The 128,713-nt window shown below is 47.3% G+C and overlaps 9 protein-coding genes and 1 pseudogene across 18 annotated transcripts; 6 read left to right on the top strand and 4 right to left on the bottom strand.

Annotated features, from left to right (window-relative positions):
- Positions 1–5,029: 5,029 nt before the first annotated feature.
- LOC133911932 (peroxygenase-like) lies at positions 5,030–7,437 on the top strand. Its single transcript, XM_062354423.1, has 7 exons — positions 5,030–5,141; positions 5,253–5,392; positions 5,523–5,672; positions 5,858–5,943; positions 6,277–6,371; positions 6,467–6,592; positions 7,107–7,437. Exons 2-7 carry the CDS (start codon positions 5,281–5,283, stop codon positions 7,243–7,245), a joined length of 708 nt encoding a protein of 235 aa, XP_062210407.1. The 5' UTR covers positions 5,030–5,141; positions 5,253–5,280; the 3' UTR covers positions 7,246–7,437.
- A 97-nt stretch (positions 7,438–7,534) lies between these two features.
- On the top strand, positions 7,535–17,105 carry LOC133911931 (uncharacterized). 2 transcript variants are annotated; one of them, XM_062354421.1, is made up of 12 exons: positions 7,535–8,753; positions 10,075–10,143; positions 10,801–10,896; positions 10,999–11,034; positions 11,364–11,488; positions 11,568–11,763; positions 14,462–14,637; positions 14,974–15,103; positions 15,314–15,474; positions 15,913–15,980; positions 16,105–16,198; positions 16,506–17,105. In XM_062354421.1, exons 1-12 carry the CDS (start codon positions 8,436–8,438, stop codon positions 16,726–16,728), a joined length of 1,692 nt encoding a protein of 563 aa, XP_062210405.1. In that variant the 5' UTR covers positions 7,535–8,435; the 3' UTR covers positions 16,729–17,105. The 2 variants fall into 2 exon arrangements, with proteins under 2 accessions (XP_062210405.1, XP_062210406.1); XM_062354422.1 differs by lacking the exon at positions 10,999–11,034.
- A 1,600-nt stretch (positions 17,106–18,705) lies between these two features.
- Positions 18,706–27,393, top strand: LOC133911933 (uncharacterized). 5 transcript variants are annotated; one of them, XR_009908735.1, is made up of 7 exons: positions 18,706–18,959; positions 19,062–19,111; positions 19,212–19,317; positions 19,397–19,455; positions 19,566–19,594; positions 20,927–21,022; positions 27,253–27,393. XR_009908735.1 is itself a non-coding variant. In XM_062354426.1 (6 exons), exons 1-5 carry the CDS (start codon positions 18,825–18,827, stop codon positions 20,976–20,978), a joined length of 402 nt encoding a protein of 133 aa, XP_062210410.1. In that variant the 5' UTR covers positions 18,707–18,824; the 3' UTR covers positions 20,979–21,022; positions 27,253–27,393. The 5 variants fall into 5 exon arrangements, 4 of the variants coding, with proteins under 4 accessions (XP_062210410.1, XP_062210409.1, XP_062210412.1 ...); XM_062354426.1 differs by lacking the exon at positions 19,566–19,594 and having other exon boundaries at positions 18,707–18,959; XM_062354425.1 differs by lacking the exons at positions 19,566–19,594; positions 27,253–27,393 and adding an exon at positions 25,798–25,880 and having other exon boundaries at positions 18,707–18,959.
- A 356-nt stretch (positions 27,394–27,749) lies between these two features.
- Positions 27,750–31,047, top strand: LOC133911930 (probable inactive receptor kinase At1g48480). The gene is made up of 2 exons (XM_062354420.1): positions 27,750–29,128; positions 30,120–31,047. Exons 1-2 carry the CDS (start codon positions 27,751–27,753, stop codon positions 30,746–30,748), a joined length of 2,007 nt encoding a protein of 668 aa, XP_062210404.1. The 5' UTR covers position 27,750; the 3' UTR covers positions 30,749–31,047.
- An 18,792-nt stretch (positions 31,048–49,839) lies between these two features.
- On the top strand, positions 49,840–50,172 carry LOC133910475 (uncharacterized mitochondrial protein AtMg00810-like). Its single transcript, XM_062352861.1, has one exon. The coding sequence runs from the start codon at positions 49,840–49,842 to the stop codon at positions 50,170–50,172; it is 333 nt and encodes a 110-aa protein (XP_062208845.1).
- Positions 50,173–54,855: 4,683 nt separating this feature from the next.
- LOC133911934 (cytochrome P450 CYP94D108-like) lies at positions 54,856–56,732 on the bottom strand. Its single transcript, XM_062354429.1, has one exon. The coding sequence runs from the start codon at positions 56,583–56,585 to the stop codon at positions 55,011–55,013; it is 1,575 nt and encodes a 524-aa protein (XP_062210413.1). The 5' UTR covers positions 56,586–56,732; the 3' UTR covers positions 54,856–55,010.
- A 20,179-nt stretch (positions 56,733–76,911) lies between these two features.
- On the bottom strand, positions 76,912–80,628 carry LOC133911935 (glutamine synthetase root isozyme 5). Its single transcript, XM_062354430.1, has 11 exons — positions 80,355–80,628; positions 80,084–80,123; positions 79,877–79,980; positions 79,736–79,784; positions 79,337–79,443; positions 78,456–78,543; positions 78,091–78,219; positions 77,915–77,989; positions 77,722–77,775; positions 77,420–77,617; positions 76,912–77,308 (listed from the first exon to the last, which is right to left on the bottom strand). The coding sequence occupies exons 1-11, from the start codon at positions 80,426–80,428 to the stop codon at positions 77,153–77,155; spliced, it is 1,074 nt and encodes a 357-aa protein (XP_062210414.1). The 5' UTR covers positions 80,429–80,628; the 3' UTR covers positions 76,912–77,152.
- A 12,885-nt stretch (positions 80,629–93,513) lies between these two features.
- On the bottom strand, positions 93,514–101,405 carry LOC133911936 (protein VAC14 homolog). 4 transcript variants are annotated; one of them, XM_062354431.1, is made up of 20 exons: positions 101,007–101,404; positions 100,801–100,914; positions 100,650–100,718; positions 99,606–99,695; positions 99,418–99,537; positions 99,285–99,313; positions 99,037–99,179; positions 98,860–98,954; positions 98,590–98,676; positions 98,355–98,462; positions 98,160–98,251; positions 97,924–98,005; positions 97,649–97,714; positions 97,058–97,173; positions 96,838–96,958; positions 96,595–96,756; positions 96,351–96,479; positions 95,814–95,882; positions 94,516–94,782; positions 93,514–93,932 (listed from the first exon to the last, which is right to left on the bottom strand). In XM_062354431.1, exons 1-20 carry the CDS (start codon positions 101,097–101,099, stop codon positions 93,849–93,851), a joined length of 2,136 nt encoding a protein of 711 aa, XP_062210415.1. In that variant the 5' UTR covers positions 101,100–101,404; the 3' UTR covers positions 93,514–93,848. The 4 variants fall into 4 exon arrangements, 3 of the variants coding, with proteins under 3 accessions (XP_062210415.1, XP_062210416.1, XP_062210417.1); XM_062354432.1 differs by having other exon boundaries at positions 100,650–100,715; positions 101,007–101,403; XM_062354433.1 differs by lacking the exon at positions 93,514–93,932 and adding an exon at positions 93,957–94,186 and having other exon boundaries at positions 101,007–101,405.
- A 13,172-nt stretch (positions 101,406–114,577) lies between these two features.
- On the top strand, positions 114,578–120,609 carry LOC133911937 (two-component response regulator ORR21-like). 2 transcript variants are annotated; one of them, XM_062354434.1, is made up of 6 exons: positions 114,578–115,055; positions 116,778–116,930; positions 117,022–117,420; positions 117,611–117,687; positions 118,343–119,682; positions 120,294–120,609. In XM_062354434.1, exons 1-5 carry the CDS (start codon positions 114,941–114,943, stop codon positions 119,657–119,659), a joined length of 2,061 nt encoding a protein of 686 aa, XP_062210418.1. In that variant the 5' UTR covers positions 114,578–114,940; the 3' UTR covers positions 119,660–119,682; positions 120,294–120,609. The 2 variants fall into 2 exon arrangements, with proteins under 2 accessions (XP_062210418.1, XP_062210419.1); XM_062354435.1 differs by lacking the exon at positions 114,578–115,055 and adding an exon at positions 115,062–116,684.
- A 118-nt stretch (positions 120,610–120,727) lies between these two features.
- LOC133911939 (uncharacterized) lies at positions 120,728–122,157 on the bottom strand (annotated as a pseudogene).
- Between the last annotated feature and the right edge of the window lie 6,556 nt (positions 122,158–128,713).

Genomic DNA, 128,713 nt, shown 5'->3' on the forward strand with positions numbered 1-128,713 from the left:
CACCCTTCCTGGCGGCCGTCGCTATCAGTGACCTGACCCGCAAGTCGATGACCTCATCGGGAAGATCTGATCAAAGGGAATAAGACACCGCTCGGCCAACACATAATGACAGATGGACGACTGTGATGTTACCTACGGAGTTCTTCCGAGTGTCATCATCACTCCTGGTATACAGATATGCTAGGTGTGCTCTCTGCCGCAGGGGGCACAGCCAACACTTGATGAGGTCATGAACGACGTCCGACCCCAATAGGCTGGCTTCCGCAAGCGTCTTGACCTTACTGGCAAGGAACATAAGTTTGGCGGTCAGCTTGGGGGAGCTCCCCTAACTCTCCGCAAAACGTGTCGGCGTATCTGGCACACGGAGGTTGCCCAAGGAGTCGTTGGTCATGAGGTAGAACCATTTGTTCCTCTAGCCTGACCACGATGATTTGAGGTTCATCTCCAGATATGAGCTCATGACACCATCACGGAGACGAAAGCCGCAGCTCCTAGTGGTCGGCCCAGGCTGCACCATGGCCGTGTAGAAAAACCCAAAGAGATCAAGGCACGGCTCGATACCAATGAAGTTTTCACACATGCGAGCAAAGATGTTCAACATGATGATGGAGTTAGGGTTGAGGTGGAGATGGTAGATATCATAGAATGAGATGATGATGGTGAAGAACTCAGAAAAGGAGGGGACGAGACCCGTCAGGAAGAATGAGGCAAAGATCACGGTCTCCCCTTGGCAGAGAGCAAGGACATCCTCCAAGGGCAATATCCCGAAGACAGGCGACGGGGAAGCAAGTGATTCTCATACATCTGCTTCAGCTTCGCGGCAGTGCACTTTGACTTAGGGAAGTCAGGCTCCCTTCTGGTGCGGGCGCCATGGGAGCTCAACGGTGGTTTTCACAGGAAAGACATGATGTGGTGGGGGCGATGGGCTTTGACATAGAAGCTTGGAGTGCAAAGGGGTTTCCGGGGGTTTTGCCTTTCGATTTATAAGATTGACTCGGTCCCATCGCCTCGAAATTCGACTGTCGCTAAGGTTTTCTCTCCCCCATGATCTCTCTCTCTTTCTGTACGGTTATCCTCCCCTCGAGATGCGGTTTCCTAAGCCAGGCACGGTGGTGGACTATGTCGCCGACCATTCCCAGGGCCCAAGTGGTACGACTGGGTCCGATCACAACATTACAAAAAATAGCTCAGATCATCACATCCGCGAGGGAGCTCGGGGGCTACTGTCGATATAAAGAATATATAGGTCCCCCACCGGGATAGCCCGCAACGGTCAGCTTTGGGCAGTATCTGTCGGAGGATTAGCTCCTATCGCAGGGATTCTGAGAGACCCCTTTTTAGAGGTTCGGACGGGGGGATGATCCTGAATAAGTTCATCGGAGAAATAAATGGAAGTGGATGTAAATGCAACGGCCGATGGTGGGGGATGATCGACCTAGTGCAAAGAGAAATAAATGCACCGGAGTTTAGACATGTTCGGGCCGCACGGGGGCGTAATACCTTACTCCTGTATGGATGCAATAACTGTCCTGAGGGAGGTCCCTCGAGGATGTATCTGGTTACAAGAATATTGTGTCTAACTAAGAGCTTGAGGCTCCTTGTTCTTCGGCAGGAGCTCTGCTTAGGCTTGCTCACAATGTCTTCGTCTGTTGGCTTGGTTCGTTGTGGGGTTCGTCTTCTTCGTCAGTCCACTCGTCCTCCTTTTCTTCTCCTGTGTGCTGACTCTTTTATGCACTCGCCGGCTGCGACATACCCCGAACGGGAAGGAAGGGGTACAAGTTCCAAGACGCCACGACTGAGAAAGGCATCATCATTTCCTCTGAGCGAAATGACTGGGGCGGTGGAAAAAAGCGCGGCGCGCGTCCAGTCACTTGTCACTGTGGACGCCCTGGCAACGGGCGCCGTTGAGAGGGCCCACCAGGCAGCCACAGAGCCACCCGGCGTGCCCACCCTGTCTTGTTCCTCTGCCACGGCAGGGCGGCAGGCGGAACGCCTTGATCCTGGCAATGTTATCTCAAGACACACCGGGTGATACGGGACGGGACCCGTGCAATTAATAGCCACACGCCCCTCTGCCAAAGCATGGCAGGAACTGACGCCGCGGCGGGAGCAGTTGGATATGCCAGGCCACGCGTGCTCATTTAATGCGGCCTTGGACCTCTGACGGGCGGACACCTCATCAGTGGGCCCCTTGGGGGCCTCTCTGGGTCATCGGGGAATCGAGTGCTCGAGGGTACCGTTTACCTCCCCGAGCACTCTCTCCCGAGAATGCTTATCCTCGTCCTCGGGGCACCGGGTACTCGGGGGTACCGTTTACCTCCCCGAGCACTCTCTCCCGAGCACTTTTTGTATAGATCTTTCGGGGAACCGAGAGCCCGGGGGCTGCCACGCGCAACCCCGAGCACCCTCTCTCGAGCACTTTTATACTGACCCTCGGGGAACCGTGCGCCCGGGGACTGCTGCGCGCAGCCCCCGAGCACTCTCTCCCGGGACTTAGCTCTTCTGATCGTCGGGGGACTAGGGTGCTCGGGGGCGACCGGGCGCCTCCCCGAGCATTTTCTTCCCGGTACTTAGACTCTCCGGGTCATCGGGGGACTGGGGTGCTCGGGGACCAAGGACTGTGGCCCCAGGCACCTTCTCCCAGAACTTAGACTTTCCTCACCTCGTGGGGGGAACCTCGCGGAATGGTGACACGTGGCGGACAACTGGCCTGGCCTCGGGACTCAGGGACCCCCAGTTCCTGATACACCGACAGTATCCACTTTCGTTCTTTGGCCCATGGCCCCTGCGTGACCAGTCGACGCCAGCACGACCACGACCAGGGCCTTCGCAGGATTCCACATGACCAGTCCTTACTGGTCACGGGGCAGGTACTCGTTTAGGCCAGTCAAACCTCATTTAATGCCGCTACTCACGTCGTTTTCCTTCTCCAGGCAGTCCACTCTGGCTGAGGCGGCATGGTCGGCGCAGAGTTACCTTATCCCGTCGAGTAAACATTAATTGTTGCGGGACGGGCTCGCAGACATGACAGGGGGCGCAGCAAGCGCGTGTGGGAAGCCTACGACAGGACAGGGCAGGTCGGGTGCTTCGAGCGTGACAAATGGGGGTGCGACTGATGGACGAGACGAGCGCCGCAGGGACCAAGGCAGGCACAGTGCATGTATGCTTGTAATGATTGTTTATATCGTTTCTCTAGGCATGTATGGTTCTTTTTGTTGGGCCCATCTGTAAGACTTTTTTCCCTTAGAATATAAAGAGGATATCTTCTGTAAAAAGAGAGGATGGAGAAGAATACACAGGATATAGGGCTATTACCCCACGAAGGGCTTGAACCTAGATAACTTTAGTGTTCTTGAGCAACAAACACACACATTTCATAGGCACATCCGGAACACCAATCACGCACCCACTGTCCAGTATACCGGAATCATTGTCAGAAATTTACACTTGACACAACTGGTTATATGAGTACCCACGCTGCGAGCAGCAAAGACTGCTAGCAGGGTTTTCCTCTGTGAACTGATCACAGGAGCCCTGTCCTGGTGTAAGATAAGATGTAGTCTTAGTTACCCACCGGTTAACATATGACAGTATGGAGCCCATTGATTGAGTTATACCGATAACCTGATGGTATATCTATTTCCAGTGTGTCACCTTTTGGCAAATATATCGTCGTTGCTTCCGAGGTGCCCTCGCTTGAGATCCTTGTGCGCCAATATGTTATTGTCCACGTTAACAGGTAAGTAAAAAATCATGCAAAACTTTCTATGGTGTAACATTACTCTCTTGAAAAACGTCACAAACAAAAACCTCTGGACCGCTTGGACGCGCGCCAGCACGCCATCCTTGGCCGCGCCCAGCGTTTTCTGGCGAGAACGTTGAGATTGCACAATCCCGGCTTTGAAAATCGCAGCTCGATTTATTTGCTTATCTGGATCCTTGTGATTGTGCACGAACCACGAACACGAGGCACAGTGACCGCATCTCTATCTCCGTTAGGTTGGCATTGAAACAGCCGGCCGGCCGGGCTCCAAATTCTGAATACGGGCCCTGCATTGGAAGATGAATGAAATTGGGAAAAATCGTACGGGTTGGATTTAGCAGGTGCATGCATGTGTGCCATTGACTCTAACTAGTATACATAACTTAAAGTTCTAGCTCCACAGAAAGTATAGAAATCTGTTAGGATCAGAGGTGAAGTTACAAGTCCACCTAAATGCACTGGCATTAAAAAATCTTAATTATTAGCAATTCAATTTTAGCTCTTTTGCATTATCTAGTCGAGTATGTGTACCATCTAGACTTATATGTTTAAGTGTGTACTCGAATCTTTTTAACTCTATCTCCATATAAAATATAGGACTTTGTTAGGACCAGGGACAAAGTTACTATAGCCCACCTGAATGTACTGACACCAAGAAAAAAAATAAATTCTTAGTTCTTAGCAATTCAATTTCAACTCTAAGGTATTACCTACTCTCAAACATATGTACCTTCTACCTAGGTTTAGATACAATGAAATGTGCATCGGATCTTCTTAAGCTCTAGCTTCGCCAGACGGTGGCCTCCATGCACGCGAGTGCAATCAAATCGTACAAGCAAGGAGATTGCGTCTCGCACGCAGGTCATGTGGGCTGTAACTACAGTTCATCTCGCAACACAGACAGGAGATGGATACTGGGTTCAGTTATCATCTCCATGCAACGTTGCTGCGATCGCACGCACGGCCGATGGGTCACGTCACGTGAATGGATCCCCCATCTACAGCGCGGAATGCGCAGCAGAACTGCACAAAAACACGTTGCTCTGCTTGAGGTTGAGGCCCAGCGTCAACGAGGAGCACACTGAACAGCGCGCCACTACAGCACAAACGCACAATCGGTCTGTGCGGGTTGCGGCAGAGCACATTCCGTGCACAGTTTCTATACTCACCACGCGTTCTGCAAAGTGTCTTTCGCGAAAGCCAACGCCTGCCGCTGCCATCCACGTGTACTTGGCCCCACTGGTGCGCTGCTTCCAGCGGAGGACGCGGACGGCGCGCCCATTTCAGCATCGTGGTTGCCGCTTTAAAAGCACAAGAGCGGACGTTGTTGGCGAGCATGACTCTCCAGCTCGTCGCGAGCCTTCCTCCACCTCCAAAGGTAACCCGGATTCCTGATCCTTTCCTGCGTCTTCGTGCTCTGTAACGGCTTCGATTCCCTTCTCTCTGCACTCTCTCCAAGCCGGTTGGTTGTTCTGAGTTCGATCTGCAGATCCCGCAAACTCGGCCCGCGAGTGCGCATGGCGTCGTCGTCGCCGGCGGACCCGTCGCTGGAGACGGAGGCCCCCCACGCGGCCGTCACCAGGGAGCGGAGGCTCAACCCCGACCTGCAGGAGCAGCTTACCAAGCCATGTAAGAAGCTCCCCATCTTTCTCCTTCACGCACCTGCGTGCTGCACCACAAAACACTGCCTTCTTCTGTGATCAAGAGAAACGTAATCCTGCTCTAACGCGTTGATTATTTCTGTCCCCGGGGGTCGCAGATCTCGCGCGGGCTCTCGCGGCGGTGGACCCGAGCCACCCGCAGGGGACCAGGGGGCGCGACCCCCGCGGCATGAGCGTGCTTCAGCAGCACGCCACCTTCTTCGACCGCAACGGCGACGGCATCATCTACCCCTGGGAGACGTTTCAAGGTAGGTGGCAAACTGAATCACTGGACACGATTGATCTCGCGATCAATCGGAAAGCAGAATTCATAAGCTTTCTGCATCCCGGTGAACCCACGAGCAGTATTATTGCGTGCAAATTGAAATTATTCTGTTGATGTCATTGCTTCTACTAAACGATGCCCGATCTGTTGTGCCTCCTTGCTTTTTAGGCTTACGAGCAATAGGGTGTGGGTACCCTGTGTCCTTTCTGGGCTCTATACTGATCAACCTCGTCCTCAGCTACCCCACTCAGCCGGTAACGTTCTCTTGGCTGCTGCCCGCTGTACATCAATACATGTTTCCTTTTTCTGCAAACATGCTGTAGCTTTTCTGGACTCGTCACCTCAATTAAATTGTTGTGGTCACCCTCGAGACATTCAGACGTTCAGTTTTGAGGAAGTCTCGAGTGTCACATCTCTTCTTCTTCTTCTTTTTTTAGAAGTGAGAAGAAAGACACTCTAGCTAGGCTCTGCAATGATTTTGCTTTAGAGAAGCCAACAGACATTGTTGCTTAGCTTGGACCTCATCTCTTGCCGAATTTTCACATACTATAAGTTCATGTTTAATAAATATTCCTTTCTGAATCTAGGGGTGGATACCTTCCCCTTTGCTCTCCATCCATATAAAGAATATCCACAAGGGTAAGCACGGGAGCGATTCTGAAGCCTATGATACTGAAGGGAGGTATGTCCAAATCATGCTCTTTCTCCTGAAAGGCCACAAATTCGATATCATTCCTGCCATCAATTTCTAACTATTTTTTACTTGGTCTCGTACAGGTTTGATCCATCAAAGTTCGATGCTATATTTAGCAAATATGGGCTAACTCATCCAAATGCTTTGACAAAAGACGAGTTGATGTCGATGCTTAAAGGAAACCGCAATATGTATGATTTCCTTGGCTGGTAAGACATAATTGCATTATCAATGCTATTGTTAACCAATTTTCAGTCCTTCCTTGAATCAACCGTCTTTTACTATTCAATAATTGGTTGTTCTTGTAAGGTGTTTATTTCTGTTAGCACTACGTAGAGACTAGGCTGTTGGGGGAAAAAGAATGGTGATACCATTCTTTTCTTTTTCCCCTAATTCGGTTGCCCTAGTTTCTTAGAAAATCACAACCCATCTGTTGTCCAATCGCACTCGGCCTAATGCGCTTTGTACTTCAGTCCATTTGCGACCCTTCTTCTATAAAAAATTGACATGCAAAGCTTTTGCATGTTAAAAAAAAATGGTGATACACAGTCCCAACACGGACAATCTATACAAATCCTTCAAATTTAGATGTACATTTCACTGAAAACATTACCCATACTTTTCATTGACTAACTAAATTATGAATGAACTCGTCGCCCCACTTGATATTTGATCCCAAAAGTCCATTTCCGAATGTTTTTTCACATGATCTTGTGCTCACAGGGTCACTGCCGCTGGTGAATGGCTGTTGCTCTACAGCGTGGCGAGGGATAAAGATGACTTGTTGCAACGAGATACTGTTCGGGGTGCCTTTGATGGCAGTCTATTTGAGCGATTACAAGACAATAAAAAATCCTCCTGAATGCAGCCAAAGAGTTTCAGCTCAAGAAAGGGTCGACAGTACAGTATTTACCATTGAGTTGTGTTCAAAGTATCAAATAAGGGTTGTTCGCATCAACCGTGATGTTGTTAAAGTTTCGGGTTGATTTTTCTCATAAAACATCAAATAAGGGATATTTGTCAGTTGATTATTAATCAACCGTGATGTTGTTAAGGTTTTCGGGTCGATTTTCCTCATAAATTAAGTTAATTCTTTTCTTCTTTAATAACATCGTTATCACTAGGCTTTTGCATTATCACTAGGATTTTCCTCATAAAAAAAAAAAGGAATGCTTTTGCATTAGAGAAAACAAGAAGGTGAAATGTTCAATCGTCATCACCTTTGTGTATTTGGGCTTTGTTTATATGTGTGTTCAGAACTTTCTCGCGGTTATGCCACCATTTTCTTTCTCTCAGAAAACTGTTTGTAGCATTAATGCCAAAATTGTAGTGTTTCTTGTAAAAAGTGAAAAAAAAACTAAGATTGCTTTTGGGAGCTTTCGTGATTTGTTTATTTTAACCAAAATTCATGTTCTAAATAGACATGAGAAAAAAGAGCTTAGCCGGGGTTTCGGACAGATAAACCATATTTCGTAAGCATTTCTCACTGTTTTTTTTTTCTTTTCAAAGCATGTGCTCGCGTTCCGTAAGCTTTAGGTGCCTCCAATAAATTATATGTACTTAAGAAAAAAGAAAGCATATTTGGTTCTTCCCCATGAGGTACAATCATTTTCTTACTTAGGATGGACAGATTAACTCTCATGATCAAGGGAAAATCCTTATTATCAAGAAATTCGTTCCCCTAGAAACTGATGTCCTTTCGAAAGAGCGTGATTCTGTATCTAAGGGTTCTGGCATCCGATTAGCGAATTCAGGATGCTGCATTGTTAAAAAATTCGTCAAAAATCATGTATGCAATACTCACAAAGTCAAGAAAGAAAATAAACAAGCAGTGCATCGGCATTGTTCATTGTCCGCTTTGTGCATCTAAAAAAAAGTTCTACTTGTGTTTTTTAATCCCGATATCCAAAATAAAAACAATTTTTTATAGCTTACTTAGCTTAACTATATTCATGTTCTTTATAGAATTTTTAGAGTTTTATAACGTGTTGGATTTATCGTATTTTCGCCAGTTCCCTGGGCACCAGCCAATTTCGTGTAGTAGAAGCCGAAATGTTCCCCACACGGTCGGCGGCGCTGTGGCCACCGTCCCATTCCATGTCGGCCACCGCGCTCTTCCTCCCCGCAAACCCGACGCCCAGTCCAGCCTACTCCCTCCGACATCCGCCGCCGGCTTCCAACTATGGAGAACTCCACTTCCGTCTCCGCCTCCCCCGCCATGCCCGTGCTCGAACCCATCTCCCCGCCGCGTTCGGGAGGGGATCGCCTGCGGCCGGGAGGAGAGAGAAGGACTACTACGCCACGCTGAACATCAGCCGCGACGCCACGCTGCAGGAGGTCAAGGCTGCGTACCGGACCCTCGCGCGCAAGGTGGTGCTCTCTTCCCCTTCCCTTCCTATCGCGTTAGATTGGGTTTTAGTGCTACCGTACACCTGGTTCAATTTACCTACGATTACCTACATCGATATGGCGAGATATAGTGATGCTACTGATTTCAGCCATCTGCATTATTCTTCCATTCCAATACGGGGAAGTATCAACATGTGTATCTACTGGAAACATTGGATCAGGCAGCATATTACCCCGAGCCGTCTAGAACTTTTCCTCTCGCTACAGTAGAGAGCGGGCGAAACCAAGGCGACCAGTGCTCCAGCGGCTCTTTCGCCAGCTCCCCACCCCCCCCTCCCGCCCTCCGGTTGCCTCCTCGACACCGGAGGGGTGGGGAAGGTGCGAATCCGGTGGCCGGTGTACATATTCTGCTTCTAAGTTAGTTTTTTGTTAGGGTAGAATAGGGGTGCCCCATGCCGATGTGGTCGGGTGGGTGTTTTTGTTTCTTCCTTTTCTTCTCCGGTGGTGGTGTTGCGGCTGGCGGTGCTGCAGTTGGGGAAGGATTAGTGAAGACTTCGGTGCTCCAGGGCAGATCCAGAGATGGCAGCGGTATCGACGTGTTCTCCTGTGGCGACGACGATGGTATGGTCGAGATCTCTTATGTTGCTTATGTGAGGTTACTTTATCTCCACCTTCTTGTGATTCGGTGGGAGATTTCGTCATCCCCGTTTGTGGGTTTTGTTTCTGGCTCATCGACTTTGTTGCCAGCTAGAGCGGAAGGTTTTAATGGGCTACTGGCTTCGGGACTTGAAGTGGGTGGCGCCAGTTCTGTTCTTGTTCCTCCGTCTACTCCGGCGAGGCGATGGTCGATTCTCTTTCAAAGTTCTAGATGCGCCTTGGCAGGTGGTCTGAAGCGTTGGCTCTTGCGACAAATCCAAGGTTTGGAGTCCCTCGTTGGTTGGATGGGAAGCTTTGCCTCTAACGATGGTGCCCTTCTGCGGCGCAATCAGCCGGAGTTGATGCCAATGGAGAAGATAGCCTGGATGTTGTTCTGTAATTTTAATTTTCTCAGGGTCATCTTTGTAAATGGTGATGTACTGTGCTATCCTTTTAATATAACTCCTCCCCTTCGCAAAAAAAAGCATGTTTATCTGCTGCCATTATATGATAAGTTTTTATAATATGTGTTGGACGATCACTGAGCAATACATGGGAAATTCAGTTTACAAAGTGAGCACGGAATCTGTCATTTTTGAGACATTATCATCATGCTGTGTTGGTATCTTAGATTTTTCACATATCTATTGTTAGTGCTGGAGCTGCAGACCTTGAACATACTTCCTTGGTTTGCTTTCCATTGCAGTACCATCCTGATATGAACAAGAGCCCTGGAGCAGAAGAAAAATTTAAGGAGATCAGTGCTGCATATGAGGTATCTTCTGTCATCTGGCTTCAGCTAAAGTGCTGAAGGGATTAGCAGTAGAGACATGCTTAGTATTAGATTATTTTACCAAGGTGTGGTTATTCCCTATTATTTTTGCGCAAAATAACCTGATTTGTTTTAGTATGCTGTATTTTATCTTTAAATTTGGCATTTTAAATTTGGCATTAACTTGAATGGAAGACATACATTTACTCCATGAAAGTAGACATGTCTTGTGTGAAATGTGATGGGTCTCCAAGCTGAACAGCTGCAATTCCATGAAGCTTATGCAAGACCTTTTACTTATAATGATATTTTCTCCATATGTATCATGAGCTTATCATGTTTCTTGTATACTGTGCAGTTGTACCTAATTTCTGTTTTATGTGCCTTTATTTTATACAGTTGAAACTCCATCTAAACAGGAGCCAGTGAAACTTTGCAAACCTGGTTTATCAAAACTATTCTGGAAATATAGTGCATTGTACTTCACAACTTAACTGGTGTACCTAGAATGTTGTTCAGTTCACTTGGCTGCTTCTATAGAGTATACAGGAGTAGAACACTTACTAAATGCGATGTTTGACAATGCTATCAGATGACTATCCTTCAAAAGGTTAGCTCGCTTATTTGGCTAAACCATCCAAATTCTGTAATCTCCTTCAGATTCTATCGGATGAAGATAAAAGATCTTTGTATGATCGCTTTGGAGAAGCAGGGTTCAGTGGTGATTACAGAGATGGAGATATTAGCGCACATGGGGTACCCATTTTATTCAGCACTCAAGTCATTTTTCTTTTTGATCAGCTCGATTCTTAAATTAGGAATAAAAAACTCTTTTTTTATATGTTCATTTTTCTCTAGGCACCATCTTCTTTTGAGTTATGCTGGCGATTGTTGGTAAAGTGCATTTTATGTTTATCAATTTAATGTAATAACAGTAAGAGCAATTCAGTTTTGACGTTACTATGGGCTGAATTGTAAACTGGCTTCTCACCTTCCTCAAGAAATGGTTTGATCTTGTAAACTCACTTCTACGCCGGCCTGTGATTTCCATTGGTTGAGAAAATTGGAGATAACTATATAGCATGCTTCTTGACGTTCCTAATGCTGAAATTTGCTATAGTTTTTCTTAGGGAATGAAATTTGTTATACATTATTTAATAAATGACTCATAATCCGAAAAAGTTTGGGTGACTTGATCTTTGGCATTTTGCTTTGTTTTGCAGATTGATCCATATGAACTCTTCAATGCATTCTTTGGTGGTTCTGACCAGCTTTTTGGAGATAGCACGGGGCTCGGGGGATTTCATTATAGTGCCAAAGTCAAGGACAACAGGGGACTTGATATCAGGTAAACACTTTCAAATTAACACCAAAACGGAAATATTGGATCTTGAATAGCTGTTTACAACATCATTTCTATATTACAGCTATGATCTTCTCCTTTCTTTTGAAGAATCAATCCTTGGAGGCAAACGAGAAATCAATATTTTTCGCCATGAAACGTGTGGCACTTGCCATGGGACTGGAGCTAAATCTAGCAATGACATCACAGAATGCACTCGATGCAGAGGTCAAGGCAGGTTGATGAAAACTCAAAGGACACCTTTTGGTATAGTTTCTCAGGTGAAGTAGTTATTCGTACATTAAGTATGTGTTGTCAGTGATTGTTTATATTCACCTCCACTGCCAATCTGACCATTATCCTTATTTCTTATATTGGTTGCTAAATTTACTACAACCACCAATCCGAAGTGTTGTCCTAAAAAGAGTGAAACCAACCTTTCAAAATTTCGACCACTATTGTATGCAAAAGTTTTATTATTATCCTCATGAAAATGATATTAGTGGATTTATCATAAAAAGATTGTATTATTCCTTTAAAAAAATTGCTACCATATAATGTACCAGTAAAAAGATAAATAGATATGATATGTAGAAACCCTACGTATATCAAATATAGATTCTGCTTAGTTTGTTCATCTACACATGTATACACTTTGAGATATGTTTTGATTTGCCACTTAGAAGATTGAAATATTTTATAGTGCCACTCATGATTGTATTTGGTGAATGCCAATCTGTTTTCTTTTTTGGGTAGTTTTGACTATATTCCAGTTTTTTGCAAGTGAATTGGCTGTTGTACCCTTTAATTTATTTTTTCTGTTGACTGGACAGTCATGTTTGAGTTGGTTGGTTTAATATGACGTGGTGAATCCCAATGTAATGCAAGTTACCCATTTTCTCTTGTTCAACATATTCACATCTCCGTCCTTGGCATTTATATATCTCAAACTCGCCAACCTGACCTTCTTGGACAGGCTGTGTCTGTGTCTTTGTTATCGAATAGATTAAGCTGGTCAGGCTGTGAGCTGGGCTACTCGAGGTTCTTACACATGGCCTCAAGGATTTGTGTCTCATCAGTCGTAGACCTTTTAAACATTGAAAGCATCTTTTCCTTCTTGATGCTGTTTTTTTTGCACTTTTTTTTTGGTTGCTCTGCAGTAAGGGTTGTTTGGCATTTTTTTCTTGGGCTATAGCTTCCCCCAAGACTCACGCGACTGCATGCTTTGTAAGTAGGCCGGCAAAAAGCGTCCAACCACACGACCGCCTTGGGAGGAGTAGCCATAGCACAACAAGAAGACTAAGTAACCTGTTGTTGTTGAGTTAGTTCCCTGCAACAACAACAGCAGCACCAAGTGTAAGACGTTGCCTTTCATGCACAGGTGGTCCAGCGCCAACAAGGTCTGCATTCTTGAAGCCATGTGTAAGCATCTCAATGGTACAAGGTCCACAAGCTTACTAGGCAACACAAAACAGCTCAAGGAGAAGTTTCCACCATGTAACCATGAGGGGCTGAAGCTCATCACCTATACAAGACAGCTCAAGTTGAGTTTGAGATATATTAATTAATGATAAAGAGTGGACGTGGAATGTGTCAAACCGAAGGGATGGGTGGCTTGCTCTTATTTAGCTTGAACACGTAATATAAAACTAAACGAGAAAGGCCTCCCAACAAAATACAACTTGAGGAACACATTAGTCATTCCACGTGGCAACAACAACAACAAACAAAGTCTTTTAGTCCCAAGCAAGTTGGGGTAGGCTAGAGATGAAACCCACAAGGTCCAACAAAAAAGATGATGAGAAAAATAAGAAAATAAAAAAGGTACTAGTAATAGTAAATATAGTAATAGTAATAATGGTAAAAGGAGACTGATAGCGTGTCATGGTTTTGGCACGTGAATTGCTAACTTCCACACATGTGACTCTAGAGGCATCCGTTGGATATGTCCAAACTGTCTCAACCAATGTTGAACAAGCTTTTCTTCAATTGATGTTGTTGTGGATACAAGTTCAAATGAGTAAGTGGGGACCTCGAGGATCACACCACGAGGTGGACCCTCAGAGGTTAAATGGAAATCAAACTGAGTGAGAATTGATGGTACTTAGTGTCTAGCACATGATATTATCTGACCTTATTACAGCTCAGGATGGGGTTTTTATAGCCCATACCCAACCACCCTGGGGATCTTTACTGTTTAGCCCCCTATACGAGCATATTCCTAGGATACAAAGGTCCTTTTACACTGACCTTAGGAAATAACAATTAATTCCTATTTACATGTCACCGTTCTTATTTACACGCCACTGTTACAGACCCCACCGCGAAGCGGTACTAAATTGGGGTCCTTCGCGGTCGGACTCACGCTCAGAAGACCTTCAGTCCACCTTCACGTGTCTCCTATTCACGGGAATCTTCTCCTTCGCTTGAAGGTTCCCCTTGACACTCTATAGTCAGCTCCGCATCATCTTCAAGATGGCTTTAGCAGTGTTTGTCTTTGTCCTTTCTAGGCCAAAGTGGGGGTGCGATGTGCTACTCCCCCAACAAGTGCTACCCCATTCCTATCACATATATCATCATTTCGGATCCGATCCTTTCTTGGTGATATGCGTGGCAAAAAAAATTATGAAAAAGGTCAGTATTTCCAAAGGAAAATCAGATTGGCGAAACTACATAGTTCCCACCTTCTGAGTGGGATTTGCCGAATACGATCTTCCTAGTGTTTTATGATATGCCAATCTTCGAGACTCAAATCATAAAAGATCCCATCAATTTTTACTATTTACTAGTTTATACTTTTATAGACATCTTGGATGCAATAAATTTAGTAAATGTTTGATATCATTGCTACCCTTCATTAGGTGCATATATCATATAATGTAATCTACTATCATTGTTACTAACTTACTATTTGATTGGTGTCCACCATTTTTACATAGTTTTATTTCTTGAAGTATTTCATGTTGTTGCATTCTGTAGATATCTTCTTGCTTAAATTGTGATGGCAGAGGGAAGGTGATTACTGAACATTGCACAAGATGTAATGGTTCAGGCAATGTCCAAGTTGAACGCAATATCAAAGTAGACATACCTGGAGGTATTGATGATGGCTCCGCCATTCGAGTTAGTGGAGGAGGTAGTGTTGATAAGCAAAGGCAAGCATTGCGCAACTAATATATAATTATGTAGATTCATGCATCTTTTGTGTAGTTTACTATATGTTTAATCTGAACAATTACTTAAAGCTATGCAGTACCTACTGAAATTTGTACAAGTTGGCAAGGTGGTGAGAATTAGTTACATAGGTTAAACCGAGTAATACCGCCTGGATGAAATGTTAGCCCCATTTCAGTTGTTATTGAAAACGATAATTGACTACACTAATCTCTTGTAACTAGCCACCAAGCAGAATTACTTGCAATGGTTTAAGATTCACCTATTGGGAATAGATGCAACTATTACATGTTATATATATTTACCTTATTGTGCAGGGGTGCAAGTGGTGACCTGTACATATTTGTTCGCGTTCATGAGAAACAAGGCATCCGCAGAGATGGTCTCCATTTGTACTCAGATGTCACAATTGAATATACTGATGCAATTTTAGGAACTACAGTGAAGGTTAGCTGTTAAAGGTCAAAAGTCCCATTCATATTATGCCTTGTTTACCAATATCATGTGTTCTCAAAAGTAAAATTACACGAACTTTACGTGTGTTTGAAAAACTCAAGTCTAACTTATGTTAATTTTTTAGTTCTGGTAATGTTCTCATTTAGTCCTAGCAAACCTCCCAGTTCAGCTTAACCTAGAAAGGATGTTTTTTTATTTCAGGTTGAAACAATAGAAGGATTCAAGGATCTTCATATTCCTCCTGGCACTCAGCCTGGAGAGAACTTGAAATTTTGTCAACTGGGAGTTCCTGACATTAAGAAGCCTAATGTCAGAGGCGATCACAACTTTGTGATAACAGTGAAGATCCCGGAGAGTATCAGGTTTGAGTTGCCAGCATGGGTGTTGTGTTTACACTCTGATGAATTTGATGTCTTCTCCAACTTTAGCTATTTTCAGAACCGTCTCTTAAATATAACTTCCAGAAGTTACTAAAAACTAGCAAATTTATTGTTCGAAAAATGAACCAAAATAGACATACCTGTTTGCATTACTGCAGACCTCAACAGCCCACAATAATCACCTGACATAGCACTGTTATTTCATCTGATTTGTCTTTTCATTCCTCTACTTTTTGTGGTCAGTTGGCGTTACAGCCGTAAGGCTACAGCTAATCAGCTACTCATAGTAGTCACAGAAATCCAGTCTAGCAGAAGCGTTTCTTGTTTGTTCTGTTTTGTTGTTAGCATCCCAGTTAAGGATTCTACTCGTGTTGTTTTGACTTTGATGTATAGCTTTGTCAGCATTTTTAATTTCTACAGTGACCGGGAACGTTCACTAGTTGAAGAGCTTGCCGCACTAAAGGAAGCTCAAAATATTTCAGTTCCAGGTGAAGTTCTTTCTCTCTTTTTTCTGAATTACTCCAGATGAGTAGTGTAGTACTGTAGTTAGCATCTTTCCCATGGGTAATTAATTCCCGAGCCTTTTCATTGCCTTTTATTTGGTTTACTCAGAAACTACAAACATAGGAAATTTTCAGAAGAGAAACCCTCATCCGTCCACAAGGAGGAAAGGATCATTCTGGGGATCTATCTGGAATTATTTCAGGTAGACATAATTTTTCATTAGTTTTTCTTGCCATGAAATGGAACGATAGGCCCTTTTTACTTATTATATCAATATTATTGCTTTACATTGAAGTGCCAAGCCAACCGTGTTAGTACATATTGCATGGTTAAAAGGACAGAGGCTTAATGTTTTGACCTTTGAATATTGCTTTTGTCGGAACTTTCACTATGCAATGGCAAGGACATATATTATGGTTCACATGCTTAGCTTGTCCACATTCTCATATTCTGAAACCTGAATGCAATTTTGATAAAGCTATTTAACAATTCCATTCATACCTTTCTAGGAATGATGAAGGGGATCAGAGATTTGCTTCGATCACTGTACAACCTGTTATTCCACGTTGGACTTCTCACCGAGGAACTCATCCTGCTGCTCCCTCGTTGTTAAAAGGATTCCTCATCCTCACAGCTTTCTTGTTTGTGATAAGCAGAATCAGTAAACTCAGGTTGTTTCGGAAGCGCCATGACCGTCCAACTCAAGCTAATGTAGCCGCAGAGGCAGAGTGAACTTGTTTCAACATTTAGCGTTAGCGTGACATATTGGTGCGTATTTTTGCGGAACAAAGCTCTTTGTGCTGGGAAAAAGTGCTGTTCGTAGTGGATGCTCTCCCGGCATAACTGCATAAGCATAACAGTATGTTCGACAGTGACAGAGAAAGGTAGAACACTAGTACACTACTGGTACGTGTGGAAGAAACTAGCAGCAGTTTTGAAGAAAGCGAGAGGAAAGACATGGAGGAACATGGCCGTGGGTAAGACCGCCAAGTTCTTCTGATATCTACTGTATTCCTTGTTGTGTACATACATTTGTGTAATCTTCAACTTCAAGGCTCTTTTTGTGTGTAAAACATGTTATGGTCAGCCTGCCTGATTTATTCTGTAAACTGTGTTTGGCTAGCGAGCTTAACGAGTCTAGATGAGGTAGCTTTTTTTTTTTTTCCTTACGAGCTGAGCTGAGCCAACTCGTTTTTGTTAACAAGCTGTACTGAGCTGCGGCTCGGCTCGACATCACATCCAGCCATGACATATGGCATAACCGCATAAGGCCGTCTCCAGCAGGCACCTTATTGAGTGCGGTGCTTGCCTGCCTGCGAGCTGAGCCGGTTTCAAGTGGCGAGCTCCCTTAATACTTAGTGAGAAGATGACGGGCCGAAGGAAGGAAAAAATAATAAAAAATAGAAAATAGAGTAACTTCTGAAGATAAAAAATAGAAAATAGAGTAACTTCTGAAGATAAAAAAATAGAAGATGTTGTAACAGTGTTAGCAGATATTATAATAATATTATATGGATGAGTTTTTAAAATATCATAGCTAAATGAATCAAATGAAATCATAGATGAGAAAAAAAAAGAGAAAATGTCACGTGTCACGAGCCCTAGGTGCGACATATGGCATAAGGTAGCAAAGAACTCATAACTGAAGTCATCTCCAGCGGAGTCGACTTTCGGTGCTACAGAACAGATGCTGCTCGACATTGTCTCGCAAAACGGCTCCAGTGGAGTTTGTATCCACCTATATAGTGAAGCGGAGTCCCGCAAAACAGCTCCAAACGATCGTAACTTTGCGGGCGGTAAGAGACAACCACAACACTGTTCGGCTGTCATCTTCCTCAACTGCCCCACCTTTCCCGCGAAAGAGAGGAAAGTTCTGGTCCAGTGTCACACTCGGCCAAGGAGGTAGAGGTTGCAAACTTGGGGAGGCTGAGTAGGATCCGGTTGAGCCAACGGTGGGAGGGAGGTGGAGCGCGGTGAGGCCAAGCAGAATCTGGTGGTCGGTGTGGGAGGGAGGCAAAGCGTGGCGAAGGCGCAAGCGAGAGGATCAAGGGGGCATAACGGAGGAGGGAGGTGATGGTGGGGCAGAGCAGAGCAGAGAAGGGAGGCGGCGGTGAGGTCGAGGGCGCCTGATCTGGCCGTGGTGGCGTAGGGTGCCGGAGCGGAGGATGGAGGCAGGGACGAGACGGTGGGGGGAAGGCGACGGTGGAGGGAAACGGCGAGCCAAAGTGGAGGGGAGAGGCAGCGGCGGGCCAGAGCAAAGGAGGGGGGCGGGGATAAGGCGTTGGGCCAAAGCGGTGGCGAGCGAGAAAGCTGTTGGGTCCGATGTGCGTGAGGATCAGGGGCCAATTATAGGAGAGAGAAGATAAAAAGTGTATAGAGTATCTGCTAGAGATGATTGGAAAAGAAAATATTATAATAATGATAATAGTATTATAGGGTATAAGATTTTAGTAGCTGTCGGTGAATGTATCAAATGAAATCATGGATGAAAAAAAAATATCACGTGTCACTGTGAGTTAATTCAGCCCCTGTTGCATAGATCCAAGGTCTGTAGAAGGAAATTGTATAAGACCCACTTCTACATAACCCACGCGAGACCCCCATCCGCGTCCTTCGCGCCGAGATCAGACGGCACACACGTGCGCCAACGCGCATATGAGCTACACATAGAAGACGCGTATCAAACAGCGGTGAAGATCTACACGGAGGATCCGCCCTTGTACAATTTCCTTCTAGGTCTGTTAGGATTATTCTCCGACATCACTCTCCAATTCACAACGTCAGCTCCACCGGCCGTAGCCCGCCACCTACCGGATCCACCACGCGCCATGTCTCCCCGACCGCCACCGCGTCCGTCCAGCCGGAGTCCAGGGCGATTCCCCACCGCCTGCTACCTCCTACTCCTTACCCTCGCTCTCCTCCTCCCCTCCGCCGCCGCCAAGTCCTCTCGCCGCCCCATCTCCGTACGTCTCTCCACCTGACCCTTCTCTGTTCTCTCTCTTCCCCACGCGCTTCTTCCTTCCCTCTATCCATCTCATCGCGCTCGCGGGAACTCTCTGGTGTAGGACAACGAGATCCGGCAGAAGAAGGAGGCCTGCTACACTGACGTCGAGAAGTACGTGTTAGGATGTGCTCTGTCCTGTTTTCTTTTCGGTGGAACGCATCGGATGCGATGTTTCCGAGTTCTGACGGTTGTTTCTATCTGCTGCGCGCAGCGGGCTGTGGGGATGGGTGTGCAGGTCGTCGCCAACGGAAAAGGAGAACTGCGTGCTGCGCTGCCTGTCGCCGGAGTGCTACGACCTCATATACGGCGGCGACCCGGTGAGTGGCGGCATGTTTCAGGGCCCTTCTTGTGATGGCTGATTTGATTTCTGATGTTTTGTTCGGGTGGGCTGTGCAGCTTGAGGAAGGGGAGTTGGACTATGTCCGTGGTCAAGAGTACAAGTACTGCATGCACAAGTAAGAATTACTGAGACATCTGGAATATGTTATTTTCGAGGTTTTGGATGTTGAATTGGGTCTGCGTTATGTCTTATGTGGAAGGATGACAAAATTTTGCTCTCTGCTAGTGTAGATGAAGCAAAAGAACCAAAAGAAGGTAGACAGGAGTACAGGACTCAGACTTCTAGCTAGGGATCACTCTTTATACAAGTATACTTTTTAGCTGTTTTCACTCGGTAGCAACTTCCTGTAAGTTATAAAAATCTGTTTGCTTGTAAATCTTGCGATGACTGTGAGCACACTAATGGTCTTATTCACGTGCTGACAAGTTGGTCGTTTCCAAGAACAGACTTAGGAATATGTTTAGCAAATTAGAGAGTTTGGTAAGGTAGACTACTCAATTTTGTTCACTGCATTATGTCTGTTAGCTATATCGGAGAAAGGGGTAAATAGCTGTGCAAATAGGTGAGCATAGCAGCTTAGCGTGCAAACAGGTTACCCTAGCTGCTGTTATGCTAGCCTGTCTAACTGCTCATCATCTACATTCCACGACCTCCACTAACTGAAGATTGCAGTAGAACAATAGTTCAGTTCAGTCTGTGTGTTTCCCACTTAGCTATCACTAGGATTCTGCAGTATAGATATTAAGGCGCAGCTGTGTTTAATTCGGTTCATCCTAGCATTGGTACTTGGTAGTCTGACTTGTCATCAACAATAACTTTCTGCTTCAATTGGGATTCTAGTTTCCTTTAGCATAGTCATTTAGAAATTGCACCCTCAACCATTGAAAAATGAGGGTTACACATCTCATGGTTGATTTGCTCTCTGGAAAGAACTAAAACCACTTGACTAGGAAAGTGATTGAATTATTGACCTTTAACAAGTAGAACTTTTTGTTGTATTTTTCTGGAATATCATAGTGAATAGCTGACAAGAGCATTTTGATCCCATGATCTAATGGCTTTCAAAGTTCTTTCTGAATCGTTGTAGTTTTACCTCTCAAGAAATAGAATACATCAATGGGACTTACACCTAGTAATTAGCTATACCTCCCAGAAGGTTACTTTGATCGCCATGGTCCCATGTTTCTTAAATTCTTTCTGACTTACTGAATTTACCCCCAACTCCAGGAAAAGTGAACAGAAACCACTTTACTGCAAAAATAAAAAATCGAGCCATGGGGGTCTTTGCCTCTTCCGAATAGTTAGTTCTCTAAGATGATCTTTTTCGCAAGACATTTGCATTAGAGTTCACATGCTTGATTGTTATTATTCATTGTGTCCTGCTCAGGCGGCTTAATCTAGTCTCTAGATTCGTGTATCCCTTCAAAAACTCTAATTTTGGACTGTAAGACTTCTAAACTGTATCCCTGCTATCATTGTATGAATGCTTTTTTTCTGATTAACATCAGACTCTCTGCCCTTGAAGTTGGTTAGCTGCTCTTGCTATCTCACCCCCGCATATTTTTTACTTTTTTTATTCTTTTCAGGTCGTCCCTTGGAGAAAGCTTGGAAGGCGTGAAGGGGTCCTTCAGTTATTGACCAAGGAAGCAAGACGAAAAATTTATGTGATTCTGCTGTAAATTGTAAGCCACCTTTACTTATCGTGTCCTCCCGTTGCACTCTTGAACATACATTCATATTTGTTAGCAGGAACAAGAGCATACACGCAAATATACTAATTTGCTCTGAAATTGAGTCCAACTATGGACTCACAATGCTCTCCGGTATCGTGGGAGGGTGTTTGAGTCCACTGCCCACCCGATGTCGATTGCAGATTAATTGATTAGTTCATCGAGGCAAGGAGCAAGCGAAAGACGACCGTGTTACACTTTTACTCGTCATTGTCATCAATGGTCGAGCCCGTGGCCGCGCCAACAGCTGCCAGCGCCATCTCCCGAGCAAAGGCATCGGGACAGGCCAGGTCGATATTGTGCATGCACTAGGACAGGCTACTCGGGCTCATACGGGCAATTAATCACCTTTCTCTCGGTGGCTTTATACACATTTGCTAGATTAGAATCGGTTGATGCTGGCAACCAGTCACACGTTTAAGGGATGTCCTCGTGGTTGAGGAACATGTGCTAGGGTGTATGTGCGACTCGTTCAGATCATGAGTTCAACAAATCCAATGAGTAGGATAGAGAAGCTACATCCTAAATTTCTATGGTATATGGAATTTATGGTTTCCTTCGGTGCAAATCCAATATTTTAGATTGGAATCGGAAGAAACAATTCCCCCATTGGTAGCCGACCGGAGATAAGAAGACGACGACATCATCTGTATAAAAGGCAGCACGATGAGTGGCTCGAGTACCAGGAGCTCAAATAGGGCTTGTTCCTCCGCTTTCATAATCATAGAGTTGAGGCCGTCCATCACTGTGAGAAAGAGCATTGGTGAGAGGGTCCCCTGACGTAGACCACGAGCATAGCAAATGTAACTCCCTTACGACCCGTTCAAGAGAACTCCTGTGCTTGAGGTTGAGATCAGAATGGATATGCAATTCGTCCTCTTGAGGCTTCGTTTGGTTAGTGGGGAAAATAACCCATAGGAGAAACAAATCAAGTGGGGATTAGGTTGATCCTCCTCCCACCAACCAATCCCTCCTACATAGGTGGTTTAATCCCTTGGTTCCTACGCGTCGTTTGGATTGTGTTTGGATCAACTTGAAATGCTATGGATTGTCTTCATCCAACAAAGATATAGATCTGTACATGTATGTATTGACTCGATAACATTGCAAATAGAGCACACATCGATACCGGAAGTTATATGTGCATACCTGTCGGAGGGTAAACTCCTAAAGCAGGGATCCGGAGGGACCCCCTTTGAGATTCGACCGGGGGATGATTCTGAATCTGTTTTGCGGGAGAAATAAATGGGCGTAAATGCGATGGCAGGTGGAATGGAATGATCGGATGCAGAATGCAGTAAATGCACTGGAGGTTTTTAGACAGGTTCGGACCGCACTGAGCGTAATATCCTACTCCTGTGTGGATGCTATAAATTCACTGAGAATGTTTCTCAGGGATGCTGCTGGTTACAAGAATGTTTATCTATCCTAGAGCTTCGGGCTCCTTGTTCTTCGGTGGTCTCAGCTTCTGTGTTTGTACTGAACCTCTGTCTTGTTCTTTGGCTCTGAGTGTTCGAATCCCCCTTCTCTGTGTAGACCGGCTCTCCTTAAATACTCGCCGGCGGTAGCGTGCCCAGAAAGGGAGGGCACGAGTTCCAAGGCGCCATAAATGGAAAAGCAACCATCATGGGCTGCTGCGCGAAGTGACGGGGGGGTTGAAAACGCGCCCCCGCCTGGTCTCGATCGTCATGATGTCGTTCTGCAACGGGCGCCGCGAAGAGGGCCCGCCGGGCAGCCACTGAGCGGCCCGGCGTGCCCACCCGGTCTTGTACGCCTGACACAGCAGGGCGGCAGGCGGGGCGTCTTGGGCCTCGCGATGTTATCCTGAGGCGCGCCGGATGACGCGGGATGGGACCTGTACATTAAATGTGCCCACGCCCTCCTGCCAGAATGTGGCAGGGACTGACACCGAGCGCGAAAGGAGCAGTTGGAAGTGACATGCCACACACCCTCTTAAATGCGGCATCGGGCCTCTCACTGGTTGACACCTCACCGCTGGACCTTTGTGGTAGCCACCGGCGAAGGACTTCTTAGGTCGTCGCGGAACCGAGTGCTCGGGGGCCACTGTTCACGGCCTCGAGCACTCTCTCCCGGAATTGACTGTTCAGATCCTCGGGGAACCGAGTGCTCGAGGGCCGCTGTTCACGGCCCCGAGCACTCTCTCCCGGAACTAACTCCCTTGGGTCTTCGGGGTACTCGGGTGCTCGGGGGCCGCTGTTCACAGCCCCGAGCGCACCCTTCCCGGTACTCGGCTTTTCTGGTCGCTGGGGGACTTGAGTGCTCGGGGGCCACTGTTCATGGCCCCGAGCACTCTCTTCTCGGCATTTGATCTTCTCGGATCATCGGGTACTCGGGGACCACTGTTTATGGCTCCGAGCACCCTCTCCCGGGACTTAGTCTTCTCGTATCTCGCGGAGATGATCCCCACGGGAGGGCACCACGTGGTAAATTGTTGATCTGGCCTCGGGACTCGGGGACTCTGGTTCCTGATTCACCGATAATACCATTACACGTCTTGATGATCACTAGAAAATAGTCCAAAACATTGAAAAAGAAAAACTCTTAAACATGTCGTCTGCTTTTCTTTAAACTGCCAACCAGATTTTCCATTCAATCTCAGCATGATATTAGCATCTCTGTCACTGCAACCTGTATTGTTCTTTAACCAATAGTTGCATAGTTCTGTTTCTCATCACAATATGATCATGCGTAGAAAGTGGATCTCATTCCTAACTGCTTGCTCATCACACCATTGGTTGTGCATTTCATCAACCAATAGCAACATGCCTTGCCACATGATCCACACCTAGATCCTACAGCCGTTCAACGACACCCAGATCTTGCAGCTGTTTAAAGACAAACAATCTTAAGAGTAACGATGATAATGATGAAAATGACACAAGCCATGATATTCTAATTTGAACAACAGTTACTCACCAGGAAATAGCGATCAAGAATTTACCAAGAGGCAAGAACAAAGTCTCTAATAGCAAATTAGTATACTAAAGTCCAATAAACTCAGTACTACAATATTACATGGGATTTATAATTGCAGATCTGAAACCATTTGCATTTGGACCTTTTATCATATCAGCTTTTGCATACTCATCTGTTTGACATGATAACAGCTAACTTTGACATAGCATTTACATTTATCAAGTTGGCATCTTATGTATCAACAAAATCCTACTGGAAACCAACTCAAGACAAATGTAAATAGATCGCATGACCAAATCTTGTCAATCTACATGCTAAATGACAAATAATTTCACTTTCTACATATTCCAGAGATTAATTTTGATAATCACAGAGGACCAAATATATAAGTGCAAAAAGCGATTAAATAAAGAAATTTAAACTAACATTTTATGGTCCACACGAAACATCATATCAGAAAGTTTTCACCACTGTAAATCACTAATAACTCACTGTAAATCTTTATTTTATTTCTATCAAATTCAGAGATGGAGACTAACATTAAGCAACACCTTATTGTAACTAACATTATCATTCAAGACTTGTTGTAAATTGAATATACTAATTGAATCATTTTAAGTATACATGACATGGAAACTACTCCGGACATATATATCATCATCAATTCCTAAAGCTGCAAACGATTAGATGTAAAAGTAACTTTTTTATTTATACCAAATTCAAAGATGAATACTAACAAATGTGAATCACCAAATAATAGCATGGCAAAATCCTCACAACTACTGCTATAGCCAAGCTTCCACAATGCATAGGTGCAGAGATCATAACAAAAAGCAAACAAAAGTATCTGATTTCTCTAGGCTAACACTGGTCATTGAGATAAATTATTTAGTTATGCATAGTTCATATAATTAGCATTAAGATCTGGTAAATCTATCTCTAACTAGCCTAACTAGTGTAATGATCAGAGATTATGTTTGTAATTGAGTAGGTAGACAATTGAATCAGTTACGTACGGTCAGAGACAAGCTAAAAATATCGATCTGGTCTGGTTACACTTTGAATATGAACATACGGACACTAAGTTTTTTTTTAGACACCACAAAAAAATTTAGATATGACTAAATGACGTACAAACAATTGAGAAATAACTAAACTTAACTGATGTATACTAAACTAAACAAGGCCCCCAAGTTGATGTTAAAAATAGAAGGCAAGATATTGTGCATGGAGATTTCAAGGTATATATATCCCTCCTGGGAAGATGTGAATACAGAGCTACCAAAAGGATGTTGCATCTAGCATCGACCAGTGAAATATTCGATCGTATTAATAGAAGCGGAAATATTATAGAGCATGGACAAATCCCATATCGACAGAACTCTTCTCGTGACAAAAGTAGAAATAATACGAGATTGTTTTGTGATCTTGTGAAACTATTTATATCAACCTGGCCTGCATTTAAAAGCATGAACACTGTTAACAAATAAAAATGCTTCGATTCAAGTAATGCATACCGAGGGGCATTCAAAGTGGACCACTCCACCAATTTGACCCATCACTGACAGATCAAACAGAAACAATGCAACAATATAAGCCCAAAAAATTACAAAGTAAACAAATTTTAGATTCCTTCATGGTAAGAAGGCAGCAAGTTGTTTGTGCTTCTTACCTCTCCTAGCCAGCGGCTTCAATATCTAGCATTGCAAAGGCACCGAGGGCGTAAAGGCACGCATACTGAGTTGGACGGTGTGGACAAACCTAACCAATGACTCGATTTCGCACTATAGGTGGAATCCCTAGGAGGAATTCATGAGAAACACTACAGATCCATGGAGATGGAATCCTTAGGAGGAAGAGGGGGTGCGAGGGGGTTAGGAGTAGGAGAAGCCAGCACCTGTGTGGAGAAGAAGCTGCATTTGTCGTAGCCGGAGCGTTAAGCGCCTCAAAAGCATTCATGATACCTGGCTCATGGTTTCCCATGCGGCGAGAGGCCCTGAGGCCTCCATTTCCAGGTGCTATGAGCTGTCTTCTGCTGCTTAACGGGCCAAAAGGTAAGTCTTGACGGGCTACAATCATTCAATGGGCTTATATGTGTGTGGTGCTAAAGTCTTTGGACTGTTTTGTTGTCAGCGAGAATTGTTTTTGGATTTATTTTATTTTATATTAAAAATTTGCAAATATATACGGCTGTTTCGAAACATTGCATAAGCCCGCGATAGAAGACTAGTTTTGCAAAATTTTAAAATAGTCGCATATATTTACAATTTTTATTTAAAAAATATTAAAAAACTCGACTGTTTTGCAAGCAACTCCAAAAAGAAGAAGCGGCCTATTTTTGTTCTATCAGTACAACTGGCCCGTTTGTTTTTGTCAGTTGCGATGCTAATCACGAGGCACAAAGGAAAATTGAGCCCAAAATACTTCAACAGGCAATTGTGGATGTTTTTCTCATGCCGTTCTTACCTCGCCAACTTCTTACTTCCTAGCCTGCTGCTTATCCACTCATGGGCCGGAGCTGAATCGCTTCCTGCCTAATATTTTTTTCAGTGTTTTCAGTCATGGCAATGCCTTGGTAGTCGATATTTCTCATCACCATCTGAACGTACTACAGTCTACAGAACCTTTTTTTAGGAAAACGGCAGGAGCACTGCCCATTCATTCTACTAGAAGGAAAGCATAGTACAAATGTCTGTCCATTAGCAGCCGAAGCTGCACACGGACCCATTGCCAGCTGAGCTCTGGCAACTGGGTTACATAAAGCAATTACATATTACAGTCTACAGAACCAAGTTGAAATGAAGTGCAATGCTGAGATGATTGCGATGTCGCGAGATTATAAACCAAACCGAACAATGCGCTGGCTTTTTTCACGAGCGTGTGACGCGACTCAGCTGTTTCTACAACACAGAATTGAGAAAACGTTCTTCTGGAAGCTCATTCATTTCAAATTAAAACATATTGAGAACCCGCCGGTGCACTGTAGAGGCCGTTGAACTACACTATTGTGTTTATGGCAATTGGGAGTGGAAGCATCATGCTAACGATTCAACTTGTGTACGCTAGAAAACTCGTACTCGTGTAGTACGATGGAGGAGCTTGTCAATAAATATACTCATGAAATGGATAACTTGCTACGCTGAGCATCATGCCATATCCCCTAAACTTTACTGCATAGACAATTTCTTACTGCCCAATACTGTAATTCGCTCTGAGTAACACAGTATAAACTGACAAAATTACAGGACCGACAGGGGCGTGAAGACCTCTGAAAGTCCTGGTGGCAGCTCAGCTTATCTACTAGCGCATGATTTTCCGAACTGAAATCATGAAAAAATTTACAATTTCCTTTGTCCAGCTGGTCCCACATCCAGCCTTATTGAGCTTTACAAGACGGAAAACCTGCCAAGCTGCCCTTTTCCTCTCAGAGCTTTGGATGGAAAGAGCGGAAAGGAGAAATTCTCCAACCAGGCTCCAGTAAGTGCCACCTACACACTACAGTGGTTATCATTAAAGCAATCAGGCCAGCCATTATGCTAATCAGCCCTCCAATCCCAACCCTAATCAGCTCATCCAGCTCCTTAAGCTAACCAAGCCTTCCATTATAATTCAAGATTCCCTACTCACTCTATTTCTACTAGTGCTAGTACTCTCCCCACAGACTGCCCCCTCCATGATAGTGCTCTGAGCTGAGAGAGTAGAAGGCTCTCACCTACCGCCCACACTCCCACTCGCCGCCGGCGATGGCCGCAATGCCGGCGCCGGCCGTGGGCTTGGCCGTCCTGGTGCTTTTCGCCGCCCTGCCGGGCTATCTTTCAGATGACCTCAACACTGACGCGCAGGCGCTGCAGGGGCTGCGCTCGGCGGTGGGGCGCTCCGCGCTGCCGTCGTGGAACAGCACCACACCCACGTGCCAGTGGCAGGGCGTGACCTGCGGGAACGGCCGCGTCGTCGAGCTCCGCCTCCCCGGCGCCGGGCTCATGGGCAGCCTCCCCTCGGGCGTGCTCGGAAGCCTCTCGGCGCTCCGCACGCTCTCCCTCCGGTACAACGCGCTCACGGGCTCCATCCCTGACGACCTCTCCCGCCTGGCCGAGCTCCGGGCGATCTACTTCCAGCACAACAACTTCTCCGGCGAGGTCCCGGCGTCGCTGTTCGGGCTCAAGAACCTCGTGAGGCTGGACCTCGCGGGGAACAAGTTCTCCGGCGAGATCTCGCCGGACTTCAACAAGCTGATCCGACTCGGGACGCTGCATCTCGAGGACAACGGCTTCTCCGGCGAGATCCCCAAGCTGGACCTGCCCGCATTGGAGCAGTTCAACGTGTCGTACAACAAGCTCAACGGGTCCATCCCCGCCAACCTCCGGAAGATGCCGAAAGACTCGTTCTTGGGCAACACCGGCCTCTGTGGGGGTCCACTCGGCCTTTGCCCCGGCGAGAGCGCGCTCACGCCGGCTGGATCGCCGGAGTCCCAGCCGATTGCCGGCGGCTCCGCTGACATCGGTAGCGGCAAGAAGAAGAAGCTCTCCGGCGGTGCCATCGCCGGCATTGCCATCGGCTGCGTCTTCGGCGTGCTGCTCCTGCTGGCGCTGATTTTTTTCCTCTGCCGGAAGAGGTCCCGCGCGCCCCGGTCAGCGGCGGCGGTGGAAAAGGGGCGGGACCTCGGCATGGTGCCCTTGGAGGTGGAACCGAAGGGACAGAACGGCTCAGCAGCCGGCACAGGCGGCAACGGCGTCGCTGCGGCGGCGGCAGTGCCAGCCGCCGCGGCGGCGGCGGCAAAGACCGGCGGGTCGACCGGGTCCAAGAAGCTCATCTTCTTCGGTCCCATGGCGGCGGCCCCTCCGTTCGACCTGGAGGACCTGCTCCGCGCGTCGGCGGAGGTCCTGGGCAAGGGCGCGTTCGGGACGGCGTACAAGGCCGTGATGGAGAGCGGCGCCGCCGTGGCGGTGAAGCGTCTCAAGGACGTGGACCTCCCGGAGCCGGAGTTCCGGGAGCGCATCGCGGCCGTCGGCGCCGTGCAGCACGAGCTGGTGGTGCCCCTCCGCGCCTACTACTTCAGCAAGGACGAGAAGCTCCTCGTCTACGACTACATGTCCATGGGCAGCCTCTCCGCCCTGCTGCACGGTAAAAAAAAAAAAAAACCCTCCCATCTTTTTACCGTTCCCTGACGAGTTCGTTACTTACCCCCCGTACTGTCGGTGGGTTGGGTCGATCATTTCGCCGGACACAGCCTGGCAATATTCCGTGACCGATAAAAAATGGAAAAGGCCTCCACGAGCTCGTGCCGCACGCCTGCACGGCGCGAGCGCGAGTCGCGAAAGCCAAACCGGCAGTGGCCGCACCGCGCGCGGCCGGCTCAGAACTGCGTAGGTGCTGCGTCCCTTTCGCCCGACCCGTCCGTCGAAATTCGCCCGCAGTGCCTGGTCCGCGCATTTGTGGCAGCTCTCAATCAATTCTGCTCAAACCTACTCTCTGCCACATCCATCCCTGCTCCAGTTCCTCTGTGACGACCGAGCCCCGGATGTGCTGCTTTTGCCAAGCTTGTACTTGCTGCGCGAATTGGTAGCTAGCAATAAACTGAGCTGGTTCAAAACTGCCGGAGAGGTGCGTGGGATCTAGTTTAAGGCCAGACGTGACAGCCATGAACTGGCCTTGGCACGACTCCGGCATTAGCATTGCCGAGCCTGAGAGGGTGCGAGGTGGTCCATGCCTCCCTTGCTTGTTCATTTGAAAATTTTAAAGTCGGGGTAATATACGCAGAATTCTGAATCGGTAGTAGATTCATGGTAAGTTTCTGGGCAAGTAGCGCATGTGAGCCGGTGTCCTCGGTTGCCGGCCGGGTAGGGTAGTTTGATGGTCCATGTGACAATAAGTTGGCGCCACTGCTCTGCTCCTCGGGATTCCTCTTCGCGCGCCAATAATTAGCCTCGCGTATAGATTTAAATAATCATTCAAGAAGTCCGGACCGCCGGCTAGATGGCCAGCTCTGTAGGCATGAGACGTGAAACCGAAGCTATCGCTGCAGTAATTGGCATCGACTGTGAATTGAACAACTGAGATTCCTGTCGTTGTGACTGTAGTGATGTGGTGTGGATCTCGTGGTTTTGGAACGCAGGGAACCGAGCCTCCGGCCGGACGCCGCTGGACTGGGAGACGCGGTCGGCGATCGCGCTCGCGGCGGCGCGCGGCGTGGCGTACATCCACTCCACGGGCCCCACGGCGTCGCACGGCAACATCAAGTCCTCCAACGTGCTGCTCACCAAGAACTACGAGGCCCGGGTGTCGGACCACGGCCTGCCCACGCTCGTCGGCCCGTCCTTCTCGCTGACCAGGGTGTCCGGCTACCGCGCCCCGGAGGTCACCGACATCCGGCGCGTGTCCCAGAAGGCCGACGTGTACAGCTTCGGCGTGCTCCTGCTCGAGCTGCTCACCGGCAAGGCGCCCACGCACGCCGTCGTCAACGAGGAGGGCCTCGACCTGCCGCGGTGGGTGCAATCCGTCGTGCGGGAGGAGTGGACGGCCGAGGTGTTCGACCAGGAGCTCCTCAGGTACCAGAACGTCGAGGAGGAGATGGTGCAGCTCCTCCAGCTTGCCATCGACTGCTCCGCCCAGCACCCCGACAGGAGGCCTGCCATGTCCGAGGTGGCGGCGCGGATCGACGAGATCCGGCGCTCCAGCCTCGGCGGCGACCGGCAGGCTGCCGACAGCACCGGCGACGGTGAAGGCGACGAGCCATCTCTATAACCGACCGGCATTGCGGTTGCGTCTGATCATACATCTCAGTCTCAGTGAATGGAAAGTTGGAAATTGCTTAGTTCTTTGCATGGATATTGCTACCCTGGCTACTTTTGATTCATCAGCAACTTGTGCATGTTCTTTTTTTCTTTTTCTTTTTCTTTCTCTTTCTTTCCTCCTCTCCTTTTTTGGCCTTTCTCTCACGGGCTTTGATTCTATTCTATAGCACATGTCACTGTACTCTTTGATTCTTGGAAAGCAACATTTGATGATGCCTGTATTTAAGAAGAACACCACTACCAGCTGTATTGTTTGCTATTTAAAAATACGAAATGATTTCCGGTAGCTAGTCCATCGTTGCCAAGCCTTGCTTCGCATCGATCTCTTATCATTGTTGTTAGGGGCAGGTAATGGTTGTTGGGCTGGCCATTCTCTAGCGTGATTACCTTTCTTTTCTGATTGAGAAGATTGCTGCCTGCTGCTGATAGCTCTGCTAATGGCGTCGTGTTCGTAACCTGTGAAAATCCAGTTGGGTTTAGTAGGTCGGAAAAAAGGAGTGTGCTCTTTATCTAGGAGTATCATCGAAGTAAAATGACAGAGAGAAACCCGTGTACTGTTGTGTTCATATGCAGGTACACGAGAAAATGACACAATTGTCCAGTCAGCAGTGCCACAGCAGCGTATCGCATATGTTTTGTTGGTGGCTTATTCAGTGTATTGCTGCTACCTACAATGGCATGGAGAACATTCAAAATATAGAAAGATTAAAATGTTGTCATTAATGTGATATAGTGATTAGGTGGGTACTTGTGATTTTGTTCACTGTTGTACCACAGTCAACATTTAGCAAATCAGAAGAACTTGCAAAAGCAGCCATAGCTGAAGTTAACTACAAGGAATACTTAACCAAGCTAGCTGAAAAAACCCCACGCATGGTGAGGGAGATAACCCAGAAGAGCTTATGGAGATGATTGACAACACTGCTAGAGGATATGAGCCAGCAAAGGTTAAAGCCACATAATTAGGCAAATAGGCTCTCAAGCCTATAAGAGGCAGGGAAAAAAAATGAGGACACTCTTCTGGAATGTAAAGAAGTCTGGGTAAATCAGCCAGAAGAAAACATGCCAGGGAATATATCTCTCAAGAGAGATTAGATGATGTGGGGTTACAAGAGACCATAAAGACAGATTTCTCTAGCAAGGAGCTAGCTAAAATATCTAGAAACAACTCTCTTTTTTTTTTGGCAATGGTTGCATGCAAGGTGTCATTCTGGTGGAATCCTTATGGATGTGAGAGAGGACACCACTGAGATAGAAAATTCTCATATTGGCTTCTATTCCATTAAGATGGTCCTGAAGAACAAAAGCAGTAACTTCATATAGAACTTGGTTACTATCTATAGACCTATCGACCATAGCTAGTCTGGTCACTTTTTTTGAGGAATTGAGCTTCTATTGTGAAAACGAGTCTCTGCTTATTGTGATAGGGGTGATTTTAACCTAATAAGATATGCTGCAGATAAAAACAATGGTAATGTGGATTATCATTTAATGGAAATGTTTAATTCCTTCATTAGTCACTGACAGCTAAGGGAGATTCACAGGTCTGGGGGCAATTTACTTGGACAAATAAGCAGGTTAACCTGGTGATGGCTAACTTGGATATAATTTTAGTCACCACTGAATGGGAGGATAGATTCTCTCTTTGTAGTGCATGGAGCATTACCAGAATCGGATCTGACTATAGCCCTATCTTTTTGGACTCAGAAGAAACCAAAATTAGGGGACCTAAATACTTCTTCTTTGAGAAGCAATGGTCGCTTCTGCCAAGGATGAAGGAATTGTTTGAAGGAAAATGAGCTTCCTTTAAACAAATAATGCTTAAGACTATATATTCCTTGGATTGCTAGTATGGATGTTTGGTTAAAAGTAGGAATTTTTTGTGTGGCTGGAGTAAGAAAATACATGGAGCAAACAAAGCAAGTAAGAATAGCCTCGTTCATGATTTAGAGGGTTTAGATGCCAAGGCAGATAGGGAAGGTCTTTCTTCGGAGGAATGGAAGAAACAAATATCTACTTGAATAGAATTTTGGAAAACTCTATCTCATAGAAGCGATATATTGGCAGAGGAGAGGTGGGCAAGACTGGATTCTCCATGGTGATTCTAATACCAAGTTTTTTCACCTATGTGCAAATGGAAGGAAAAAGAAGAACCACATCATACAATTAGAGACTAAAACAGGGGTGGTTAAGGAACAGGGTGACATCATGAAGCATATCATCGAGTTTTATAAATGCCTCTTTGGCTCCCAACTAGATAAAGTCATGCATCTAAAACAACATTTTTGGGACCAGAATGAACAAGTTTCTCCTTAGGAAAAGGAGTCTTTGGAGCAACCCTTTAGAGAAGAGGATTTGGATAGGGCAATCCAATACATTGAAGTTGATTCTACACTTGGACCTAATGGGTTTAATGTATCCTTCTTTCAGAATTTCTAGCATGTTATCAAGGGTGATATATATGCTATGCTACAAGATTTTAATGTTGGTAATTTAGATATCAAGAGACTTAACTATGGAGTTATAACTCTGATTCCAAAAACCAAGGAGGCCAATAATATTAAATATTATAAATCCATTTGTTTTCTAAATATGGATTATAAAGCTTTCACAAAGATGATAACAGATAGGGTGAGCCCTGTAGTAGGCAAGATTATTGATGAATGCTAATCAACTTTTATTAAAGGAAGGACTATCTTAGAAGGAGTGGTGATTGTATATGAAACCATTCATGAGCTAAGGCAATCTAAAAAGCAGGGTCTCCTTCTCAAAATTGATTTTAAAAAAGCCTATGATAAGATCAGATGGGATTTCCTCAGAGAAACCATGGCTAGAAAAGGGTTACCTGAAAGGTGGATTAATTGGGTGATGCAAACTATTTAAGAGGGGCAGGTTTGTATTAATGTAAATAGCCAACGGGGCTCTTATTTCATAACCTTTCAAGGTCTAATGTAGGGAGATCTTTTATCTCCAATTTTATTCAATCTTATGGCTGAAGTTTTGGGTTCATTGATGAATAAGACTAGGGATAAAGGCCATGTCTCAAGGCTAATGGAACACCTTATCCCCGGGGGAACCACACATGTGTCGTACGCTGACGACATAGTGATTATGTCTAATTGCTCGGAGGCTAGCATTCTAAACTTGAAGATTATATTGCATTGCTTTAAATGGATGTCGAGACTTAAAATCAACTTCCACAAGAGCGAGGCCTTTGTTTTTGGAATTGACCAAGAAATAAAAAGAGAAATATGCCAATATGCTCAATTGCAAACTAGGGGTTCTGCCGATAAATTATCTTGGTATCCCAATTGATGATCAGTCTTTGGGTTTAGCTGCCATTGACCCTTTGGTTCAGAAACTATATAAGAGGCTTGACCCTTGGAAGGGGAAAAGCATGTCTTCAGGGGGGAGACTTGTGCTATCCAACACTTGCTTGAGCAGTCTCCTCATATATATCATGGGTTTCTATCTTCTTCATGTTGTGACTCATGAGAGGATAAATTCTATTAGATCCAAATTTTTCTAGAGAGGGGCCCAAGATAAGTTCAAGTATCATATGATAAAATAGGAGGTTGTTTGCAAACCGAAAGACCAAGGAGGTCTAGGCATTATCAACATTCAGGTTATGATTTGTTTAATGGTGAAATGAATTTAGAAAATCCTGAGAAACGGGGAGGAACTTTGGTGCATGCTACTAAGGACCAAATACATGAGAGATAGGGACTTCTTCAGCTCTAAGAGGAAAGGATCCTCTCAGTTTTGGCAGGGTCTACATAAGTTTAAAATCTATTCTAGTAGGGACTGTCTACAAGGTGCACAATGGGAAAATGATTGGTTTTTGGACTGATACCTGGATACATGATACCCCTCTCAAGATCCAATTCCCCGAGCTTTACAAAATGACCTTAGATGCATCTGCTAAGGTGGTTGACTGCTTTGAGGGGGGCACTTTCATAATCAAATTCAGAAGAGCTCTGATGCCCTCAGAATTAGGGAGCCATGAGGTTTTGAAGATGCTAATAAACTCCATCAATTTGGATGACTTGGATGATGAAGTTCACTGGGCCCTAGAGAAGTTCAGGAATTTCACCACTAAATCCCTATATTGTTTCATGCTAGATGGTGGAATAAGAAGCAAAATTGGTGGTACCATATGAAAGTGCAAAGTTCCACAAAAGATAAAGATCTTCCTCTGGTAGATTTTTAAGGATAGGTTGCAAACTGCAACCACTTTAAAGAGGAGAGGGTGGAAGGGTAGTGATTCTTGTTGTCTTTGTGGGAAAAATGAAAATGTTAATCACATTTGTCTTCCAATGTTTACTTTCTAACTTCGCATGGAGTGTAGTTAGAGAATGCTTTGGATGGGCTGAGCAACCTCAGACCCTTGATGATTTTTCTCTCAGATGGTTGACTTAGAAACTAAACCTACCTACAAAACTGGGTCTCTTTTTTCTTTGTTGGGCTTTGCTGGGTGATTTAGCGTGCTCGTAATAGGATGGCGATTGAAAAGATCTTCCCCAGCAAGCCAATTGATACTCTTCTCAATGGTCTTTCATATTTACAGAGTTGAAAAATCCTACTCAAGGAGAGCGACAAGGACAAGATTGAACCAGCTCTTGAACATCTCGTGAAGTGGTGCAACAACTTCTAGCCCAATCCTATTGTCCAATATGATATTATGGTGTTGTGAATCTCTCTGTGTATTTGGAGTTGTTTATCTTTTAATCCAGGGTTCGAACTTGTAATCTTATGTCATATCTATTACCTTAGAGCTTGTAAAAGCATCTCTAACCCATTCCCTATTTCTGGTTCCCTATTCCTCTAAATAGAAAATTCCTTATCCAGATTCTCTTCCCTACTTTCCAACGCGCTCCAAGCTGTACCCTAAATTTGCCTCCATATAATCCAATCACCTCTATTTTATTAATATCTTGTAAGTAACAAATAACCGTTTCATATTTAAACGGTGCTATTTTTTATGGCTATATTTTCAACTGTTCTTATAACATGTGTGCTTGTGTTGTAACTGCTTTTACAAATTCTTATAACGCGTGTGCTTATATGATAACTTCTCTTACAACTCATATGCTTATGTGGTAACTTCTCTTACAACCCGTGTGCTTGTGTGGTAATTATTCTTACAAATTTTTACAACGTATGTGTTTATGTGGTAACTGCTCTTATAACATATGTGCTTATGTGATAACTGCTCTTATAATACGTGTGACTGTGTGACAACTGCTCTTATGAATTATTACAATACGTGCGCTTATGAGGTAAATGCTCTTACAACATGTCAGTATTCACCTGTCAGCCCTCACCTGCTCCCCCCCCCCCCTCATCTCCTCACCTACGCAAGAGAAGCAACAGTTGGATAGGAAAGCTCTCCTATTTGCTAGATGTGAGGAGCAAGAGAGGGTAATAAGGAGCTTTAAAAATATGAAGTTGGATAGGGAACCGGTTGGAGAGATTTTTTTATCTTTTTGCTAAAATTTAGGATAGAGAGGGAAGTAGGGAGTCGATTGGAGTTGCTCTAGACTTATGTGTGACGCTAGCGGACCAAAGTCCTTTTCGTTTTCTTTTGCTGTCTGGTTGTGGGTCGTGTTAGTGATCTGGTGGTTTATGAACGGTTAATTTGTTTTCAATAGAGTTAGGGATCGTTTCTCCGTTAAAAAAAAAGCAAATCAGCAGATGTATTGTACATGAATTTATCGTGAAGTATTATGGAATTCGAAACAACTTTATTATGGACAGTGCAAACTGACAATCTGAATCATCTGATGAGCCTAGTACGAAATGATTATCATCATTCAATCATAGGATGCATCTCCAAAATCAACTATCAGAAAATCATTGTTAGCCTCTTACGTTGTAAAACGAAGAACACCATCGATTCCCTGTTCAGATATTGATTATAGATAGCTTGGATTGCGGTTCTGAAGCTCAATTTAAGATTTCTCACTTGATATGCCTCGATCTTTACTTCAGATTTTTCGCATTTTCTAGTGTCCAATTGGCGAGCCGACACCTCGAGGAGCGAACTGGACCAGCGGGCTATCGTATGTCAAACCAGCTGGCGCACTCGATGCTGGGCTTCAATTCCCTTGCCTCGTCGACACTTGCAATTATTAAATCGCTAATGACACTTTAAGAAGCATCTAGTACTATTTCCCGACACCGCCATAATGAGTTGTACTTAAATGCTTGATGTTTCACTCTCTCAATTTTTCACAAACGCACTTTTTTCGCGCGTGAAACAGGAGCGTGAAGAACAAACTGGATGTGGTTGGGCAGTGTATACCGCTCGGAATGAGATAGTACATCACTGACGTACATCACCGTAACGTGGTGGCTGACGAGTGGGCCAACTCCACGAACCGCTTCAATGCCGCTCACCCTGCCCTGTCGGCTGGCCAGTGGCTCGACATGCACCTGGCTTGGGCTTACAGCCTGAAAGCTCTCCCTTTTGCCATAAGCCACCAACTGGATGCTCATGGCTCGTCAGATTCTCCTGTCCTGGGATTAGTTATTTGGAATCTCTACTTGTGGTTGTCCCATTGCTGTTATTTGGTTTTCAATGTGTTACCAAGTTTAACTACGTCTATCAGTAGCTATAGTGCTACTAAAATTACACGTGTAATTATATGTGGGGGCTCGATGCATATGAACCTTAAGAATACTTACAGATGCTCTTTTATCTGCTGCTTGCAAGAGCAAAATTTTGGTTACCAAAGTTTCTTTCTTTTTGAAAAGAAGTAAGCTTGAGTTTTAACATGTTTGCTGATCAACCAGACCTCTGCCAGGTCACTGGCTGGTTGTCCTGAATTGCTCACCTAATGTTGACCTTCACTTCCGACAATGGCGTTGGGTGAGGGGAAAAGGACCCATTTGCTTTCCTTCCTGCTGTGTACCTGCGCACCGAATTCCTCGTGTTTCTTCCATTCCATGGCGGTTGGCTCTCTCACTTGCTGTGCTACCTGCTACTACTACACAGCAGTGTACAGATGAAGTGACCTGGACATTATCTTTGCGCACTTCGCATTTAGTTCGAGCTGTGAAGCTCTTGTTTGCTTGCAATGATGGGGTAGTGAAATAAAATATGCATCGGATTCGGCTAGCTTGGGCTCCGATTAGATGTATTGCTGCAGGTCAAGGAGTAGGGTGTTAGTGATCTGGATAGCTTATATCTTATTGTTGCTTAATAATGCTTGCAAATTGCAGCTAGTCATTGGTTTGGTTTGTTTTTTAAAATTATTTGGGATGGATGTCTGGAACACAGCGGCGTGATTTCGGACGCGTTTATGAATTACGATGGGGAATTAAAGAACACCTGGAAAATATGCATGTGAAGAGTTGACTGCTGAAATCGAACCGTTGTATACCTGTGTGCGATGAGCTACTGTCTTGAAAGAAAATAGAAAAAAAGGGATAGCATGGAGCCTCTTCCTCAAACACTATTAAAACTGTAGGTAGCCTTTGGAACGTTACATAAAAATTTTATAATAAGCACTTGTTTGAGAGATCTTCAAGTTCTGCTTAAATCTGTTAGTAGAATTTTAGCAACACCACCCTCCCCCCCCCCCCCACCCTTAACAGAATTTTAGCAACACCACCCTCCCCCCCCCCCACCCACCCACCCAAAAAGCTACATTGTAATAATGCAATGACTGGTCTAATGCAAACCTACCCCCCTCCCAGTAGGTACTACAAATGATGCTAGAAACAGCCCCATATTTGTAAATGTCAGAATGTTTCAAGGTATTTTTTTTTGGCAAGAACATCTGCAAATGAATAATAAATCCATATAGAACGTGGTGCAGTCATGCTGCATTTCGGACAGTTGGTCATGCTGGTTGTGGCCGTCAGCTGAGCACCAGATCTCGTGTTGCTGACTGAAGTGTGCAGTGTGCTTGTCAAACTGATCAGCATCAAGCACAGGCGTCTCTCTGAAATGCGTCGCCTAAAAGAGAGAACGAAGCATGTCCAAACCTAGCGATCATGTGTAGTAGAAGTAATTTGGACTCGAGGTTACCACCCACAACCATAACCTGCTAGAACAGTGTCTAATTTATTTTTTGCACGTCACAATCAGTAGACACATTATACCCCTGAGTCAGCTCTGACATTCATAGTTGAAAATAACTTGTTGCCGTTAATTTTCTTTCTTCTCGTTTTGAGTTTGAGTCAAAAACCCGTGTTTTCATATATGTACGGGGGCGTGCATGTAGTTATAGGACTGAGACCTGAAACAAAATGTACGTCGTGTCAGTGCGACTTTTTTACCCCACGTTAGTTGTGATGTACAACGCAACCTAAGTTACGGAGTATGAGACGTCTTTTAGAGTCTATGTACAGGAGTCCGAGTCTATAAATAAGAGAAGAAGAAAATTCGAAAAGTCGCGGTGGTTGAGCGGCATAAATACCTCTCTCGCTCTCTCTCTTGCTTCTGTGTGTTTTCCGTGTTCCAGCGACCAATGCTTGCTTTAGAGTGGTCGCTGAGTGATCGTGAGTACTCGTGAGTGGTAGAGGAGTGGTCATGTATCTCCTTCGGTGTGGTCGTGAGTGCATGGTGTGAGAAACGGTGACGTTCTAAGAGACAAGGTGAATTAGGACACTTAGAACCTAAATCAAATTGGCTCCAAAAACTTCACAAGATAAATCTAACTCAATTTATATCTAAATATTCTCTAGATTTATCTAATGTGCCTACTCTACCGCTTAAGAAGATTGTAACCAACTGTAGCAAGGTAAGTAGCAACTATGTAAATGTGAAAACGTAAATAAGGTAGAGAGACGAATTCGGCATAAGTGATTTTTATCCCATGATATCAACGGCATGAATGTTACCTCTAGTCTACGTTGGAAGTCCACAAATGATATGCTCCCAGTCGGCACCTGGTTACGGCTATTGAGCCACAAAGTCATAAAGACAATATCTCGATCTAGATGAGTCATCAAACCACCAAGACAATGTCCCATCACTAGCCTCTCTTCGGGTCACTTGCCACCATAATCACTTCGGAGCTTGAGCCACCAAGGCAAGGGTCCCCATATCCCTGTACACGTATCTTGTCATCGCTCTGCACTAAGTTAGAGGGTCAACAAGCTTGAGCCACCAAGGCCCAAGATGCCGACAAGTCAACAAGACTCCAAGGTGCCTACGTACAACTCGATACAAGTTAGGACCACTCCTTGATCCCTTCTTCAAGCGCAACACTTAGCTACAAATCACTCTAGGCCTATAAGCACTAAACACTCTCTAATCTTATACTTAATTGTCTTGGATGATCACTTTAAGCACTTTAGTGGCTTGGATGTCTTCTCAAGTGTATATGAGCTTCCTCTAGACTCCAGTAGCATACCACACCTTCAAATGACTGAGTGGAGGGGGTATTTATAGCCTCAAACCCGCCAACTAGTCATTTTTCCAATAGCTCAGAAAAGCTATTAACACCCGATGATCCGGTGAGAACAGTAGTACTAACATTGGATCATCCGGTGAGTACAAACTCAGAAACTAGCCATTGGAACTCCACTCAAAACCTCTGTGGACACCAGACATTCTGATATGCCTTCAAATTCATCATCAGACCTTCCGGTGAGTAATCTTGAGCCATTTGATCCTTTGCAGCCTCTCTGTGTAAAATACTCTGGTATATTCTTCCGGTGTTCATTCCATTCAAACCGGACTATCCGGTGAGTTGAACATTCTCTTTTTTTTCCACTGAAAATGCTCCGATGCAACTATCTCTATGATCACCACACTATCCGATGAGTTGATCTTCATTCTTCAGCACTTGCAGCTCTCTATGCAAGAAATGCTCTGGTGCTATAATCCGGTGTGCACAAACCAAGCACCGAACCTTCTAGTGAGTTGATCTTCAGTCTTCTGCACTTTCATTCTTCTCTGCAAGAAATCCTCCGGTGTTACCCAGTGCAGATCATCGGGCTATCCGGTGACGTTCTCAGCCTTCTCCCCATTTGTCAGAAATACTCCGGTGCGTTCAACACACAGAGCACCAGACTATCTGGTGAGGCTATCAGCCTCTATGTACAATGCTCCGGTGAGTACAAACTCCTCTACACCGGGCCTTCTGGTGAAGTCAATTCTTTTAGGACTTATCTAATTTAATAAAACTTTGTCCCAGTTGTTGTAACTTCTTGATGTATTGCATCTGTGAGATCTATTAACATATGTTCTTGACAAATATGTTAGTCCCAATGAATATGTTATCGATAATCACCAAAATTATAATTATAGCCTAATAGGGTCATTTTCGCTACAATCTTCCCATTTTTGGTGATTGATGATAATACAACCAAAGCAAGTGATAAATAATAAATGATATCAATCGTAAAGAGTATAAAACTTTATCACATTGCTTGGATGCATATTATTACCATTTAGTCCCCCTTTGTTGTGGCTCATATTTTCTCCATTACCACTATCTCCCTTGATCGACCCATTCAAGAGCTTCTCCCCCTTTGTCAACCCAGGTGCCTCGTGTTGCTTCTTGTATCTTCTTCTTCTCTCCCTTCATCAACTTCGGCATTTATAGACATTTTATATCTTGCTTCTTGCTTTGGTCATCAAACTTCTCTATCAGTCTCTATGCACAATGCTCCGGTGAGTGCAGACTCCTCTGCACCAGACCTTGCAGTGAGGTCAATTCTCTTGGAACTTCTTCAATTCAATCAAACTATATCCCGGCTGTGGTGGCTTCTTAATGTATTGCATCTATGAGACCTACTAACATATATTCTTGACAAATATATTAGTCGCAATAACTATATTGTCATTAATCACCAAAATCACAATCATGACCTAATATGGCAATTTTTGATATAATCTCCCCCTTTTTAGTGATCGATGACAACGCAACCAAAACAAGTGACAAATAATAAATGATACTAATCGTAAAGAGCATAAAACCTTACCACATTGCTTGGATGCATGTTCTTACCATTTAGTCCCCCTTTGTCGTGGCTAACCTTTCTCCATTGCCACTATCTTGGCTTGATCGACCGATGCAAGAGCTTCTCCCCCTTTGTCAGCCTAGGTGTCTCATATTGCTTCGTGTATCTTCTTCTCTCCCTTTGTCAACTTCGGCATTCTAAGACATCTTATATCTTGCTTCTTATTTTGATCATCAAACTTCTTCCCCTTGTTAACAATCTAAAAAGGGCTACAAACATATGTTGAACTCGAGAAAAAGTGTTAGAGAACATGAGAGAGAGTTTTATAAATCATGATCCCATGAAATGATACCAATTATAAAGATATACCAATTGTAAGGATAGGAGATATTGATATCAATTGAAAAACATAAGCAAGGATCATAATTCATGAAACTCACATGATATAATCTAAAGTCGCCCTTTATATGTGAATACATATAATGAAACTCACTTGTGAATACCACTTGTAGGAATATAGCAATATATACATATCTAGACAATAAGTAGAGGTAGGAAGTTTAAGACATATCATATATATAGGTAGCTTAAATGTAGAAATGAATTGACAATGATACCAATTGAAGTATTTAAACATTGTATACCTCCGAGGAAGTGTTGATTTCTCTATAAGACTACAAAAGATACATCTACTAATACATGTTAGTCCCAAAATCATAACCCATAGAATATACTCCCCTTAAATGTATGTATACAAGTTTTTAATACTTACAAGACATATGCACTTGTTATTAATAACAATAGGCAGGGTACCCTATAGATTAGTTCATGACACATAAAAGATATCAATTATGAAACTAATGCCATGAAAAGAACATATAACTAATAAACCATATAAGTTACTCATAAAAAAGAGAGAAACATAAGCAATCTACCATATAAAAGCCTACACTACGCATTGCAATAAATTGAAATAAGCACATGCAATCCTAGACAAGACAAATGAGCTACAACAATTGAAAGATTTTGCATCTAGCTTTATTACTTTTTTTACCTTTGGATAGAAATTTGAGTATATGATGATCATGATATTTATTAAAACACCCAACCTTATATACTTTACTTCTTTGCTTAAACTTTCACTTCATTTTGTAATCCAAGTCTTCAAAATCCCATAGCCACCTCGGGCTCTAAGTCTTCTTTGAAACCCAAATCGATTAGGGTCCCTTCATATTGGTGATGAATTCCTTGGGAAGCCAAATGGGTTGTTTCCACCCCTAATTCTTTCTTTCAATTATATGTGCAACCACCTTACCATTGTTCTTCTTCTTGAGCTTGTAGTGATTGCTCTTAGTCTTGATTTTATAGTTGGGTTTGGTATAGATGCTGGAGGTCTTATTGGAGAGGTTCATTATTTTCTTCTTCTCCTTGGTCTTCTTCTTGACTTGTTTGTATTAGAAAGACTTATGACCTTCTAGATGATATTTGAAGCATATCACGGTGGATCCCTCCATAAGATTCTTCACCGTGGTAGCATGGTTATCTTGAGGAGGTTGGACATAGTTTTTGCCCTTTAATCTTGCCAAGTCATTCTTGAGCTTTTCGATTTCTTGCTTAAGCTCATCATTCTCTTGCGCAATAAGATCATTAAATGGTTCTACAAGAACATTCTCAACACATATCTAATTGCAAAAGGGTGAGCTAGATAAATCAATAAAATCATCACAAGAAGTATAAATATCTACCTTAGAATTAAAATTTAATAGAGAGGTAGATTGCTCCAAAGGGACCTTAGATTGAGATTCAATACACTCAAATTTAGCCTTAAGCTCATCATGCTCCTTGTTTAGCAAAAGTAATTTGCTTAATAATTGCTCATAATTAGAAACAAAGATAGCATGAATATCATTAAGGGCATCAAATTTCTTAAGTTTCTTAGATTGTTTCTTAATGTCTCTTTGTTGCTTATTCATCAAATGAAGGAGTTTATCATAGGAGGAAGAATTCTCATTGGATTTATTATCGCTTACATTGTTTTCCATATATTTGGTCATAAGATACTTCTGTAATGATGACTTACGTGATGACGACCTTGAGAAAGAGCTTCCCTTGGAGGAGTGGGTGGCGAAGCTCTCATCACTTGAGCTTGAATCTTCATCTTCACTCACCCATCTTTCCATGCTTGTAAATACTTTGGCTCTTCCCTTTGTCTCCCTCTTGCTCTTGGTCTTCTTCTCCTTCTTGATGTGATCAATTATTTTGATCAAGTCTTTCATAGAGGTTCGTTGATCGATCTTAACATTGATCTTCTTGATGTTCTTCTCCACTTGAGAGATGAGCTTAGCAATTTTGGGATCAATTTATTCATCACTTGATGTGCTTTGCTCATCATCTTCATTGCTCTTTTCATCTTCATTATCTTTCTTTGAGCTTGACTCTTGCTCTTGCTTCCTTATCTTCGTTTTCATGTGTGGGCATGATACTTGCTTGCTTGTGAGAACAAGGTTCTTGGCGTCGGATGAGGAAAAAACTTCAACCTACATATTCATGGTCATCTTACGGACGGTGATCTTGCTGAGCACTTGACTTGGATTCATCTTCTTGATATCATTGTTGTCGTAGATGATGGGGACTATCAACTTATACTTTAGAAGAAGAGCTTGAAGTATTCTTCTCACCACTTGATTATCGCCAATTGGCGTCAAACTCAACCCATTAATCTCATTGATAAGAATATTCAAATATGAGTACATGTCATTAGCATTTTTATGAGGTAGTTGTTTGATGCAATTGAGCTTAGTAACAAGCACATGATATTTCTCATTGCGCATATCCTTTGTGCCTTCATGTATGTCAATGAGACTATACCAAATATCATGTACATTGGTGAGAGAATAAACACAATTAAATACATCAACATTTAAAGATGATAAAAGGGTATTTTTCGCCAATACATCTAATTGTCTCTCCTTGTTGGTGATTCAAGGTCTCATCCCATCTTGGACGTCATAACTCTAGAAAGTTAAGCCTACCAAGAGAACGGGACTTTGATACAATTGTGAGGAATTGTGACATCCTAAGAGGGGGGTAAATTATGACACTTAGAACCTAAATCAAATTGGCTCTAAAAACTTTACAAGATAAACTTATCTCAATTTCTCTAAATATGCTCTAGGTTTATCTAGTGTGTCAACTCTACCGCTTAAGAGGATTGCAACCTACTCTAGCAAGGTAAATAGCAAGTATGTAAATGCGGAAATATAAATAAAGTAGAGAGAAAAACTCGGCACAAGGGATTTTTATCCCGCGGTATCGATGGCATGAATGCCACCCTAGTCCATGTTGAAACTCCACAAAAGAAATGCTCTCAGTTGGCACCCGATCACGGCTATTGAGCCACAAAGTCACAAAGACAATGTCTCAACCCAAATGAGCCATCAAGCCACCAAGGTAAAGTCTCACCACTAGATTCTCTTTTGATCACTTGCCACCATAATCACTTTGGAGCTTGAGCCACCAAAGCAAGGGTACCTGCGTCCCTGTACACGTGTCTTGCTGCTGCTCCGCACTAAGTCAGAGAACAAGCTTGAGCCACCAAGGCCCAAGATGCCGACGAGTCAACAAGACTCCAAGGTGCCGACGTACCACTCAGTACAAGTTAGGTCCACTCCTTGATCCCTTCTTCAAGCTGCAGCACTTAGCTACAAGTCACTATAGGCCTATAAGCACTAAACACTCTTTAATCTTATGCTTAATTACCTTGGATGATCACTTTAAGCACTTTGATGGCTTGGATGTCTTCTCAAGTGTATATGAGCTTCCTTTAGACTCCAGCAGTATGCCATACCTTCAAATGACCGAGTGGAGGGGTATTTATAGCCTCGAACCCGCCAACTAGCTATTTTTCTAACAGCTAAAAAAAGTTGTTAACATCGGATGATCCGGTGAGAACAGTAGTACTAACATCGGATCATCCGGTGAGTACAAACTCAGAAACTAGATGTTGGAACTCCACTCAAAACCTTTGTGAACACCAGACATTCCGATATGCCTTCAAATCCATCACCGGACCTTCCGGTGAGTTATCTTGAGCCATCTGATCCTTTGCAGCTTCTCTGTGTAAAATACTCTGGTATATTCTTTCGGTGTTCATTCCATTCAAACCGGACCATCCAGTGAGTTAAAACTTCTCTTCTTTTCCTAGAAAATGCTCCGGTGCAACTATCTCTATGATCACCACACTATCTAGTGAGTTGATCTTCATTCTTCAACACTTGCAGTCCCCTATGCAAGAAATGCTCTGGTGGTATACTTCGGTGTGCACAAACCAAACACCGGACCTTTCAGTGAGTTAATCTTCAGTCTTCTGCACTTATATTCTTCTGTGTAAGAAATACTCTGGTGTTACCCAGTGCAGATCACTGGACTATCCGGTGAGATTCTTGGCCTTCTCCCCATTTCTTAGAAATACTTCGGTGAGTTCAACAAACAGAGCACCGGTAAGTTAAAACTCTTATGCACCGGACCTTTCGGTGAGGTCAATTCTCCTGGGACTTGTCCAATTCAATCAAACTTTGTCCCAACTTCAGTGACTTCTTGATGTATTGCATCCATGAGACCTACTAACATTTATTCTTGACAAACATGTTAGTCCCAATGACTATATTATCATTAATCACTAATCACTAAACACTAAAATCACAATCATTTCCTAATATGACCATTTTTGCTACACACGGAAAATAATCAGAGCCAGGTTCTACGCTCTTGTGCCATGTCGAAATCATGGGTTCTGGGAGGCTCGAAGCTTTCCAGGACTCCACCGCGATGGGGAAGTCATGGGTCTCCCTCTCATCCTCCGCGTCGAGGACGGAACCGTGATGACGGTGGTCATGCGCTCGTGGTGCAGCGGACGATATGAGGGGTTGGAGGCTCGATGACGTATCTAACTCTCACCTGGACGAACTACGACGATTGGTCGCTGATGATGAAGGTGATGCTCCAAGCTTGAGGGCTCTGGGATGCCATCAACATTGGTGTCGCAGAGGAACAAAAAGACTGGATGGCGCTAGAGGCCATTTCTAGGAGGTTCCACCGAAAATGATCTCTGCGCTAGCTAGCAAGCCCACCGTCAAGGAGGCTTAGGATAGCCTCAAGGCCATGCGCGTTTGTATCGATCGCATGTGGAAGGCGAAAGCCCAGCAGCTCCACAAAGAGTATGAGGCGATCGAGTTCCATGACAGTGAGGCGGTGGAGGATTTTGCGATGAGCCTGAGCGGTCTGGTGAACCAGATGGCGACCGTCAATGTGGTCATCGACGATACAACAGTTGTCAAAAAGTACCTGCGCGTGGTGCCTTCAAGGTTGCACAGATCGCTTTGTCCATTGAGACTCTACTTGATTTGTCCACATTATCCATCGAAGAAGTGACTGGTTGTTTGAAGGTCACAGAGGACTGTTGCATGCAAGCCGCTCCAACAAATGCGAGTGGGAAACTCTTGTTCATCGAGACGGAGTGGATGATGTGATTGAAGGACCGACAGCTAGGGGAGGGCTCCTCCAACTCAGGCAATGGTGGTGGATGCGAAAGCCGCCACGACAAGCCGAGTTGCAAGAAGGGTGACTCTAACATCTGCAACGCCAAGCTGGAGTTAGGGCACAATGTCAGTAATGACAAGTGTCGTAACTATCGCAAACTTGGTCATTGGGACAAGGATTATAGGCAGCCAAGCGCAAGGAGCAAGCCCACCTCACGCAGGGTGATGACGATGAGCCAGGCTTGCTGATGGCGCATGTGTGCGCCCTCACCGACTCAGACGAGCTAACATTCCCAGGGTGCATCAAGCTCGACGAGACGCATGAGTAGCAGGTGAACCTTGGTTGTGAAGGTAAGAGACTGAGTGACGTGTGGTATCTGGACACTGGTGCCAGCAACCACATGATCGGCAATGGCGACATGTTCGTGGAGCTTGACACCGGCATTGTCGGCTTGGTCAAGTTCGGGGACGGCTCCATCGTCGATATCCGAGACTGCGGTATGGTGTTGTTCAAGTGTAAGAACAGCGAACATCGCGCCGTCACGGATGCCTACTTCATCCCCAAGCTCAAGAGCCACATCATCAGCATTGGTAACCTTAATGAGTGAGTTTACCAAGTGCTGATTGATGGGGGAGTGTTGCGGAACCGTGATCAGGAGTGTCATCTTCTTGCCAAGGTAATGCGCTCTAGAAACCGGTTGTATACGATTCAACTGAACATCACACAGTCGGTGTGTTTGTCCACACGGCACGATTATGAGCCGTGGCTCCGACATGCCCATTTCAGTCATCTGCACTTCGATGTGCTAAAGAGGTTGGCACGCCATGAGATGGTGCGCGGTCTTCTGGCGATCGACCACATCGGAGAGGTTTGAGACAATTGTCTTACTGGAAAGCAACGACGTGCTGCTTTCTCAAAGGAGGCCAAATACCATGACATGGGTCATCTAGATCTCATGCACGGTGATCTATGCAGGCCCATCACTCCGCCAACACATGATGGGTGGCGCTACTTCCTGTTGCTGGTGGATGACCACAACTACTACATGTGGTTGCGTCTGTTGTGTAGCAAGGATGAGGCACCCATGACGATCAAGGAGTTTTAGGCACGCATCAAGACAAAGATCGGGCGGCGACTGAATGTGCTATTGACTGATCGGGGTGGTGAATTCACCTCAGTTGAGTTCAGGCTATACTGTATCGAGCAGGGAGTTGAGAGCCACCTCATAGCACCATACTCCCCACAACAGAATGGTGCTATGGAACGAGGCAACCAGACCATCATCGAGATGACACGTTGTCTGCTCAAGGCGAAGCAGATGCCAACTACGTTTTGGGGAGAGGCAATGACCACCGCGGCCTTCCTCCTCAACTAGTTGTTGACCAAGAGTCTGAACAGCATGACCCCGTTTGAGGCTTGGTATGGGAGGAAGCTTGCTGTCTCGTTCTTGCACACGTTTGGCTACATGGCACACGTCAAGGTAACCAAGCCAAACCTGTGAAAGCTGGATGACCGCAGCGTTCCAATGGTGCTACTCGGTTATAAGCTAGGGACCAAGGTGTATAGGCTATTCAACCCGCGAGGACGCCACGTTCACGTCTCTCGTGATGTGGTCTTTGATGAGAAGAGGTGCTGGGACTGGTCAACGACAGACGATCCAATGACCACGGCTCTCGACAACAACTTCACCGTTGAGTATTCAGAGTACCGGGGTCAGAGGTGGCACAAGAGGCTCCAGCTTGCGTGGCGACCACGAGTCCGACTGCAGCGACCATGAGTTTGCCTGCTACGATCACATGTTTGACTATGGCGACCACATGTCCGTGACCAACATTGACTCATTTCTCCACGCCATCGACTGATGCATCCCAGTACCTCGACGCTGAACACGATGACGGGCCGATGCGTTTTTGCACCGTCGAGGACATCTTGGGCGATGCCATGCCACATCGGCAGGTGGCCTGAGAAGTCGACGAGCACGAGTTGCACTTGGTGAGTGCAGAGGAGCTAGGCAACTTCACCGAGGCTGAGCGTGAGCCGTGCTAGCGCCGAACGATGTTGGAGGAGATGCAGTCAATCGAGGACAATGAGACATGGGAGCTCGTCAACCTACCGATTGGTCGTTGATCGATCAGGTTGAAGTGAGTGTTCAAGGTCAAGCGGGACGAGAACAGTGAGCTTGTAAAGCACAAGGCGCGACTCGTGATGAAAGGCTACGTTTAGCATGAGGGTGTCAACTTTGAAGAAGTATTTGCACCCGTCACGTAGATGAAATCGGTGTGCACAATGTTGGCATTAGCGGCGCATGAGGACTGGTCTGTCCACCACATGGATGTGAAGTCCGCATTCCTGAATGGGGAGCTCGCCAAGGAGGTCTACGTGCAGTAGCCACCGGGTTTCATCGTCAAGCATCAAGAGCACAAGGTGCTCCAGCTACGAAAGGCCATGTACGGGCTGCACTAGGCACTCTGTGCATTGAACATCAAGCTAGATGCGAGCCTCATCTTACTGGGCTTTGTCAAGTGTGCCAGCGATCACGCCCTGTACATGCGACACGCATGACATAGTCAGCTGGACGTCGGCATGTATGTTAATGATTTGATCATCACTGGGTCAAGCCATGGTGACATCGACAAGTTCAAATGTGAGATGACATCGATGTTCCACATGAGTGACCTTGGTCTGCTCACCTACTACCTTGGCATTGAGGTGAGTCAGAGTGAAGGTGGCATAACGCTTTGCCAGAGCGCCTATGCTAGCAAACTTCTGGAGAGGAGCGGAATGGAACGGTGCAACCCCTGTGTCACACCGATGGAGGAGCGGTTGAAACTCTCCAAGGCGAGCAAGGCACCACTTGTTGACGTGACGCACTACCGAAGCATCATTGGTGGTCTGCGCTATCTGGTGCACATATAGCCAGACATCGCATTCACCGTGGGGTACGTCAGCCAATACATGGAGGATCTGCAAGAAGATCACTACTCGGTGGTCAAGCACCTCCTCCGTTATGTGGTTGGTACTCACGGCTACGGCGTTGTTTATAAGAAGGAAGGAGGTGCCACATTGGTGATGATGGGGGTATAACAACAATGACATGGCTGACGACCTTGATGGCTGCAAGAGCACAACCGGTGTTCTCTTCCTTCTCGGCCACAATCCCATCTCATGGCAATCACAAAAGCGGAGAGTGATCGCACTTTTCACATGTGAAGCAGAGTACATAACTACGGCTATGACAACTTTCCAGGGAGTTTGGCTTGATTGATTGCTGTGTGAGCTCACCGACAAAAAGCTCCAAGCACCGGCATTGATAGTGGACAACAAGTCTGCCATCTCACTTATCAAGGATCCAGTCATCCACGACAAGAGCAAGCACATTGACACTCATTATCACTTCATATGTGATTGTGTCGCTAGAGGACAAATCAGCCTCGAGTTTGCCGAAATTGAACGACAACACACGGACATCCTCACAAAACCGCTCGACCATGTTCGTTTCCAGGAGCTTCGTGCAGGGATTAGCGTGGTCGAGATCAAGAAGGCGCAACAAGATTGAGGGAAGTATGTTGAAAATAACTTGTTGCTGCCAGATTTTTTTTTAATTTTGTGTTTGAGTCAGAGCGCGTGTTTTCACACATGTATGGGGTGTGCGCGTAGTTATAGGACTGAGATGTGGGACAAAATATGCGTCGTGTCAGTACGACTTTCTTGCCCCACGTTAGTTGCGACGCAACGTAAGTTGCGACGTGCAATGCAACATAAGTTGCGGAGCATGGGATGCCTTTTGGAGTCAATGTGCAGGAGTCAGAGTCTATAAATAAGAGAAGAAGAAAACTCGAAAAGTCATGGTGGTTGAGTGACATAAATACCTCTCTCGCTCTCTCTCTCTTGCTTCTGTGTGTTTTCCGTGTTCCAGCGACCATGTGCTCGTGAGTGGTCGTTAGTTCCTGTTAGAGTGGTTGCTGAGTGGCTGTGAGTATTCGCGAGTGGTGGATGAGTGGTCGTGTGGTCATGAGTGCATAGAAAGTAATAGAAGGGCCAACATTCATCACGTTCGCTAATCCTGAAAGATAATATAACTTAGCAGTAGGAGAACTAAACATGGACTCTTCAGACCGAGGGATAATAATTGACAGATTTTAAACTGAATGTGCGGTGTAATTTACAAGTGCCCGAAATAAACTATCTGTCAGATGCTTCTGTACCATCCATGCATAGTATCACTACAGGTCTGCAGCATCAGTGCCTCAGAAGATAGTGTAGCGAAGGCTTAGACAAACGCAAAGCACGGCCATGTCGTTCTCTTCTTCGTCTAGCCAATCAACATGGCTCGCGGTTTGCTTGTGTTTCTCTTCTTCGCGGCTTCCAGCAGAGGCCAAGGCGGGCTATAGCTTTGTCTTGTTGCCCTCGGAACCGAGCCCAAGTCGAAGGCGTGCAGACAACGCAAAGCCGCACGGTGGTTTCCCCTGCTTTGTCTTCGTCTCGATGGGTACAGGGTCGAACAAAGCGGCGAGCAGTGCAGTGCCTTTTTTTCTTTGTGGAAGGAAGAGAAAGTTGGACGCAAAGCATGAGCAAGAAAGAGACGGTTAGCTCAGACTTGCTAATCATATTATATGGTAATCAGGGTTTAACTCAATCGCACACGCAACTGTACGCCGGTGAAAACTGGGAGCAGTTCGTTCTGGCAAAAAAAAAAAAAAAAAAACCTGGGAGCAGTTCTATCTGCTGTCAGCGTACTAGTATGGACTAAACTGTTCTTGCATTTTGAGTGCAGAGATCAAGATTTGATCTCAGAGGCTTATACTGTGGTACAGATGCATGCATCCTAAACTATGCGCTCTACCAATTCAAACTTCTACTTAAGATCTGGCATTTGTCACGTAGAGGCGGGGCACCCTGACCCGCCTCTACGTTTTGTCTGAAACCGTGTTGAAGAATTGGGAGCCCACATACTACCTTGCTTTGAAGTAAGAACAGGTTTATCTGTGTTTCACTTTAACTTACCCCTCTCTGGGGAAAAAAAACTAATCAAGCAAAGCAAATGATCGCTTCAGGTGTTCCTTTCAGTTGATAATGACAGCTTCGAGGTTTCCTCGACGGTCGGCCTAATTGCATCTTCCAGCGAAAGTCCCTTCTGCCACTGCTAGATTTCGTGATCAAGATAGCCTTACTACGCACGGTGACATTACACATGACAAATGCAAAATAGACACTTATGGGGAAACTTTTGGAGCGGTGACGATGTGTCCTGTGTCCAGCATCTAGTTTCTTTTGACAGAGTGTGTTAGTAAAATGAACATCCATGCGTGTTGGCTTGCATTTTATTGAAATACATATTTTTGGTGTAAGCAGCAGCATATATGTGCATATTTGAGTACGTTTTTCCTGGAAATGCCAATAATACTTGAGGGGAAATTAAATTTGAAACTTCTGGTACCATCTCGAGGTAACTTCAGTTAGGAGCTGTATAGCTGAAATATGTACTTTAACTTTTCCCTCCATGCTGTCATTCATTATATGCATTTTATTTGTTACCATACGCGGTGAATCGAATAATAACTTGGTTGGTAGAGTCTCTGGTTGAGAGGTTGCCCACCCGAGTTCAAATCCGGGTGCTCGCAGGTCGTTTGAGTATCTCCCTAAATAGTTTGTTACTTCCCTCTCTTAAGATAAGCTAGGGGACGTCTTCTCCTGTAGTCGAGCTTTTTTCAATTACCATATCTTTCACTTGGAATATTGTTGTACTGCTGCCAGTTGCACATATATATATATATATATATATATATATATATACATGAAAGTTTTAAAGAACTAATGCTTGTCTATGGTTCTCGGATATTATTGAAATGCAGGACTCCAATTTATTCACAAAGAAAGGCTTTCATGAAGTGTACAACATTAGTCTATTTTGTTTCATGGTTTAGGTATAGAGATTATGTTATTAACCAGATCTGGAATGCATGTGGTATGTCGAATAATTCTTTGTTTTTACTCGCAAAAGAAAGGATGGTTTCCAATGCTTTGCAGAAAGAACAATGGTGATGACAATTCTTCGCAGATGGTGGTATCTTGCTCTGTTCATCAAATCTAGGAATGTGGAGATGGTACTAACTACTAAGCAGCCATTTATGTCATCTGATATGCTCCATCTGGAGTGCTAATCAAATCTTATTAGTGATTAGTATCGGACTGTATGGTCAATAAAATATGTTTGATTTCCTGAATTTCAGTCGTAAAGTTTGAGTTGTGGTCATATCTGTTGGGGAGATTGGAGCCCAGTCCATCTGATATGCTTCGTGTGGCTTCAAGTGTGTATGTGCAAAGTTTTTTTATATTCCTTGCTCTTATTTATTTGTTGGGGGATTTGTTCTGATGGTTGGAGCAAAGTGTACATGAGCATCGCTAATTTATTTTTCCTAGCACCTGGATTGAGATATTTGCTTGCATTTCTAGCATTTTGTGGCACACCTTTTTTTAAAGTTATTTTTGTGGCATACCTGAAGGGACATCTCAGTGTTCACCAGCTCAATGATCATCTGGTGAGAACTCACACCATTAGATGAACTCCAACAATAATTTGACCTGTTAGATACACAATATTTTGACCTATTAAATACACGTAATTACTAATCTTTTATGATTTTTGTTTCCTCTACTATCATGATACTCATGATAATCTAAAATGATATTCATGATACTGATGAGGGAAAGAGGACGTGGCCAATTTAATGATGTGAGGATTGTATGTCCATATCACACGGTGCCAGAGCAATAGGCTCGTGCTTCCGATGGCCGTGCCCGTGATGGTTCATGCCACGAAAGGTCATAGGAGCCGCGGCCCGAGACGGGTCCGGCCCAGGTATGGGTGATTTGGAAGCCTTTTGGGCTCCTGTCCTTGCCCATCCTACTAGTCCGCACGAATCATCGCTTGAAACGGCCCACTTGATACACCTAAGAGCCAACGAGCAACGTGCCATCCACTCCAAAAAAAAAAAAAAAAAAAAAATGAAGCAACGTGACATGCGGTCAAGATATTTTTTGGAAGAACAATAAAATTGGTTAGGAGAAGTACCGAAGAAGTGTGTCGCCCAGACTCAGTCATTTACCTCCACTAAAAAAAACAAGAAGACACAGTCATTTAACACTCTTCCGAGTTACAGAAGAACGGCAACATATGCCGGCAGAAACCGAACGTACCATGCCTTCCAGTTGGGAAATGCCGAAATGGGAATGGAGAGGAAAAATGCTGGGAAGTGATGGTCCCAGCGTTGTTGCGGCTCTGGTGATGCTGGTGTCATCATCAGAGAATGCCGCGCCCTGCATGTTTCAGAATTCTCAGTGTATCGTCTTTGTATGCCCGGCATGCCTGTAACAGAGCAGCTGATTGCCAGGTACCTCTGGTTGATTCGACAACTAGTTTCAACTTCTTTTAGTTCATGTTACTACGAACCAGCTAAGAATTATGGGATCGGGTGAAGGATTAGGGAAAACTGGTGAGAAATAGAAGAACTGGAGGATTAAGAATGGCATTGCAACTTTGCAAAGCTCCGAGACCAGAACTGGGAATAGAATAGTTTTGCTCAGGTTTAACTCGTTCGCTCAATAAAGAGATGGGGATCTCCTATTATTTGAAGTGCTCAGCACCCTCTGACAGATGGGACCCGCAAGAGTGTACTAATCCTAAACGCGACGCAAGACACTGTCACTTGACCCAGTCGTCTGCGCCAGGTGGTCGGCTGATCGCACCACAGTCATCAGTCCCGCCTCGACTTCACGGTCACGGGGAGCCCGCCTCGCATCCGCAGCGTCAGCGACGCGACCTGCTGAGGGCGGTACGCGCCGTCGACCGCCATGTCGAGCTCCTCGAGCACGCACGCCACGATGGACTTCATCTGGATGTATGCCATCTCCTTGCCCAGGCAGAGCCTCGGCCCCGCGTGGAACGCCACGAACCGGAACGGGCTGTCCGGCCGGAACGACCCGTCGGCGGGGTCCAGCCACCGCTCGGGCCTGTACTCCAGAGCGTCATCGCCCCAGACGAACTTCATACGCCCCATCGCGTACGAGTTGTACGCCACGAACCACCCCGCCCGCACGGCCGTGCCGTCGGGCAGGACGTCGTCCGCCTCCGCCCGCAGAGCGTTGAAAGGCACGGGAGGGTACAGCCGCATCGACTCGGTGATGGCCGCGTGCACGTAGTGCATCTCCCGCAGCTCGTCCAGGTCGAACCCGACGACGTTGCGGAGGTCGCCCTGTGGACGGCGGGCGCGCACCGCGGCGACCTCGTCGCGGATGCGGCGCTGCACGTCGGGACGCGAGGACAGCAGCCAGAAGAACCAGGTGAGCGCCGAGGACGTGGTCTCCCGGCCCGCGAGGAGGAAACTGATCACGACGTCGCGGAGGGGCACCCCAGACTCGGAGTAGCTCTCGTCCTGGCTCGCCATGAACCGCGACAGGAGGTCATGCTTCTCGCAGCCGGTGCTCGTCATCCCCTCCCGCCGCGCCCGAATTATGCGGTCGGCGAAGTCGTGCACCATGGCGATGGACTCGCGCAGACGCCTCTCGGACCCCACGTTCAGCGATTTTTTTACCTTCCAAAACGCCGGGACGGCGTACCTGAACCGGCCCGCGCTGAGGTTGGCGGCGTCGCGAAACGCGTCGGCGAACCTGCTTCCCCCGGTTCCATCGACGTCCTTACCAGCGTCGTCGCCTTCGTCCGGGAGCTGCCGCGGGTCGTGGTCGAAGGCGACGCGGCATATATTGTCGAACGCGAACCGCTCCAGCGCGTCCTGGAGGTCGAGACTGCCGCCCGATGCCGCGGTGCGTTGCAGCAGCGGGAGGAGGCGCCCGTGCAGCTCGGTGTGCACGCACCGCGCCACGAAGGCGCGGAGCGAGCGCGTGTTGAACTCGTAGCTGGCCACCTTCCGCTGCGCGCGCCAGGCGTCGCCGTCCGCATTGAAGATGCCCCGGCCCAGGAAGTCGTGCAGCAGGGACGCGAACCGAGGGCCCTTGGGGTAGTTGTCGAAGCTGGCGCGCAGGAAGTGTTCCACGTTCGCCGGGTTCGCGGTGATGACGCCCCGCACGCCGCCCGGCCGTCGCAGCACGAACGTGCACGTGGGTTGGCGAGCGACCGCCTCGGTCATCCAGTCCAGCACGCGGTGCCGGTTCGCAAGGAATTGCGGCAGGTGGCCGATCAGCGGGTACGGCCGCAGCCCAGGCGGGTACGTCGCCGGCTGCCGCGCCTTCTTGCCGAACCTCCGGCCTGTCCATGTACGAAGTACCCAGACTGCAGTGACAACGAACAGCAGCAGTAACCAGAAAGCAGCCATGGATACTGGACTCTAGCACGGCATGTGACTAGTGGAGAAGAGCGTTCTGTCTCTTCCTGGCACCTAAAGGATACGGTTCGGTTTAGGTGTCTGAACAAAAGATAAGGGGAGGAAGAAAGAGTGTGGTGACTGCCTGACTGGTGAGTGAACCGGGTTGCGCTGCCTGGAAGCCCCTTGGCCACGCGTGATTTTGTTTGCTGGCCGGCGGTGCTGCTCGTGTCGTTGTTCGACGGGACCCTGCCGTTTGTCAGTTTGAGACTTCTGAGTTCAATCAACACTCAACATTGACAGGTAGAATGGACGCATCTACACCGAGTTACAGTTAAAACAGAAGAATCTGGGTTTGTCTATTCCGATTATTCGATTGTATAATTTATTCTGCTTTCATGATCATACTAAGATCTACTTTTTATTGGTCTGGTCTCTTTTAAATGTTTTATGAACACATATTTTTATCCCGTAAATACTCTGTGGGCATAGGGTCAAATGACTACCCTGCTGTCAGCCATCAGATCGTGAGTGGAGTAGCAGCGGGCATTTGACCCTATGCTCATAAAAAAACACATTGATTTTTATCCGAGTCAATCTTTTTAAAATGTTTTGCCAACCCACGTTATCCTACCATGATCTACTTTGTGTTTAATTCAATTTTGTTTCATAAACAAAATGGAGCCGAATTTAATTGCGACAGATTAGAAGATCAAAGAAGAATCACAGCATTTCATAATGGATGTTCTCTGAGTCACATTTGATGTTTGGGGGGGGGGGGGGGGGTGGGCGCAAATTGCACAGAGAATTGACAGGAGATAGGGCACTAATTTTCGGGCCGGGTGCTAAACGAGAAACATGGTTACGGCCGTGGATCAGGTAATAACTGATTTTTCCTCTTTTCCCTTAGCATTTATTGGGCCTTCCAATGCTGCAAATAGGCTGGTGGGCCAAAAAAGTTGTCGCGGCTTCTGCAACGGCCGTTTCGCGGTTGACTTAAGATTCGTGCGCTTGGTGTTTGGACGGTTGTGATTTCCTCTTCCTCAGCCTCTCATCCTCCTGTCGCTTCTGAGAGCGTCCTTTGTGTTGTGCCTCGTATGGCGGGCGACAGCCGTTAGGGTTCGGGATTCGGGTTTTAGGGGTTCTCCTCTTCCCCAGTGGCTTTAAAGGGAAGGTCGGGAAGCAGAAATTCTTTTTTACGTGCGCTGCTTTGCTTATATCGCCTGTCCACTTTTCATTTTTGGATTTTTTTTAACTTTTCTGAATAACTTTTTTAGCAATTTTTTTCTCAAATTTTTTTTAAAAATTATTCATAAAACTTATCTTGATAACTTATATTGATAACTTTTAAAAAAAACTTTTTAAAAAACGAAAGTTACGGTGGAAATTTTTTCTTAAAAAAGTTGCGAGGTACTGTATCAGCGTGCGCCTATGAAATAGTACAATCCTAGGAAAGTAGGGCAGATCGACTGTTGTTGTAAGCAGTGTGCGGTGCTGCGTGGGACATTGTCAGCTACGGATGGTAGAGGATGATCGGTTGGGAATGGTCGGAGCTAGGTGTCCTGACTGTAGAGTTTAGGGAAGACCAAGAGGAGGAGAAGTGTTGCATGATGATGACGACACCGCCTGCTGTGGGTGCGGCTAGTGGAAGGGGAGGCGGTGATGCGGCGAGCAGTCGTGTTGCTGGTGAGTCAACGGCGGCCATGGCCGAGGCATGGTCGTCCGAAGTAGAGAAGATGGCGGCAGGGAAGTGGGCCAAAGTAACACATTCTGAATTATTGGCACGGTCACAGTGTCAAAATATGAAAGACGCACGAACTGGTATCAAGGTTGGAGAGGCATACTCATAGTGTCAGTATAGAGTATACAAAAGACGCAAGAACTGGTATCAAGGCTGAAGAGGCACACCAATTAGATGTCGAAAAGACCAGGCCACCATCCACCCGTACCGCACGGCGCGCGGCCACTCGCGGGGGCGGGCAGCTTGGCAGCCTTCTCCAGTCTCATTGCGTATGCGCGCGGCGTGCCGGCCCGCTGGTCGATCCTCACGCACACCGCGGCTTAGGGGCGACTTGCGCACACGCATTTGCCGCTGCCGACGCTACACCGGAAGTCCGTAACGCCACTTGCGCTGTTGCAGCCGCGAGCCGGCTCGGTGATTAGGGATTTCAGTGCCTTTCAGGCCTGTGTCGATGTTTCTCGGAAGAGAGGAAATGAACTGTGAAACCAGGGACAGGATAAAAGTCAGGCTCCATATTGCTGCTCGTTCTGCTTTTGCTTGGTCAGTAGTTCCATGAATTGGACCTTGAATTCATTCCAGATCAGGAAGGCCTCCTTTTTTCGTCTAAAGGTAAAGGCAGCACAGTGGTAGCTTGTCTCCAGAACAGATGTACATCAGCCATAGTAAAACGAAGGGCTGAGGATTAAAGAGCTACACCATCATATTCCTCCAGTGGTCGCAGGAGTAAAGATAAGATATGTCAGCCCCACGGTAGGATTGTGCTTCAATCTCTCTGTTATGAAATTAGCCATCAGCGGAAGCAACGGATGGATCTACTGAGATGATGCACACGATCACAGACGACACCAGAGGCACGATATTTGTTAACGAGGTTCAGCCGAAGCCTACATCCCCGGGGCATGACTACGGGCGCTCCTCCCCAACTAGCAACACCGGCCGCTTCCCAGGGTTCCCGCAGACTTGCTGCCCCCTGCGAACCTGTTGCTATGTCGTCATAGTTACAAACAGCGACCCTCCTCTCATATTTATGAGGAGGCCTGGAGACAAGAGTCCTACTAGGATTCCACTAGAGTCCTACTAGGATTCCACCATGTATCGCTAATACAACTCTAAGTCCGATACGTAACCAACTCCGTACAATTATTTGACACATATCTAACAAACTCCACCTTGGCGAATAATCTGCCTCCTTGAAGCTGTTATGCGCGAACCTCCTTGTACACCGAACTTGAGTTGTCGCCTTTGCCGCTCAACGAGAGCTGCCCGATGAGTTTCACTCAGACTCACCGCCTTCCAGAGACTCTGCTATCCCTGCAACTTCAGACTTCATGACTCCACCTGCAACTGAGCACCTTACTCTTCTATCAACACAGTCTCTTTGAGCGAAATCAGATTCCTCTTTAGCCTTCACATGCCTGACACCCCGAAGCACACAACTCCATTATAGATCTTGATTTTGATAGTACCTTACTCCAACAGCACGGTAGCCCGCGTCATCACATAAGTAGATACAACCAGAATCACCAGACTTCATGAAGAAAAAACCGCTCCCTGTTGGGCGTCACATGAAAAAACCAACCGAATCCGATATCCACGCTCCAAATTGACTGCTTATTGATACTGAGAAATCCACTGTTGCTTTCCGAGCCACACATAGAAATTGCCACACTAGCATTGCTCTTTCACCTGACTGTTTAGGTTACGATTCTCCGACGTCTTACACCGTAGCCTCCTGCAGTCCCAAACCAACCAGATTACTCCAGTTGCAAGTAAAGATATCACAATCTTTACTTCCTTCCAATTCAGCCCTTGAAGCTTCTTCACGCCCATCGATCCACACTTCAGAAACCCGTACGTACAACTCGAATCGATCCGCACCCTTGCCGATTTGGAAACACGCAAGCCTTCTCCAATGCAAACCTGCATCCTGAGCTCGCGCCGTGTTACCACGCCACATATAATAACCACCACTGGCTTTCACGCTCCTATATCGTTGTTGCCAGTCTCTTCATCTCTGCTACTTGCGGTACGACTGGCCTATCGCCACCAGCCTGTCCGCCCTGCACCACGGTATGTTCACCCTCCAAGTGAACTGTCCATCAGCCATTCCTGAACTGTCTGCTATGTGCCCGCAAACTGTTCGACTACCGCTGTTGAATTCTCATCAGTCGCCATACGCATCACGACCAAACATCATCAACAGCTCATGCTCATCACCGAGCACCGCAACACCAGCATGAGGTCTGGCCAACCGGTCAACTGCCTCTCCTCCTTCGCCTGTTGCAATATTCATCAGCGTCTGTGACCTCCTGTCGTGCTCCAGCACCTGCGCACCTCGTGTCTGCGACCTGTACCCCAGTCCATCCAGCGACTGACCGAAACTACCATCCCACCTCGTCGAACACCAGACTATTCTCCCTCGCCATGAATTGTCTGCCCGAATTCGTCATTGAACCCGCATGTCATCGTCGAATCTTCCTGCGTGCCACTTCTGAATTGCCCTGCTGAGCTCCCGTGCGCTATCTGCTCCAGACCACCACGCACACTCTGGCAACCCACCTGGCCTTGCCTTTGCACCAGCCGAGCCATCAGACCAGCACCCACCTAGCCTCTTGCCAGCCAGCCGAGCTGGCGCTCCCGACCGCATGGTCCACGTCGGCACAGTGCTCCCGCGAGCCTCCTGTCCAGACCCCCAGCTTGGCTCCCAGCCACGTGACTCCCTTGGACCGTGCCTTACTAGCCACCGAGCCCACTTGCCTGATTGTTCCCATGGCTTCAACATTCATGCATGTCGCCTAGCTCCTTCGTGACAACCACACCAACCTCCCGCTGGACAGCCATTGGCCACACGCCACACGCAATCGAATCCAACTTGGACTCCTGCCCGCTCGCACAGAGTTCGTACTGGAGTCCACAACAACGCACACTTCAACGCAAGCGCTTGAAACCGAGCCGCTGCTAGCCATCCGGGCCCACGTACCACACAGTCGTGCATCCTCTTCGAGCCGCATCTCGAGTTGGACACACCGACGCTATCCCGTCCAAGGCTGTAGCCAGTCAACCGACCGTATCCCTTACTCCAAACGCATCTGTTCGCATGGTCTCCGACGTCCTCACGTACGCCAACTACGTGTAGGAGTCTGACAGGATCTCCCAACCCAGCACGCCAAGCTCCTGCCGACTGAGCCTCTTGACCGAGCCGTCTGCATCCCACAAGAACTCCTCTAGGTGCACGTGGTTCTGCTCCGATCTGCCTGTGCACCTCCCAACCCTTCACGAACTCAGCCGACGCTTCGAGAGTTACGCTCAACAGTCGAGGTGCCGCTGCCCGCGCTGACTACGCTCGCGTGAAGACATCCTGACGGGCCGTCGTCGTCACAGGTACGGCTTTCGGTCCACGCCGCGTACACCTTCGTTCTCTTTGGCGATTCCGCACGTCTGCCGTTCTCAGCAGCTTCCACGGTCTCCGCCCAGATTCCAACTCGTAGCGCTGCAACGACATCTGTGATTCCTCGATGACTTCATCCGCGCTGTCGACGCTCCTGTACACGATTGTGCATACCACATGTTCGCGACACTTCCACGCCGCCATACACCTGCACTGTCCGTACACCTGCGTCGACTTGCTGTGGCCATACGCGCACCTCTTGTGCGCACCGGCCGTCGTCATGCTCCACCTTGCGCCGTATCCGCTCGCACCGTCCGTGCGTTGCACGACGTCTTGTAGAAGTATAATCCTCGTACCTCTACGTGATCTTTCACGCATCGTCTCTAGATCCAATCCAACCACGGCTCTGATACCATTTGTTATGAAATTAGCCATCAGCGGAAGCAACGGATGGATCTACTGAGATGATGCACACGATCACAGACGACACCAGAGGCACGATATTTGTTAACGAGGTTCAGCCGAAGCCTACATCCCCGGGGCATGACTACGGGCGCTGTCGGTGTATTCAGAACCAGGGGTCCCTAAGTCCCGAGACCAGGCCGGCCATCCGCCACATGTCACCACCCTGCAAGGTAAGAAGAAGCTAAGTACCGGGAGAAGGTGCTCGGGGCCGCCGCCTCTGGTTCCCGAGCACCCTAGTTCCCCGATGATCCGCAGAGCCCAAATACCGGGAAGGAAGTGCTCGGGAGAGAGTGCTCGGGGCTGCACGTGGCAGCCCCCGAGGACTCGGTTCCCCGAAGGTCCCACCGAAGTACTCGGGAGAGAGTGCTCGGGGCTGCACGTGGCAGCCCCCGAGGACTCGGTGCCCCGAAGGTCCCACCGAAGTACTCGGGAGAGAGTGCTCGGGGCTGCACGTGGCAGCCCCCGAGGACTCGGTGCCCCGAAGATCCCACCGAAGTACTCGGGAGAGAGTGCTCGGGGCTGCACGTGGCAGCCCCCGAGGACTCGGTGCCCCGAAGGTCCCACCGAAGTACTCGGGAGAGAGTGCTCGGGGCTGCACGTGGCAGCCCCCGAGGACTCGGTGCCCCGAAGGTCCCACCGAAATACTCGGGAGAGAGTGCTCGGGGCTGCATGTGGCAGCCCCCGAGGACTCGGTTCCCCGAAGGTCCCACCAAATGCTCTGGAGAGAGTGCTCGGGGCTGCACGTGGCAGCCCCCGAGGACTCGGTGCCCCGAAGGTCCCACCGAAGTACTCGGGAGAGAGTGCTCGGGGCTGCACGTGGCAGCCCCCGAGGACTCGGTTCCCCGAATGTCCCACCAAATGCTCGGGAGAGAGTGCTCGGGGCTGCACGTGGCAGCCCCCGAGGACTCGGTTCCCCGAAGATCGTCCCAAAGTACTCGGGAGAGAGTGCTCGGGGCTGCACGTGGCAGCCCCCGAGGACTCGGTTCCCCGAAGGTTCGCGCAAGATCACTCGACGACCCGAAGGGTCCCGTCGTCAGGGTGTCATCCGGTCAAAGGCCCAATGCCGCATTTAATAGGCACGCGCGGCCTGACATCCTGACATCCTGACATTCTCAGCTGCCCACGCCCCAGTGTCAGACCCTGCCATGCACTGGCAGGGGGGCGTGGGTCCATTAAATGCACGGGTCCCATCCCGTTTCACCCGGGTGCCTCGGGATAACGTTGCCAGAATCGACGCGTTCCACCAGCCACCCTGCCCTAGTAGAAAGACAAGACAGGGTGGGCGCACCGGGCACCTCTGAGGCTGTCCGGTGGGCCCCCTTTATGGCGCCCGGAGGCTTCCACAGTGGCGGGTGGTCGGATGCGCGCCGCATATCTCCACCACCCCTGTCACTTCGCCAAGACGAAATGATGACGCCTTTCTCCGTGGCACCTTGGCATTCGCATCCCCTCTTTCCCATTCAGGATATGTCGAGGTCGGCGCGCCTATAAAAGGAAAGAATGAAGAGCACGTAAAGGGCGGTGGGTGAAGAAGAGGACGCAGACGCTCAAACCCGCTCAAGCCAAGCTAGAACACGAGAGCCTCAAGCTCTCAGTAGGTCTCTCTCTCTTGTAATCAGATACATCCTTGAAGAATTCCCTTGAAGGGCAGATATAACACTCACACAGGAGTAGGGTGTTACGCCTCCGTGCGGCCCGAACCTGTCTAAACCCCAGTGCACCCATTTTTCTCCCGTCAGGGCGATCATCTCCCACCAGCCATTGCATTTGTTTCCGTTCCCACTTATTTCCCAACAAGCTTATCCAGGATCATCCCCCCGGCCGAATCTCTAAAAAGGGGTCTCTCGGGATCCCTGCGACAGGAGTTCATCCTCCGACAGCTGGCGCGCCAGGTAGGGGGGAGTATCCCTGGATTGTTTGTTTCACTTTTTTCCGCAGGAAAAGATGGCCGGTGGACACCGTCTCCAGCGTTCCGGCTCCACTTCCAATGACGGAGCGCTGCCCAACGTCAGAAGGAGCCCAGTCGCTGCTGCGTTCCATCAGCAGCCGCTATCCACGTGCGCGGTTTTTCCCGCTTCAGGGAATCAAGGCGCTGGGCCCAGCAGGGCCGCCGCCGCCGCTGCTGATGCACTTTCCGACCCCCAGCAACAGGTCGGGACCCCGGCCGCCAGGTCCGCCTCTGGACCACGTCGGGTGCCATCCCGGCGCAGGCTCGCTTTCAGCGAGGCCGGCCCGGGGAGCGCGCTGCTGGCAGCGCATGCTCTCCTCAGGCACCCGCCCGTTCAAGCCACGCCGAATACTCCGGAAAGCCGGTGGATACAAGATGTCGTCGCTTTGGTTGGCACTGCTCGCCGCCAGGTGCAGGCTGGAAGTCCTCGCACCCTTTCCCAGCGTGGTGCCGCCAGAGCCGGTTCCTCAACGGGCAACGCCCGCACGGGCCGAGGGGCCTCCAGGCGGAGTGCCGCCCCCTGGCCGTGTCCGAAGCCCGGGACCTCCGCTTGCGCCTTGACGAGCGGAGGGGCCACGAGGACGCCCGAGTTACTCTCGAGCGCCAGCGGGAGGCCCGGTAGGGGGTCGGGGCAGAGGACCAGGCTTCCTCTCTCCCAGCCCAAGGCCACCGGGAATCCCCGGCTCACTGCCATTCGCCACCGAGGACCCCCGCTCGCGCTGCGGGGTACGGCACCGGCTGCCGTGCCTTCACCGCCGAGCTCCGTCGAGTCAGGTGGCCTTCCAAGTTCCGCCCCGAGCTGCCGGAGAAGTACGACGGGTCCATCCACCCCGTCGAGTTCCTCCAGATCTACACAACGGCCGTCCAAGCGGCCGGAGGCAGCGAAAAGGTGATGGTAAACTACTTTCATGTTGCCCTGAGGGGCTCCGCCCGCTCTTGGCTTATGAACTTACCCCCAGGGTCTATCGGCTCTTGGGATGACCTGTGCCATCAGTTCGTGGCCAACTTTCAGGGCACGTTTACGCGCCCCGGTTTGGAGTGCGACCTTCATGCCGTCCAACAGCAGGAGGGGGAAACGCTACGGCGCTTTATACAGCGCTTCAGCCAGGTTCGCAACACCATTCCTCGAGTGGCCCCCCATGCTGTTATTGTTGCTTTCCGGCAGGGCGTCCGCGATGAGTGGATGCTCGAAAAGCTAGGTACGCACGAGATCGAGACCCCTGCGGAACTCTTCGCACTGGCCGATAAGTGCGCCAAGGCTGTGGAGGCCAGGGCGTGGCATGCTCCTCGCCCCACCTCCGACCAGCCAAGTTCTTCCCGCTCCGACAAGCGGGAAAAGAAGAAGAGGAGGAAGCATGAGGCCGCTCCCATTGAGCCAGCCCAGGTCCCTGCTCACAAAGTGCCGCAAGAACCCGACCGCCGGCAAGAGCGTCGGCCGGGCGTCGACCGACGTCCCTCCAGGGCCCCTGCTAGGGCTCCTCCTCGGGCCTCCGTGCCCACGAGGGCCCCGGCACCAGCTAGGGCACCAGCTCCAGCAAGAGCCCCGGCCCCCGGCCGAGCTCCTGCTCCAGCGAGGGCCCCCGCTCCCGCGGGGCCCGAGCCAGGTAAATGGTGTCCCATACACCAGACCAGATGGCACGACCTCACGGAGTGTCGTACGGTCAAGGGACTCGTGGAGCAGCGCCAGAGGGAGCGCGATGAGTCCCGTGGAGGAGGCGATACTGAAGTCGCCCCCGACAACGCCGAGCTCGGCTTCCAGGAGCCCGAGCACACCGTCGCCTTCATCAACGGGGGCGCGTACACGCCTTCCTCGCGCCGTGGCATCAAGATCATGCGACGCGAGGTGTGCTCGGCAACCCCGAGCGAGGAGGCCACAAGACCCCTGAGGTGGTCGGATGCTCCGATCACGTTCAGCATGGCTGATCACCCCGCCAGTACTGCAGCCGTGGGACGGCTACCTCTGGTAGTGTCTCCCACTATCTGCAATGTTAAGGTCGGCAGAGTGCTGATCGACGGTGGTGCCGGCCTCAACCTCCTTTCCAAAGAGGCGTTTGAGAAGCTGCAGGTGTCCTCCCGACGCCTAAAGCCGTCGCTCCCCTTCTGTGGAGTGACCCCTGGGCACTCCCTGCCCCTCGGGCAGGTTGAGTTGCCTGTCACGTTCGGGAGCCGGGACAACTTCCGCACGGAATGCATCCTCTTCGATGTCGCGGAACTCCCTCTCCCCTACAACGCCATCCTCGGGCGTCCGGCGCTTGCAGAGTTTATGATGGCCGTACATTATGCATACCTTACGGTTAAGATGCCCGGCCCCGCAGGCTCTATCTCTGTGATCGCCGACTCCGGCGGCGCTGTCTCCTGCGCTGAACAATCATACATGGCTCTGGTCTCAGCACAGGCCGAGGTCGATGGCTCTACAGGGGGCCCGGGACCCTCTTCATCCAAACCCCGACTCGCCGCCGACACCTCTGTTCCAACGAAGGAGGTCGTGGTGGGCGAAGACGCTACCCAGGTTGTCCGTATCGGCAGCGACCTGAGCAGCAAATAGGAAAGCGCGCTCGTCGCCTTCCTCCGGGCCAGCATAGACATGTTTGCCTGGCAACCGTCCGACATGCCCGGGATCCCTAGGGAGGTGATCGAGCATCACTTGGCCGTGCGTCCGGACGCCTGCCCGGTGAAGCAGAAGGTCCGGCGGCAGGCGCCAGAGCGCCAGGAGTTTATCCGCGAGTAGGTCAGCAGGCTCATCGACGCCGGATTCATCCGAGAAGTCCTCCACCCCGACTGGCTAGCAAACCCAGTCATCGTTCCGAAGGCCAACGGCAAGCTTCGCATGTGCGTGGACTACACCGACCTTAACAAGGCTTGCCCTAAAGATCCTTTCCCCTTACCTCGCATTGATCAAATTATAGATTCAACTGCGGGATGTGATCTTTTATGCTTCCTAGATGCAAACTCTGGGTATCACCAGATTCGCATGGCCATAGGGGACGAGGAAAAAACTGCTTTTACCACCCTGGTGGGGACTTATTGCTACATGTCAATGCCTTTCGGCCTGCGCAACGCTGGATCCTCTTTCCAGCGTGCTATTCGCATTACCCTTGACTCGCAGGTTGGTCGCAACGTCGAAGCTTACATCGACGATCTCGTAGTCAAAACCCGAGACCGCGCCACCTTGCTCGAGGACCTTGCCGAGATTTTCAACAGTCTCCGCACTACCCGCCTCAAGCTCAACCCGGAGAAGTGCGTCTTCGGGGTGCCGGCGGGCAAGCTCCTTGGTTTCTTGGTTTCTGGCCGAGGAATCGAGGTCAATCCAGAGAAGATCCGGGCCATCGAGCAGATGCGACCCCCGGCTCGACTCAAGGAGGTCCAGCGTCTCGCCGGCTGCATGGCAGCCCTCGGGCGCTTCATCTCCAAGCTCGGGGAGCGGGGGCTCCCCCTCTTCAAGCTTCTGAAGAAAACCGGTCGTTTCGACTGGACTCCGGAGGCCGAGCAGGCCTTCCGCAACCTAAAGAAGTACCTCACTTCGCCACCCGTGCTAGTGGCTCCCTCTCAAGGTGAGCCCCTACTGCTCTACGTTTCGGCCACACCTCGGGTCGTGAGCATAGTGCTGGTGGTGGAGCGCGACGAGTGTTCAGGACCAGGCGCTGGGTCCCAGTTCCCAGAGGTCCCTGACCACTCACCTGTCCTCGCGGCTCCCCCTGGGCAAGGGGCGAGCCCGAGCACACTGCTCCTCCCAGTCAGGGAGTCGAGCCCGAGTGCCCGGCCAGCCCCGACCGTGCCGCCAAGCCTGGGGGCTGCGGCAGGCCCCCGGGTGGAGCCGCCGTCCGGGCTCGCCGGGTGCAGCGACCGGTGTACTTCGTCAGTGAAGTCCTCCGGGAAGCCAAGACAAGATATCCCCAGGCGCAGAAGCTGCTCTATGCCGTGCTCGTCGCTTCCCGGAAGCTGCGCCACTACTTCCAGGCGCACAAGGTTTCGGTGGTTACCACTTATCCACTGGGACCCATTCTCCGGAACCGGGAGGGCACCGGGCGCGTTGTCAAATGGGCGGTCGAGCTGGCGGAGTTCGACCTACACTTCGTCTGTCGCCAGGCAATCAAAAGCCAGGCACTCTCCGACTTCTTGGCAGAATGGATGCCCGTCCCCTGCGTCGTCCCAGAAGAGATCTCTGCCTATCCCGGGCGCGACGCGCCCAGGTACTGGGTCATGCACTTCGACGGTTCCCTCTCGCTTAAAGGCGCAGGGGCCGGAGTGGTTCTCACCTCCCCAACAGGTGAAGAGCTCCGGTACGTCGTACAGTTGCAGTTCCGCGCATCCAAGAACATGGCCGAGTATGAAGGTCTCATCGCCGGCCTCCGGGTTGCGGTGGGGCTCGGGATTCGTCACCTCCTGGTCAAGGGGGACTCCCAACTGGTCGTCAACCAGGTATCCAAGGAGTACCAGTGCACGGATCCTCAAATAGCGGCATACGTGGCTGCGGTCAGGAAGCTCGAAAGACGCTTCGATGGCCTCGAGTTGCAGTACATCCCTCGCCGCGACAACGCTCGGGCCGACGAGCTCTCTCGCCTGGCCTCCTCACGTGCGCGCGTCCCTGTCGGAGTCTTTGAAGAAAGACTCGCACGGCCTTCCGTCCTGCCTGCCGAATAGGATGAAGGGGAAACCTCGAACTCAATTCAGGGGACCCCGGCGGTGCCCTCACTGGGAAGCCCCGTCAGGGCGCCGCCGTCCGGCGAGTGCGCTGTGCTCGCCGAATGTTCTCAAGATGCCTCGTGGATGTCTGACATCCGAGGGTACTTGAAAGAAAAGTTCCTACCCGGGGATGAGGCGTTTGCCGAAAGGGTTGCTCGGCAGTCCAAACGCTATGCCATGGTAGATGGGGATCTCTACCGGCGTAGCGCAGGAGGTGTCCTCCTGAAATGCATCTCTCGGGCAGAAGGCGGCGATCTTCTCGCTGAGGTCCACGAGGGCGAGTGCGGTGGCCATTCATCATTCCGCACGCTGGTCGGGAAGGCCTTCCGGCAAGGTTTCTACTGGCCTACAGCTCTCCAGGACGCTTCCGAGCTGGTTCAGCGCTGCAGGGCATGCCAGTTCCATGCAAAGCAGATTCACCAGCCAGCTCAGGCTCTCCATACCATTCCCCTGTCATGGCCTTTCGCGGTCTGGGGTTTGGACATTCTGGGTCCATTCCCCCGAGCAGTCGTGGGCTATGCATACCTATATGTCACTATCGACAAATTCACCAAGTGGCCGGAGGCGGTCCCAGTCGTCAAGGTGACCAAAAACACGGCGCTCCAGTTTATCCGCGGCATCACCAGCCGCTTCGGCGTCCCGAACCGAATCATCACCGACAACGGCACCCAGTTCACTAGTGCCTTGTTCGGGGACTATTGCGAAGATCTCGGCATCAAGCTTTGCTTCGCTTCCGTCGCTCATCCTCGGAGTAACGGGCAGGTCGAGCGCGCCAACGCGGAGATACTGAAGGGCCTCAAAACCCGGACCTATAACATGCTCGCTAAGCACGGGAAGGGATGGGTAGACGAGCTGCCAGCCGTGCTGTGGGAACAATCGGACTACGCCAAGCCGCGCCACCGGGGAGACTCCTTTCTTCCTCGTCTATGGCGCCGAAGCAGTCCTCCCCTCCGAGCTCACTCTGGGCTCCCCTCGAGTACATGCATACTCTGAGGGTGAGCAGGAGCGGCAAAGACGCGACGACGTGGATTACCTGGAAGAGCGCCGGCGGCGTGCCGCTGTCCGGGCGGCTCGGTACCAGCAGAGTCTACGGCGTTATCATCTGCGCCATGTCCGGGCCCGGTCTCTCGAGGTGGGGGACCTAGTTCTCTGACGCGTCCAGTCGCGCGAAGGAATGAATAAGCTGTCCCCTGTGTGGGAAGGTCCCTTCACCGTGATCGCGGTCCCCCGGGCAGGTTCTTTCAGGTTGGCGACAGAGGAAGGACAGCCACTCCCAAATCCGTGGAACATCGAGCATCTCCGACGCTTCTACCCATAGATGGTCGTGCTCGCGGCTCAGGTCAGCAAGGCCGGGGGCTTCTCCCCGCCCGAGCAATCTGAAGGCTTCGCCCCGTGGGGTAAGTCGCTGTCGCCCAACCTTGTAAATATTGCACATTCAGTATTTCAATAAGCAATCGCTATGTCAAAATTATTTTTCTGGATTCCCTATGTTTAATCTGTCTGGTGAGGTGCTCGGTTGTGCGAGAAAAAGTTCGCTCTCTCATTTTTCCCCGTTGATAAAAGAATCCCAATCGGTATACATCCGAGCAGTCGCCGCTGACTTACGTCCGACATGGTAGGCTGTGGTATTCGGTGTCGTGGCAGGCTCCCGGGCATTAACCGAGTTTCGGGGTGCTCTGGGTAATCCCATCACTCGAGCTGCTCGAGTAGGCCGGAGCTCAGGCCCCCGGAGCGGGCTGTCGGTGCTCGGTCTGGTCTGTCATACCCGGGCGCCACCGAACCGTAGGACCTCTAGGTTACGCCTTTGCCTGCTCTTGTCCGCCGGTTCGGGTATTCGAGAGGTCTCGGGTCGAAAACGAGAGCAGTCTATAGCAAGTACCGCACTGACAGAGCGCACCAGACAAAGAAATCATATTTTTTCTCTTAAGTCACAGGCTGGCGATCACGAGCAGCTCAGCCGCGAGGGCTTCAATGCCCCGGTTTCTGGTCGGCCCCAAGGGTCCTCGGGTGGTCCTACCACTTAGGCATGGGTGGTCGAGATCACCCGACCCTAGGAGCCTCGTACGCCTTCCGGGCGCTCGGGCGCCCCGTTGAAAGAATTAAGTTCCCGGGCACCCGAGCTCGGAAGCACATCCCTCCTGGATCGGTGGGCCAGAGGGCTGACAGCTGTCCGGTGAGTGGTTATATTCAGACAAGTCTGCTTTCAGTAAATTTATGTTCTCGAGTCATTCTCGGGGGCTCTCGCGCCTTAATCTGTTCGGTGAGGTGGTTTCCTTGCCCGGGCGGCCTCTCCCTCAGCCTCGACCACTCCCTCCCGCGCTGGCTCCAGCGGGAAGTTAGGGTCCCTGCTTCGGTAGCAGGCCAGGACATGCTCGGCCACTGCATGCGCCAAGCCACGTCCCTCTCGGGCGGCGAGTTCCTGGACCGCCCAAGGCAGGGCCTCGAGGCGCTCGCAGACCTGCTGCAGCCCCAACACTTGTCGTGCGGGGCCGTCGCCCTTTTCGCCTTCAACGAGCCGTCCGAGGCCACCCTTCTCTACGGCCCGCCGCATCCGCCGGAGTATGTCTTCCAGCATATGCTCGAGGTTGACCCGCGAGACAAAGGCGGTCTCGAGCTTCTCCTTGGCGGCCCGCAGCTGTGCCTCGAGTCCCTGGTTCCCGACCGAACCAGAAGAACCGCCAGCTGCGGCGGGGGCGGCAGCCTACTTCGTCTTGGCCACCATCTCGGACAAGGCGCGTTCACGGGCGGCCAGTTCCGCCTCGTGCTTTGCATTCTCCTCCGCCCTGGTAGCCGCAGTGGCCACCGCAGCAGCAGCCTCGCCTTCTCGACGACTCAACTCGTCTTCTCAGCGCCTCATCTCGCCCTCCCGCCGGGCCAGCACGTCCTCCTGCTGAGTCACCGAATCCTCCCGAACATCGAGCTCCGATGCTAATAGCTCGTTGTTTACCTCCTGCAAGGAAACGTCCTCCTCCCAACGGCGAATCTCTTCCCTGGTCTTCCGAAGGTCGTCTTCCCTGCGCTGGAGGTCGGTGCCCGTCTTCTCGGCCACGCCCTCCCGGCGGGCCAGCTCGGCTTGCCGCTCCTCCGCCGCCTGCTCCCGGGATGCGACTGCCACCTCCCTCTCCTGCGCCTGCCCCATCCTGGCAAGGGCCTCGGCAGCTTGCTGCCTCGACGCCTCAGCCAAGCGGGCGGCGTCTTCTCGTTCCCGCGCGGCTTCTGCCCGCGCGGTCTTCAAAGTTTCTCGTTCCCGCGTGGCTTCCGCGCGGATGTCTTCTAGGAGCTTCTGCTCCCGCGCGGCCTCCGCGCGGGCCTCCTCCTGGGCGCCCGCCAGCCGCGCCTTCTCCGATGCCAGGCGGGCGCGCTCGGCCTCGAGCTCCCCCTCCTTGGCGTTCACCGCTGCGCCCAGCCGCCCAACCGCTACTTGGACGCCTTCAATGGCGGCCAGGAAAGGATCGGCGGGCTGGCCGGGCACCGGTGGGGCCCAGGCTTCTCCGCAGAGTGCCTCCAGGGGGGCCGAGCTCTCCGCAGAGTCTTGCACCGCCATCCGCCCCGGGCTCTGCCTGCCCGGGGTAGGCTCCGCCGGCGCCGAAGACTCGGGCGGCGGCCGCATTCCCGCATCGGCCGCCCTGTCCACCGTTATCCGCCCCGGGCTCTCTGCGCCTGGGGTAGGTTCCGCCGGTGTCCTCCTCTCGGCCGCCGCCTCCGCTTCTCTCCCAGTGGCCGCCACGTCAATTGGCGCCTCCGCCGTTCCTGTGCCGGCCTCTGTCGGCGCGGCCGGCGGGCTCGGCTCTGGCCTTGGCACCCGCGCTTTCCCCGGCGCAGTGGCACCCGCGGTCGGACTACGGGAGACAGATGAAAAATGTCAAAAGCTTAGTTCGAGCCAGAAATGCCCAGGAGAAAGCAAGAAAGGAGGCTCACCGATACTGCCACTTGGCCGCTGGGAGCCTAATGTCCGGGTCCGGTGCCGTCGGTCCAAACTCCTCCCGCCGCCTCTTTCGCTGGGGGTTCGGCGTTGCCGCTGCGCGGGCCTCGGGTGCCGCCGCGCGGGGCTCCGGATCAGCCGCGCGAATCTCTGGAGCCGGCGCAGCCCCCATCCGCACCAGTCGCGGCGCCAGCACCGGGAACGCCGCCGCCGCCGTCGGCGACGGCGGAGAGTCCGGTACTAGAATTAGGGCCCTGGGACGCTTTCCCCGGTCTCCCGACGCCACCTCCTCTACGACTTCAGTGGCGCCCTCCTCTCTGGCACGGCGGCTGCCGCCTGCGGCGACCCCTTCGCCAGCCTGCGCCGAACTGCCAGTGACCTCCTCGCCAAGTAGTTCCTCCAGCCCGGGGAGTTCGGAGGCCTCAGGACTCCGGCTTCTTGGCCGGTCCACGGGCCCCTGGGCGTCGAACTCCGGCAGCTGCCTCATGATGGCCACCCGGTTGGGGTTGGCACAGAGTGCCATCTCCGGTCACGGGAGTTCCGCCCGGCCCATGTCCTCCGTTCCGGTGATTACCCTTGTCATCCCCCGCAGTTCCGCCGGCCCCAGATCCCAGCTCGCGCCAATCTGGGTCCTGGTGATGTCCTCTGGCCCGGTGTAAAACCAGCTCGGCCGGGCCCGTTCTCGTAGAGGCGCCAACCGACGGCGCAGAAAATCCGCCACCACCATGACGGAGGTCAGCCCGGACTCACGTAGCTCCAAGATGCGCTCCAGCACCTGCTTCAGCCTCGTGTCTTCTGGCGGCGGCGCCTCCCACGTCGATCGTCGAGGTTCCGCCGCCTTCTCTGGCAATTCGAGGTGCTCGTGGGGATCGATGTCGACGAAGAACCAGTCCCGTCGCCATTCCTCCCACTTGCTGCGCAGCACCTGGGGAATGTAATGGTCCCCCAGGCCTTCCCGGAGCCGAAGGTTGCAGCACCCCGCGACGTCCGCCGTGGAGTGCCCCCTCTTCTTCCCCACCGGCCGAAGGACGAAGAAATGGCGAAGCAACGTCGCCGACGGCATCACCCCCACGAACATTTCGCAGAGATGCGCGAAGACCGTCAACGCCATGACGGAATTGGGGCTTAGGTGCACCATTTGAATGCCGTACGTCTCCAGCACTTGCAGGAAGAAGGCGGAGAATGGCGGCACCAACCCCGCCGCCACAAAGGAAGTGAAGAGGACGGTCCGCCCTGGGACGGTTGTCGCTGGCGTCAGAGTCGCCGGCCTCACCACCACAGCACCTTCCTGACCCTCCGGTACCAGCAGCTTCCTAATCTTGTCCGCCGCCTCCTCGTTCCTCAGACGAGACTCCGGCAAGATGCTGTCCGAAGTCTTGTCCCGGCGTCCTCCTCCAACCCTCGTCATCTCGACAGGATGGAGGGTGTTTTTGGTGGTGAAGAGAGAGAGAAGGGAGAACGCTCCGGTCGCCTGGGAGTTTCCTGAGGGCTTCGGAGCACAAAGAAGGCAAGAGCACAAGTGCGAGAGAGCGTAAAGAGGGGAACGGACCGATCCATTCCCCCTTTTATATCTCAAAGTCCAAAAACTGCCACCCAAACGGTTCGCTCGGCGAAGCGTCGCCTCGATCGACGCCACCGCCAGGCGAATCTCCTGCCGATCGCGCGATGTCAGCAGTTGCCAGGCGTATTTTCCTCGATCTGCGCAGCGACCGCGCGTGCCGCCCGTATGGTCATCATACCCTTCGGAAGTTGTGTGGACACGCGTCCACTCATTTTCCCGTTGGGGCGTACTTGAGGTCTAGGTCCGCAAGGGCCACCTCTCGAAAGCTTGCCACATGGCGTCCGCGCCAGCCTCGGCCTCGGTCGCGACGAAGGGCCCATTCGCAGTCTTCGTCCCGTCGGCTACCAACGGGCCCGGGGGCTACTGTCGGTGTATTCAGAACCAGGGGTCCCTAAGTCCCGAGACCAGGCCGGCCATCCACCACATGTCACCACCCTGCAAGGTAAGAAGAAGCTAAGTACCGGGAGAAGGTGCTCGGGGCCGCCGCCTCTGGTTCCCGAGCACCCTAGTTCCCCGATGATCCGCAGAGCCCAAATACCGGGAAGGAAGTGCTCGGGAGAGAGTGCTCGGGGCTGCACGTGGCAGCCCCCGAGGACTCGGTTCCCCGAAGGTCCCACCGAAGTACTCGGGAGAGAGTGCTCGGGGCTGCACGTGGCAGCCCCCGAGGACTCGGTGCCCCGAAGGTCCCACCGAAGTACTCGGAAGAGAGTGCTCGGGGCTGCACGTGGCAGCCCCCGAGGACTCGGTGCCCTGAAGGTCCCACCGAAGTACTCGGGAGAGAGTGCTCGGGGCTGCACGTGGCAGCCCCCGAGGACTCGGTTACCCGAAGGTCCCACCGAAGTACTCGGGAGAGAGTGCTCGGGGCTGCACGTGGCAGCCCCCGAGGACTCGGTGCCCCGAAGGTCCCACCGAAGTACTCGGGAGAGAGTGCTCGGGGCTGCACGTGGCAGCCCCCGAGGACTCGGTTCCCCGAAGGTCCCACCGAAGTACTCGGGAGAGAGTGCTCGGGGCTGCACGTAGCAGCCCCCGAGGACTCGGTTCCCCGAAGGTCCCACCAAATGCTCGGGAGAGAGTGCTCGGGGCTGCACGTGGCAGCCCCCGAGGACTCGGTGCCCCGAAGGTCCCACCGAAGTACTCGGGAGAGAGTGCTCGGGGCTGCACGTGGCAGCCCCCGAGGACTCAGTTCCCCGAAGGTCCCACCAAATGCTCGGGAGAGAGTGCTCGGGGCTGCACGTGGCAGCCCCCGAGGACTCGGTTCCCCGAAGATCCTCCCAAAGTACTCGGGAGAGAGTGCTCGGGGCTGCACGTGGCAGCCCCCGAGGACTCGGTTCCCCTAAGGTTCGCGCAAGATCACTCGACGACCCGAAGGGTCCCGTCGTCAGGGTGTCATCCGGTCAAAGGCCCAATGCCGCATTTAATAGGCACGCGCGGCCTGACATCCTGACATCCTGACATTCTCAGCTGCCCACGCCCCAGTGTCAGACCCTGCCATGCACTGGCAGGGGGGCGTGGGTCCATTAAATGCACGGGTCCCATCCCGTTTCACCCGGGTGCCTCGGGATAACGTTGCCAGAATCGACGCGCTCCGCCAGCCACCCTGCCCTAGTAGAAAGACAAGACAGGGTGGGCGCACCGGACACCTCTGAGGCTGCCCGGTGGGCCCCCTTTATGGCGCCCGGAGGCTTCCACAGTGGCGAGTGGTCGGATGCGCGCCGCATTTCTCCACCGCCCCTGTCACTTCGCCAAGACGAAATGATGACGTCTTTCTCCGTGGCACCTTGGCATTCGCATCCCCTCTTTCCCATTCAGGATATGTCGAGGTCGGCGCGCCTATAAAAGGAAAGAATGAAGAGCACGTAAAGGGCGGTTGGTGAAGAAGAGGACGCAGACGCTCAAACCTGCTCAAGCCAAGCTAGAACACGAGAGCCTCAAGCTCTCAGTAGGTCTCTCTCTCTTGTAATCAGATACATCCTTGAAGAATTCCCTTGAAGGGCAGATATAACACTCACACAGGAGTAGGGTGTTACGCCTCCGTGCGGCCCGAACCTGTCTAAACCCCAGTGCACCGATTTTTCTCCCGTCAGGGCGATCATCTCCCACCAGCCATTGCATTTGTTTCCGTTCCCGCTTATTTCCCAACAAGCTTATCCAGGATCATCCCCCCGGCCGAATCTCTAAAAAGGGGTCTCTCGGGATCCCTGCGACAGGAGTTCATCCTCCGACAGGCGCTCCTCCCCAACTAGCAACACCGGCCGCTTCCCGGGGTTCCCGCAGACTTGCTGCCCCCTGCGAACCTGTTGCTATGTCGTCATAGTTACAAACAACGACCCTCCTCTCATATTTATGAGGAGGCCTGGAGACAAGAGTCCTACTAGAATTCCACTAGAGTCCTACTAGGATTCCACCATGTATCGCTAATACAACTCTAAGTCCGATACGTAACCAACTCCGTACAATTATTCGACACATATCTAATACTCTCAATGCTGCAGACTGCACTACACTTGCTCAAGATGCAACGAGCCGGCTAGGGATAGAACAGCATAGATGTTTACATCCATCCATATTATTCGCATCAGGGCCGGTGACATGGAAAGAGCGGAGAGGAACAAACCACAGTACTGCCAATCTGCAACAGAACAAACCGACAATGCTTTTCCATAAACGACAAAACGATGCAGAAAGGACGGCCATACCTAAGGCAAAAGCAAATCCGTTACAGCCATTATTCAGAGTACATCGAGGACGCTCCAAAACGGACTATCAAAGACCTTGTCGACGCGAAGAAACCGAATTCGGAATGGAAATCGAAATGCAACTGACACCACGGTGGATGCGTGCAGCAGACGTTGTGCGGAGACTGTCGCGTGATTAGTTTCCCTTCCACAGGAGGGTGGTCTCGGCGATCATGCCGGTGACGACGTAGGGGTCCATGTTGGAGGCCGGCCTGCGGTCCTCGAAGTAGCCCTTGCCCTCCTTCTCCGTGTCACGGCCCACGCGGATGGACGCGCCGCGGTTCGCCACGCCCTGCACGAGAATCAACCACAAGAGCAAACGCAGCGGCCGGAGAGTGAGCACTGAGCATAAAAATCGCGGAGACGCCGGACGTGCCACGCGCGCAAATTAAGAATGGCTTACCCATTTGAAGGTGTTGATGTCGGCGGTCTCGTGGCGGCCGGTGAGGCGGCGCTCGTTGCCATCGCCGTAGGCGGCGATGTGCTCCTGGTGCCTCTTCCCGAGCTTCTCGATCGCCTTCTTGATCACCTCGTAGCCCCCAGGCTCCCTCATCGACTTGGTACTGTAGTTGGTGTGAGCACCAGCACCATTCCAGTCACCCTGGAAACAACAAGCGGTGAACCATTCAGTAATCACTATTAGACTCTTTTAATTTTCTTGCATGCTTATGTCAGAATCTGAAACAGTCAGAAAAAACTAATCACCTTGATCGGCTTGGGGTCGAGGGAGAGCACAACTCCGGCCATCTCAGTGATCCTCTGCAACCGATCAACAAAAAAGCACAGTTGATTGCAACGTACCAAACGAAAGTTACGGAGGAATCAAGACGCAAGTGCATCATTATAGGATGGGCGCTCTAGATTCTTATTCCAAACTGATCGGGACTGTGAAACGGACCTCAAGAATGTAGCGGGCAACCCATATCTGGTCAGCAGCATCGATCCCAACGGACGGGCCAACTTGGAACTCCCACTGTTGACACGGAATCCGGTTCAGAATCAGCACGCATCAATCATACATTCATGTGCCATACTGATATGTAAGAACAACGGCTGCAAGTTGCAAGATCGTACCTGGCCAGGCATGACTTCCCCGTTGATGCCACTGATGTTGATCCCGGCGTAGAGGCAGGCCTTGTAGTGGGCGTCAACGACGTCGCGCCCAAAGGCCTTATCGGCGCCGGCAGCACAGTAGTATGGTCCCTGAAAAAAATGCACAGAAGAGTTCAAGAACCTGCTGTTTTGGATTGAATAAGTCGTCAAAAGCTCAACCAAAAAAATTAGTATGCTTGTAAAGTTTCACTATGTCAACTAGTTCCAAGATTAATAAAAAAAACGATCTTATATCCAGAGCTTACATCACGTAGCTTGTTTTGTATAACTTCCAACGTATAAAAGTTAAAGAATCATAGTGAGATTTTGAGGAGCAGTTTTCTTGCCTGAGGACCAGGGTAGCCACCAACAGGCCAGCCAAGGGGCCAGCTCACATCCTTCTGAAGGAGAGTGTACTCCTGCTCAATACCGTACCTGTTTAAATTTAGAGATATGTCCTGATGAGAAACCCGATGAGATAGAAAAGTAGATACAAAGGTGGAAACTTTTTTCCAAATTTGTGGTCCTTCGTAACTTTTCTGTTAGCCTTTTATTGTTCATATTTGCTAAACTGAACTATGATGTATTCATATCAACCAAAATGATCTGAATTGTTGTGCTACAATAACATACAATTTACTTCATTGGGTATAACATCTTTTCCCGTTCTTTCTTTGCGAACAATCTTTTGTCAGATTTAATTAGTACTGTTACTTTTTCAACTGATACCGGTAAAAAAATAGAAAAATTTTACGGTGGTCTCGAAAGAACTTGAGCCATCTATTTTTTAGATCGGATGGTCTAGATTAGTTAGAATATTAACCATTATTTAGAGGTAATATGAGTAGTATACGAAAGGAATATATATAGTATAAGAGTATTTTTGAAAAAAAAGAAATAGCATAGTAGTTACATGGTGCAAATTGATAGGTTTAATGTTTAGATTGGCCTGAATGCTGATTATTTGGTTGAACGATTATTTAGGGATTATGGGTAAAAAGATTGCAGTACCCTTCAATGGTATGGTAGGTAAATATTAATACTATTGTCGTAATTATAGAAATTTTCAATCACGTAAACGATCAGATTAAATTTATACTACATCATGCCTATAGGTAATATAGACCACTGTAAAAGAGCTCAAAAAATATTGATCTATATTTTTAGATTCTAAAATGCTAATTGAATCATTGTAGCAAAACAGTCAAAATTCGATCAATATACGTACCATGGCACCTCAGCTGCGACATCAGGGTGGCTGAAGATCTTGGCAGCATTGTACCTCTTGTTCGTGGGGATTGGCACTCCTTGTGGCGTGTAGCAGTCGCACATCACCTACAGAGAGTAGTATGAACTATGAAATAAGAAACATAGCAAACCGGCCACATATCATACTTGTCAAAAGACAAGATACTTTTACTCAGTTCATTTTTCTTTCTTTTAAAAAATACAAGGTTAAGTAACCAAGCATAATTATTTTATGATAAAAAAGATACAACTCATAGAATTCTCTCAGAAGGATCTTTTCATCCCTTCTTTCCTTCCTTCCTCCCTTTTGTTTTACTTTTGGGCCGTGTTTCATGAGTTCCAAGTGAAATGTAAATCGAGAGGGGAGGCAAAGTCTTACAAGGATGTTGTCGCCCTTCCTGAACGGGTCCTTGAAAATGGCTTGAGGGCTTCAGAACAAAGACAAGACGGCATAAGCAACAATGAACTAAGCGCTCTTCAAGCAAAACCGCAAGAGGAGGCAAGGAGATTGGGATCATACTAGAGGATGACTTCGCTGTCCTCTCCAGGAGCCTGTCCGGTGCTGGAGCCGTCGTAGTTCCACTTGGGCAGCTGGCTCGCATCGGTGACGGGGCCTTTCACCGTCTGCTCCAAGAACAGCATGGTGATAAATATCATACTAATATAGTTCAATTACAGAGAGCTGATATAGGTCATGATTCAGAAAGAAATGGAAAAAACTACACACTCTTGCTTTGCTCCTGAGGTCTATGCCGGATCCTCCAACCCTGCACAGAAGATATGATTTTAAATAGATGTCAAATTGGACTGAAAAATTATAGCGAACGTAGTAGAATTCAGGACATGCTGCGTTGGTAACTACGAAAACGGTTAATTTTTTTCAGGTTACGAGAGATTACAGGCACCGAATGCAACTTGCAAAGATAGTAACTTTGACTGCGAACACGATCTTGAAAAATTGCAAACCAGTGGCAGAGCGAGAACAGAGGGAGGCCAACCAGATGTACTCGACGATGATCTTGTCGGTGCAGTCGCTGAGGTTGAGGTTAACGAGATCGGTGAGGCTGGCCATAGCTCACAAGCAAAAGCAAGAACGCAGGAGATGTTAGCAGACAAGAAAAAGAAGTGGTGAGATGTGTAGCACAAGGGGCAAAGGATGAGTCGAAAGCCGGGAGACGCGAGGGGTATTTATACAGCGGAGTTGGCTGTGGTGGGAGGATGGATTCCTTGGCAAATTGCGGGTGGATGGAGGGACTACGGAAGCAGGGCGGGTATCATTTAGAGATAATAAGATGTGATTTCGTCCACTCGGTGTTCCTTTTCAATTTGCTTCCAATAGCTCGACCTATCCAGGAAAAATTGTCGGCTTTCAGTTCCCTGAATAATCTATATCAGCAGTTTAAAAAGATGCTGCCTATAATTTATCTTTTATATTTTTTAGACCTCTTGTGCAAGTCATCATCTCAACTTGGGAGACTTTGTAGCTTTTTTCAGGGAACACAGATAACAGGTGTAACCAGGCCGTAGTGATAATTTGATCGAGCGGCTTCAGCGATTTCAGAGTCCACAGAATTTAGCCGTGGTAACTTAAGTTCGATGGAAGCATAGTAATGATTTTTTTTAGACCATATGTCCTGCGACCGAAAGAACACAATGCAAGGCGCAGTTTGTCAATGGTCAGTACATGTATATAAGTTTAGTATTTCTTGTGCCGATTCATCTTCCTATTGTTGCCCTTGTTCTGAGCTGGAAGAAGCTAAAAGCAGCAGGCACAGTTGGATGGTCACTTAGCCTGAACCCGAACTGACGATGAATGATGAAGAAAACTTACATTTTGCGGTCTTAAGAATCTAGTGTAAGCTGTCCTATAAAGATGGAGTTGTTTTTCCATTAGTAAGTTAGTTTTTACAAAAATCACATGTAAATGCGTCTTCCACTCAAACAAAAAAGGAACCCTGCTTTTACTGTTATTTCTATGACAAGAATCTATCCAAAAGGATGGACCAGATAAAACGGTTTATTGTCACTGTTTTATTGTCTGCTTGTATCAACACAGGAGGTATATCATGTATCCATCAGGAATAGAATACACCAGCAAGGCAAAAATTAAAAGAATGACGGACATGGTAGCCGTCGCATACAAGAACAATGTGTGCGGTGTTTTCGCCGCTCTGCCACATTCCTGAAACTCGAATGATGAATTGTGCCATCTTGTAACAGGTATTTGCTTCAAATCTTCGATCCAAGAACGAGTTACAACGCTGGTTTGTTATGTAATGACATAATGATTGAAAGCTAGTTCTAGTATAAACAAGTAGAGCTCTTGCTTCGAGATTCTTAGAGCGGGACCAAAGCATTATCGTTTTCTCCTCCACTAATCTTATTGTGTTCCTCAATTTGTCCAATTTATTCGGTCAATCTGGACGTACTCGTTTATTCTATAATGGTATCTGCATCTGCCATGTTCTATATATAAAAAAACAGCAAACCAAGGCAAAATGGTGGTATTGTTTCTGGCTTGTACCATCTTAAACGTCTTCTACTCACCGCATTGGCTGACTTTGCTTCTACATTATTTTTTGCACTTCTTTTCTCATAATGTCGTTTTCTTGTTTCAGGCATTGACTTTCTTTTTTTCGAGAACGTGATAGGTGTATATTCTTCAAGCATGGCAGTAGCGGATCTAGAGGATTTTTATTGGATGTACATAAATGTACTGGAGTACTACGCCCTGTAGAATGTAGCTCGTATATAGAGTTGATCTCCAAGCATACTTCCAAAGTTTGGGTGTGCTTGGGCTTACAGGAACCCCACCTGACTCCACCACTGAAGCAGGGTATTGTGTTGGGATCCTAAATGACTCTGGGAAAACCTCCCCTCTTTTCTTTCTGCTATTCAGGAAAGCCCATTTGCAGGGCAGATAATTCAGCATCATCTTATAATTTTAAGAAATTTTGGATCGCAGCATCATGCTCCCGGAGCAATTCTATCATCAGTAAATCTTATATGATCTTCAGTTCATTATGCAACAAGACAACAGCCTGTCATATGTTCAGATAATCCAACCCTTGAGAGTTTGAAGAGAAGATCTCCAGAAGTTTATGTCCCTTTAGGCTCATAAAAGTCATGCCAAGGTATCTGGCACTGTTCCCCCGAGCGACCCAGTCAGCTAGTTTATGTTTCTCTGTTAACATCCAAGAATTCAAATTGTAGTTTGCAACCCATTTTCTGTGCAGAATCTTGCATCTTCCTTGCATCACTGGCTTGTCCCAATTGTCCAAGGAATCTATTGTCAGCAATTCTTTATAATCGTTTGCTGGATACAAAAGTTTTGTTTTTAAGAAGAAAGGTCAACCCATAACTCATTTTCTCCAATCAATCTCCATCAATACCATGAGAATGATCGCCAGCAGGAGCTGAGACCAGGGTTAAAAAACCGGCAGTAACCGAGCAAAAATCGCGATAACCGGCCATCTCGGTCCGGTTCGGTTTCAGAAACCGAACGGTAATCGAATTTGAATTCAAAAAATTCAAAAAAATAAAAAAATTCAAAAAACTCTTAACAAAAACTAGACACAATTCTAAGACCTTCTGTGAAAACAAATTTCAAAAATAATCTCGTTTGCATCATATTCTATAGGAAGGAAGTTTGAAAAAAATAAAAAAAAAATTGAAACGTGCAGCTCAGTTATTAACTCATGTTAAGGAAAAGTTTAACATGCAAACACATATTTTTCTTATATAATACGTATCTTAAAAGGATCTTTAAAATTGATTTCACTTTATTTAGAGTTTTATTAATTTCTCTATAATTTTTACAAAGTTCACAAGCATAAAGTGAATATGTTAAGAAACAACACTGTAATTAACTTTTTCATGTCTACTATTATTTTTCCTACGTAAATAATAGTATAAATAAACTAATAAAAGTGGTTTCACTAATTTTTGAGGTGTGATGGGTCAGTTATGAATTAATCTAGTCGCAACATATTTACACAATCTTGCATGTTACGATAACTAATTCATGAGTTCATGTATTTTTAAAAGACATAGGATCATGTAAGAAGACTAACAAAATTAGTTTCATGATTTTTGGATTAGCAAAGAGTAAACTATGCATTTAACTTGGTTTAACAAATACATTTTCTCACATAAACTTTTGAGCTTTTTTATGAGTATAAATACTTTAATCATGTAGATCATGTTACAAGGAAACCAATAAAATTTGTTTCATTTGATTTGAAGCTTAGATGAATTAGTTATTGATTTTACAAGATTGAGATAATTTTTGGGTTTTTTGTTGAACTTCACTGAAAATCGAGAAAACCGCTCGATAAATCAAAAAAACCGAGCGGTTAACGACAATACGGAAAATTCAAGAAAACCGCTCGATAAATCGCAAAAACCGCTCGGTACCGGTCCAAACCGACCGGTTACCGAGCGACTAAAATCGCGATTTTTTCTCCAAATTTCAAATTTTACCAAATAAATTTTGTCTGAATTTTTTTTGAATTTTTGACCTGTTACCACGGTAACCGCGACATTTTGGTTACCGCCGGAGCTCGGTAACCGAGCTCCGGTCGGTAAGCCGAACCCTGGCTGAGATAAGTGTGATATGTTGCTGAGGTGAGGTCAAGAAATCCAAAGAGATATCAATAGGAAGAGAATGTCGCTCCCCCCCCCCCTCCTTCCCCACCGCCGACGCTCACCCCGAACCAGGCGTTCACCATCTTAGGGTCGTCGGCATCTCCTAGGGAGCCGCCACCAACTTTGCCCCTTCTCTGGTGCCTCCCTCACCCCATTCTCCTTTCGCACCTGCCTTCCACCCCGGCGCGTCTTCGGTGGGTAGCCAGGTAGGTCGAAAGTCCAACGCTGGCTCCACGACTCCCTCCTCTAAACCTCCTCGGCGAGCGCTCTCCTTTGCCCATCGCACCGATCCATGTCGCGGCCAGGCTATCTTTCGAGCAGAAAGGGAAGGCAGTCCTAAACGACGATGTGCACTGTCCTCCGCCTAGTTGTGCTCCTCCCCGTTGTGCTCCTCCTTCCGGCTTCATTGTCGTCGCTAGAGCGGCTCCACCGCCCAAGGCTCACCTCGGCCTTAGCGCTGTTATTTCTTCAAGGGGTGCCTTTGTTCCTCGGCTCACCGTCAACTTGTCTCTGCCGTCGGACGATGGCTGGACCCTGGTTACAGGTCAGTGCTGGTGTCAGCGGGAGACAGTGCATCGCCTACCTGTTGCTCCCACGAAGCGAAGCCTGTCGGCTACCCTCGATGGTTTTTGTTTGAACTTCCTGTCATGGAAGCACCATCGCGTGGCTTGTCGTCTTCCGCCAAGGTGTTTCCGCTGTAGGGGGTTCCGGCACCATGCCAAGGACTGCAAGCGGCCGCGGGGCAGCTCTTTAGGTTCGGTTGGGTCCGGTCATCGTCAGTTCCGCCGCGTCTCTTTCTCGGCTGGCTCAACGCCGATTGGTTTGAGGGCCTGCTCCGGCACACCATATGCTTCCAAAAGTCTTCCCAGTAACCATCAATCTTTTCGGGCAGGCTCCATTCCCTCTGGCTCGGCTGCACTTGGGGCAACACCATGTGGTTGTATCCAGGGAGCCTTGCTCATCGCTTCTCCGTAGATCTCCTCCAAGGAGATTGTTGTCCCTCCAGCTCTACAACGCTGCATCGTGCCGTGGTGTGATGCCTTTGCCATGCAAGAGAATCGTCTCTGTCGGGCCCTGTTGGCTTATGCTATGCTAATCGCGCTAGGCGTGATCTCCTGCCTCATGATTTGATCGACATCATCTCTAGAGCCTTCGGTGTGCCGACTGATGAGTTCAGGGTCTCCTGCTTCCACCCGGACAATTTCATCATCATTTGCCATTCGCAGGGCGCGCAGGACACCATCCTCGCTGTTGGCGGCACACCCTTGCCAGCTGGTACCCGCTGGTTCTTCAGACCATGGACACATCTAGCTGACGCGTCCGACGGGGTTCTTGCCTACCACGTCGTTCTCTCCCTCAAAGGTTTGCCCCATCCCACACCTGGTCAATATCCACTGCTCAAAAACTCGGCCACCATTGTTGGGTTGAGAGGCTCAAGGACGATGCTGCACTGGCGGAATGGGCGAACCTTTCTTCCCTACACGTTGTTGCATGGTGTTATCGCCCCGAGAGCGTCTTCGGCGATGTTGTCTTGTAGGTGTCAGAGCCATGCAGTATCGTTCATCACGACGATCAAGATATGCAACTGCTTCGGCAATCTTCCACCATATATCATGGAGACAAGGGTCCTTTCATATGTCGTTTCCATCCAGCTTGTCTCCCTGTCATTGTTCCAGGTTCCTTCCTCCTCTAACGATGGTAGCTCTGCGTCGTCTAGCGAAGAGGATGACGATTCTAAGGGCCGACTGGTGTTGGACGGGACGATCTTCCTCTAGGGAGAAGACTTACATTCCTGCCGCTTTCGGATTCCACGACCACGAGCGCAGGGGGGAGGGGGTCCACGGGCGTGCTCTCAGTGTCCGTTGGGCACCCGATGTTCTTCCCTCAACCTCGGCATCCGTGCTGGTCCCCTTTGGTTCACTCTGGGCTCATCTTCCGAGGAGCGGTCCGCTCCATCGTCCTAACCTGCGCTCACATGCGGTGCGCTGATAGCTTTCAGCGGGTCATGGGCCGAGACAGTGGATTCCTTCGTGATGCCCATACCTCCCTATGACCTTGCCCTTAATAGGGTCTACGACCCCATGTAGGACGAACATCACTCGTGCTCCCGGTCGCCCAACCATGGCATACTCGTGCATCTGCCAACTCAACATGTTAGGCTGGTCTACTCACGATGCTAATGTCATGCTACAGCTGAGGGCAGCTCTCCAGTGCGTGTCACCGTTCCACCTGTTTAACCATCACCGCCCAGGCCCATGACAGGCCTGGATCCTTCCTCGATGGGCCTGATCTCCCCCTCACCTAGGTCCCCTGCCACAGATCAAGCAAGCTGCCCGCCCACGCGCCATGGGCTACGCGCTGTGTCGCGTCGATCCGGGTCTCAACTAAGGCGCCGTGGTTGTTGTCGGACACCCAACAATGCTTCCAGGCAGCGGCGCTGAGCGGACTCCAATACTACGGAAGCCTCCAGAGCTACTCCGATCAATGCTTTGTCCAACTCGGCAAATACGGCACTCGACTCTTTCATCTAGATGCTAACAAAAGATATTCCTGCACCATTAGCCCCCCCCCCTCGCCGGCAGCTAAAAGTGCAAAACTCAGTTCAGGCTCCCCGAAGGAGTAGTCAGTTGGCTGCACGGTCGTGCCTCTCGTCAGTGCGGCCATCCAAAAGAGGGGAGTTACTGCTGATGCGCCGCCTAGATCTCGTGAAGGATGGTGAGGTTCTCTCGCCCACCCTCCATCAGGCATACCTCCGCTTCTTTGAAGAGCCTTTGTCGGAACAGCACATACAAGCAATAAGGGAACTCTTCCCTGGATACGGCTTGCCGGCTGCGGTACCTGTAGCCGCGAAGGTGTCACCAACATGATTGATGCTGTCGGAAGTTGTTGTTTACCCATATGGATAATTTCAATATTATTAGTTGGAATGTCCACGGGTTAAAATATAAAGCCCGCTGGGATGTTGTTTGTACCATGATTTCCCACCATGATGCCGAAGTTGTTTGTCTGCTTGAAATCAAGCTGGATGTTGTATCTCCTTTCTTAGTCAATGAAATTTGTGGCTCTGCGGTCTCAGGATTTTCCTGCTTGCCAGCTTCCAACACCAGGGATGGTGTGATCATAGCAGCTTGGCAGCCATTTACGTTGATAGCAGTTTAGGTCCTGAGATTCTTGGCCAGTGTCCATATCTCATCACCAAATGATAGCTCCTTCTTCTTGTCGGCTGTGTATGACCCTAACAACGAAATCCATAAGGACACTTTCCTCTATGAGCTCATCTCTGTCCGAGCATCATTACAAGGGCCTTTTGGATCATAATAGGCGACTTCAACATGATTGCAGCAGCCGAGGACAAGAACAATACCAACCATAGCAGACACTCTATTGCCAGTTTTCGTCACTTCATCTCGGGGCAAGAGCTCAAGGACCTCCATCTCTTTGGCCGCCGCTATACTTGGTCCAACGAGAGGTCCTCCCTAACCCTGGTTTGGCTTGATACCGTCCAGGACTCCAGAAACCTCTCTGCTGTTGAGGCCGACCTGCGGAAACAACTCAAATTTATGTGTCTAGGCTTGGCTTCCCTTGAGCACTCCATTGCTCGAAGTCACTCTAGGATTTGCTGGCTGCAGGACGGAGATGTCAACTCTAGGCTCTTTCATTCGTTCGCCTCCTTCCGAGCGAGGAAGAATAGTATCACCTCTCTGTCAACGCCACATGGTCCGGTCTCCTCCCACTCTGCCATGGAGGAGACGTTGTACAATCATTTCAACTTAATCCTAGGCAGCACCCCTCCAAGGGAGTCCTCCTTGGATCTTACACAGCCCGGCATTTTGCTTTGGACCTGCAAACATTGGATGCACCGTTCAGTGAGGATGAAATTCTTCAGGCTATCAGGCGTCTCCCCCTCAACAAAGCCCCCGAACCGGACGGGTTCACGGTGGAATTTTACAATGCCGCTTGCCCGATCATCAAGGAAGATGTTACTGAAAGTGCATCTAGGCCCCTTGTGGGTTTTGGCTAATTAATGACAAACGATTAAGGGACTAATGAGTTTATCGAGTTTATGAACAGGTTTTAGTCCCATTGATAAAGGGTTAAAAGAAGTTGATGTCCCTCAAAAAGAAAAGAGAAGCGGCATGAAGAAACTCATAGGGTTCAATTCATTTTAATTTTGAATTTGAGTTTAGGAATATCGTACTATAAAAGGGATGCTTTTTTAGTCTTGCTAGTGTCTCAGTGCTCAAAGTATCCTGTGAAAACCAAATTTTGAGAGACACCATCACTCACGGACATCGGGAAAATAGCAAAGTTGTCTGAGCCCGAAGTCTCCGGGTTAGTCCGGAAACTTCAAATTCTGTTAAGCCCCGGAGTCTCCGAGTGAGACTCCGAGAAAAGGTCTCGGTTTGGCTTTAATTCTGAGCCCGGAGTCTCTGGGTTAGCCCGGATACTCCGGACTGTGTAAGTGTTCCGAAGTCTCCAAGTGACACTCCGAGAGAGAGTCTCGGTCTCGCTTCAAAGCCTGAGCCGGAGTCTCCAAGTGAGAGTCCGAGAAAGAGTCTCGGTTTGCCATGAGTGCTTTAGCCGGAGTCTCCGAGTTGGTCCGGAGTCTCCGGGTCCTGATACTTTTGGACTTTCCGGGCATCCTCCGAACTAGTGTTCTAGCCGGTTTTTCTCAAGTGTTACTCGGAGTCTCCGGGTGAGCCCGGATACTCCGAGTCAGTGTAACAGCTAGTTCTGACAGGTTAGGTGCGTGAGTTTCTATGCTACCCGGAGACTCCGGGTGAACCCGGATACTCCGAGTCTGTCTGAATAGCACAATAATGGCTAGTTTTGGGGGGAAAGGGTATAAATACCTTTTCACCCCCCTCCATTTATTGCTGTTGAACTACCAGTGAATAAACTATCTCTAGAGCATTCAATAGCCCTCCCAAATCCCTCTAGTACTTGATCTTTGCAAAGATTTGAGAGTTAGGTTTGGGGAGTGAGATTTGGAGCAAGAGAGCAACAAGAAATTTTTTGAGCATTTTGAGTTCTTACCAAGCTGCGATTTGCGTTCTTTTCTCTTGAAGTTTTGTACTTCTAGACGGCAAAAAGTCACCCGTAGAGCACCCAATAATTATAGAGTGCCACGGGAAGTTTGTATTACTCGCGAATTGAGTAAGAACCCTAACTCGATCTTTGTGATCGCTTGGGTGAGGATAGGGTTGAAAAAGACACGGCTCTTTGTGAGCTCCTCAACGAAGACGTATGCACTTCTTTGTGAGGCGGCCAAACTTCAGGAACAAATCTTGTCTCCATTTAATTTCTTGCAATTTACTCGTTCAAATTGTTATTTGAGGATTTGCCTCAATATTGTTGCTTGCGAGTGTTTGAGTGCAGGTTATCGGTGAAAGGAGCTTATTAATCTTATAGAGACAGTAGTAACTCGTAAACTACATTAGATTTACTTAAAGTTACTTTGATTTCAAGTTCATGTATAGTCCGGATAATCTGGGTGAACTCGGATACTCCGGAACCTGGAGTATCCGGATTGATCCAGAGTCTCCAGACACTGTCTGATCCGCTGTAGAGTTTTAAATTTCAGAAATGACTATTCACCCCCACCCCCACCCCCCCCCTTCTAGTCAACATCAAGGACTTTCAGTTACTCTCGCCATCTCTGCTTTCAGGCTCAGTGATCACAGAGGGTTGCATGGTCTTAATAATGCCTTTATCACACCAAAGAGGGATGAAGCATCCACACCGTCGAACTACCGCCCCATCAGTCTCATCCATAGCATTAGCAAGCTTATCACCAAAGCCATGTCTATCCAGCTTGCTCCACACCTGAACTCCTTGATCTCAAAATGCCAATGTGCTTTCATAGGTAATTGCTCGATTCATGATAACTTCAAACTTGTTCATTGCACTGCGAGGCTCCTCAAGAGATTGAAGAGGCCCAATATTTTGTTTAAGTCGGATATCGCTAAGGCCTTTGATTCCGTAAATTGGGCACTACTCCTAGAGGTGCTTTGGGCTTAGGGTTTTGGATCTAGATGGTGCAACTGGATTGATGCTATTCTCGGCTCATCATCTACCAGAATTCTGCTTAACTCTATCCCAGGTCCGGTCATCAGGCACGCCCAGGGCCTGCGACAAGGGGATTCTCTTTCCCCCTTTCTGTTTGTGTTGGTTATGGACATACTCCCATGTCTTTTGTCCAAGGCAGGAGAAGCTAGAGTCCTTGACTCTACGGGGCATGACTCTATCATTCATTGATGTTCGCTTTATGCCGACGACGTGGTTATCTTCATGTCTTCGACCCCCAAGATATCCGATCTCATTTGACTCTGCTACAGTTTTTTAGCTTGACATCAGGTCTGAGAACTAATGTAAACAAGTGTGAGGTGGTTCCAATCTGATGTGGCAATGAACATGTTGAGATTATCAATGACAACCTCACGTGTGGCATCTTCTTTCTTAGTTCGGTATCTGGGCGCCCCCCACATTGTGGGATGCCTCCGCAGGTGTCACCTCCAGCCTATGGTTGACCAAGTTACTGGCAAGCTTCCAATTTGGCAGACCAAACTAATATCTAGGACAGGGCGTGCAACACTAGTCAAATATGTGATGTCTTCGTCTCCGCTGTATGTCCTAATCTCCATTGCCATGCCACCTTGCGTCCTCAAGGAAATAGATAGCATCATGAAGGCGTTCCTCTAAGTCTGGCAAGCAGCGCTCGTCTGGAGGCCACAATGTCATCGCTTGGCTTAAGGTTTGTCGGCCTCTATCGTATGTTGGCTTGGGGATTCAGGACCTACGCCTGGCAGGCCTAGCGTTGTGCCTGCATTGGCTATGGTGGCAGCGATCAGACCGCTCCAGGGCTTGGGCGATCTTACCGATGCACCAAGAGAGGGTGGTCTCTGCTTTCTTTGATGCCTCAACTAGTTTTGAGGTTGGGAACGGGGTGCACACCTTCTTCTAGACCGATGCATGGCTCCACGGACGTTCAATTCGATGCCTGGCTCCAGACCTATTTGCTTGCGTCGCTCTTTTGGCAAGAGGCAAATCAGTTAGAGAGGCGTTGTGCAACTGAAGATGGATTCGGGACATCTCTGGCCCACTTTCAATTACGACCTTACGCCGATATGTGCAGCTCTGGTCATAGTTGCAATCGTTCAACTTGGGCAATGACGAATACCGTGTAATCTGGAAATGGTCCTCTTCCGGCGTATACTCGGCTCGCTCGGCTTATCGCTAGATGTTCTTGGGTTCAATTCGATGTGAAGAGGCCCAATTGGTTTGGAAGTCATGGGCACCTTCGAAGGTTAAATGCTTCGGTTGGCTCGTGATTCATGATCGCTTATGGATTGCTGCTAGAAGGTGACGGCACGGGCTACAGGTAGATGATTCATGCACACATTTGGGAGGAAGCCGAACGGTGGTGCAACGCCGGAGCGAAGGACCTATCCACCCTCTTGGAACAGCGCTGAATCTTAGGCTACATAGCTTTGATGCTAGGTCATATCCGTTGCTTAGTTTGTGTATAAGCTTCTATTTGGTCGCTACATCCTGACCCAGCATGGGTCGTTTATAAGACTCTATTTTCCGTCTTAATATAAAGATGTGTTGCTCTCCTGCGTATTCGAGAAAAAAAATACCATGAGAATCAACTACTATTCAACTTGTAATATTTTCCACTCTTTTAATCGTAAATTATGTGAAAACAAAATTACAACTACCAAATTGATGCAATCATCCCCCCCACCCCACCCAAAAAAAAATCAGATGCAAGAACTTATTTGCCGTCTTTTGTGCAATCTGGCATGTTGTCACGAGGGTAGAGCATTACAAGTGGAATTGGTAATTTTAGGAAAGTTAAGTTGGAACAGAACATACTGGTCTTCTAGCCTCTTCATTGGGTCAAAGTTAATGATCACCATGAGATCACGCTCAAACATCCATGGCCCCTCCTCCACCACCTCTCTTCCCTGACGCCTGAAAGAACGTAAAGAGAAAATGGTTGTCCCCCAATTATTTGCAATCAATGCCACGCTTAGGACACCATGCTTTCCCAAGTGCTCTAATCAGTCAATCCGTCGTTGCATGTTTCTCAAAGAATAGTTTCCCTAAGGCTTGTGGATCCGCAACCTTCATCATAGTCGAACTCCCACCACCAATTCTGATCCCCTTCCTCTCCCCCTCCGATAGGTTCATACTCTGCATCATCCCTTCCACCCCCTCCATCACCACACACCCCACCGCCCTCACCGAGACACACGCGCACTGCAGGAGATGGTGATGGCGAAGATGATCCAAAGAACAAGATTGATAGGTCGAGGAAGAAGCCAATCTATCACCAGAAGACCAGGACTTGACGCCGCTGACGTCTACTTGAGATGCCAGGGAAACCCTAGCACCGAGACAGTTCCAATTAAAGGGAATCCTAACATAGTATTAAAGCTAGATTTTCCCTAGGGATGCAACAACTTTGTCCCATCTAGCTCACCCACCCTTCTCGATCTCATATCGTCGACTCTATCTACTGACTCCCTCTCGTCACCTTGCTCGTCCTCATCTTCACCTGGATGTGCTGCCTTCGTCGGCCGACTTGTTCTGATCGGTCGACACCTCCCTCCTCCCCAGACAACACTACCTCGAACTCGACTTAATCTGGTCGATTGCGCTCGCCCATGCTGCGTATGGCCATCGTCGTCACACGCCCGCCCAAGTGCTGCCCCAGCCGATCTCCACCTGGATTGATGTCATACCATGCCGTGCTGTCCCGAGCCGGATCCACACCGGCCTCGAGCTGCCCCCGCACCGGATTGCACCACAGGCTTATTGTCATTCTGATCTAGCCACCCCCGATGAGGTCAACCCCAATTCGGCTACCCCTAAACCACCTTATGTTGTTCTGATTTGATCACCCCTATTCGTTATTTGCCGCTCAGTCCCAACCCGAGCCGAGCTGCTAGCCTGATTTTTAATAAACAAGAAAAGAAAAAGAAAAAAAAATTGTAGCAACACGCCATTTCTTTTGCGCTCTCGCCGTCGACCGCCGCTTCTTATTTGCACTCTCACTGTCACTTGTCGTGCTCTCGTTGTTACTCGCCGCTATCTTTGTGCTCTTATCGTCGCTCACCGCTTCTCATTTGCACTCTCGCCGTCGTTCACTTCTTCAAGATATCGTCGAGCACCGTTTCAGTTCCTTAATACTCGGTGATCTTTGATGGTACCTACTACCGGAATTTCACGCAGCATATGCGCATTCACACGCGTGAGTTTCATCTTTGGAGTATTCTGATGATGTTTCTTATCAACTTTCCTCAGAGCTTCCGACAGAGACCATGCAATCCTCTATCGATAAAAGAGACAAAACAACTATTGACATCATCATTACCGCCTATAAAAAGGTTATATCTACCTATCAGGAAGCTTTGATGTTTTGACATAATCGGTTATCTAACTATACTCAGTGGTATATGCAGAAGGTCAGGCATAGCATATACCAGATTTTAAGAGCCAAAATTGGAAATTTACAATGCATCACTAATTTATTGGAGATCGATAATCAGAACAGCAGTAACATATCTCCAAATACTATTTTGCTCATTTGGCCTTCAAATGAAAAATTACAGAAACCAGATGAGCAGTAAACAGCTAAGAAAAAATAAGAATGACTAGAGAACAGAAACGAGCTTTCTCAAACAAATAATTGCCATCCCTTTGACAAAATCTAGGAACGAAACAAAAAGATTACACTCTATGTACCCTATGCAACCTCCTTTGAAAAAAATAAGGAGACTAACCAGGCCCCAACAAATTTGTGATGATGCATCCTGCATCACAAGCAACCAAATGCATCATGAAATGACTTTGGAAGTTCTTGAAGCGGGCCTGCTAATCTCTGATAACGAGGAATTTGCTTCTTCGAATCTTTGTATCTCCTGTATGTGATTCAGGAAAGTTACATTCTGTTTAAACGATACGCAGCTTTGCAAAAAAGAAGAGAAAAAAAGGCATCATTCAACCAAGTTCCAGTCATATTGTTAACAAAAAGATAACTAATAATGCAATTGGAAAACTTTGGTCTGCTATCAAAGAACAAATCGACATCTCTGGTGGTGAAGGTTTACTTTCTCTAGAGCAGTTACAGCTTTCCGCCAGCAATCTGTTTTCAAGGTGAAAGCAGCTTGGACAACTTCCACCAATAACAATCAGAATGAAATTAAAAAGAAAAATTATTACAGAAACTTATGATCAATTTACAGAAGTGACTAATTCAGGAAGGACGCAGAAGATAGAGCAGAAATATAACAACATAAATATAGAATAATTTATACTTTACAGATTAGGAAGCCTGAATAATTTTGTGCGTATATGGAATAGCAGCACACAACTGAAAAGTTCAAGCACATATATTTCAAAAAGATATTTGGAACAAGAGGGAAGACAACTGTATCTGTGGCAGCAACGACTACTCAATAGAAATAGCATAATCAAATAAGTGAGCAAAAGGCAAAACATTACCTGTGATAATGTTACAGCTGAAGCAGATTTGCGGGATTGCAGTTGATTCTTCAAATGATCTCGGTGCTGCTGCTGCATGTTCTCAAATTGCTGGAGAAGGGATGGGAAATTGATTGCACTATAGTTCTGTGTATCTTGGTTTCGATTGCCATCTTCTGTCACTTGCAGAATCTGAGAGTATGGATTTGCTGAAGATGTGCGCTTGAGATTTTCACTGAACGGCACAGTCTTCAGTCGAGTCCTCAAGATCTTGAAGGCTGCACTTTGCTGCATAAACATATAAAGTCCAAGTTGTTCAATCTTATATTTTAAAATAGTGCCAACTTTCCTTGAGCGTAAATGTTCGAGAGGGCACATGAATGATGTGTAACCTCTCCACAGAATCTGGTTAGAAGTTAGAACTCATAGAAAGAACAATGGATTCAATCTAACAAATAGGAAGAATTTTGAAAGACCACATTTTCTGCATAGAAATGGAACCTAACAGTAGAGAAGGCTCAGAAAGGTGGAACTGAAGAAGCATGCCAAACATGATGTATAGGGCCATGAAGGTACAATTTTGTACATCACAAGCTATTGCAACCGCTAGTGTGAGCATATTAAGATGAATAGAAGACATTTGTTATGGGTTTCATTGGGAGAACGACAGACGGGGGCCAACCGGAGCTCGCAACGTGGCAAGGACGTATCCTTCTCCTTGCCTGAGAATTACGATGACAATAGGCCTCCTTATAGAGAGCTCTCCTAACGTTTATGGATAGAAACAATCTAAATAATGACCTACCTAGTAATAGATTAGGTATAAAATAACTAACCCTTGTATTAGGGAACTAACTGTCATTTAGAAAAATAGATATTCTTATTGGGGAACAAGGGATGGCATAGCCAATTATAATTGATTATCTCAACACAAATTGAAAGCATTACCTTCAGAAGGTGGCATCCATTCACGAAATACCTATTTTAATGTAAGATTACCACAACTATCTGGTGCTTTGCTTATGAATTGGATTGAAACAGTTCTAGAGTAAATAAACTGTGCGAGAAGCCAGGTTAAATTGTTGTAGGTCTCGTGTATGCAACATGCAAATTTTGTCAAGTGAATGTTTCCCAAACGTTCAGAACAGGAACCTTCAGGCAATAACAACAATAAGTTGCGCTGCATGTTTATTTCTACGGGTTCCATCTCTCTGCATATCTCAAGTTTTTGGCTTTACATCATAGAAACAGCATATTCCTTAAACATTAACCAAAGAAAGGCTTTAGGAACTGCAACAGATGAGAGATATTTAACATACCTGAGGCAACAGCATCAGCAGACCATATAGTGTTTTCAGAAGCCAAGTGTGTTTTCCAGGCTCAAGAAGCTGCAAATTATTTCAAAGCACGTTACGAAAGTCTGATGCCATAGTGAATAGTACAAATAATGGAACAGCTAAATCTTCATACTAGAGGTAAGCAAAAAAAAAAACACAACATACATGTCATCATAGTTTCCATAACATGTTGCACCACATAAAAACCAACATGTTGGCTTTACAGCATCCAAACTGAGTGTGAAAGCATTAGAAAACAGCAAATAGTTTCAGAGAAACTTATACCGAACAGACTGCGAGCATACAGTAAACGTCCAAATAAACATAAGGATACAAAGATTGATACAGACCTATCATGTCATGTTACATCAGCGATGGATCAACTAGAACTAAAAGTCAAAGTGAAATAGGCAAGTAGGAGCTCTGCTCACTTATTTCATAACTCCTCAACGCAAGCACGAGGGAGTGAGCGAGAGAGATGAAGTTGCAGGAAGAGATTATCAGAACAAGAAATTTTACCTGTAAACGCAAGTAAGCAAATACTGGAGTCTCTAAGAGACGGATCAATTTATCTAATTGCACCAAAAATTTCACATTTATGTCTTCTTCTCCCAGAGACTGAATAACACAGCTGGCATGATTGTATGCCTACACACATTTAAAAAGAACATCCAAAGATCAGTGGTCCAAGTAAGCAACCCAAATTGCAAACATCCAAAGACCAGTGGAGTCCAAGCAACACAAATTGCAAACCACCCATTACCTGAGCAAGCAAACACAAGCTGATCGTAGCCATTGGAGAGTGGCACCACGAAGCATATAAAGATTGAAACAAGTCCTTGCCACAAGAATCCACCAATGACTTCTTAAGAATAGAGCGCAGCTCACCAAGTTCAGTCGACGTGAGCAAAATTAAATTCAAGGCCTGCAGGCAGTTAAAAATTAATACCCAAAATTACAAATTTGCATTTTGGTAGTAGAAGAATGGTGTACAGGTAGGACACACCTGAACCATGACGGATGCAAAATCAAGGTCAATTTCACTCTCAAGAATAGTGGAGAATTTTCGATAAACTTTTTCAGCACCCAGAAGAACACAAAGCCGACGGACTATCAAAGCACCACGCCTGTAGAATTACCTCATAAACCACTATTTTTCTAAGATGTTCATAAATATTGAATTATGTGTCCTAAAATGTGATTTTAGATATGGAAATTTTACATACTTCTCCAGCAGAACATGATTGTTGTGGAAGGTGCGGATTAGATAGGATACAAGATGATGGAAGTGGTGAGACTCTGCAGCAATGCATGCATGAACTTCCAATACTAATAGGACAACCTGCACAAGTAAAAATGATGTAACAAACAACCGCTGGTAGCAAAAAAGTATTCATGGTGGCTAACCTCATACAGTCACTCTATGGTAGCAATAAGTTTGTTTTAGTTGTGCCTCCAGTTACCATAGAAATATGCTATGTTCTGGTAATTATAATAAAAAAGGATCTGGTTTGATATTCATCAAGCAAAGAACATATATTTCCATTCTTGGCAAGGGAGATTACGACATATAGTGGATCTATCCTTGCTAACAGCACAACAATTAGAATAATTTCCCTGTCAGTGAGAAAATAAATTGACTTGTGCACTCCACACTTATCTAAACCTCACTTGATTTTATTTCAAGCCTTAACTATAAATCACCACATATAAACAGAATTATACAATATCAGCTAGCCACAACAAACAATGCGATGTAGTTTTTGAATGCTTGAAACAAGCAGTGCAGTTTGGAAGGCTTTTCAAAAAGAACTCACCGCATCTGAAGGATCAGAGAGTGCATTTAGAAGTGGATCGAAGATATCATTCAGGTACGCCAAGAACTGTTCCAGAAAAAAATATGTAAATCGATCATAGAACTGTTGGTAATTCAGTAATCAAATTGAATTGCAACTCTCACGTGTCCAATTCAAAGTTGACGAAATAAAACCGGAGCAATGTAAAAGCTTGAAAATAAAGAAAACATGTAGGTTGTAACTTGTTGAAATTTATAGCTATGCAGTCCAAAAAAGCATGCACAGTCGTATAGTACCTCAACACGATAACGAGTCAGCAGGGTGGAGAACCAATGCAATGCTTCAATCCGAGTGGCCTCATGATCGCTATTCAATTCTCTAAAAGAAAGGGAGAAAAGGTTAACGCCACATCACAATGTCAGGTTGACATAATTCTCATGATACCTACAGAGGTAGGTACCGAAACAACTCAAATTACCACAGATAGATGACAAAACAGTTAAAACTTAATTTCATATCAAATGGATTGAACCTTTTTGCAATTGAGAGAATCGCTCCAATATCAAATCCCTCGGTTGGATCAGCTTTTATAGCACGAAGTTCCTCGTTAGTTTCACGTGCAACCTTGCAAACAACGAAGAAAATAACTACATAAATGATGCTGTCCAAGCACACAGTTCACATCTGCAAGAATTGTATGAATCAAAAGAAGAACACAAGAAAGTACCACTCGAATTTTCTCCTCTTCATCAGATATGCATGGTAAGATAGCACCCAAAATATCTGCATAGTAAGGAACGAGTTGTTCCCCGCCAAGCTTCACAAACTCATTGATCTGCAATTTACAGGATAAACCATATGACAAATATTCCTACAAGTATTCAAATAGACTCTACTGCCTGCTGTCTAAATTCCTAGGTTAAGATCACAAAAAAGTAGAAAACATGAAAGACAAAAATTACCCATGTGATAGACGTCAACCGAGTGAATTCATCAGAAGAGCCTGCCCTCCGAACAAGTATTTCAGCCATACGACCATAATCTACATTCTGTTGATTTTTAAGGTAGGATAATCAGCATTGAAAGCATCAAACATGAAAACAACATTTAAGAGTCTATGCAAAGACAAAAGGATAATTGGAGGAATATGCATTCAACAAGATGTATGTTATTCCTATGCTATTAACGGACTGATACAGATATACGAGCAATTTTATGGAGGGCAGCATTACTGGTGAATTCTTTATCTCCTGTAAAAACTCAGAAAGAGCTGCATCAGCTTGCTGCCTTATCTCATGACTGGAATCACTCAGCATATTGAACAAACCTGCACGGATATCAAAAGCAAGGTTGCTGAACACTTGAACAGTCAATAAAAGTAATGCATTTAGAGAAAAAGGAGGTGTTACCATCGAGAAAATCAGGAAGGAAACCAAGCATGTCAATATCAGGCACACTGTCTAACACTGTTATCCACCCCACCAAAAATTGTCTTACATAAGGATTCAACACGTTCATGCGCTCTCTCAAGAGTGGTATAAATTCTTCTATGCTAAAGAGCAAAAGCAAGATACAGGGGCAATCAGAAGTCAACATTAACATTAAGATAAGCAAATCACTGATTCGAAGAAAGCAAAGCAAATAATATACAGCATACCTGAACTGATCACTCTCAGTTACGATATCCTGGTTGATAAATAATTATCTTATCAGAGGTGATTAAGAGGAGAGCAAGAGAGAAGTGCTAGGATATACCATAGGATATACCAGTACAGTCCAGGCGATCATACCTTGACAAGCCTGTCAAGAAGATGAGCTGCACTCTGCACATTAGCATCAGAATCTGCAGACAGCTTGCATAACGCATCAAAAATCTTGTTGAAGTAGATGATGAAATCCCCTCTCACAACCTACAGATGGAAATTTATGTTAGTGTATGTAAAGCAAACATGCAATTCATGCTTCATTACTGAATTACCTTTGCTATGTTGTATAGTGCTTCACAAGCATAGTAGCGCACTCTGCTATCTTGGTCCAGGAAAGAATTAAGCACAGGAGGCACGATTTGCTGTAAACACAGAGCAAAAGAGCTCATTGAGCCATCAAATTGACAAATCAAAATAATAGCACGGCCCATTAAATGTAGACATTACGCTATCCATCTTAATATTGCTTCTCTCCTGGGTAGATATGTAAGCAGCACAATAACAATTTATGATACATGTAACAGCAGTTTTATTTTAAACTACAGAATTATACGATTTGAACATGACCGCGCAATGTCATCTAAAATTTTGTCCCCACACCAAGATTCAACCTCAACAATCCGCAAGTATTTAATAGAACAATGCAATAATTCTCAACAATCTTCCTTCCAAATCCACGGTATCAACTTAAACGAATGGCAGTAACATGACTCCATAACATCCTGCGAGTCACAGTATGATGAACACCATACAGAGCTAACATTTCCAATCATCAAATGCAACAAGTTGACAGGAATGCCAAAAGGCATTGGTTCAAAGTGGCATGCCAACTCTGCAACCCAGTTAAGTAAAATATTTTCATGGTGAATCAGTAAGCAGAATGTCCTTAAGCACTGATCAAAAGGACTCGGTCATCCCTGAGTCCCGCTACATTAGCTAAGGTCTCAATACATTTAAAAGAAAGCAAAAACTAATGGAGACCACCAGAAACGAAGTCATCAAACTTTCTGCTTCATCTACTATCTAGACTTAGCATTTGGTATCATTGAGTAAAAGTCAGTTCAGCATTTGGTACACTAATAGAGCAATGTATAAAACAATGGTAAAGCTCAATAAGCCAATGGCTACTGCCGATGGCAATCAAGCCCCGCAGTTACCAACTTGCCATAAAATCAGGCAGACAGGTTTTAAGCTATAGAGGCGTACGATTCTTTTGAAAACCCACACAGATTTCCCCAGATACAAGACAACACTGCATAACTTGAATAGGAATAAACTAAAAAGAATTTAAGATTTAAACGCTTGCACTGGCAAACCTCGAGATGCTGAGCGGCCTCGGTGGTGAGTCCGACAGTAACTGCTGCAAGGCCAATCAACCCACCCTGCTAACATCAAAGTGCCACAAGAACTCAACAAATCTGACCCCCCGTCAACACCAGAAACATGACCACAGCGGTTTGAGCAAACCTTCCGGTGGTTCGCCTGCGGCGAGTAGGTGAAATCGTTGGTGAGCAGCGAGATGACCGCTGATATCTTCTCGTGCTCCCCAGCCGTCGCTAGCTGCTTCACGATCCCCTCAATCTGCACAAGACCCCACCGCAACGAAAACTCCACCTCAAATCCCTCGCAATTGCTCGAAAACCGATGACCCACGAGGAACAAAACCCCCTCACCTCGAGCGCGGCGTTCTTCCGCTTCTCGTAGAGCTTGTCGGAGAGGTTCCGCAGCACGGCGCCCGGGATGATGGAAAGCGCGTCGGCGGCCATCGCCGGAGAATCCTACCGGGAGATCCCCCTGCCCCGCCGCCGCTACAGCCCCCCGATCGCCGGCGATCGCCGCATCGGCCGCCCCCACGGCCCCCTGCGACCGTGACGCAACCCTAACCCAGCAGGCGAAGCCCGAAGGAGACGGGCACCAGAAGCGCGGTAGCGAAACCCTAGCCCCCTAAAAGCCCAACCCGAGCACGCTCGCGCGTCCGCAGCAACAGCACGAGCCTAGGAATGGATTTGGAGGCGGATGCGACGGTGGTGTGATCTGGAGGCTGGGGGAGGGGATCCGGACGCTGATGCTATTCTCCTTCCCAAGGGTAACGTTTACCGTTGCGGCGGCCATGCGCCCGTTTCCCGTGGGTTCGGGTCCAGCGGGAGGCGAGCCTGGCAGGTAGGGCCAGACACCGAGGACGGGGGCTACGGCGCAGGAGGCTCGGTCCAGGCGGGTTCGGGGTGGTGGACTGGCTGTCCTCCTGCTGCAATTGGGTTGAGCTGCGCTTGTGCGTGGGTTCGGTCCAGGTGGACCGTATGGATGGACTCGTGGTAGGGCACGTGGTGGCGCGTGGACCAGATGCATGCGGATGGGTCCCCGGCCGTGTCCCTCCGGTTCTCTTTCCACGGAAAAGGGGAGGCTGCTCATGTTATCGTCGGTCTTTTCGGTCCAAGTCTGATCACGCAATGTTGTTGGAAGAGGTTGTGGTTTAGGAGACCACTCTCAATGCTCGATTTGGTTTATATTTTAGACATTAAATACATATCTACAAGAATAAAATCTGATATGATAAGTAATTAAATAAGAAAAGAGAAAAAGCTAATGTCTTGAATACCCGTGGTGTATGTAAAAAGATAGTAAGCTAAAAGGTGATATCAAAATCCAATATTATACATTATAAGAGAAAACTTAAAGTCTATATTGCTATAACCGGTTTTTAAGTTTGAGATCATACCTAAATTTTTTTACATTGATTCTACTCCCCCCCCCACCAAACGGAGCCCTCGTGAATTTTTATTTTATTTTTAGTAGAACCTACTTAGAGTTTTGTTTGAATCTCAAACATAACATAAGTAGATCTTCACTAAAACAGTACATGTGGAATCCATCCTAAGACTTATTGAGACATTAAGAATGAATTATACTCTTGTGGAAGAAACAAGCTAAGCTCAAAATCTAAGAGACAACAAACAAACAAATATGTATTAGGGATAGATAGTGTCATCATACATATTCTCGTATTTATATATTAGTTATAGAAATCTCTTTAGATACAAGATATAGATATTATGCATTGAGTGGTTATTTTTTATCACATATTTCTTATTTCTCTCTCCTCTAAGAAATAGCTACATGAACCATGTATTGAGAGTGATATGAGAGGTTCCTGCTGGTGATATATTGGAACCTCGTATTTATATATTGGTCATAGAAATCCCTTTTAATACAAGCTATAGACATTATGCATTATGTGGTTATTTATTATCATGTATTTCTTGTTTCTCTCTCATCTCTCCTCTAAGAAATAGCTACATAAACCATGTATTGAGAGTGATATGAGAGCTTTTTGCTAGTGATATATTGGAATGAGGAGATTGGGATGCGAAAACAATACAATCCTTGTGTTAGTAGAGTTATTCGCTCTCCCTCTTATTAAAAGTAAGTGTAGCTTTTTACGATATGGACAGTCAAGTGTTTTCCATGTACCTTATAAATTTTAAGTCTAATCTTATTTTTCACTCTTGGCATATAGAATATCTAAATTCAGTTCATGCCTTCTTAAGAAATCTAACCTAACTCACTCTTAAACACAAAGTACATAGGTTAAGTCCATTAAAACTCAATTGACAATTTTATACCTTTAGTCACTAATCTCCACAAGTAACTTAGCATTAATGTTTATTGTCAATCTTGTTTGAGCTTCTACTTCCGAGCATCACCCAGAGCTCATTCATCTTAATGCATATCTCTCCTCCATATATCACATATGGAATAACCTACTAACAATTCTTTAACAATATTGCTAATCTATAGGTATTGTCGTTAATTATTAAAATTACACATAAAGGCTAGATACACTTTCAACAACTCCTGGCCATCGAAAACATAACCAGCTATCCTTTCTCGAGGGGAGCAAAAGAAATTGCGAAAGGGGAGCCCCAAGGTTCCCTAGCATCTCGTACGCGCATTGGCACAACTTCCCATCCTTTGGGGGATTTCAAGCTGTACTAGGATCCATATCTTATCCTCATTTTTTTCACCTAACCCTGTTCTATATGGTTTGGCCGTTTATGTTTTTGTAGTGACAGTTTCATAGGAATACTCCATGCAAGATGCATGTTTTTTTAGATGACAAGGTGACATAACACACCACTATGTGCACACACCACACTCATATACATGCGAATGTGCCTTTATCACGTGTTCACAAAATATACTGTGTAAATCGTGAGCGAAAGGATCGAATGGCCCTCGAGAGGAGGGTGAATTATGCTCTAATTAAACTATTTCAAAATAAATATAGACCAAGTAGACAAACTAGACCTAGAAGAAATGTAAAGCAACAACAACGATCAAATTAGATAGAATTCTAAGCAAGAAAACATGCAAGCCACACCAAGAAGTGAACTGTGAAAATTTACATTGTAAGAAAATAAATGCTTAAAGAAAATAAATGCTTAAGTGCTCCTTAGTGATAGCTACTTCTCCATCTTCGGATTAACGGAGTTCAAATCAAGCATAAAACTTCCTCTTAGGGCTCCCACAAGATCTACAAAAGCTTACCAAGACCCATTAGATATTGTCAAACACCAAGAGTAACAAGACAGTAGCTTTACTGGACCCAAATCAAACCTAGACTACAGCTAGATGCATACTTACTACTCTTATTGCACTAATGATATCCTTTTAATTAAGAACTTTACAAATTACTCTAGTGCACCCCTTTGTCTCTTGATCACACACTAAGTGTTTTGGCTCATCTGAATAGCAAAGGCACTTAAATTATATAGATTAAAGATTCACAACTAGTTGTTGCCCAACCACCAAAAAGTTTTATGAACACCAGATGATCTGACATCCATAGGCTCAAAGCACCAGACTATTCGGTGTGAATATTGTCCACCCAAACTAGTCGTTACAAGCACACAATGCTCCGATGAAGCCTCCATTACATACATCGGACTATCCGACGTGTATACGTTAATCTTCTAGTGATCCGAAAGAAATCCTCTAGACTTTACTCCAATGAAGCACCCAATGTATATGCTAGACCATCTGACATGTACAAGTTTGAAGTCCATCTTCTGAAAAATACTTCGGCGTAGCCAACTTCACACCGTTGGATCATGCGGTGTGTACAAGAGCACCGAGGTAAAAGCTCTAACTGTATAAACTCCTCAGCACCGGACCATCCGATGTGTAGAGTTTTTTTAGAACTTTTCCAGTTCAAACTTCTTTAAGTTCTATCTTCACTTCAACTCATCCATGGGCTTCTCTGAGCTACCTAGTGCAAAAAATTTACGAGTGTTGATCCAACCAAGTTTAGACTTAACTAGGTAAAGCTACTACTCTTATCCCCTCTTTATACTATGGTCAAAAAACAAAGAAAAAGAGCTTATACTACTCTAAGTATCATTTATCTTCTTGTGACACTTAGAACTAGAAAGTCCTTAATTTTGACGTTCACGTCATTTGATTGCTTATTCAATCAATTAAGGGACCGAGATCGACAACATCATTATGAACTATTTTTTTATTACCCTTCAAAGCAAATATGTTAGTCACAATGATATGATTATTATTAATCACCGAAAGAGTTATCACTTACCTATGGACCTAGATGCTATAGTGAGCATCAGGAGTTGAATCCTCATGAGTAAAGTCGCATCCTCACGCCTCCACTACAACACCAAGAGGTGGTTCCCCGCGCAAGACGCATGCTATGGACGACATATAATGGTCCAAGATGTTATCACTGCACATATACAATTTGCCTGTTTTAAATTGAATCATAATACTTAATTGGTCTTAGAAATTGCAATAGATCTAACACATCTTATATGTATCTTGGCAATACGTATTATTTGTATTCTACTTTCGAGTACTACGATAGTACTATCATATAATGGAAGGCCTACTAGCTACACTACTTGCAGAGCCATTCTGGGCGCGCATCTTAATTTGTTGCTCCGCATGTACCATGATCGTGGTAACTCAAAGCGATGTTTGACTATCTTGTTAGGCGCTAAACTTCATCGAGATTGCATTACAGGTAGCCCTAAGCTTGTAGTTCCATTGGAGAAGAAACACGATAGCCGATAGGGTACTGTCGATGATGCGCATTACAGATTGGCGGTGGAGCTAGTGTGGTGTGGTCATCAGCAATGATGGTGTTGAAGTCATAGTGGTGGCGACCTTCGTGTCGATCCATCACCCTTTAGGATCGGTGCTACAGTTTTAGTTATCGGGAAGACGTTGGACTCACGAGATGAACTTAACCCGCGAGGCCCTAACCTCTCCTTTTTTATTTTGGCGTTGATCGGTCTAGGACCATAACCAACGGTTGGTTGGCGCCACCCGATCATGACGCGAGGTGGGACTAGGATCCTCTTAGAATTCGGCTTCTGTTAGTCAAGATCACACCAACATATCTGACTTGATGTGACATAGAGCAAGTGATATGTGTCAAACCTGACAGACGAGGGACGACTCAAAAATTGCAGTGTTCTAACCCTGAGGGTTTGTTTGGACATAGGATTCCATCTTCCTAACAGTCCCTAATCGTGGTTCATGTGCTCCACGCAAACGAAGGCTGGGTCGATGATGGAGAGCACAAACAGTGGAGTGACGCATCATGTGTGTAGTGGCAGTCAAATCCGTCAGCGGTTTCCAAGCTCCGTCATGGTGGTTTATTTTTTTGCGTTGGCAACAACCCATTTGATGTGCCTGAAACTGTGAGCTGAGTACCAGTGTAACACTCCCGCAGACTACAATGCCTAGAAAGATTGCTTTGGCTATTGAATCTGTATTGGCCTGTGTCACGTTCCCCTCTCAATCAAGAACATGAATCACACCTAAACACCCAGATCACCACAAGTTCATCTAGTTCATTGGCCAATCCAAGTCAGTTTGTAGAGTAGGGATACAAACTGAGAAAAATAGAGCATAGGGAGGAGCAAGAACTCTAGACTGGGTATAGAGAGGTGATCAAGAAGATAGAGATCAACAGGGGAAGGTATCGGGAAGAGGATCTCAAGGGAACAAGGAACCGGAGGAGGAAGACAAGTCTGTTGGATATCTGTTCTTCGATGACTTAGCTGTCTTGGGCGATGGCCTCATATAGGCCCCTTTGCTCCCAGCGGGGTGGGCCTCCAGTCCACATGTCAGCCCATCGCTAGCCCAAGAGCCTAGTCTGTGACATTCCTCCCTCCTTGAGTCTCGACTTACCCTCAAGACGATAGAGCGGGGACTTGCGAAGCATCAAACCTTTGAGACTCCAAGCTTGAGCGAAGAATTTGCTATTTAGAATCCCCACTAAATGCACCATCTTCTCATCCGACGATTGAGTAACCAACACCCACCACCATGCTTCTGCTGCTGGTAGCCATGGTCAGGGTGTCATCCACTTCTCTGCATGCCTGGTCACAAAGATCATCCAGGTGTAGTTGGCCTCTTAGAAGATGAACCTTGCAATCGAGTTATTCATATCAGTCACTGTTGACGCAGCTTGAGCCTTTAGTTCATCACTACACTCAGTATCAATGCTCTCATAGTCAGGAGGGTCCTAAAACCGAACACCTTCTTGCCAACCCTTGCAAACCTCTCTTATTGCCTCACTGAACATTGGACAACCTCAGTGTAAAGGGCATCAATCGCAGCCAGGTCCTTGCTCTTACTGATCTGAATGTTTCCCAGCGCAGCGGTTGTGGCATTCTTCAATACACTTGACCATGAACTTGAAGTAATCACAATTCATGTTGTTGCACTTGATCTCCTGGCAGATGCACCCCTTGACCTAACTTAGTCATTCATCACACAACGCTACACCAGAGCTTTGGGGAAACACTTTCTTTGACTCCTGAACAACAGAAGGCATTTTCTTTGCTTCTAGAAGAAGGTAATGGAATGTGTTTGTCATGTGTAGAGACATCACAACGAGCAAATCCTTGCATGAAAAATTCAGTCCAGAGCACCCCTATTGCAATATCCTTTATCCACTCATTCTCCCAGCAATCTCCCATTAGTCTTCCCTTCCAGTGGTTATCCATAGCCAAGAGTAGCCCAAACCACAATATAGCAAGTTTCCCACCTGATTGAATTGAATGGTGAAACAACTCATCCAATGTTTTGAGTAGCTTTGTGATGGCCCTAATATTGCAACTGAGCTTAAATGATATAGAAAGAATATGTAGCACTTCATGAATGGATATATAGTATTGCAGTACTTGTTGGAACCACTATTTAGCAAATGACTTTCTACTCAGTAGCCTCAGCTCCAGAAATTGTAGTTGCAGACCATTGTTCAACTGCCAATTGCTCCTAAAAACAAGATCCCTCCATGTGTAATCATGTGGTAGTGACTTAATTGCATTCATGTCAAGCACAATGATTTCTGTCCTCATTTGGAACCTTTCCCACGTGATGAAGGACTGTTACAATGCAACACTTCGGATATGCAATAGTCATAGAATCTGTGCAACAAAATTATTAGTCAATGCCACTATGTGTTTATTCTCAGCATAACCAATTACTCTTGTAGCCATTGAGAGGACAAAATGATTACTAAATTGCTCCAAGAAAGTGTAGTTTTGTAAACCCCCAAAATCACAAACTATGAACGCCACACAAGCTCTACAACCAGCCATAGAGAGTAGCACTTACTACTGTCAGTGTGCATCTTGATATTGTTAGCCCATGATTGAAAATGCAACAAGTTTGTCCCGAATCCACCTAATAACATAGTAGCATTTTTTTCTCCCTGAGCATAATCTATGTCATCAAATTTGAGTTCATCCCTCTAATCAATTCTTCCTTACTTAAATCATTTCCAGTGATTTGATCACTCAACCATACAACTGTAGGCCCATACGCAATAGCAGTCACGAGTACTTTCCATAACAATTCGTTGGCACACGCAACCACTTTCTTCGGTGGCGACCAAAGTGATACCTATAGCATTGAAATGCTCTTGGCTGATAGTGTATCCAACACCTCACAATCACTTGGCTAACAGAGAATAGCAAATGTGCAAGCATTGATAACCAAGACCCTAAAGCTCTACACCTTGCTTGGTGCCGTTGGAAGGATGTCATGGAGATAGAAGCCAGGGCAGTCCTTCAAACACATGGTGTTGTGGTGTCTTCATGTATGGATGTGATGATGCTAGGGTTGAAGATGGGCATACAACTGCTATCTAGGGAAGGCTTTTGGATGGAACATGATGGGTATGAATGACGCAATTAGGAGGGTAGAGATCCTAAGAGCACCCAAACCTTGCGGAACACCACCGCAATTTTCCCATGGAGACCATGGTGGCAGCCTAATGGCACGAACATGGTTACAAGTGGGGGTGGTCGGAGCACTCACAGATGTTGGAACGCTCATGTTGCGGTGGTTGCGACTCAGTAGGATCAGCGTGGTGTCCCTGGGCGCGGCAGGGACGTGCACGGTGACCAGGAAGTCCCTCTCCTCATCAATGTACAGGTCGTCGATGTTGGCGAATCCGTTGCGCCCGTCACTGGCCACCTCATTCGCATAGCCCCCCAACTTGATGGACGTCAATAGGATGCCATCATCGACACATTCGATGCTTAGCCCTGTCTCTTGTGCCATGACGGGTTGCTGCTGTTGTGGTGGCGCAACGGTGAATGAGGTGTCCTCAGGCGATGGTGGACACCGGAACAGTGGGTGTTGGCGCCGGGGTCACTGACGACGCAGGAGCGGTGGTGGTGGCTGATGTTGGAGCAGTGGTGGACGCCAGCATGACAGTGGTGGTGAAGGAAATCGAGGACGTCCTAAGAGGGGGGAGGGAGTGAATTAGGACACTGAAAGCTATTGGCTCCAAAACTTTCACAAGATAAGCCTATATCAATTTCTATCTAAATGTGCTCTATGCTTATCTAGTGTGTCTACTCTACCGCTTAAGAGAATTGCAAGGTAAATTGCAAGTAAGTAAATGCGAAAACATAAATGAGGTAGAGAGATAAACTCGGCACGAGGGAATTTTATCCCGTGGTATCGGTGGCACACAAGCCACCTCTAGTCCACGTTGGAGCTCCACGAAGGATATGTTCCTGGTCGCTAGGTCTCTTCCGGTCACGGCTCTTGAGATATCAAGTCACCAATACAAGATCTCAAGCACGATGAGCCACCAAGCCACCAAGGTGAGGCCTCACCACTAACCTTTCTTCCGGTCACTTGTACGACGTCTTCACTTCGGAGCTTTAGTCACAAAGACAAGGACCTCCGCGTCCTCATACAATCCTCTTGCTGCCACTCCACACCAAGTTGGAGGGTCAACAAGTTACCGATGAGTCACAAAGACTCCAAGATATCGACGTACCTCTCAGTACACTTTTAGATCACTTCTTGATCTACACTCTAGGTTGCAGCACCCAGCAACTCTTCTCTCTAGGCATATAAGCACTAGTCACTCACTAATGGTGTGCTTAATCGACTTGGATGGACATTTTATGCTCTTAGATGGCTTGAATGTCTTCTTAAGTATACAGGGGTTTGTCTAGATTCCAACAACTTCAAATAAATGAGTGGAGGGTATTTATAGCATCAACCCCGTGGACTAGCCGTTATCCCAACGGCTCACATATTATGTGAACACCGGATGATCTAGCGTTAACAGAGGTATAAATACCGGACCATCCAGTGTGTATATTCTCAGAAACTAGCTGTTGGGACTTCACTCAGAGTTCTTCTGAATATTGGATTGTCTGGTGTAGTCTTCTATCAATCATCGAACTACCTGATGAGTTTTCCTGAGCCAGATCGCGCCAAACTTCTTCTCTGCACAAAATACTCTGGTGTGCACTATCTTCATCACCGGACATTCCGGTGTGTAGAACTTCTACTTTTCTGGGTTTTCTACATACTCTGTTAAATGCTCCGGTGAAATCTCCGGTGTGCACTATCTTCATCACCGGATCTTACTGTGTGTAGAACTTTTTCTTTTCTGAATTTTTCACACCTTCTGTTAAATGCTCCGGTGAAGTCTCTAGTGTGCATCACTTCATCACTGGACTATCTAGTGAGTAGATCTTTGATCTTTTGTGCTTGGATTCTTCTCTGCAAGAATTAGTCTGGTATACATCTCTTCTGATCGCCGGACCTTCCAGTGAGTGCAATCCACTCTAACTCCTTCTGACAGAATTGCTCTGGCGTGTACACTCTTTATCACCGGATCATCCGGTGAGGTAAACTTCCTCTAAACATAATGCTTCGGTGAGTGCAACTCTTCCAGCGCTAGACCTTCCGGTGAGAACAATTTCTCTAGGACTTTTTCCAATTCAATTAAACTTTGTTCTGGCTGTAGTGGCTTCTTCATGTATTGTATCTATGAGATGGACTAACATATATTCTTGACAAACATGTTAATCTCATTGATTATGTTATCATTAATCACCAAAATCACAATCATGACCTAATATAGCCATTTCTGCTACAAGTGGACACCGACACTAAGGGGGATGCCACAATGAACGCAACAACAAGGCACACAGATGCGGAAAATGATGCAGACACTGGTGCAGATGATGCAGTAGTGGTCATCGATGCTGGAGCGGATGCTAATGCAAAGGCGAACACCGGCGCAACAGCATACGTTGTAATAGGGATAGACTCTGACACTATGGTGAATGCCAACATGCCGACGGGATGTACAAACTGGACATCCAACGAGCAGCAACCATCATAGACGTTGCGCCCGTAGGTGACACACCGAGCTCGCTCGACATCGAGACTCCTACGAAACCAAATGAGAGCCTCCACCCGCCACACGCTTGCTGGTGTGAGCACCTGCACCATTGTCACCCTATTGACGTCATAGATATGATGAAGCACGTCGTCGGTTATCGGGTAGAGCACGTGGCTCACACAGATGCGCACCCTGACTCCAACGAAGCTTCCCCACCAGCTCGGCATTTCGTCGAACACTTGGTGCACGCTTCCTCCAACAAAATCCATGGCCATCGCTCCATAGCTCCGGAGATCAATGGCTTTGATACCAATTGTCACATTCCCCTCTCGGTTAAGCACAAGAATCACACATAAACACCCGAATCACCACAAGTTCATCTAGTTCATTGGTCTATTCATGTCGGTTTACAAAGCAATGATACAAACTAGGAGAAATAGAAATAGAACATAGGGAGGAACAACAACTCTAGATTGGGTATAGAGAGGGGATTAGGAAGAAAGAGATCAGTAAGGGAAGGGATAAGAAAGATGATCTCAGGGGAAGACCCAGAGGATGAAGACAAATCTATTAGATATCTGTTTTTCAATGCCTTGGTTGTCTTTGGTGATGCCTCATATAGACTCCTTTGCTCTTAGCGAGGTGGACTTTCAGTTCACATGTTAGCCTATCGCCTAGGTTCGAAGTCCGGTTCGTGATAGTCTATTTAGTTTTGATTGGGACTAGGATGAAAGTTTTACATCAACATACGTGCCAATTTTCCTTTCTTTTTTCCTTCATTCTTTTTGAGACGGGTAAATTATGCCAGTATCTAAATCTTAGCTGCAGATGAATTGCTTCAGTCAATGGACCATGGCCCAAGGTTGCGGTGTAGTGGTGTACAGATACAGTACTCCATCATCAAGAGGAGAAAATCAATGCTCCTTGATAGGGAATCATACTCTACCTCTAACTAGGAAATCCGAACAGCATCATCGCTGGACTAACCAACAGTTGACTAGGTGTGCACATCCAACAGTATGGTCTCACCTTATAATTTTGATGACGCTACTATGGATGGGTTTAGCAAATGCGAACAAATACTTCTATGGTACTCTCTCGGGTCCAAATAGTGTCTTTTTGATAAAACATGATCTTCAAGGTATGTCTTTAACCATTATTTTTACTAAAATATATTTATAAATTTTATTGAATTTGTGATATTATAAAATGCTTTTTCAAAATAAATCTACGTATATGATTCTAAAGTTTCCAAATTAAGTATTTTGAAAGCTATTATTAGTTGAAGTTTTAATTTTTTGACTAAATCTTTTATAAAGCAATATGTATTTGTGATTGAAGAGAGTAACACGATGTGTGAAGGCGAATCCTACATCCGATATCTAGCCGCATTATGTTTTTTAGTTATATGAAATACCCCCAGCTTACACAATACTCTATTTTGGTACCACCCATAGAAAGAATATTTTGGTACCAATTCACCGAATTTTTTGTCCCAGTAGACCGCGCTTGAGTAATCAAGCAGCCAAGTAGCTTGCCAAGTGCCAGGAGAAACTCCACATGATTTGCTCATCATCATATGCCGTGCCGTGGCCTGGCTCTCGTGCTAGCCTAGTAGTACCACACACTTGGGCAGTTGGGCCTTCCGTTCCGAACGCACAAGGCCGAGTAGTGATGGGACAAATGCGCCACCGCACAAGGCGTCACCTCACGCGATCCGGATCCCCAATCACAGGTAAACCTTGACCGATCATGGCCGCAGAGACGCCTAGTCATTGAGCGCCTCTCTCTGGTGCGGGAGCCGTGTGACCCACCTTGTGGCCGCGGCTTGCGCCCAGGTGTTGGGAACTCGTTTCTTTTGACTTTTGAGCGGTGTTAGGAATTTGGGATGGCGCTAGTGCAAAAGTTAATCTCGTGTTCGTTAGACTTGACGTAACTGAAGTTTCGTACGTGTGCTAGATGCGAACATCTAAACATGCTGCTTGTTTCGACCAAAAATATACATGCTGCTACTTAAAGTTCAAGTAAGTTTTATACTAGATGTAGCACGGCTCCCCTTTAAATTGGATTACCAGAAACGTTGTTTAGGGACCTAGTGAAATCCCAAATACGTAAATAATGTCGCTATTTTGGTAGAACCGCTGCTGAAAGACATCATCAAAAGGCAAATCACAACTTAAATGTGATGGGTAAAAATTTGGAGATAAATTAGACGTCGTGATTCAACTGAACTGGGTGAGGATTCAACCAATTGTTCTTTTTTTAAAAAATAAATAATGCATTTGATTGATGTTTTGTACATTCAATCTATTTTATATGACAACCATGTACTATATTTTTGAGGAAGATGTTGGAGCCGGAAATCAAATATCAATCGAAAAGATTTTTTTCATCACTATTCACTAATAAGATTGGTATTATTTGCTGAGTTTTTTTCTACAACTAGCCCTGCACAAAGTATCATAGACATATTATAAGCTAGAGCACGTGGCAAGTGGGCACCACATGCAATACAAAAGTAAAACCTGCACTATTGATGTCGATCGGCTGTGCACGGTTTGCATTTTTTTATTTCACATTTGCTCTCTGTTGTATAAAAGAAGTCTGCTCCCTTGAGCTGGTTGTCAGAAACAGCTAGATTAAGGTTTTCCTCTTCGTTAGCAATCTTGAAGGATGAACAATGATCAAAAGTCATGATATAGATATCCTAGTAGCAACTTGACTAGCATGAAGGAAAAAATAGGTCTCCATCACCATCCAAAAGACAAGGGCCCTCTAGTAGCAGATTCTTTGTAATTTCATGTGGAATGACATTTTTATCATCGGTATTTAAGCCTGTCTCATCATGTAAATAAGATTAGATGATCATAAGAAAATATGTAGTTACCATAAAATATGTATCAAAACAGATGTCTCGGGGGAAGGAGTAGTTAGCAGGGTTGTCTATTTAGACAACGTTGCAAAAAATTTAAAATAAAACCATTACAAATGAAGATCACTTTTCGATTTCGCAAAAAGTGTATGTACCACATAAACACGCATAGCTTCGTAGAATTCATACGCTTCGATTATAAATTTCAAGTTCCAAACGCCACATCCATAAAACACATCATCATATAAATGCACAACAAATAGAAACTCGCCTAAACTTGCAAGTGTCAAAGGTCAGGCAACTAGCTATGTAGAAGTACGGTATGCCAATGCCAACCATGCAGATGTACTACATAATATTCCTCACAAACTTCTACAATTCAAGATAGTCCTGTTGGGATATAAGTGGATATCTAATGGATGGTTATAGTACAGTACTTAGTTTATTTTTTTCTCAATTTAATTAAGTGAGAATGAATCTTTAGTTTTTTTTATTTAAGTCGATCTAATAACTTAAAAAATATAAATTTGCATCACTAGTCGCTGTAGATAGATATCGTAAAGGAAAGTTGAAGCTGTGTATGGGGCCTCCAAAAATATGGAAACAAATCAAATCAAATCGACCCGTTTTTAAAAGGATCCACCCGAGAGGGAGAAAAGGGCCCCCGCCACGGCTGCAAGTGGAAAGCAAGCAGAGACAGGAGGGAGGAGAGAGAAGGGGGGAACGCGCCACAGGCCCACAGCAGCAGCAGCCGCCGCCGCGGCGTCATTAGTTACTGCTAATCGGCCAATCTGTCCCCCAATCGCGTGATTTGCTTGCTTTACTAATCACGCTTAGCGATTTAGTCTCCTCCCCTTCGCTTCCCCCACCTCTGGCTTCCTCCTCGGTCCCTTTCCCCCACGCGGCCTCTGTCTCTGAACCCGCAGCGGTCCCGGGCCGAGGCGCCGGGGGTGGACTCCGCCAGGTGAGCGGCACGGATCTGCGGTGGCGATGAGGGATTGATTTGGGGGCTTCGAGGTAAGGTGGTGGTTTTCCCCCGGGGGGAGATGGCGGAGGCGCGGGGAGGGGAGTTCCCCGTGGGGATGAAGGTGCTGGTGGTGGACGACGACCCGACGTGCCTCGCCGTGCTCAATAGGATGCTCCGCGAGTGCCGATACGACGGTGAGCAGCCTACCCCCACCCCTATCTCTCCTTCTCGCGTCGGCTCGGTTGCTTTGGCGAGCTGTGGTGTGTAGCGGGTGCGAGGCGATTGGTTGCTTCGAGTCGGTTGGCCAAGATAAGTTTCTTCCGTTTCATGTTTGTGTTGTGATTTTACCTGTTTGGAGTTCGAAAGGCCGCTGCTTTATGCGATTGATATGCTCCTTCCGTGAATTCCGGGGGATTTTGAGATTTCCTGTTGATCTAAAAAAGGATGAAATTTAACTAATTAATCTAAAATTGGATGAAATTTAACGGGTTTTTTGAAGGAACTTTCGATGGGTTTGTATCTGATTGTGGATTCATGGTATATATTTGTTTACGGATTGGTGGCCATATGGGCGTTGGAGATCTGAGCGGGTGTGTTATGTGTGCAAAATCTGTGTAGGCGCATGGCTCCTGTTACTGCTCGCTAACTAGGAGTGCTTATGCATTGAGCAGAAGTATTAAGGATCAGATTCCGAGGATTCACGCGATCTTCAAATTATGAATAGACTAGTACAGTAACCACTAACCAAGGCTTGCAGTATCTGGGGTAGATCGTCGATGCACCCATTGCCTCCTCTTACATCCTGATAATCTTATATTAGGCCTAACGAATGTGAATTGTGCCCAAAAGTTTGGTTCATTTCAGGATCACGAAGTTAGTACAGGTGCCATGCAGCACATAATGAGGGTAATAGTAAGATAAATTCACCATTGTTGTTTAAAGCACTGTTTGAACTTGAATACTCCAAGAATGCCATGTTGCATCTGGTCTTGGTATATGTGGAATCCATATTTTTTGTAATGTCTACCTTTTATGATTCTGTTCTGGGCACTAGCACCCACATATGTGCATTATGCTATTGCTACAAAATTGTTTCATTTTGTAGTACTCCCGCGGTTTATTTTGCAGACATATTCATTCGGGTTGCTTGCCCTAGGAGCTATAGAGTTATAACTGCTGGATATTTATTTCAATTCCACCACTAGTTTGGCAGAAGATCTAAGACAGTGCAAAATACATGTTTGTTTCCATTTGCTAGATATAGGATCCCATATGTTGAATGAATTGAAAGCATGAAAAACTACTGTGCTTGCTTTTCTTATCCATTGTTGCTCCATGCATCCAATTGACTGCCTATGAACAAACGAAAAGCCCTCAGCTGGATATGCATGACTTCCTGCAATACGCATCAGGCTGTGATATGTTTTACTGCTTCATTATGATGCAATGTGAGAACCAAGCGATAGCTCAGTTGGTAGAGCCTCCAATTGGGAGGCCGCCCACCCAAGCTTGAACCCGGGTGCTCACAATAAGTGGGTACCTCCCCAAGAACTGGTTTCAGCGATTTTCCTAGTCAGCTAGGGTTCAGTACTCCCCTCCTTTAAGACAAAGTCAGGGGGATGTCTTCTCCCCTTGGTTGAGTTATTTTTATTATTATTATGATAAAACACAATAGTATGTGAACTGTCCCATTATTTTTGTTGCCATTGCGCTTTCGGTTATATTTTTTTCCCTTCTTGTTATGCCATGACAGCATGTTACATGCCATGTTTTTTAGCTCGACCTTTTCAGGAACTTTGCTCTTTTGCAGGGAAAGAATTTTAGTAGGTTCCTCTGCTCTTCCATAATACAAATGGCATGCATCAGTCTCAAATTTTGTTTTAGTCTTGTTGACTTTTCCTCCTTTTGTTTTTCAGTGACAACTTGTCCTCAAGCTACAAGAGCACTAACTATGCTGCGAGAGAATAGGCGTGGATTTGATGTTATAATAAGTGATGTGCACATGCCGGATATGGATGGATTCAGGCTACTTGAACTTGTAGGCCTTGAGATGGATCTTCCGGTTATTAGTAAGTAGAATTTTCTTTTCTTTTCTTTCTGTTCAGTATGGTAACAAGCCTTGTTGGAAGGCATCACTAATACTTGTTGATAAACTGGCAGTGATGTCTGCTGATTCAAGGACAGATATTGTAATGAAAGGAATAAAGCATGGGGCATGTGACTATTTAATAAAACCTGTCAGAATGGAGGAATTGAAAAACATCTGGCAACATGTTGTAAGGAAAAAATTTCATGAAAACAAGGACCACGAACATTCAGGTAGCCTAGATGATATGGATCGTAACAGACCAAACAATAATGATAACGAATACGCTTCGTCTGCAAATGATGGAGGTGATGGCAGCTGGAGATCTCAGAAAAAAAAACGAGATAAAGAAGATGATGAAACTGATCTGGAAAATGGTGACCCTTCGTCTACATCAAAAAAACCCAGAGTTGTTTGGTCAGTTGAGCTCCATCAACAATTTGTGAATGCAGTCAATCACCTTGGGATAGACAGTGAGTTTTTGCTACTTGCTTTTTTTTAGTTCTTGCTTTTATAGACTTCAGTATACAGTACATTGCAGTAACGTTAAATTGCCATTTATGTGCCCTGTAGATCGATTTTGAGTATTGTTGATTGCTGTTGAACATCTGACCAAGACCTATGCCAAATCTCTCCACATTTATTTAATATTCTTTTCTGCAGAAGCTGTTCCCAAGAAAATTTTGGAGTTGATGAATGTTCCTGGCTTAACTAGGGAAAATGTTGCCAGCCATTTGCAGGTTTGATTCTGGCCTTTTATTCGTATTACCTTTTGTAGTATCTTTGCCTTTATTTAACATGATGTATTGAATTTCACAGTGCTCTACCTAAATTTATGCTGGCTTTGTTAGCGATGCAAATGAAATGCTTTCTCCCAGAGTGAACTTTAAATTTCAGTGACGTATGTATTTATGACTACAGTGTTTCTCCATTCTTTTGTTGTAGAATGCAATGTAATTGCATCGAAATGTCAAACTCTACATTGTTTGACTGAGAAAACATGTTGGTAATGAAATTTGACTTACTCGGCAGCAACAGAACACAAAATAAACCTCTATTGGCAGTGTTTTCAGAAATGTTTAACCATAAACATTGCTCTGAAGCTGCGCTTACACGAGGTTCATCCATTCCTTACCGCTTTCTCTTTTGCATTTTAGAAATAACCGATGAAATTTGATCAGGTTCACCAGTTTCTTTTGACTGTCGTTTGATGAGCTCCACTGTCCAATGAATCCTTATTGCTGTCAATCTGTTTTATACCTAAAGACATTGTATAGCATTAAGCTTACTGAATGTCTGTCAACTAGTATGCCGGGTTGATCTCCATGTATTTGGTTAGTTGGGTTACATGACATTCATTTCATGATGATGAGACACATTTTTTTCTATGTGCAGAAATTCAGACTGTATCTAAAGAGAATAGCTCAGCATCATGCAGGAATAGCTCATCCATTTGTTGCGTCTGCTGCTAGTGGTAAAGTTGCCTCGTTAGGGGGACTTGAGTTCCAAGCTTTGGCCGCTTCAGGTCAGATCCCTCCTCAGGCACTGGCTGCTTGGCAAGATGAGCTCCTAGGTCGACCTACAAGCAGTCTGGTGTTGCCTGGAAGGGACCAGTCATCTTTACGACTTGCTGTGATAAAAGGAAATAAGCCCCATGGAGAGAGAGAAATAGCATTTGGTCAACCTATATACAAGAGTCAGAATAATGCATTTGGTGCATTCCCTCAAAGCAGCCCAACAGTTGGAGGATTACCATCTTTTGCAGCATGGCCTAATAACAAACTTGGTATGGCAGATTCAGCTGGTGCCTTGGGAAATGTGAATAACTCTCAGAATAGCAATATGCTATTGCATGAATTGCAACAACAGCCAGACACCTTGCTGTCAGGAACCCTTCACGGTATAGATGTCAAACCTTCTGGCATAGTTATGCCCTCTCAGTCATTAAATATGTTCCCAGCTAGTGAGGGCATCTCTCCAAATCAAAATCCCTTGGTTATATCTTCTCAGTCATCAAGTTTTCTGGCATCCATTCCTCCAACCATGAAGCATGAACCTCTTCTCACAACATCTCAACCATCAAACAGTCTGTTAGGTGGGATTGATCTGGTTAATCAAGCTTCAACAAGTCAGCCTTTGATCAGTACCCATGGAGGAAATCTTCCTGGTCTCATGAATCGTAGCACAAATGCGATGCCTTCACAAGGAATTAGTAATTTTCAGAGTGGGAACAGTCCATATTTGGTTAATCAAAATGCTGTGGGAGTTAGCTCTAGACCACCAGGTGTTCTTAAGAATGAGAGCACTGACTCACTGAGCCATAGTTATGACTACGTTGGTGGTAGCACCAGTATGGAGTCCGGCTTACTCTCGTCTCAGTCAAAAAACTCCCAGTTTGCTTTACTGCAGAGTCCAGATGATGTCAGTGGTAGCTGGTCGCGTATGCAAAATACTGATAGTTATGGAAGTACTCTTGGGCAAAGTCATCCTGGTTCCACTTCATCTAACTTTCAGAGTTCCAATGTGGCCCTTGGGAAATTGCCTGATCAAGGACGAGGGAGGAATCATGGGTTTGTTGGGAAAGGTACTTGCATTCCAAGCCGCTTTGCAGTGGATGAGATTGAATCTCCAACTAACAACTTGAGCCACAGCATTGGAAGCAGTGGAGACATAATGAACCCCGACATTTTCGGATTTAGTGGACAGATGTGAAAGCTTCTTGGATTTGTAAGTAGGTAAGCGCTCATTCATAATCTTACCAGATATATTGCTTCAATATGTTTTTTTTTATTCATCATTTCTGCTTGTTCATTTAACTTCACCAAATCCTTGCTCTAGTATTTTGTACTTTCTAGTGGTATCAAATTTGTCATATATTCATGTTACTGTTTGTATTCAACAAGAATGAACTTGATTAAGCCAAGTTTTTAGTTATTTGAACTTTGACATTTGTTATGATCGTCAAATGCTGTCATTGTTCTAACTATTGTATATTTACATTGATCCTATTCACCCTTCTTTGGTAATTTGTCGGTAGTTGTTCCCTTCCCTTTTCCATCTTGAGCCACTCTTCAAGCTGATCTAACCATAATGGGAGAGATCTTGCATTGACTGTGTATCCTATTTAATGTTGTTTGGTATTTTTGGGTAATTGTTCCTTTCCCTTTTCCATCTTGAGCCACTCAACATTCTACAAGCTGACCTAACCATAATGGAGATCTTCAATTGACTGTATAGTGTATACTCCTTTTTCTCCTGACGCAAGAACAATGCTTATTTGGTTTTATGCTTTCTACTTTTAGAGCAAAAACAGCTGTTTCCTAACAAAATTATTTGTCTTGTGCAGGGTTGATCAGTGAGCACTGGAAACAAATTTAGTGGTTTGATGAATGGATGCTCGTATTTTCAGTTCATCCTTTTCCTCTGTAATTGATTTATAAAGGGAATAATTTATGTGACAGCATGTGGAATCTTGCTTTATAGAAGTTTGTTCAGTTTAAATAACTTTAAATTATTTAGTCCCTCTTTTCATAGCTCCTTTTTTTTAGATGTTTTCATAGCTCCACCTTGTTCAAATTTTTGTGTAATTACGGATTGTAGCATATTTGTCTGTATACTCTGAAACCTCCGGGACTGAAATTGTTATTCTAGGTTCGCCTCAACTCTTCAGTTTAGCCAATCTATGTCGGTATATTGCGCCAGTACTCAGCGGGAATCAATACATGCCCCAGCCATGATTCATGGTTGAACAGATGCCTAACATCAATCGTTTGTATTATGTTGAACATAAGCTGCTGCTGAAATACCAAATTTTACATTCATCTGGAAGTATACATGTATCAGCAGTAGAACAACTCCACTGTATGTATACTAGTATGCACATTTGTGTATCACGTAATGATCTTCCCCAAAGTGAAATGTACACAGACTATCCATTTGTTCATGTAGCCAGGCAAACCTGTACTCTTCAAAATTTGTTCCGGGTAGTAGCGCCTGGTTCAACCATCAGCTGCAGTAGCAACGGCAACTACACTTGCTTCAAAGTCGCAGCCCTGGTCACACGACACCTCCAGTAGAGCGGCCGTCTGCGCGCGCTGTCTGTCCGCGCGGAGTACGTGAGGCAGCAGACGGTCACCGGCACGGCGATCTCTGCGAAGACAGCCTTGCCCAGCGCCGCGGCGTTCTCCCGGTCGGCCTCGGCGCCCGTGCCGGACGCGGCCGGCTGGTACCCGAAGACGCGCTCCGCCAGGATGCCCACAAGGGGCGGCGCGAACGAGGCGAACACCGACTCGAAGCACCTGTCCAGCGCGTACACCGTCGTCCTCGCCTTCTCCGGCACGATCTCCGCGAAGATTGGACAGCAAAGAGGCGGCGAGGTGAGCGAGTTACCTGCAGGAATTCCATGAGCTGGACGAACAACAGCTTTTGCCGTTGGCATGATTGATGGTGGTGTCTCCATCTCACTTGTTCGTGGAGACGGAGCACCAGGGCATGGCGAAGCCCAAAACGAAGAACGCGGTGGCTTACAGGGCCCCCGCCGAGGGGTCATTGGGGAGCGCGAGCAGCAGGACGGCGGCGAACGGGACGGTCGACACGGTGCACACCTGCGCCAGCGCGATTCTGGCGGTGTCGGGGAACCGACGCGCCAGGGGGTCCGCGATGAACCTCGCGAATAGCGCGCCGAGCGCGTTGGCGAGATGGTTCGGGTTTGTGATCACGGTGGTCTCCCGGTGCGTAAACCCGACGAGCTCCAGCCACATGGTGGCGAAGTTGAGCGCCGACCACGGCACCGACCCGGTCACCCCCTACGCCACGATGATCTGAAACGTCGGCACCCGCACAACGTCCTTGGCTTCGCGGACAAGCTCGGCCGCCGTGGCCTTGGTGCCGCCGGGGCGGGGGTCGACACCGAGGAGACACTTCAAGCTGGCGAACGAGGCGCTGACGAGCGCTACGGCGTAGAACGCCAGCCGCCAGCCTGGGTCGCTGAGGAAGCTGGTGGGCGCGAGCAGCACGCCGAGGGAGCCCCCCACGACGGGCCCCAGGCTTTGCGCCATCTGCACCCAAGCGAACGCCGAGCCGCGCGTGTCGTCGTTGCTGTAGTCGGCCACCAGGGAGTAGATCGCCGGAACAACGAGCGCCAACCCCACGCCATTGAAGCCCCTTGCGATAGCCATCTGCAAGAGAGCAGAGAACTCTTTGATAGGGCATTCAAGTAGCGCGCGCTCTTGCTTCGCGGCATGAGTTGCAAAACCCAACTACAAAAGACACCGTATAGGGGCCCACTTGCCAGTTGGTGGGGGCACTTCTGAAAACAACACGTGGTGGTTGCTGACCTGGAGGAAGGTGCCAGAGGCGCCGACGAGCAGGGTGGCCACGACCCAGAGGAAGGCCCCCGCAGCCACGTCGCGAGCGGGTAGCACGCGGCCTGCACTAGCACGCGGCACAGCGTGCAGCAGCGCCTCGTCCGCGCGCTCCAGCAGCGCCGCAACGCTCACAAGCGCCAGCGTCCACTGCCGCCGCCGCGGCGCCACGTTGCCCCCCATCCCCATTACGTTCACACACTCGTTCGCGCGCTGGCTCACGTGCCAGCGTACGCAACGGCTTGAAAAGAGAGCCGAGAAAATAGCGTCTCGTGCCCAGTAAAATTGTTTGTTTATAGCACTGGATCGCACCGTTTTATTCGTTGCTCGTACGTGCCAGCATTGACTAGAAATTGCTTAAGATTCACAATATTTGCAAGGAAGCGATTGGTGTGTACATTTCGGCATGACCGAACGGTTAGCTGTGCGACTGTGTGTGATAGCTACGCCGGCGACGCGAGTTTGACTGCCACTGGAGAGGCTGCGGGCAGAATCCACAGCCAAGATCAAACCTCTCCGCGAGACAATGGCCAGTGCTGCAGATTGCCCAAAAGAGATTGGATTTCTTAAGTGAGATAATCAGGTCCTGAGCTGTGCCCTAGGTTATGACTTTATTCTAGGTTCACTGAACTCCGGATCTGCTGTCAACTTGTACCATCTAGCAGTTCTAGCCTGATTGTTTCAGAACAAAAGTAATTACCAGATCGATTGAGCATGTGAAGTAAACTGTCAGACGAACGACAGAAATCAGACAACTAGTTCATTCCACAACGTACGCACAAACGAGAAACGTTAAGCTCTTGAGAAGAATGGAACTGAACATCTGTTTGCCGCCTTCTACACGTCTGGTAACTCGACAATCTGGCATTCCAACTTTCCAAGGCATTCACAGAAAGAAGTACTATTATCGCCACAATAACTACAGTATTTTTTGCTGCAGAGTACAGATGATGTCAGTGGTAATTGGTCGCCTTTGCAAAATGCTGATGGTTATGGAAGTACTCTTGGGCAAAGCCACCCTGTTCCAGGACGAGGGAGGAATCATGGGTTTGTTGGGAAACGTACTTGCATTCCAAGCGGCTTTGCAGTGGATGAGATTGAATCTCCAACTATTGAGTCACATCGAAGTCTTGTGGTGAGCACGTACAAGCAACAGCGAAATACTCCCTCCGTTTCGCAATGTTTATCTACGCTCACCATTACGTACAAACTAAAAAATACTGAAATCGAGTGAAAAAATTATAGAAATGACCATACTACCTCTTATCAATGCAAGGATGAGAGTAAGTAACTCAACAACGTTAGAGTAAATGTATGCATACACTCAAGGGCATAGCAGGAAAATAGATCATAAAGCATCCTTGGTTACCGCAATAGACAAACAATTTGAGACAGATACTCCCGAGACTATGAACATATATTACGAAACGGAGGGAGTACCTTGCAACGACGTATCATTGGGATCCAGCGCTGACTGCCAGCTTGCTCTCACCCCTCATAAATATTTACTGTTTTGATTAAGTTTCGATTAATTTTTAAAAATTTTAATCGTCAATAATTTTTAAAATATTTAATTTAAAAATATAAAAATCACTCATATAGATTTATCTTTAAAATAGTTTTATTATATTATATTTTTATTAGATATTGTAACTCTATTTTAATAAAAATAATAGTAAAAATACACGTTAAATATCATAAAAATAAAAATGATAAATATTTATAATGGAATGTACTTGCTTCAGAATTTGCTACTTTGTTCCAGGCAGTAGCACCTGGTTCAAGCCATCAGCTGCAGTAGCAATGGCAGCTCCACTTGGGTAGTGTTTGGTTGAAGAGCGAGATGGGATGAGATGATTTCATTCATGTATTTAGAGATGGGATGGGATGATCCGGAATCAGATGTTTGTTTAGTGGGTGGGATGGAACGACTCCATTTTAGATTTCAGGCCCACCGTCAGTGATCCGTCCCAAGTGGGATGGCTGCGTTCAGTCTTTTTTCTGGAACGGATCCGTCCCGAATCTTTGAAAAATATTCTCTGATTCAGAACCATCCCATCCCACTAAACTCCAACCAAACAGCTAAAAACAGAATGGATCCGCTCCGTCCCACCCCATCCTACGAACCAAACACTATCCGCGGGGGGCTGGTTCACAGTCATATTCCAGGTCACACCCGACGCCTCCCGGAGGGCTGCCATCCGTGCGTGCCCGTCTATCCGCGGGGCAAGTCCAATACAATGCGGAGTATATGAGGCAGCAGATGGTGATCGGAACGGCGATCTCCGTGAAGACCGCCTTGCCTAGCACGACGGCTTTCTGCAGGTCGGCCACCACGCTCGTGCCGGACGTGGCAGGCTGGTAACCAAAACGCGCTCCGCTAGGATACCCACGGTAACACACATGCTCCAAAATTCGCATACAACAATCTCTTTTATATTTTTATTCTTGTTTCCTATAAAAGAATTAATTTAGAGGTATTATATTTGTGTTTATAAGTTAGTTCAAGCCTATTTAAACTATCAAGATAGTAATAAACTCATCACACCAGAATACTTGAACCAAATGAATCGAAAACAGAAATACTAATAGGCTAGATATTATACTCTTCACTTCAGGACTGACCTCTCGATAGTTTACCTCGTATATGATATACTAATACCCAAAATCTCCTCACGGTGTCACGACCAAGTCATGTCCCCTCTATGAGCCGACACACATGCACTCTTGCAGTGAGAGTTAGCACTGAATACCATCTATTTCCTTACATTCTTATGAATTTAAATGAGAAACAACATGTCGAAATATTAAGTAAGGGGGCGTCCTAGATAACGAGTCCCACGAGGGATATGACGACCGACGGTGGATATTTCCTGAACCTTGGTCCATCGCGCGATCAGGTCCAAGCTCGCACGACCAGCGCAAGGCTTGCGCGACTAGCTTGCTTGCGATATTATGAGATCCCGCGACCAGCCCTTGCTAATCGTTAAGTCGGTCCTTATCTAACCCATCTAATCGCATTTATTTCTATCTACTCAATTGTTTTCCTTCCTCAGTCACCCCATCTAGTGGACAAAGTCATGACCAACGTGGTTGGGTACTGCACCGTCCCGTAGCATTAAATGCTACGGACGGCGCAAGACCGCATGACTGACGAGACAGGGTCTGTAGAACGACCAGACAAGTGGACGGTTTTGCATGTAGACTCGTGGAATGTGGGGATAGGATGGTTTGGCAGATGATCTTATGGTGCATGACAATGGAACGGGTCGGATGACCAGGGAAGGAAGGTATGGAGGCGTTCCACGGTTAGGACATGCACTCAAAGCTCTCAGATAAGTTGGGCTCACCTGGTTCTTCAGGATATGATCCAAGAGTTGAATATATGGCTAGGCATGAGTCTACTAATCAGAGCTTACTTGTAAGTTCTTCCTATCTCTGGTATATAAAGAGAGGAGGACCCAGTTGTAAAGGAGAAAGGGTAACCGATTCACAAGCACTCGTAACAAAATATATAAGACATATAACTATTATCCTTCAGGAGGCCTAAACCTGGATGACCCCGGTGTTCTTGAGTTCAACACACACCGATGAACGCACACCTTCAGTGTTGTTCAGGCGTCCTTCGATCGTCATACCCCGAAATTATTATCAGGGATTAACCATCGACAGTTGACACACTAGGTAGGGGGAGTGTTTCTGTGTTTTGATAGGGGTTAGAGATCATATTAGGCTACCCATAGCTGGATCCATGGCAAGTACTGAGTCCTGTTCTGAGGACCCCGGTCACCACAAGATATTTGTCATGGGGTACAACCCAGATGAGTCCGGTGTGGTCTAGGAATGGACACCAAACTGGAGTCTGAAGGCTCTGAGACCCAACAAAAGGTTTGCATGACAATTCATGCAACGGGGGCAGCGGAGGCTCCCGTGTTCTAGGTGCCGTGATGATCAAAACCATAGAAAGTGGCGTCGCTCCTAGGGGCGGCTCGGGTGGGCTCCAAGCCGACCACAGTTAGCCCCCTCCCTCCTACCCTTCTCCTTGCCGTCGCCCGAGCACGCCACAAAAAGCCCGTGCAGCTACAAAGACGGTGGCAATGAGACTGCTTCTCCTCTGTCGTGGTGGTGGGTTGTAGTGTCGTTGCAGGAGGTGACGGCGGCCAAGTTGGCCAGATCCACTCGAGGTTGCCCGGATCCAAGCAGGTCCGCTCAGAGATGATCTCTTCCGAGCGATAGGGTCTAGATTCAGGCGAAGGTGGGCATCCAAGCGACTGGTCGGTCAGTCTTGACGGCGGAGACCAATGACCGAGGGCAAGCGAAGTCGGGCGCCTCAAGAAGGTGCCAGCCGCAGGGCCGGACGGGTAGCCCAGCGGTGTGATTGTTGTCTGTCTCCATGCTGGAGTTTGGTGGCGACAACAACTGCTTTTGGGTGGCCATGGTGGCCATGGGGTGGTCACGCTACGGGGGATGGGCCTAGCCGCCCCATCCACAGCGCGCTCCTGCTCACCGAGGTTGATGGATGCCATTGGCCCTCGTCATCGTTGCATTTTTCCACGTTCCACTACTGCTGCTCCCGACCTCACGACGTTGCTCATCATGGCCTACTATTTCCGTTGTGCTCCTCCCCTTCGTCGATTTGTCTTCTTCCCCCATATCATACTCGTGGGGAGCCCAGCGGCTGGGGGTGGCCACGTGTGCGGCACATCCGTGAGGCGTTGACGACAGGGTTTGTTTGCGCGAAGGGTGGGGATTAGGAGCTTCAGGCGAAAGCCTAACCTGACTTGCTATTGGTGCCAGCGACGACGATGTTTTTGGGCACCGCTAACCTCCTTGGAGGCGTCATCGTGGTGCATCTCCCTACCCAGAGGACTTTTCGGGTGAAAACCCATATTTGAGATTCCAGTATCCCAGATATCGCGTCCCCTTTGAAAGCGTTATCTTGGAGGTCCTTCTATATGGATAGCTTGGTGGCGGCTGAGCTCAGCTGCTCTTGTTTGGTTAGATCGACAATGGTACCATACCGAATTCGTTGAGTTTGTTGCTTCTTCGGAAACGAGGACAAGACAGGGGTTGAGGTTCGTCAATGGAAGTCGAGTTGTTGCCCCTCCAGACGACCTGACAATGATGACCTAAGATGAACTAGTTTTCTTAGTGTTTTGGTTGTATGGTGTGGTGCTTTATTGTTGCCTCAGTTATCCTGTCATTAGGATTTTTTTTTGCGAGATTTCCCTCTAATTAATCAAGTTATTGTGTGTTTTCGAACCCAGATTCCTTTATAAATTAAACAAACTCTCTGTTTTCATAATAAAATCGGCAGAACTTATGCCGTCAGTTCGAAAAAACCCATCGAAAGTGCACGTCGAGATGTAACTCGTGATGATATGAAAAATCCTAACTAGATTCCTCTCGCCAAAAGAAGAAAGACAAAGACGAAAAAACGTCACCAGAGCTAGTTGGGGTGCTGTGGAGTAGACTATGACGGCATTCCCACGGAGCGATGGGGGATGCAGGTGCGCTCGCGTGCGAGTCCCCTCTGGTTGCACACTTGCACTGTGGTAGCCGGGGCCGTTTGGATCAGACGAACTCACACGATGCACGCAGAGGTCCCAAGTAATCCTCAGGTCACCGCGCATACTTCATGAGCTAGTTTCATGTTCGAAGTACGACACTTTGGGCTAGAAATCCGCTGAAAATCATAGGAAAAAGGAAGCCCAGTACTGCGCCGGCCATCACTCCGAGGCAGGCCGATCAGTTGGCTTCAGTTTCCACTGGGCCGTACTGGACCGCACAAGCCATGCGCACCCAATACGCTCGTCTGGTCTGATCGCGAGTATTCTCCGCGATCCACTTCTTTGGTACGCCGGATCGACCGCGATTATTATCTGCGATGCGCTTTGTTACTTGGCCTATTATCCATGACTCATTTTCTCGGCAGTCCGGATTGAGTGCGCGCCTATTATCTTGTCCATGAAACATTTTTCAGGCCGAGTAATGGGCCGCATCTCACGGACTGGCCTAGTTGCGCAATGCTATGTTTTTTCGCTTTAGCGAGGGCATTGTGGGCTATGTTGTCGAAGCAGGCTGAGCCTTAGCACCATGGCTGCATTGCTTTGACTTTGACTTTCATGGAGGGCATTATGGGCTATGTTGTTGAAGCTAACTCGTGAGAAAGCAATGAGTCTACCTGGATTCTACTCTGACTGGCACTAGTACGCAGCGCGACGACGAAGCCGACGAGAAAACCGCGTGGTTTGTCGAGTCAGACTTGGGCACCAACTATGACGTCGACAACGACGACATGGTGGACTCTGCCTTCCTCTGGGGCCCAGACGTCAGTCTCTTCAAAAAGCTGAGCTGCTTCCTGCCTCCTTCCGAGCACCCAACCCTGCTAGATTTTTTTTTA

Source organism: Phragmites australis, chromosome 3 (assembly GCF_958298935.1).
Source record: "Phragmites australis chromosome 3, lpPhrAust1.1, whole genome shotgun sequence".
In the NCBI taxonomy this organism is placed as follows: Eukaryota; Viridiplantae; Streptophyta; class Magnoliopsida; order Poales; family Poaceae; genus Phragmites; species Phragmites australis.

Coding starts and splice junctions, on each gene's coding strand:
- LOC133911932 (XM_062354423.1), top strand. CDS start 5,281: ATGGCGTCGTCGTCGCCGGCGGACCCGTCGCTGGAGACGGAGGCCCCC. Junction 5,393..5,522: donor GGAGCAGCTTACCAAGCCAT/GTAAGAAGCTCC, acceptor CGGGGGTCGCAG/ATCTCGCGCGGGCTCTCGCG. Junction 6,372..6,466: donor GCCTATGATACTGAAGGGAG/GTATGTCCAAAT, acceptor GGTCTCGTACAG/GTTTGATCCATCAAAGTTCG.
- LOC133911931 (XM_062354421.1), top strand. CDS start 8,436: ATGTTCCCCACACGGTCGGCGGCGCTGTGGCCACCGTCCCATTCCATG. Junction 11,035..11,363: donor AGTTATGCTGGCGATTGTTG/GTAAAGTGCATT, acceptor TTTGTTTTGCAG/ATTGATCCATATGAACTCTT. Junction 14,638..14,973: donor GGTAGTGTTGATAAGCAAAG/GCAAGCATTGCG, acceptor CTTATTGTGCAG/GGGTGCAAGTGGTGACCTGT.
- LOC133911933 (XM_062354426.1), top strand. CDS start 18,825: ATGTCTCCCCGACCGCCACCGCGTCCGTCCAGCCGGAGTCCAGGGCGA. Junction 18,960..19,061: donor CCTCTCGCCGCCCCATCTCC/GTACGTCTCTCC, acceptor TCTCTGGTGTAG/GACAACGAGATCCGGCAGAA. Junction 19,318..19,396: donor TCATATACGGCGGCGACCCG/GTGAGTGGCGGC, acceptor TGGGCTGTGCAG/CTTGAGGAAGGGGAGTTGGA.
- LOC133911930 (XM_062354420.1), top strand. CDS start 27,751: ATGGCCGCAATGCCGGCGCCGGCCGTGGGCTTGGCCGTCCTGGTGCTT. Junction 29,129..30,119: donor CCTCTCCGCCCTGCTGCACG/GTAAAAAAAAAA, acceptor TTTGGAACGCAG/GGAACCGAGCCTCCGGCCGG.
- LOC133910475 (XM_062352861.1), top strand. CDS start 49,840: ATGTATGTTAATGATTTGATCATCACTGGGTCAAGCCATGGTGACATC.
- LOC133911934 (XM_062354429.1), bottom strand. CDS start 56,585: ATGGCTGCTTTCTGGTTACTGCTGCTGTTCGTTGTCACTGCAGTCTGG.
- LOC133911935 (XM_062354430.1), bottom strand. CDS start 80,428: ATGGCCAGCCTCACCGATCTCGTTAACCTCAACCTCAGCGACTGCACC. Junction 80,124..80,354: donor ATCATCGTCGAGTACATCTG/GTTGGCCTCCCT, acceptor TCTTCTGTGCAG/GGTTGGAGGATCCGGCATAG. Junction 77,618..77,721: donor TCGACCCCAAGCCGATCAAG/GTGATTAGTTTT, acceptor TGTTGTTTCCAG/GGTGACTGGAATGGTGCTGG.
- LOC133911936 (XM_062354431.1), bottom strand. CDS start 101,099: ATGGCCGCCGACGCGCTTTCCATCATCCCGGGCGCCGTGCTGCGGAAC. Junction 98,955..99,036: donor CCTTCCTGATTTTCTCGATG/GTAACACCTCCT, acceptor ATATCCGTGCAG/GTTTGTTCAATATGCTGAGT. Junction 98,006..98,159: donor ATTCTCTCAATTGCAAAAAG/GTTCAATCCATT, acceptor CCTTTCTTTTAG/AGAATTGAATAGCGATCATG.
- LOC133911937 (XM_062354434.1), top strand. CDS start 114,941: ATGGCGGAGGCGCGGGGAGGGGAGTTCCCCGTGGGGATGAAGGTGCTG. Junction 116,931..117,021: donor GATGGATCTTCCGGTTATTA/GTAAGTAGAATT, acceptor ATAAACTGGCAG/TGATGTCTGCTGATTCAAGG. Junction 117,421..117,610: donor CAATCACCTTGGGATAGACA/GTGAGTTTTTGC, acceptor TCTTTTCTGCAG/AAGCTGTTCCCAAGAAAATT.